The sequence below is a fragment of the Glycine max genome, chromosome 5 (genome assembly GCF_000004515.6).
Source record: "Glycine max cultivar Williams 82 chromosome 5, Glycine_max_v4.0, whole genome shotgun sequence".
Taxonomy (NCBI): Eukaryota; Viridiplantae; Streptophyta; class Magnoliopsida; order Fabales; family Fabaceae; genus Glycine; species Glycine max.
Window position 1 is genome coordinate 171,368 of NC_038241.2, and position 142,932 is coordinate 314,299.

The 142,932-nt window shown below is 33.0% G+C and overlaps 15 protein-coding genes and 1 long non-coding RNA gene across 21 annotated transcripts; 12 read left to right on the forward strand and 4 right to left on the reverse strand.

Annotated features, from left to right (window-relative positions):
• Window positions 1–4,100: 4,100 nt before the first annotated feature.
• LOC100793939 (uncharacterized) lies at window positions 4,101–10,087 on the reverse strand. 2 transcript variants are annotated; one of them, XM_003524516.4, is made up of 10 exons: window positions 9,090–10,030; window positions 8,549–8,604; window positions 8,398–8,480; window positions 8,204–8,282; window positions 7,389–7,499; window positions 6,786–6,895; window positions 5,902–5,985; window positions 5,371–5,408; window positions 5,144–5,284; window positions 4,101–4,499 (listed from the first exon to the last, which is right to left on the reverse strand). In XM_003524516.4, the coding sequence occupies exons 1-9, from the start codon at window positions 9,913–9,915 to the stop codon at window positions 5,214–5,216; spliced, it is 1,458 nt and encodes a 485-aa protein (XP_003524564.1). In that variant the 5' UTR covers window positions 9,916–10,030; the 3' UTR covers window positions 4,101–4,499; window positions 5,144–5,213. The 2 variants fall into 2 exon arrangements, with proteins under 2 accessions (XP_003524564.1, XP_006579789.1); XM_006579726.4 differs by lacking the exons at window positions 4,101–4,499; window positions 5,144–5,284; window positions 5,371–5,408; window positions 5,902–5,985 and having other exon boundaries at window positions 6,786–6,918; window positions 9,090–10,087.
• Window positions 10,088–10,246: 159 nt separating this feature from the next.
• Window positions 10,247–11,232, forward strand: LOC100794459 (uncharacterized). The gene is made up of 2 exons (XM_003524517.5): window positions 10,247–10,579; window positions 10,756–11,232. The coding sequence occupies exons 1-2, from the start codon at window positions 10,247–10,249 to the stop codon at window positions 10,921–10,923; spliced, it is 501 nt and encodes a 166-aa protein (XP_003524565.1). The 3' UTR covers window positions 10,924–11,232.
• An 855-nt stretch (window positions 11,233–12,087) lies between these two features.
• On the reverse strand, window positions 12,088–14,978 carry LOC100793412 (glucuronokinase 1-like). The gene is made up of 5 exons (NM_001255225.2): window positions 14,749–14,978; window positions 14,324–14,662; window positions 13,580–13,696; window positions 13,337–13,497; window positions 12,088–12,742 (listed from the first exon to the last, which is right to left on the reverse strand). The coding sequence occupies exons 1-5, from the start codon at window positions 14,956–14,958 to the stop codon at window positions 12,496–12,498; spliced, it is 1,074 nt and encodes a 357-aa protein (NP_001242154.2). The 5' UTR covers window positions 14,959–14,978; the 3' UTR covers window positions 12,088–12,495.
• Window positions 14,979–16,508: 1,530 nt separating this feature from the next.
• LOC100792887 (serine/threonine/tyrosine-protein kinase HT1) lies at window positions 16,509–20,772 on the forward strand. Its single transcript, XM_003524514.5, has 6 exons — window positions 16,509–17,138; window positions 17,707–17,839; window positions 18,010–18,205; window positions 18,912–19,036; window positions 19,128–19,286; window positions 20,031–20,772. The coding sequence occupies exons 1-6, from the start codon at window positions 17,008–17,010 to the stop codon at window positions 20,325–20,327; spliced, it is 1,041 nt and encodes a 346-aa protein (XP_003524562.1). The 5' UTR covers window positions 16,509–17,007; the 3' UTR covers window positions 20,328–20,772.
• A 1,466-nt stretch (window positions 20,773–22,238) lies between these two features.
• Window positions 22,239–27,154, forward strand: LOC100780662 (SUPPRESSOR OF GAMMA RESPONSE 1). Of its 2 annotated transcripts, XM_006579725.4 has the most exons (6): window positions 22,239–22,368; window positions 23,788–23,920; window positions 24,454–24,640; window positions 25,271–25,755; window positions 26,316–26,621; window positions 26,710–27,154. In XM_006579725.4, the coding sequence occupies exons 1-6, from the start codon at window positions 22,361–22,363 to the stop codon at window positions 26,761–26,763; spliced, it is 1,173 nt and encodes a 390-aa protein (XP_006579788.1). In that variant the 5' UTR covers window positions 22,239–22,360; the 3' UTR covers window positions 26,764–27,154. The 2 variants fall into 2 exon arrangements, with proteins under 2 accessions (XP_006579788.1, XP_040871761.1); XM_041015827.1 differs by having other exon boundaries at window positions 22,248–23,920; window positions 26,710–27,089.
• Window positions 27,155–28,417: 1,263 nt separating this feature from the next.
• Window positions 28,418–32,261, forward strand: LOC100780131 (CRM-domain containing factor CFM9, mitochondrial). Its single transcript, XM_003525632.5, has 4 exons — window positions 28,418–28,577; window positions 28,834–29,116; window positions 29,792–30,193; window positions 30,673–32,261. The coding sequence occupies exons 1-4, from the start codon at window positions 28,498–28,500 to the stop codon at window positions 31,867–31,869; spliced, it is 1,962 nt and encodes a 653-aa protein (XP_003525680.1). The 5' UTR covers window positions 28,418–28,497; the 3' UTR covers window positions 31,870–32,261.
• Window positions 32,262–35,813: 3,552 nt separating this feature from the next.
• On the forward strand, window positions 35,814–39,100 carry LOC121174935 (uncharacterized). The gene is made up of 2 exons (XR_005891675.1): window positions 35,814–36,605; window positions 38,601–39,100. It is a non-coding gene; the product is annotated as an uncharacterized lncRNA (long non-coding RNA).
• Window positions 39,101–42,608: 3,508 nt separating this feature from the next.
• Window positions 42,609–44,194, forward strand: LOC100779590 (alkane hydroxylase MAH1). The gene has a single exon (XM_003525631.4). The coding sequence runs from the start codon at window positions 42,650–42,652 to the stop codon at window positions 44,156–44,158; it is 1,509 nt and encodes a 502-aa protein (XP_003525679.1). The 5' UTR covers window positions 42,609–42,649; the 3' UTR covers window positions 44,159–44,194.
• Window positions 44,195–48,098: 3,904 nt separating this feature from the next.
• Window positions 48,099–49,823, forward strand: LOC100779065 (alkane hydroxylase MAH1). The gene has a single exon (XM_003525630.5). It carries the CDS (start codon window positions 48,171–48,173, stop codon window positions 49,671–49,673), a length of 1,503 nt encoding a protein of 500 aa, XP_003525678.1. The 5' UTR covers window positions 48,099–48,170; the 3' UTR covers window positions 49,674–49,823.
• A 7,385-nt stretch (window positions 49,824–57,208) lies between these two features.
• LOC100792360 (alkane hydroxylase MAH1) lies at window positions 57,209–59,048 on the forward strand. The gene has a single exon (XM_003524513.5). The coding sequence runs from the start codon at window positions 57,301–57,303 to the stop codon at window positions 58,813–58,815; it is 1,515 nt and encodes a 504-aa protein (XP_003524561.1). The 5' UTR covers window positions 57,209–57,300; the 3' UTR covers window positions 58,816–59,048.
• A 4,344-nt stretch (window positions 59,049–63,392) lies between these two features.
• Window positions 63,393–65,315, forward strand: LOC100778534 (U-box domain-containing protein 40). The gene is made up of 2 exons (XM_003525629.5): window positions 63,393–63,799; window positions 64,338–65,315. The coding sequence occupies exons 1-2, from the start codon at window positions 63,585–63,587 to the stop codon at window positions 65,110–65,112; spliced, it is 990 nt and encodes a 329-aa protein (XP_003525677.1). The 5' UTR covers window positions 63,393–63,584; the 3' UTR covers window positions 65,113–65,315.
• Window positions 65,316–67,179: 1,864 nt separating this feature from the next.
• Window positions 67,180–70,958, reverse strand: LOC113001701 (glycine-rich RNA-binding protein 3, mitochondrial). 2 transcript variants are annotated; one of them, XM_026128610.2, is made up of 6 exons: window positions 70,686–70,958; window positions 70,432–70,472; window positions 70,138–70,301; window positions 69,911–70,010; window positions 69,194–69,363; window positions 67,180–67,997 (listed from the first exon to the last, which is right to left on the reverse strand). In XM_026128610.2, the coding sequence occupies exons 1-6, from the start codon at window positions 70,808–70,810 to the stop codon at window positions 67,485–67,487; spliced, it is 1,113 nt and encodes a 370-aa protein (XP_025984395.1). In that variant the 5' UTR covers window positions 70,811–70,958; the 3' UTR covers window positions 67,180–67,484. The 2 variants fall into 2 exon arrangements, with proteins under 2 accessions (XP_025984395.1, XP_025984396.1); XM_026128611.2 differs by lacking the exon at window positions 70,432–70,472 and having other exon boundaries at window positions 70,686–70,933.
• A 1,937-nt stretch (window positions 70,959–72,895) lies between these two features.
• Window positions 72,896–107,009, reverse strand: LOC100778001 (nuclear pore complex protein GP210). Its single transcript, XM_026128612.2, has 36 exons — window positions 106,590–107,009; window positions 105,754–106,019; window positions 105,125–105,291; window positions 104,806–105,022; window positions 103,113–103,459; window positions 102,684–102,863; window positions 102,081–102,210; window positions 101,840–101,988; window positions 101,316–101,427; window positions 100,653–101,230; window positions 100,428–100,551; window positions 99,784–100,058; window positions 90,807–90,914; window positions 90,530–90,592; window positions 89,096–89,287; window positions 88,618–88,677; window positions 83,971–84,039; window positions 83,582–83,728; window positions 83,362–83,481; window positions 82,710–82,829; window positions 80,648–80,803; window positions 80,503–80,565; window positions 79,594–79,721; window positions 78,760–79,171; window positions 78,102–78,204; window positions 77,898–78,010; window positions 77,038–77,109; window positions 76,043–76,118; window positions 75,661–75,768; window positions 75,371–75,512; window positions 75,207–75,278; window positions 74,909–75,122; window positions 74,658–74,724; window positions 74,286–74,377; window positions 73,970–74,030; window positions 72,896–73,649 (listed from the first exon to the last, which is right to left on the reverse strand). The coding sequence occupies exons 1-36, from the start codon at window positions 106,784–106,786 to the stop codon at window positions 73,285–73,287; spliced, it is 5,865 nt and encodes a 1,954-aa protein (XP_025984397.1). The 5' UTR covers window positions 106,787–107,009; the 3' UTR covers window positions 72,896–73,284.
• Window positions 107,010–111,624: 4,615 nt separating this feature from the next.
• On the forward strand, window positions 111,625–118,058 carry LOC100791836 (glycosylphosphatidylinositol anchor attachment 1 protein). 2 transcript variants are annotated; one of them, XM_006579721.4, is made up of 7 exons: window positions 111,625–111,801; window positions 114,488–114,594; window positions 114,874–114,965; window positions 115,162–115,261; window positions 115,354–116,212; window positions 116,311–116,444; window positions 117,009–118,058. In XM_006579721.4, exons 2-7 carry the CDS (start codon window positions 114,503–114,505, stop codon window positions 117,853–117,855), a joined length of 2,124 nt encoding a protein of 707 aa, XP_006579784.1. In that variant the 5' UTR covers window positions 111,625–111,801; window positions 114,488–114,502; the 3' UTR covers window positions 117,856–118,058. The 2 variants fall into 2 exon arrangements, with proteins under 2 accessions (XP_006579784.1, XP_006579785.1); XM_006579722.4 differs by having other exon boundaries at window positions 114,491–114,594.
• A 5,739-nt stretch (window positions 118,059–123,797) lies between these two features.
• On the forward strand, window positions 123,798–130,302 carry LOC100791308 (glycosyltransferase BC10). Of its 2 annotated transcripts, none has more exons than XM_003524511.5 (11): window positions 123,798–124,965; window positions 125,837–125,950; window positions 126,909–127,009; window positions 127,240–127,311; window positions 127,620–127,701; window positions 127,818–127,898; window positions 128,257–128,295; window positions 128,517–128,582; window positions 129,045–129,194; window positions 130,021–130,149; window positions 130,238–130,302. In XM_003524511.5, the coding sequence occupies exons 1-11, from the start codon at window positions 124,729–124,731 to the stop codon at window positions 130,259–130,261; spliced, it is 1,095 nt and encodes a 364-aa protein (XP_003524559.1). In that variant the 5' UTR covers window positions 123,798–124,728; the 3' UTR covers window positions 130,262–130,302. The 2 variants fall into 2 exon arrangements, with proteins under 2 accessions (XP_003524559.1, XP_006579783.1); XM_006579720.4 differs by having other exon boundaries at window positions 124,032–124,965; window positions 130,028–130,149.
• A 6,505-nt stretch (window positions 130,303–136,807) lies between these two features.
• LOC100790775 (galactinol--sucrose galactosyltransferase) lies at window positions 136,808–141,613 on the forward strand. Its single transcript, XM_003524510.5, has 5 exons — window positions 136,808–137,852; window positions 137,981–138,341; window positions 139,154–139,331; window positions 139,839–140,206; window positions 140,883–141,613. The coding sequence occupies exons 1-5, from the start codon at window positions 137,050–137,052 to the stop codon at window positions 141,447–141,449; spliced, it is 2,277 nt and encodes a 758-aa protein (XP_003524558.1). The 5' UTR covers window positions 136,808–137,049; the 3' UTR covers window positions 141,450–141,613.
• Window positions 141,614–142,932: the final 1,319 nt, after the last annotated feature.

Consider the following 142,932-nt stretch of genomic DNA (forward strand, 5'->3'; position numbering starts at 1 on the left):
AACTTGGATTGGGTCTGTATAAAGTTAGTTTACAATCATTTAAAGAATCATGTGTTGTCCAACAAGAAACCACAAATACTAAATTTTAACAATAAGAAGCTGAGTTAGAAAGTTTTCCCCAACTATACAGTAAATTCTAATAAATGTCATGCTAATATTTTCGTTCTTCCTTGCTTGCTTCCTTCCACAAGGATTGTCTAGAACAAGAAAGTAAGAATGACTTGTAACAATAGGGCCACAATTGTGTGTTTTTAGACTTTAGACTTTTCCACATTTTACCATTTCATCAACGTTTCAGTGTGAACACAGCCCACGTACGGTGGTCACTTATTGTCATTATGTTTTAGCACGACAAGTGGGGACCTTAGACGTTTACCTTTCAGTCCACCCCACAGACCATGTTTGAATTGTTTCCATATAAAAGCATAGTTTGAGCACATATAAAATGCAACTAAGTAGAGAATAAAATCAAATCAGGAGAGCATGCATATGAACATGATGATGAAGAAGGTGTGTGGGTTTGCAATAGTGATGGTGGCAGTGCAGCTTCTGGTGGAGGTGAGTCCCAAGGCAGAGGCTGTGACTTGTACCCCTGTGGAGCTGAGTCCTTGTTTGGGGGCAATAACTTCCTCTCAACCACCATCAACAATTTGTTGCCAGAAGGTGAGGGAACAAAGGCAATGCCTCTGTGGTTACCTCAAAAACCCAAGTCTAAGGCCATATGCCAATTCTCCTGGCTCCAGAAGGGTTGCTAGCTCTTGTGGGGTTCCCTTTCCAACTTGTTAATTACCTTCATATCATATCATATATAGTATGTAATAAACCCTGTTGGCTGGAAATTATATATATATATATATAAGAATGATATCAGTCAGTATTGCAGAATAAGAAAATGATCGATGCTAGCTAGCTGTTTAAGAGTGACTATATGTTTGTTAGCTTGAACAAGTTAATATATATATGTGTGTGTGTCGAAGAAATTCATTGAATAAATTTGCTGTGTATTTCAGTTCTTGATCCCCGGTTTTGCTCTTTTTCTCCTTGAAAAACAATTGCGTGGTCTGTGGATCAATTAATCAGTTATATATGATTTTGTATGGCTCTAAGCATCTCAGGACTTTAGGGTCAACCAGTCAAGTAGCTTATAACGAGTATTTCAATTAAAGGTCTGACTCAACCCATTATGAGTTGTCGGTCTTCCACTAAGAAAAATTATTTTTTATTTCCCTAACTCCACTCACATATTTTGTCATGTTATTTTAGTTCATGCATCGTACTTAATTCATTTTGACATTTTTAGTTAGAACTATAAAAAGGATAATGGAAAGAAAATTAGCTTTATTTATTTATTTATTTTTGTTTCTTTTAGAGGATTTTTTTTACATGTGTAAATTATTATAATTAAGTTATGTCTTATACATCCTCTATTTATACCTACTTATCATTTAAAGAATGCACATATCTTAAGATAATAATTGACTGTACTAATTATTATAAAGAGTATTTTTTTATCAAAATATAATGGTGTGTGGTATCTTTTATCATCTTTAGTATGAGATTTTTTTTAATCACATTTTTTTATTGATAAGGCTTCAACTTAAAATCTTATTTAAAAAAATCAAGTTTAATATCACTTAAACCAATTGATAAAAAACAAAGAGAGATGCCACTAATTTTTTTTTTCGAAAAAACCTTCTAAAGATAGTTTTTAAAAATAAAATTTTGGTTTACAAATAAAAAGTGTGTTAGTATCTTACAATATCCACCTAAAACGGTTATCTTTAATTATATATGAAAATTTAGATTATTTTAAAAATAATTATTTTATCCCTCAAAAGAAAAAAATAAAATATTCTTGAACATTTTATTTATTTATTATTTTATTGATGATCTATATATATTTTTAAAATAAAAAAATGTTTCTAGAAATATTGTTTTTAGCTCAACAAGGGATGTTTGTTGCTTTTCTACATATCTCTTAATGCAATGGAGGACTTAGAGTTAAGTAGGTTTTTTATTCTGTAAAAAACATTTATTATGCATTGAAGAATTTTAATTATTATTATTATTTGATGCTATGAAAAAAAAATTATTGTTTTTTATGTAGGAGTTATTTTCCTTAAAAAAAGTAAGAATTATCTAGATGTCATGTGCCATGATACTCCTCAAAACATAAGGGCTTTCATAATAACTAATTAGAAAATGCATTTAAAATAGTAGTCACTAAACTTTTGTTTTTAATTTATTTTGAAAAGATAGAGATTACCAATATGTGACGTCTAAGGTGTTTCACAAAACATAGACTTTCTTTCATGATAACTAAAAAGGAATTTATAATATCCAAAATGATATTCAATAAACCTTTTAAAATTTTAATTATCATCAAGAGGTCACATCTTAGGTTTAGTCTAACAAGGGATATTCATGAGCTAGATTGGATGAGTTTGAATAAACCCATAACTAAATCTAAATAATTTTAAACAGGTTGAGTTGCTTTTTCAACTTTTATTACAATACACAATCCAAATCAACCTGTTTACCCGTCAACGGATTAAAACATTTAAATTTGTTTATTATTGTGCAACATGAGAGTAAATTAAAAATCCACCCAAAGTAAAATTATTTTATGGTTACTCTAAGGTAGAGTATTATTATTCTGATGTGATCTTGGACTTTATTTATATGTCAGAAAATAACCTATTTCACTAGATAACCTATATTTATAGTATGTAAAATTTTATTGAATTAACAACAATTACAAATCCTAAGTGAAATTAGTTTTTAAGTTAGTGAATTAGAGAGATACTCCTGATCTTAAATATATGACAAAACAAATGTTAGTATTAAATATTCAATTTTATCCTATGAAAAAAGACATACTAAGTTGTCAACACACACTAAATTTGTTAAAAAAAAATGTAAATTCAATTCTCGTATAATATACTTTTATGAAAAAATAAAAAATATTAAATGTGATTAAACTTCAAACTATATAATTAGGAACGTTGTTGTTAATAAAAAAACTTAAACATTCAACTTCCTTTTCCTACATGTATGTATATACAACATATAAGGTGAAGATACGGCATACACACAAATGCGCATGCGCATGTGTCAGTTTTGCTATTCGTTGCCCTTAGTTGAAAAATCATTTTTAATTCCTTAATCGTTGATCATGAAGTAACGGTTAGCAAAATTATACATATAGTTAAAAAATAATTATTAAAGTTATTTAAAGTCTGTTAATTATTAGTTAGAAGGGGTGGTTGAGTTGGAGAGAAGGTTATCTAGAATAAAGTTTAATAGACAAATTTTACAAGTTTTTGCAACCTATGACATCTAATTACCAACTTAAGAAGTGGCTTATCCATATATTTTAATATTGTTTAAAGCATACTTAGTTTTTTTTAGTATTTAATTGGAGTTGTAATTATGCACTAAATGAGTAAATGTAAACATCTCTCATAATAAATCATCTTGTGTTACGAAGCACTACTCTAATCTAATAAAAAAATGTTAGAACTAAAATGCTTAACACATATAAGTTAATTTTTAATTTTTTTTAATAATTGAAAATTTTATTTGACTATTTCATAAATAAGTTTTTTTTAATGATTTCTAATGGTATTTAAGACATTATTTGAAATAATATTTTTTAAATTACTAACTGTTAACTTTTAATTTTTTTTTATATTTATTTTCCTTCTTGAACATTTATTAATTTCATTTTTAATCTTTTTTAATTAAGGTATTTTTTTTTTATTTTTATCCTTTTTATAATTATATATTTTTCAGTTACTTCAATATATAATTTCTTCAAATACTTATGATTCAACTAATTAATTTTCTAACTTTTATATTATAGTTAGTTTTTCAATTTTTAACAAATATTTCAGTTAATTTTGTAAAACATAACCGAGTGTTTATGATAATAATTCATATAATAGTTTCTTAATAATGTTTCTCTATAATAAGTTGAAGGATAACAATATATGTATTACATATAATATATTATTTTATTAAATTATCCTTTAATCTCCATAAATTTCAGGAATACATAGAAAAGTTACAAGATTAATCTTACAGGATCCCATCTCAAATATCAAAAGAAGAAACTATTATTATGTTCCACAAGTTTACCTCCTTCCTATAAGTATTGTATTCCACAAAAAAGCATTCACGAGACCTCAGATTAATCTTACAGGATCCGACCTCAAATATCTCCCAAGAACACCGATTATCAACTATCTCGATCTTGTCTATAAATGTAAAAAATAATATACTGCTCCATAGCATATAAAGCGACAAAAGTACAAGGTTATATTTGAAAAGGCATTAGGCCTAACAATAAAACTATATGTTACACCAACATTCAGTATTTGACGGCCGAGATTATGATGCTTGTCGTTGCAATTAAGACGCAGGTACTTCATAGTTAAGAAGATGCTTATTTCAATGTTTACTTTGGAAGGTAAAACTCCGCTTTCACTGCCCTTCAACTGCAAAGCAAGAAGAATCGTTAACAACATAGCAATTTAACAACACTGCAACATAGAGAGTACTAACGTAATTTTGGTGATTTAAACCATTTCTCAATAGCTTGATACCATAACTTCAAAATGAGTTTCTTGATATATAAAGGTTTGCAAAAACACATAAATTATGGTAATTTGTGTATATCTTCAACGTCCCAATATGAATTAAGGATCAGTTATTACTATTTAATGTTTCTGTATTTATTTAATTAATGGGATATTAAATGTTTTTCTATACAAAATTAATGGGCTCATTCACAAACCTAGTAACAGTTGTAATCAAGTGTGAATGGGTTTGTCTCCTCTAAAGTGAGAGAATTACACTTTAAAACATAAAGTATAATTATATAATCATGGATTAAAAAGTTAAGTGTTAAGACTTTAACAAAGTTAGGGTAAAAATTAAGAAATAATAAGGAGTCATTTAGTTGTTCGTGAAAACTTTTCTTATTTTTACTTTTAACTTTTCTGTATTTACTGCTTCTTATGCAAATTTTTAAAACAACAAAATGAAGATAAGATCTTTTTTTTTTTTTGTAATTAAAAATGAAAATAGAAAAATATTTTCTCCAATTAAACAACCCGTAAAACACTTTGCATGTTTGTACCCAAAAAAGAAAAGTGCATGTCATGGCTCTGAATCTCATCATCATGAGAGGTAGCAATAGACCAGAGAAGTTAGAGATAATTTTTGGTGATAGCCTCTTCCAGCTCTTGAAACTCCCATGCATCATCTGCTGAATATTGCCCTGAAGAGAAGAGAAGAGAAGAGGACCATATAAACATTTACACTCAATGATTCTTGAATGTTACCTCAGCGGCCAAAACTACTTACCAATTGAATCTCTTCGGAGAGCAGTTAAATGGGCACAGCTGCAAAATTACAGTATAAAATCAACAATAGCCACACAACTTTGATGTTATTGTAGGAGGATATTATAGTATTTTCTCATCTTCATGACCATTCATTGTTTCCCCCAACATAATACTGCAGACTAAACTTAAAAATCGATACTTCACTAAAAATATTTAATATTACACCTGGTGAACCCAAATTCCCTATGTCAGATAGAGTGCATATATGCATGCTAGTACATAAGCACAAGCAAGCCCTTCCAATATTACTCAATCCTTATTCCTTAGCATATACTTTTGTCTCTGCTGATAGCAACTTAGGAATAAAACCCAACTCTAGCAGAAAAGCACTAAATCATCATAGCTAAAAAGCAGATTAAATCAACAGATAAATGAGGGAATGGAATTATAACACGAGACTGACAATATTTTTGCATGTCATGTTGCTCTCTTTATGACAATATGTCATGTTGCTTTCGTTGTTAGAAAGTAAAAAATAATAAACTAATACCTGCCAAGAGCCTTCCCAAAATCAGCGCAGAGTGACCGAATATATGTCCCTTTGGAACATGTCACTCTAAAAATCAAATTTTGTCTGCAAAAATAATAACACAAAGATATCAGGGTCAAAAGAACAAATCAACCCTAACTCTAAAAGCAGATAATTCCCAACGATACATTTTTATAAGAAGAAAGCTCTCTCTAGGTAAAAAACTTTTATTATGATCCTAACAAATAATCTGTTATCGGGTATTAAAAACATGTTTCTAACCTGTGTGCTTTACGTTTGAAGTTCAATCAGTAGTAATCATTCCATTACCAGGTATTAAATACATTTTTCTACAATTTAGTCCCGAGTAAACCCTGCCACTTTGGCAGACAGATTCTTGGTACTGCCCTCATGGCCAATTAAGTTATTTTTTTTATTCATTGGCCAATGAAGTTGTTGAGGGCATAAGAAAGGGATGCGGTTGAGGATTTATACTCAAACTGGATTTTGTTTTTTTTTTAGAGGAACAATAGTTATATCATTTCATTCATAGTTTGGGAAACGATACAAGAAGGGATATAATAAAAAACATGAGAGCTAGCATAAGATCTTGAAGCCCTTGCTAGGTTGTGAGCTACAAGATTAGCTTGCCTCTTAACAAAACTCACCCTAGAGTTTAAGATAGTAGATAAATTTGCTCTACATTTTTGTAATAGCAAAGAATGATCATAGCAATGACAGTTCAGGTTTCTTGATTAAATTGTTAATAGCAAAGAATTGGGCGATCAATGAAGTGCATTGATTTTGCTGTCTAGTATTCATGATTTCAACTGTTATAAACCATCAACCTAAATCTTGATTCAAGGGCAGCAAGGAGTTTAGCATGGAGGCAACCAAACAGTTACCTGTCATCCAAGCTACGCTCTATGTCAAACTGGAAAATTGATATTCGTCTGGGTGAAAGTTCAATGCTTTCTCCTCTCCTTGCTTTCTCATACATCTTTTCGCCTCCAACCTATAGTGACAACATGTAAGGAACTGGACCAGTTGGCTCAGTAGTTAACATAAAATAAAACACGAGTTTTGAAAGGAGATACAACAACAGCAACAAGAAGAAAATTATTTTTTCACAATTGGTGGAGCCAGTTACATGAATTAAACGAAACTATTCTGTTTTCTCACAAGTCAAGTCTTTAGAAATGCGAAAAATTACCAGTGCTTAACTTCTTCAGATGTGAAGCATGATGCTGATAATATTGATGCATAAACAGCTAAAGTAAGTTGAAAACTAATTACAAATAATACCTAAAGTTGCAATTTTTAACACCTTAAATATTTAAATTAATGTAGTCTCAATTCACACCAAGTTACACGTCAGTTACAAATTTAATACCCTAAAGTTATTTAGATAACATACTAGCCAAAACATACTTCTGCCCTTTGCCCAAAACCTCAATTTAAAAGAAATTATGAAAATCAAATGATTCAGAAATGGCAAAAGTTCTTACTTTAATAGCTGAGAACATAGGAGGAACTTGCCAAATCTCCCCAGAAAAGGACAAAGCATTTCTCTTTATATCTTCATCTTTGATGTGCTCCCATGGCTCACGTTGAATGACCTACAAATTAAGTTGGCCTATGAGTGAAAATATTGCACATAGTTATTGTGATGTGTGCTTTATTAGTGCTACCAAAGCAATCTTGACAAATTTTTCTAAAGATCAGTTGTCACTGTCCCCAGTCTTGCAATTAAATTAAACTTTAGACGAGTGTGTATCCAAAAAAAGGATGGTATACCGAATAATCGGTGGTTCAGTCACAGGAATGATTCCAAGACAGCATTGCATACTCCCATAATCAGTGTAAACTTTAATTCTTTGGTCTTACAAAGAGAAAAAGTGACTTATTTTAGAATGTATAGATTAACAGTTCAGTCACAAGAATTGTTCTGAGGACAGTGTATCACTTCTGAAAAAAATATATCACTAACTATTAGATTGTTCAAATAAAAAAAAATTTCATTGGGATCACAGTGGAATTGTTCTTTAGTCCTTAAAAAAACTTGTGATTTATACATGTATGTATATGACAGCAGATAAAGATTCATTAACGCGCTATAATCCAGCCTTGAACTTTAACTGGTGAATTATGTTACTCCACTTATGAATATCAAGTATTAGATTTGGATGCACCTGATTCACCTTTTTGCTGAAAATGTTAAGAACTGATTATACATGAACTTATGTAGTTCTAGTTGATGGACAAAAGTACATTTTCTTTTCAGGCTCATAAACTTACACATGAGAAAAATAAATTAACTCACTGGTGAATCAGCATCCCATGTTGAAGTAGCCTCCCCCAAGCGGAAAACCCCACTATAACCCTTAATCATCCCTTGATATCTGAAACAGAAAAGTTGCTCAGATCTAACATTTCGAACAAAACAAAACCACACGATAGTGAAACAGGCATCACTAGTTGGTACTCAAACAGAAACAAATTTTGAATTTGAATCACCTGTCTACCAGTTTCGTTGCTTTACCAACACAAACAATCAATAAACCCGTAGCCATTGGGTCAAGAGTCCCAGCATGACCTACCTGTAAATTAACGATATAAGCCTACAAGGAGAAGCAAACATACATAAAGACGTGTGGTGGAAAAGAACCTTTTTCACTTTGACAAGGCGACGCAGCTTTCCACAAACCGTGAATGAAGTCCAACCTGCCAAAAATTTACAAGCCAGTTATATATATATATATTTCCATTAACACACCAAAATGACAACTTGAAGCTTAGACACCACCAAATAAACAAAGATTTTAATCAAACTAATATCCTATGAAATCAATAACAAGGACACCACCAAAACAATGAAGCTTAGACAACGTAAACCATTAGCACTACTACTGCAGTATGTTTTTATTCTAAGAGGAAGTCACTTAATCATTAGCAACAATGATAGTCCACTCCACCACGAGAAAATATTACATGATCCAAGACCACCATGTGTCCATGGTCCTGACCAGTATTTATGAAACACATAATTGAGATTTTCTTATTGTGAAAAAGAGTTAAGAAAGCTAGATTTCATGTTACATAGAGATTGGTCAAGACCATATTAGTTCCGGACCATGTAATTATATCTCTCCCAGCCCAAACTTGCATTTTGCAACAATCATTCTGCACAATTAAGTAAGTAGAGTGACCTTTTGGTTTGTTGACCAAGAGCACAGTGCCATGAGGAGTATCCCAGACGGGAGGAAGACCAGTCCTCCTTGAGGAAAGAAAAGGCTCTCCAACTTGAACATCCTTGTTAAGACTAGGACTAGGATCCTTCTTCAAACCCTTGAAGAAGTCCTCAACCTTCTTCTCCTTAAGTTGTCTGCTTCCACTTCCACTCTCCTCGCCCTTCTCCTCCACATTCCCCTCCTCAAAAAACACCAACTTTTCCTCACCACCGCCACCACCAACAACTTTCTTCCTACCCTTTCCCTTCCCATTAGCATTAGCATTTGACTGTCCCGGTTGGAGAAACGCCTTGTCGAGGCATTGATCAGGAAAGTACTTCTTCTCCAGCTGGTAAACCATCTTGTAATGCTTGTCCTTCTCCCAGGGATAAGTAAAGGCGTCATAGAAGTAAAGCTCTTCCTCCCTCTTGTGCAGAGTGGGAAAGTCCACCACCTCGGGCTTCAACTCCACGAAGGTCTCGTCGGGGCGTCGGGATTCATCTTCGTCGGAGCCGTACATCCTCTTTCTGCGTTTGTTGTAGTACTTCCTCTGGGCCTTGTTGAGTTCGGGTTCAGGGGAGTCAATAGGTCGAGCAGGTGGTGGGCGGGGAGAGTCGGGGTAAGAAGGACGGTTGATGATGAGTTCGTATTGGAGAGGGTATGGGGTGGGAGTGGTGGAGAGGAGTCTTGGACGCGGAGGGAAGGGGAAAGAAGAAGAAAGGCGTTGTCGACAGAAGAAGAATCCGAAGCTTGCAGTTGCAGAGGGCATTGCTACCAGAAAGGATAGAGAGCTTGCTTTCAGCATTCTCAATCACAAATCCCACTCTTATTTACTATTTTTATTTATATGTTACAAGAAACAAAATATTCACAAGTTATGCGAGTTTTTTTATAAGTAAATATTTATATTTTTATATTAACAAATTATAACTCATCACTTTTAAAATAATTTGCTTACTTTAAAAATCAATCTTATGACTATACAGCGCAAAAACAAAAAAGAAACCAAGATGTTAAATTTTATAGGGTACTACTAATTAAAGTCAGAGAATTGATAGCAATTGTGTGTAATGAAAAATAAATAAAGGGAAAGGGTAGTAGCGGCATATTATTGCAAGGAAAAATCCAACGTCAAAATGGAAGACGACCCGTGGGAGCTCTGCAACGACGACGGCTTCGTCTTCAAGCGCAAGCGCCGCCGCATCCACTCCCCCTCGCCGCCCTCCGTTCCCGACCAAGAGCCGGCGGATACGCTCCTGAGAGAGCGGAAGAAACAAACCCTATTGAAGCTCAAATCTAAGTACGAGAAAGAGATTCTTCTTTGGGAAACCTTGTTGAACACCTTGCGCTCAATGCAACAACGCACCACTCAACAACATCCCCAACCAAACCTATCCCTATCTCTTCCTTCTACTTCCTCGTCCTCCGATTCCGCCGGTAGCTCCCTCCTCCACGACCTCCTATTGCAGGTAAAAACCCTCAATTTACTAAATCCTTGACCTAATTTTGCTAGATTCACAAAGTTCTAGGTTCCACTTGTAATTATAGGGTTCATAATCGAATTGCATATGTAGTGAATAGCGATAATGAGCTTAGTGATGTGTCAAATTGAGGGTGAAATTTATGCGATATTTTGTGCCAACAGGTGGAGGCGCAGGAAGCAATAATTCGTGATGTGTCAAATTTATGCGACATAGCAGAAACAGTGTGCGTTAAGAGAGAAGAACAGCTTAAACAAACCTTGTTTGATCTTCCAATCTGGGCTTCGCCGCTCGAACTTATGCAAGGGTTATATGATGGTGTTGATGATTGAAGCTGCTACTGCATTACATACACTCTTGGTTATGAATGTGAAGAAGCAGAAAAGAAAAGAAAAAGGATGGTCTTCACACTAGCAATTTTATTATTTGTAAGTGTAACTCTGTAGTAGTGGCACGGTGATGTCTTGTAGATTAGGCATTTGGGCAGAGTGGTAAATATCTTTAGATTGAATTGTTATCGACTATATCGAATGAATGATGAGCATAAATGATGAATTTAAAAGGTGGGGGAGGCTAAGATGGAATCCTGTGGTTTTGTATAAAGTTCATTAATTTCTAGAATCTAATGCCATTATGTGATTGATTTCTTGCTGTTGCTTCTCTTTTTGAGTATGATAAGACACTATTTTTGTTTATCCTTACTACTGGTTGACCTTCAATACATGATGATATCATGAATTTATTGTATGATGATGTCCTTGAAAATAGAATTTTTGTAATTCTCTCTGTTTTCATTCCACCAGTGATTTGAGTGTTAAAATTAATGTATGGTTTTGGAGTAATGAAACATTAGGCACAAACAAAACAGAGATGAGTGATTCGGAGTAATTTAAGAAATGTAGGTTATATTAAAGTAGTGAAATGTACACCGGATTTTCAATAAGGATAATTAAAGAAAACGGTACATTAAGTGTTGCTTGAAAATCTGTTTTAGTTTGAACGCAAGTTCAATACACCCTTTCACATTGCTTCTACTTGGCTGCATTACAATGTGTAAAAAGTTGCAAACGGTTTTACAAGACATGACAAGTAACGAGGTATATTGCTGTAATTAGGACAAACTACAAATAGGTATAATTGGTCAAGCTTGACCTCTTGGTTGTCGCACTCATTTTATTCTACATGAACCAAGCTGGTTGCAATTTTCAATCCTTTTGTAGTTTTATCCTTAATCGGGCAAACTATAGTCCGTGTCTATAGCCTATCTAATGAGACATGATTAAATTAGTCTCCATTTGTTTCAATTCTCGCGTTTTTTTTAAAATGAAAAACATGTTTCCATGTACATTGAATTATTTAGACATCTTTTTATAGGCAATTCAATGTTTTAGACATGAAAAACAAAGTCAATTCTAACTAACTTTTAAAACAAACAGACCTTCTCATTGCATCTAAAGTTGGTTCAACTAATAAAACGTGGGTTGAACATACATCTCCGTACATTAAAATGCAGCTTTTATTTAACAAATTCAATCCATAATTTTGTTTTTCGCAAAAAACAAATGGCAGATTGAATTTTCCTTTTGATAGGTAAAAACAATTCTTATTCCGCGTAACCAACTTGCGCACAAGATTTACGAAATTGACCAGACAAGTGATACGAAGGTAACATGTACGTCTCATATACGGTATTAGAAACACCCCAAAAGCAATATACCACAAACCAAACTCTCAGATCCACCCTCATCAAAAGCAACTTCAAAGTTTGATCCTCTCTCAACGAAACGGAACAAACTTACATTGCGCTTTGAGTATGCCAACTCCCACCAGCTTTAAACCCGCGTTCTTGAGTAAATGGAAATTTTTATTTTGTTGAGAACTATTTTTCAAACCCTCAATATAGATTACTTTATTTGCAAGGTTTTCAAGTCAATTTCATTTAGACGAGAAGGAAGAGGTTCAATAGGTAGTATCACAAATCCTTCTTTTTGACATTCGTCCTCGAGAAGCTTCACTTGAGAAGTCCCCTCAGGACAAAATGCAACAACAGCTCCTCCGCTACCGGTAAATTTTGACGCAGCTCCAACCTTTCTGGCAACCTCTACCATTTTTAGGTTCAAATCACCGAGGGCATCATCTCCAAACATTAACCTGTACAATATCCCAACATTAACAACCAATTTTAATGCAAACTCCACATTTCCATTTCATCAGTTAGGGTAAACAAAATTAATGAATTTTTAGAGATACATTAATTGAAGAGTGTATTAGGCACCATTAGTTACTTTGCTCGGATGTTAGTTGATGGACCCATAATTCCTTTCCATCGGCTATTGGGTGAGCAGACCCCTAGTCTTGAGATTTGCTGAGGGTAGTGAGACACCCACCTTCAGATGGTTATGGAATGTGATTTGATGGGTGGAGTTGATCAGATGGTTGGGAATTAAACTTCTCCAAGTTAAAATGAACTTATGTACCTCAGTTCTTGGAGAAGTTAGAAAAGAGTGTTTATATTTTATCTTCTTATAAATGCTTACGTTTATACAAACAAAGTTTAGAGCATATTCTATGTGCTGGTCGTAGTTTAGTGTTCGCAGTTGTCAGAAGAATATGAGAAAGTAATGTGGCTATTGAAGCCATGATAAAAGTTTAAAAACCAAATATTAGCAAACTGTTGTACCTGCTATTTTATGTCAAAAAACCAAATGTATATTATATAAAATGAGATAGAAAAACTTGAATCACCTTCGCAGGTCAAAATTTCGATTCATGAGAGCTGCAAATTTGGAGTAGTCCTTTTCTTCTAATGCAGTCTTTCCTTCTTGGGCGATATTAGCAATTTCAAGCATGGAAGACACAATGAACTCATCACCATCAAGCCACCTCTGCCGTACTTTACTATGAACCTACATGTTGCTGTCAGTTAAAATTTATACTTATAGAAAAGATTTAAAAGAAAGATGAAGGCATTGCATGTGACTAACTAACCTTGCCAGAATCACTAGGATTTTCCGCATAGATGAGATACAGAGGAGGGAGGAGACTCAAATCCACTGGTACATAAACTCCATGGCCCAGCTCATTCATGTTTTCCTTGCTAAAGTCCTATCAAATGAAAGCAGAGCAAGTGAGTCAGCAACATTATTTAGTGCCATTCATTTAGTACTACATTAAGAAATGAACAGTTTCAATGGAAATAAAACAAAAAGAATTGAATTAAAATACCCTGACTCTGTAAAAGGTTTTTTTTTTTTTTTTTTTTACATTGTCATCCTATATACGTATAATAATTACTTAAAAGTTAAAAGTAATTCGACATTATGCAGTCATAATAGTGGTCACACCACCGTGAATTTGATTTGAAGGATAAAAATAAAACAACTAATACAGCGACCTCTGCGGCAACAATAGTGGTCCCAGTGAGTCCAAAAACAAGTACGTTGCAACCAATAGTGGTCCCAGTGAGTCCAAAAACAAGGACGTTGCAACCAAAATCGGGAATGGTGAACAGTTATTAAAATCGTTAATTGGTGCATGAAAATGAATTTTTGAAACAAATGTAAAATATTTGATGGACACCCATTAATCTATTATCAGCATCTATGAAGAGAGATAAAATTAAGAAAAAATATAAAAATGATAAAATTTGTGATAAGATAAGAAGAGAAAGATAAAAAAGAAGAAGAAACATTGATGGGTATATTTAAAATGGAAATGAATTAATGTAGCTACCATGTAAACAAGGCCACCGTAAACTTGTGCGACCCGATCCTGAAGACCGGCCACAATCCCGAGTTCTTTCTCGGCAGCGAGGATGAGGTTAGGCCTGACCTCCACCTTGACCAGATGCCTGACGTTGTAGAAATCCAACAAACAGTTCAACGCAGCACACACGATCCCGCTAGAACCCGAAAGACCAGCCTGGCGAGGGATATTGGTGTCGTAGGAGAGAGTGAAATTGTCGTCGCCAAGATCGATGGCGTTCTCTCTGCAATACGCGTAGAAGACATTGCAAATAGCCATAAGCAATCGCACGCCTCCATAGTAACCTTGGGAGCTCAACCTGTTGACCTGCATGCATCGAATGGAATGGAATTCTAAGTTAATTGATCAAATTCTTATTTTATCATTAATAAAGGAATAATTCGAACTAATACCAATTGAGGGAGCGATGAGAAATGAAGGAGATCGTGGAGGGGGTGGGGTTGGAGGATTAACTGGTCGGAGGGACGCAGCGTGACGGTGGCGAAGAAGTTGGCGACGCTTAACGCTATCGTTTTGCCGTAGTAGACATCGCTCGGGTTCCCAAGCAATCCCACCCTCGCATAGGCCTTGTGAGATATCACGTATTCACTATCAATGCCCATTGCTTTCTCCTCTCTTCTCTATCTTCCCCCATCACATATATATATATATATATCTTCTATCATAACTGATGCAAAATTATATTCAATTAACCTATACTCTTTGAGTCCCACATCAGGGTAGATATTAGAAACCGATTTTGTTGTTAATTTCTTTTTCCAATCAATCATAATTTGTTATATTTATTAATTTTTAAAATAATCATTTATTAGTGTAAAATTATGTATAATCATTTAGTAGCCTTATAAAATCATGTATATTGACATGATACACTTTATTTTATACTAGAACTTACTTCAACCAAACTTTTATGAGGATTTTTATATCTTGTTGTATTTTTTTTTTTATTTCAACAAACAATCCCTAAATAATTCAAATTTAATATATCCAAAAAAGTTTTCTATTGGCGTGTGTCCAGAGAACAGAATAGATGGCATTCAAACAACCTTATCCTCAAACATAGTTGCCATGTTTCGTCTTTTGGTATCGTATCCTAGTCACAGATGACGTGGAAGGAGGTAACGACACCTGTAGTGTCCCTACTTCAGTTTTCCATGTGTTGTGCATGAAAGTGATGTAAACTCCTGCTCATGTATCATTACTCTAAAGTTAAAATTATAAACATTCGTCCAATTATATAAACATCCAAGTCATCGTCTTCATTTCACTTGCTATTACGAACTCGTGAAAGATATTATCCTTTAATCTGCATTTATGAATTATGAATTTATGATACAATCATATAGAAATATTCATATATCAATAGCAACAGTGTTAAATTATTCGATAAAAAATAGCTGCATCAGGATGCGAAGTTCTCATATTCTTTTTCAGTGGCAAGTTCACAATCAATAGCTGCATCAAATTGTGCTGATGTCTGGGGATAGAGTGGATCCACAAGTTTTATAAAACCATTTCTTCTTCATATTTTCGTTTGAATGGTCTATTTTCTTTTTTCTTTGTTATCAAGAGGGCCTAAGGCCCAAAATGTTACAAGCCAATCCTACAAACAGGCCGACTAGATGCTTTAAAGCATTATCAAATACACGTCTTTAATTGCTAAGTGCACCTATATTTATATTTTTTATCTCCCACAAATACCCCTATCTAACAATTGCAAACCAAAGAAAATGAAGAACGAAGAATCCATCGAGACCATTGAAGATGAACAATAGCGATCCATGAACACATTGTTGTTTTACAAATTATTCCTAAAATCCAGTGCAATTTTTTTCACTGACTGCTGAAATGGAAGCTTTCGGATCAACAACTTGGTGCTCTTTATGGTACTTTCAATGAAAGTTGTGATACAATACCGGAATATATATGGAGTAGAAATGTAAATTAGACCAAGTTGATGTGGTTAAAAATCAGAGAACGCATAATAGGTAAGGAATTCCAATGAAAGTTCTGATACATTTCTTTTTTTTCAACCTTTTCTTATCTCTCTTTCTTATTCTTTCTCTTTCCCTCGTTTAAAAAAATAATAATTAAATTTATCAGATGAAAAATATAAATTTAATATTGGAACCTGAAAAAAAAACGACAAATTACATAGATATTTTCATTTTCTCCTTTGCAAGTAATCTTGTGCTGACAAGGCCTATTGTTTTGGATCTTAGATTTGATTTTTTTTTTTTTTTTTAATGACTACTCTAACTTCTGGGTTTGTTGTTGAGTGCCTCCTAACATGTGGGGTTTTATTCTCTGCCTCCTAAACAAAGGCAAGTGTTGATTTTTTTTCTATTTTTTTAATGATCTATGTCCGTTATTTTGGGGATAAGGTTGTATGTATGTGTTGGGAAAGTTGCCTTTGGAGTGTGCAAAAGTCGAGCCTTTTTTCTCTTGTCAAACTCACAAGGGGATATAGCTTTCTTCCCTGTTGCCATGTAACAGATTTTCATAATTCATTCCCAGTGAAGGAAGGGTCTTTTTCTTTAGTTGGTTGGTATGCTTCCACGTGTGTAATGCTGAGTGTGTGTATGTGAGTGTTGCTGCTGCTTGCTAGATAGTTGCACATCTTCTCGAGAGAAAAAAAAAAAAAAAGTAAAATGGGATCTGGCAATGAGGTTCACTCAGTTGGGGACTTCAATTTAGATTCCAAGTGGCTTGTAGATCCCAAACAACTATTTATTGGTCCAAAAATTGGGGAGGGTGCTCATGCCAAAGTATATGAAGGAAAGTAAGTCAAACCTGTTTTGGATTTTATTTTTGAAATCAATTTTTGGTTTTTGAATCCTCTTATCCTAAATAATTTTTCATTCGTTTTTTTCCTGTAAGATTTAGTGCAAAGTTTGTTTCGATTTCTTAATCAGCACTATTGTGCTTCTCCTTTCCATGAGTTAGGCTAGGTTGACCAAATTCGTTTTGATTATAATTGATTTTGAAGTGAGGTGATTTGTTTTTAGACTTTTTTTTTCTTTTCTAAAAGCAAGTTAGTTGTTAAACTCAGAATAAATCTATTGATCCAAAATACAAAAGCTACTTAAAGTTGCTTTAATTCCAAATCAGTTATGGACTAAAAATTAATTTCTCAACTATCAAACATGAGAACATTTACCTAAAATCATGTTAGCTGGAAATCTGAAATTTCAATGTAGTTCTGGATGATCCAATATGAATCCAAACACATCCATTTCACAGTTACAGTTTACAAATAAGATTATTTGTTCCGGTAAATACACATTCTGTTTCCATTAGATAAGATTATTTGCTGACTTGTTGAGTTTCTATTGTTGATTTCCTTGCAGATATAAAAATCAAAATGTTGCTGTTAAGATTATCAACAAGGGAGAAACTCTGGAAGAGATTTCTAGGAGAGAGGCTCGGTTTGCAAGAGAGGTTGCTATGTTGTCGAGAGTTCAACACAAAAATCTGGTTAAGGTTGTATACAAGGACAGAAACAATATTATTTTTAAAAATGTCTAGTTAGATATATATTTTAATCAGAATTGGCAAATAGACTGAGGTTAGCCAGTACTTAAATCATTTTGGTATTCATCAATCGGGAAAAATCATGTCTCATTAAAGGTTCTATTTTGGTTTGATGCCAGTTTATTGGGGCTTGCAAAGAACCTGTCATGGTTATAGTAACTGAACTTCTATTGGGTGGGACATTGCGCAAATATCTCTTGAATATGCGTCCAAAGTGCTTGGATATGACTGTGGCTATTGGATTTGCTCTTGATATTGCCCGAGCAATGGAATGTTTACACTCTCATGGGATCATTCACCGTGATCTTAAACCCGGTATGCCTACATAAATTTTGTACTTACTGGTTTTTGTTGAGTCTTAGCTGGTAGCTCTTAATGGAAAAGTTTGTTACTTATAGATTTGTGGAATTTTGCATCCTGCGTGAGTTACTTGTTTCCTCTATACATGCTTGATTAGTTAGACCTTTCAAGCAAATTGGAAAAAGGCACCTTTCCTTTGTTGGTCTCTACACTATCTAATTTGGGTAGAATTTGATTTTGATATATCTAACTTTGAACTGTTGACAATATTTGGGATGTGTATTCAAATGAATCTCAGTTGTAGATTTACATTGGAACGTGTTTTTTATTGGAAAGTGCAAAAATAAAATATTACCCTTGTCTAAATACTTATACTTTGAAAGATGACTTTGTTATTGTTAATAAGCTTTATGACGAGCCATTATACACAACTAGGCTTTGCTCTAGGAGTCTATCTGTTGTAAACTTTTGTAAAATAGTCTATCATTCATTTACACAGTCCAATTTTTTTATCAAACTGGCATTGCTAACCCTTGTGAGGCCATATTTTTGTACTAGACATTCTGAGCCATTTTGTTTTAGTTGAGATGATCACGAATATGTTATATAAGAAATGAAGCTTCTAATCAACATACAATTGATAGTACTATTAAGCAGTATCTATTCCATATATCAAAGACCACGTGTAATTGTGATAACTTTCTTCTTCTTTCCTCTGCAGATAACTTGATCTTGACAGATGATCATAAGGCAGTTAAACTTGCTGATTTTGGTCTAGCCAGAGAAGAGTCCTTAACTGAGATGATGACTGCTGAAACAGGAACATATCGTTGGATGGCTCCAGAAGTACTTCTTAATCACTTTAAACTTTTGAACAGTTATCGATCTTCCAACTTTGTGTTAGGTAATTTATCATCACTTCCCTGTTTGGTGGCAGCTATACAGCACTGTTACTCTAAGACAAGGTGAGAAGAAGCATTACAACCACAAGGTGGATGCCTACAGCTTTGCAATTGTGTTGTGGGAACTCATCCATAATAAGTTACCCTTTGAAGGCATGTCTAATCTACAGGCAGCATATGCAGCTGCTTTTAAGGTAGATTTCATTCTTATAATTACTTGATAGTACTTCTGATTAAGGTCATCACACTTGAACAGTTTATGATCCTTGAGAGTGTCTGAATTAAGGTAGATTTCATTTAAATATGATCAGTGTGCAAATATGCATTTTTTTCAATGATCACACTTCAGAAAAGGACCGTTTTATCATTTTTGTTTCTTGGTCAGAGTAACTCTAATTTAGTTGTTGGAACTTCAGATACTTAATACACCCGAACTGCACTTTTCATTTTTCAAGTTATATCATTCGGCTATTGTACTTTTTAAATTTTTATCTATAAACCACAGTCACCTCTCTTGTTCAAAGTGTTGTCATGTCAAACACTGACACATTCAGACACTTGTTCAATACTTCTTATTAGATATCTGATTCAAAAATTGTTTTTTGTTGACTTAAACACTTAAGCCGCCACCTTTACACAAACTAATATACTTGAAAAAATATAGAAAATTGGTTTAACAAGATAAATATACCATCAATTTAGATATTTTGTTATATGTTACTCATGTTTCATTTAATTAGAATTTCTCTATTTGCGTGTGTATATGGTGCTTCCGTGTTCTATATTTTAGACATTAGTCGTGTCATGTCCGATGTCCTATGTCAGAGTTTGTGCTTCATAGGTTTTTATTTTCATTTATCTCGTATACTCATTATTATTATGATCATAATTTTACCTCATATGATATGACTATGACTAAGGATTCATAACTATTTCAGAATACAAGGCCCAGTGCTGAAGACCTTCCTGAGGATTTAGCTCTGATTGTAACTTCATGTTGGAAAGAGGATCCGAATGATCGACCAAATTTCAGTCAAATCATACAGATGCTCCTTCGATATCTCTCCACCGTTTCACCACCAGAACCGGTTGTTCCTCTGCGGATTACTTCATCTGAGAACGCGGTGTTGCCACCAGAATCTCCTGGTACAAGTGCATTAATGCTTGGAAGAGATGGCTCTAGAGAAACCACAACAGCCAAAGGGTTTTTCTTCTGCTTTAACCAGTGTTACTGAGGCCTCAAAACACATCATTTGGCGTTTGTCCTTATCCCAGATAACAGTTAGGAAAACTAAATAAACCAAATTTACCAATTGTAACAACCAGAATCTTGATAAGAAAATGTTTATTGTCAAATAGTGAGTTTAGTAGCAATTAGTAACTAAGAAAGTGCCTTTGTTCACAGCAAGAGTGGCTGGCAAGCTCTTTTTAACATTTATGGTAACCTTCTTCTGACTTATATCCAGAAAATTTTGGGGTTAAGGTTGCTGAGATGTAATATCATTGTAAAGTAAGGTTCATCCAAAGGCCTTTACCTCTTTCTTGTTTATGTATGTGGCATGCATAATTAAAAGTGAAAAGGATGAAATGTTTACATTTGCTTTCATGAAACCTTGTATTGTTGCCAATTTGTGACGCTTGTTTCTTTTATCCAAAATAGATGCATCTATTTGCAATGAATTTGGTGTCAATATCATAGACTTGTTTTTCATTCCAACGTTATAAAAGAAAGGTCGCTAATAGTTTAAAGTTGAATATAATTAATTTATTTTGAACTGTTCAATATGATTTTTTTTGGTAAATAACTCTTCAATATAATTAAAAATATATTTAAATTAATTTTAACCTATGTTTTACATTAAAGTGTTCTATAATGGGAGAAATTGATTTAGTATTCTGTCATTTTTTTAAATTATTGCTCACATGCATTTTTAATAAAAGTATAAAAGTGTCTGTTATTGCTCACACACATTTTAATAAATTGATTTTATAACTTCTAATAAACTTTAACCATCAAAACAGTGTTTCTTTGTAATATCATGTATAAAACAACTAGTTATTGTTACTACTTCTCCCACTTTATTTTTAGATGTTTATGGTTAATGCATATAAATTAATCAATATTTAATGAAAGTAAAATTTTATTATTTATTATTTTCTCCATTTCATAATAAGTGTTGTCTTAAATTCTTTTACACATGCCAAAAAAATTAATAAATAAATGAAAAAATATAATATTTTTAAAAAAATTATTATTATTATTATTAATTCAGAGCTAAATGATACTAGTAATAATTAAAAAGTTAATATTACATTAAAACTCGAAATAATACATATTTTAAGACTTATTTTTGTATGTCACTTATTATTGGGACAGAAGGAATACTTTGATCTTGATGTTTGCACTATTAATAGTAGAATATTAAAAAAATGATATATTTGAGAGAAAAAAAACTTGAATTAGACTTAAAATTTGAAAACAAAAATTATTTTGAGATAAAAAGGACTAAAATATCTAAAGATATGAGAAGGGATAGTATTATATATCTATTATTTATTTATTTTTATCTTAATTTTATTTTTTCTTCTCATCTTTTTCTTATTATAATATTTATCTATTTCACATTTTCATAAAACAAATGGTCGCACAAGCAATCCGTTAACAAATTAGCATAATTAGCAGTATTTTGGTTTCAAATTAGAATTTGCTTTAAATATATAACGATAATGTATAAAAAAAACTTTATTATTTTATTTAACCACAAATTATTATATGATTAAAAAAATATTGATAATAATATTTTAAAAGCCATATTCACAATGATTTATCATTAGTTAACCTTGTAATTTCATAGGTATGAAAATTAACAACTGTATTGAACTATTGATTGTAAATAATGACATTTTGCCGTTTCTGGACATGGGTCCTACACGAATTCACCAATGACAACGTTAGAGGCACCGAATTTAGAGTTCTTTTATTACGTCATAGCATTGCTTCATTAAGAAGAAGCAATCTTAACGAGATTAGTTCTATAATCTATGTAATGGCTTGGGAAGCAAGTAGCCACGGAGGTGGTAATAAGGTAATTTACCATAGTGGCTCTGTTTCGCTCGATTTTCGGGGACACAAGACAGCAACTTACGAAGCAAAGGTTCGGAATTTTCAGTCAACAGTGGGTGGGTGGGTCCCACTCAGCTTCCACTTAAAATACTCACACCTCATTCCCTCTTAACGCGTCTTTCTCTTCTCTCCTTCTTTGGCACTATGGCTAGGTGAGCTCCTTTAGCAGATTGCAATGCAAGTTTCATACTTTGCTTCTTTTCTTCGGATCCCATTTTGCCATTTTCGGTTATCTCTTCTTTCGTCTTCTGAATTTGGACTCCCTTTGGTTGGAAAATTAAAAAAAAAACACTTTTTTCCTTTTCTGGATGGTTTTGTTTCGGATACTTGTGTCAGAGAAATGCTCCCTTGCTCGGTTTTTTTGGTCTCTCGTTCGTTAGTGGCTTATTTTGTTGGTGTTGGTGTATGATGGGTGGACGCCATGTTTGGATTTTTCTTTTCTTTCCATTCATGGGGAGAGAGATAGATACATGGTTAGCGGGTATAATTGACATTCTCATTTGGAGTTTAGTGTGTTCTGCTTAAATTGGAAATACTTGCTGCTCCTTTCTACTGCTAGCACTTCACTCTGGGAATGAAAACATCTATGGAGTGCCAAATAATGATTTGTAGCATTCTCATGGTTTTAAATTACGGTTGCGTTGAGCCAGAAAACCTTTCCACACTATGGACAATTGCAGGAAAATGCATTTGATGTGGCCGCAATTGCCATCACGATGTGATTGCGAAGTGTCAAAATACCTTAACCTTGCAGACTGCAATTTAAAACCATGAGCTTTCTGGATGATCCAAATGCAATCATTTTTCTTTTAGATGCGATCATGTGAAGTAGTCGGATCTTTACCTTGGATACTATATGTTTGACAAATAAGTATATCTTATAAGTACACGATTAGAAGTTTGATCTCTAAGTAGATATGTATGGAATGGTATATGTTTTGGAGAGATTAATCCCTTAAATAAAAATCTAAATATCTAGAGGGATTAGTACTCTTGGCCAAAGGTACCTTGGGTCAAAAATAAATTGATATCTATAAGCGAATCTTGCCACGTTTGTTGGGAAAAAGTTGTTGTAGTGTTCATTTTTCTATTTCATTTCATAGGCTGGGGAATGAATTGCTGCTATCACAGAGCTTTCATTTTTGGTTTGGCCGGTCAAAGGAACAGGAAAGGAAGAAAGAAATACAAAAAAAAAAAAAAAAAAAAAACAGAAATTTAAAGAAACGAGAATGAAGGGAAGTAGTGGAAAAGAAAGTTTGATGTATTTTTAGCGTCTAGAGCCATGCATGGATTTTTTGTTCCCAAAATTTCTTTGATGCTTTCTGCATGCTCTGTCTCTGTTTGTCTTTATATCATTGATGTTGTGAAACATCCTCAATATCATCAAAAGACTTGGAATTTTCACTTATAATGCCATTTTGTAAATAGTAGTTTCAAAAGGTTGAGTCGTTCTTGTGAACTGCTGATGACTTCAGTTTATTTTCTCATAAGTCATAGCTAACACATATATAATAGGAAGTTCTTCGGGTAAAGGATGTGTGTTTTGAAGGACTGATGGCTTTATTTTGCAGGAGCTGGCTTATTGACATTGGAGGATTTGCAAGGAAAGTGAAAAATACTAATCTGTCAACAGATGATCAAATAAAGGACTGTGGAACATATCTTGAATGCCAGAAATGTCATTATCATATTGATAACAATGATGTATGGCTAGACTTCAACATATATTCAATCTTGGTTCATGTATTGTTCTTCAAATTCACACATACACTAAAATAGAGAAAACTGTATAAGCCTATAAGCAATAAACACTGCTCTGAGTTTGTGCATGTTCCATTTCCTTTAACCTACGTCTTTTCTTTTGGCCTATAAAATCAGTTCAAGTCTTTAAAGTTTGCAAACTTCACCTTCGTACCTGCAACATTAAATTATATTAAATTCTGGAAACACTTCAGCATTCATGATTAGTTATGCATGTGTGGGCGAGTAAAGTGGGCAACAAAAACCACTAAGTAATCTCAGTTCTTGACGAGGAAATCACTCTTCAATGATTGATATTTCGATACATTCATGATATTTTTTATGCATGTATACATAACATTCACAATTGATCTTCTTATCAATGACTGATATTATTTACTTTATTCTTTAAAGTGAGTTGCTCACTTTAGGGGAGACAGATCCAATATTTAACTGATTACATATGTTTCATTAGGAATATTTGTTTGTCTGTGCAGGTTTCTCATGAGTGGCCTGGCTTTCCTGTGGGTGTGAAGTTTGATCCTTCTGATGTTGAGCTTTTAGAGCATTTAGCAGCAAAGTGTTGTATTGGAGACAGAGAGCCACACATGTTTATTCACGAGTTCATCCCAACTCTAGAAGGAGAGCTAGGTATTTGCTACACTCATCCACAAAATCTTCCAGGTGAGGGTTTTTCTGACCTTTTCAAATACGTGACCATTTATCATTTATTCTACAATACGTTGAGTAATGGACCAGTGATATGCCAAACATCTCAAGGATGCTACTCAAACACTTCCTTACCTATGGAAGTGAATGACAGATAATGGTCCCGTGTGGAGTATGTTTTGAAGTTCATGTGAACAAAATCCGTGTGCCTTCTGCACCTTAGCCGGCAGCATTGCTAAGATGAAAAGAAAAGAAAGAAAGTAACAAAAAAAATTGAGTCAAGCACATTCAATCATCTAATATAGGTCTAATTAAATCTCAATCAGCATCTAACTAACATTCTTGGGCTTAGGAGTCCTATTACTTCCCTTTTAAACTAAAAGTAACAGATTTAGAAAAATTTAATTGATTTCTACGTCTAGATATATGATCATGATGGACCAACTAAAAAGAAAAAATATCAGATCATGATTTCCCTTCTTTCTCTTTGGAGGGGGATCAGGGGAAGCTAGGATGTTATGATTGCCAAACTTAACAAATTTAGTGGTTATTGGACATTAATGATTATCTTCTAATTCATTGGTTCTGACTATGACCAAATGATAAATGTGATTCTCTGATAAAATTATACTTGTTTTGTTTTAGGTGCTAAGACGGATGGGAGTAGTGTCCATTTCTTTCACAAAACAGTTAATGCATATGCTACTGGACCAAGGAAGCGTCGAAAGATTCATCATCAAGATGGTATGACTGAGGAGCATGTACGCTGGCACAAGACTGGTAGGACCAAAGCTGTGATAGAAGATGGAGTGCATAAGGGTTTTAAGAAGATCATGGTTCTCTATATAAGATCTAAGAAAGGCTCCAAACCATATAAAACCAATTGGGTGATGCATCAGTACCATCTAGGGAGTGAAGAAGATGAGAAGGATGATGAATATGTGGTTTCAAAAATATTTTATCAACGGCAGAAGCAGAGTGAGAAGAATGAGGAGAATACAGTGGTTGAAGATTCTAACATAGCAGCACAAGCAGGTCCAAGAACCCCAAAACCAAATCCCCCTACTCGACCTTGTACGGGAAAATGTGATGACAATTTTGATGAAAATGAACTTCTGTCATTCATCCAGGTGTGTACAGTTATTTTTATTCTCAAAGCTGTCTATGATAACTATTTTAACTGAGGCTAATCACCTTGTATGTAATTTAAATGAAAAAAGATATGACCATGTTTGGATAAACTTATCAATAAACACGTAAGAAGAAAATAAAAAGCAAAATGAATCAAATTTCTTCCAAAAGTTAAAATCAACTTATGTAACATGGCGTTTGAAAATGTTAGATGAAAGATAATGTTTATATAAATTGAAGTGCATAAGTTGATTTTAATTTCGGAAAAAAATCAATTTACTTTAGCTTCTTATTATCTTCTCCATAAGTACTTAATGAAAAATTTATCCCAACAAGGCTACCAAATACTAAATTCTACAAAAGCAAGCATAACATTTAAGAATCCATTTGTATTTCAACTTCTACTTGTGCGCCACATTTGATGGGCACATCTTGAAAAACTATTACTCCTTTGTTAATTTTCTCTCAAGAAAAAGAGGCAAAGTCAATTGACATTTTTCACTAATTTTCCAAACACCCAGTCTTTGATTCACTTTTGAAATTTTGTTTATTGCATTAGGATGCCAAGCCTATACCTGGAGAATCACATGCACCACCATACGATGTTCAAGATGAGGACAATAAGGACGACCCTGCATGGTTGGCTGGTGAATCACAAGCTGACTTTGATGGCTTGGAAGACATATTATTATGTAAGGATATGTTAGATTCATCTTCTCTCTTAAACCATTCTGGATTGAGCTCCACTTATAATGCCAATGCAAACAAGTTGGTTGCACCTGGAACCGATAATGATTATGCATCTTATGGAGTTTCTGTCCTGGACACCCTTGAATTTGATACTCCTCCTGATTTTGATCTTTCTGTAAGCATCAACTTACTCTTCTAGCTAGAGTTCTCCAATAGGTTGTTAACATCCTCTCATTGCTCTGTGATTCTCATTTTTCATGCAGAATTTGCAATTTGGTTCTCAAGACAGCACCCTTCAGTGGATTGACACACCATAAGGTGCTGCTTTGAAGCAACTTCTAGTTGGTACTGATGCTTAATCCTTAAGTGTTCTAAGAGACAGCTTAACTAGTTGCAATAATTTTTATTATTCCTACATGCAAGTTAGTGTAAACCTCAGGTTGTAATCATGTGGTGCTTACTGTCAGGTTTCAGGACTGTTGTAACTTGTATATGTATTGTTGTCATAAACTATGCTGAATGTGGAACCTGTGCACTCTTTTATGGGAGCAGTACTTGTGAGGTCATTGATATCTCCCGGCCCAATGAGACTAAATTAAAAATTGAGAGAAACATTTTGTATTTTAAAGAAGATAGTGATATATGTGGCCTTTTAGCCAATATGTGAGGTCTGGTTAGCTTTAAAAAATTAATAATAAATATATTTTTTTGGTGGGTTTAAACTTTGAGCTTTAGATGTTTTACACTTGGTCATAGTCAGATTGAGAACGGTTTACTATCGTACAAACAATTGAATAATTTGTTTTTCAAGTCAATTGGTTGTGGGTAAGAAATTGTTTTATTTAAAGTTGTCACTTGCTGCTTGTTCAAAGTGAAAAAATAACCATGCAATATCCATGCACAACATTCAAGTGAATTATCAAAGCATCACATTTGCCCTGCCGCTAAAAAAAGAGTAAAACATCAATTTTTTTCCCTTAAATTATCTCCATCAATTAATTTGATTCTTAATATTGGAGAAAAAATAAATAGTCTAATTATTAAACAATTGTGTTCTTAACATAACAGAAAAATAATTTAGTCCTTAACTTTAACAACTACTAATTATTCCTATAAAAAAACAACTACCAATTATTTTAATCCTTTAGAATGATTAGTTAATTTGTTTGGTACAGAGAATAATTATTTAATTTTTTAAGAAACAAATAAACTCGTGATTGTTAAATTAAGGGCTAAATTGACCAATTCAATAATTTTATACATTAAATTTACTAATAATACAAATTTTAGAAATTATTTTTTTTCAATAATATAAATGATGAAATTAACGTGTGATGATCAATGTATTGTTGAGTTGAGTGGAATGAAATTCAAATATTTTAAGTAAAGTCTTGATTTTGAGTATTCTGAATGAAAAAAAAAACATGATTAAAAAAAAGAAGATCCATTATAAGAATTAAACCAAAATTTTCAATAAAAATTAATTATTAATAAAGTTAACCTTAATGGCATGATCCAAAATTAATTCAACTATTCCAACACCCATACAATTTATAAATAAACACAATAATTTCTCTTAAAATTTAGCAGTCAATATTTTGTAACTAACTTTTCTTTTATTTCTAATGTATGATTATTTGAAATATAAAATTCCATATTATTTTTTGATTTTACTATAAAAATTCATTTTTTTAATTATTATAATTAAGACCTTTGATTAGTGAAACCCTGAGAAAGTCCATAAGGTTGGATTCTTTAGATTGATTATGTAACTTAATGATTAATCTATGACTTAGTTACACTTAAAGATTTTTATCGCTTGCTAATAGTATATTTTGCAAAAATCAAACAAAAAGTAACTCCAAGGAGTAGTATTCATGTCTATAACTGGAAGTCCTCCTTCTTGGTCTATCAAAATGTTTGCAAACTGTCCCATTCTGAGCGCGTGGGGCCCATGAGTCGAATACGGCAATTAATCCAAAGTCCAAAACCCATTTCAAACCCGCCACTTGTGTCTGATTGGTGTGACCAAAGAAAATCAGAAAGCAACAATGTTTGCTGCCAGAAATCTTCCTAGACATTGCTTCAAGCCCCTCTCATCTCTGCTTCAACTTCAATCCAATCTCGACAAGTATCTCTCTGCTTAAACCCCTTTTACTCTTTCACTTCAAAGTTCACATCTTTACTTCACTCACCAACAATCATTGTCGCTCTTGTTTTTAATCCATTCCCTGCTAACTTTTTTTATGTTGATTAATCACTGAAACAATTTCATCCTTTTCTAATTTATTTTGGTATACTGATGCAATTTTATCAGCAATCACTCGGTGTGTGTTGTGTCAATGTTTTAAGGAAAAGGGGTTTATTGTGATTTATTTTTTGTTCAGAAATGTTCTACCTTCAGGTCTCACACCCGAGTGCGGCAACACTGTTAAAGTTGAAGAGGCATACCATAGAGTTGGTTTGTATTGTTATGTTAAGCAGTTGAATCTTTTGAATGGATCGTTGTCCCGGGCAATGTCAACTTCCAAAGGTAGGAGCATGCGCAGCAAGGTGGAAAGGCGAATGCAGAAAGAGTCTGGTAAGACTTTAAGGGAGATTCGCAGAGCGAAAAAGTTGAAGAAGAAACTCATGACTGAGGAGGAGAGGCTCATTTACAATCTCAAAAGAGTGTGATCTCAAACTGTTCTTCTATTAATTGTTTTTGGAGTTCAATTTGTGAACCGTGTTTTCAGTTCATCTGTTGTTTTGTGGTGTGATAAGTGTCTGAGATGTGTGTTCAAATTTATGATATGGTTTGTAAGTCTGTGTATAGACATCTTCATAGTCAGGTATTCTAATTCCAAATATTTTAGACTATACTAAAATGTATGTTTTTTTAAAGAACATAATCCATGTACATTACTTCTATGTGAAAGTGGTAAACAGAATTGGCTTATAACATATTTGTAATGAAATTCAGTTGATTGGTTGAAAATTATGGAACCCGAGATACATCAAGGAAGTAAGAATTTGTTTGTTGATAATAGATGAGGACTGTCTTTATGTTTGAAAGAGAGAGAGAGAGAGAGAGAGTAATTCTTAAGATTCTTCTAGTTTCTTCATTGAAGACATTGAATATTTCCTATTAGCTTTAATTTGTTTCATTTTGGTTTATTCTCTGGCTTTGATTGTTTAGTTATTAGCGCATACTGATAATCATAAAATGGAAAATTTCAAATCATGATAACAGATTGCACATTTGTATTACCTGATGGCTGATATATTTTTTGCTTAATGTTCTTGTAGTGCTTGTTATATGAACATTTGACTAAATCTTATTTCCCTACCTTGCAAATTTTGCAGGCCAAGAAGAAAGTGGCATTGCTTCTACAGAAACTCAAGAAGTATGAGCTACCGGAGCTGCCTCCTCCTCGACATGATCCAGAACTCTTAACACCTGAACAGCTTCAGGCGTATAAAAAAATTGGATTCAGGAATAAGAACTATGTCCCAGTTGGTGTTCGTGGTGTCTTTGGAGGAGTTGTTCAAAATATGCATCTCCATTGGAAGTTTCACGAGACCGTGCAAGTTTGTTGTGACAACTTCCCCAAGGAAAAAATAAAAGAAATGGCTTCAATGCTTGCAAGATTGAGTGGTGGGATTGTGATAAATGTTCATAATGTGAAAACAATCATTATGTTTCGTGGCAGAAATTATCGCCAACCCAAAAATTTGATACCTATTAACACCCTTACAAAGAGGAAGGTAGGCTTGCATTGCTATATTCCTTATTTGACTGTGCCACTTCTGCTTGTATCTAAACAGAGGTGATGCTATACATGCATGTATGAATTGATTAACTGTTCTTTATGAGCTGTGAAGTTTATGTGCCAATATTGTTCATTATCATGTAAAAATAATGACACTTGCCTGTTTATTATAGCTGTATTGGTAAAATTACCCCCTCACATACAAAAAACTCCACTCCCTAAAAGAATGCAAGGGAAGAAAGTTGAAGACTGTTTGTTAATGACTAACCAAAGTGAAATGCTTTTATTTTATTGATTATGCATACATGACAACTTATATGAAAATATAGCTATTGTTAGGCTTGACTGCTCAAATCTGTTGCCTCTTTTTTTTCCCTTTGAAAATTCATCATTTCTGTCCCTGGTTATGTACCTACTATACAAAGAACTTGGTGTTGGAGGAGGTAATGTCTTTGTTGCCATCAATGTATACAGGCTCTTTTCAAGGCCAGATTTGAGCAAGCTCTTGAGTCTCAGAAGCTAAACATAAAGAAAATAGAACAGCAGCTTCGGCGGATGGGAGTAAATCCTGAGGATCCAGCTGCCATGGCCAGCATCCAGAGAGTTGCTTCCACATTCTTCAATGCCATCGACCAGAAAGAAGGAAGCCCTTATGTCTTCCGTGAAGGCAAGCAGTCAATAATAGAACCTGCTGAAGGTTTTGAAGAGTCAGAGCCTACAGCTGATAGTGATCAGGAAGAGCTAGATCGGTTCATTGCTGAGATAGAGGATGCGGCAGATAAAGAATATGAAGCTGAAGAGGCAAAAGAAAAAGAAGAGTTTGGCAGAATTAGATACTGGAACAAAGAAGAATTTGGTGGAAGATACCGAAGATCAGATTCTTCTAGAAATGATGACCATGATGTTGAGGCTAGAGGCTCAAGGGTTTGGAATACTACACATCCTAAGCGTCATGCTATCGATAGTGATGATGAAGAGAATGCTCATTCTGACAATGATGATGATGATGATGATGAGGAGGAGGAGTGGCATTTCAATAATATTGCAGATGCTAGTGATCTTGACAGCAATTCTGATGAATCTGATGGAACTAGAGGTAAGTTCAAGGAAAGTAGGAGGAAAAGAGAGAAGCAGAATAATCCTGGTATCGGTCGGGCCAGAGATGACGAAAGTTCAAATAGACATGCAGGAGCTAACTTTAGGAGGAATATGGCCATAAAAGATTCCGAATCAGAAGGCATGCTCAGTGATGTTGAAAATGCAATGTGGGAGTCTGAGGATGAGGAGCAAGAGAATAATGACTCAGGACATTTGAGAAAGTTCAGTGGTAACTACAGGAGTAGTAGCAGTGATGATGAGTATGCACATCAAACAATGAGTAACAAGAAGAGTGGTGTGAGGGATCATGAGAGTAAGGTTGGTGGTTCTGCTCAATATCACGATAGTTTTGATGCACCAAACAGTGTGAGAGGGATGCATGCAGTTAACAAAATTGATTCTGAATCCGTAGATGAATTCAGCAGTTCAGAAAACTGGCTGTGGCCTTCAGATGCTGAGGAGACTGGGGACTACCCTACAAATCAAAATAGTAATAATGTGATCAAAAGTGATATCCCTAAGACTAAGAGGAGAACACCAAAAGAGACAGATGAGGCATGGGACAGTGACTAGCCCAGTAAATGCAAGACGACATTGCATTGTGGTAAGCACTGCTTCACAAGAAAGACTTAGAACAAATAATTGGTCCAAACAAAAACATGAAACGAAGCCCAACATACAGCTCGTTTATTCAGTTCTCACACGGTGCTTCCTCTCAACACTGTCTCATGTTATCTGCTCAAATGCAAATGTGATCAATAGCCTACTTGAGTACTAATAGTCATGTGATGTATGTGGCATGTTCTCAGTGAGAGTATGAAGCATCAAACTTTGACTATCTGCAAAAGAAATTTGTTCTGTGGCACTTTTTGTAGTCTAGGCATTGAATTAATCAATTGGAATTGAAAGAGATGTGGTTTATTTATTTGAAAGGTACATAACAATGTGTCATCTATCTATAAAAATAGAATAAAAATATAATTTAACTTAAAATCAATTTGTATATTTTAATTTTTGGAAAAATTAAATGAAAACACTTTTATAAAAAACAAGGTATATAATTGAAACTTTTATATGATTGAAAATTAAGGTCCTGTCTAATATATTGGAAAAAAAAACTTTTTTACAATTATATTGTAAATAAGAATATAATTTTATTATTTTTTATAATATTTAAGGTATATTTTAAATAATTTAAAGTATAAAAATTAATTATATTACGTGTAAACTAATAAAATCACATATTAGTTAAAAACCTGCTTTAAAAATTATTATTTTAATCTTCAATAGATAATTTATGAGACAAGACCTTTGGTTCAAATGATCAACGAGAGAATACATGCCCAATTTACAAATGTTGTCATTTATATATAATTTTATACCGTATAAATTAATTATATTAATTATTAAAGTTAACTAAGGCTGAGATTTCATGCATTTTTGAACAAACTGCATAAGATCTTTTTGCAAATGTTAAACAAATGTCCTATGAAATTTTAAATTAACAAATTAATGTACAATAAATGCAACACAGTTATCCATGAGTTAAAGAAAAAAAAAAGAGCCAAATTATAAGCTCACGTTAAAAGAACAACTATTTTAAAAATTTTAAGAAATTATTATGCTATTCATTAACTGTGCAATAAAAGCAGTTGAACACAGAACATTTAATATACATCTTATTTTAGAAAAAACAACATTTAATATCCTATTTTTAAAAAAATATTTAAGGATGTATTAAATTAGGATTTTAAAAGACTATTTTAGCATAAAAAAATCTTACAAATTTTAAAGATTATATAGGAATATTATAATTTATCAAATTTTTTTACAAGATTTTTATGATAGTTTGAACTTTATTGGATTTATATCATAAGAATATAAGAATATAAAGGATTTGAAATTTTTTTTATAAATTTATAAGATTTGAAAGGAATAGTTAAATTTTTAAAAATACGTTCAAAATTATAAGAGTTACTGAAAAAATTAATAAAAAATGTTAGGTTTGGATAAAAAAAAGTAAAACCAATATAATTTTTTTAATTCTTTTAATAGTTATATTGATTTTAACTTGGTATCCTCCTATACTAGTTTTTCTTGCAATAACATATTTTTATTCTCACTTTTGGATTTGAATAATAGATTTAAAATTATACGTTGGTTTTTTGATTTTTTTTAATTATTACAATTATTTCATAATAAATCTAATGTCAGGTTTAAATGGGGTGAAAAATAAATATATACTAGAACGGTGTAGTAAAGGTGAAAAATTGATAAGAGGATGAATTACATAGATGATAAAATTAAGGAAGATAGTTATAGAGACAAAGTGTGTCGAGCAGGTGATAAACATAATTAACATAAGTAAAACATGATTAGTCTTAACACATAAGATAAATATTAATTTAATTTTTAAAAAAAGAAAAAGTACATAGGAAAGGAATATATTTAACATTTTTTTATTCCAAAAGAATAAAATAAATATATATGATACATGCATCTTGAAAAAAATATTAAAGAGATAAGAGGACATGTGTGATAAGAGTAAAAAAAGTCTGATAACCAATATAAAAAAAAGTCTAACAAAATCTCAAAGATTTGACTGAGATTGTTTGATAGATGTTTTACGGTAAAGAGTCTAATGAAATTCATTGAAATTCTTTTTAAAAAACAATCCATCCAAATTTGTATATTTTTTAATGCTAAGAGACTTTTTGTAAGTTATAGAAAAATTATAATTGAATGTCATGCAATTTTTTTGTCTTCCATATAAAATCTTAAAAATTTTAATTGAATAACAATGGATTTATTTATACTATTTAAAAATCATGATTGAATACCTCAAAACTTTTTTTTATAAAATAAAAGTCTTTTAAAATTCTAATCCAATACCTCTCCCTTAATATCCATTTATGAAATAAATACAAAATTATTAAATAGAAATAAATGATTCTTAGTAAATTCATTTTGGCACGTGCACATTCTAGGCATACACAACTTCATATATCAAGAAACTCATATTTTGAAGTTGTTGTATCGAGCTATATTGAGAATGATGGTTGCAATCTCCAAAAGTACGTTAGTGCTCTCTGTTATTGACGATACTTGTTTCTTTGAAGTTGAAGGGTAGTGAGAGTGGGGTTTTACCTTCCAAAGTAAAAGACGGATTTTTGCCTTGCAAAGTTACCATTCAAATAAGCAACTTCTTAACTAGGAAGTACCTGGGTGTTCATTGCAAAGACAGGCATAATGATCTCGGTTATCATAAACTGAATGTTGGTGAAACATATAGTTTTAGTATTTGAACTAGTTTCCTGCAAAATACAACATTGTACTTTTGTCGCTTTGCGTGGGTTGGAGCAGTACATTATTTTGATATTTATGTACAAGACCGAGATTTATGTTGTGTTGGTGATAATCAATGCTCTTGGAAGATATATGAAACTCAACCCTGTGAGATTAAACTGAGGTCTCGTGAATGCTTTCAATGGAATATACAATACCTAAAATAACTTTGAAATCCTTTTAAATTGTGCCACATATATATATATATATATATATATATATATATATATATATATATATATATATATCACATTTAAGAAACAAAATGTATAATGTGATTGTCATAAAATACAAAGTGAGATAAGTATGTTACTGTAAAAAAAAGTAAGATAATATCTAACACCTATTTTTATGCTTTCTTAGTCCCCCATATTTTGATATTAAAAATTTCAGTCCAAAGAGACTGCCTCATGGAACAAGTAAGGCTCATTTCCATTTAGTAAGGAGTGCAACATTAAACAAACTAATGTATTTTATGCCTAGACCCCATACTCTTAGGCATGCACATAGATTTCCAACTAGTCCAACAAATTTTCATATTTCTATCCTCACACTCCAAAAGAACCTTCTTTGAAGGCAAGTGATTTTTTTGCTACTTCTTTTGACATTTTGAAGAAAGATAAATAAAAGATAAGTAAAGAAAAAATATGAAATTAGTTAAGCATACCCTACCCGTCATAAAAAGAGTTCTATGCTTCCATTTGGCTAGCTTCCTCGAGAAGTTCAGATAATTCGTGAAATTGGATCAGGCTGATCCAAGCAAAATATTTTTGTTTGGATTCGTTTGTTAGGTTTGATGTTACAACGTACAACCTGTTCAAACTTGACATTTTTTATTTTATTTTTTGTGTTTAAGCCTGTGAACTCAATAGAAATCCCCTCTAACTCTAAGAGGGAGTAATTTGTTTATATAAATATGTTCGTGTTTTTCGAGAAATTTATAATATGTAATGTTTGATGATTTTAATTAGGTTGTAAAAACTAAGAAAATAATTTTTTTGACTTAATTGTATATTTTACCACTCAATTATATATTATCTTTTTGTAAATTTTATCATCTGAATTTTCCCACGTATTTTACCATCGTGCTTTTAATTTTCATGCATAATATTTTACCTTTCAAATTTTCAATGTTCATACATTTTATTTTCATATAACTAACAAAACGATGTTGTTTTTTTAGGAACACGGTGGCATTTCTTACATTTAATAGGAAAACTGCAGAAAAAATAGAAAACATGATGTTAAAATGCAAAAAAAAAAATAAAAAAAAAATACTTGAGTAATAAATTTATAAAATAATGATAATTGGGTGGTATAATGCAATTAAGTGTTTATGGTTATGCTTGATGCATTTTATTTTGTCGACAAAAAAGACGCATTTATAATTGAATAAGGTAGCAGAAGTATCAAATGATATTACAAGGACAAAATACAAGATAATCAAAAGATACATGTGGCGCCCCACCCCAACAAATGATGTGTAGCCGAGCCTGGTTCTCCTAATGGGATAATATCCAAATGAAGAGATCGAGCAGGCCAAAACCAACCAGCTAGCTAGGATACAAATAAAATACCAATTAATAAGCACCATAGAATTCCACAAAACCAATAACTCCAACACAAAATCACGTGCACATTCATCATTGTATCTATCCACCTCGAATGCAAGCAGACGGGTTATAGGCCCATTGAACAAAGGAGAAATCAAAACCTGATAGCTTGCCATTAAGCCAACTCCGTGAGAACAATTTAACCTCCCCCAAAAATAATTTTGAGTTTACAGCAGTGTGATTGAATATACTGTTGTTTCTCTGCTTCCAGATGCAATATGTCACTGTACACCAAATTACTTGCCAAATTTCTCCTCAAATCTGTTTCTAGCAGTCCCTGAATTTTGCCAACACTTCCAATATTGGTCTAATTAAGCTTCAATTTTTCTTCAACTTATTCAAATAATCAAGGTAAGTCCTTTTCTCTTTCTTTTCACTACTATAAAAAAGCTTTTCTAAGATAATCAAAAACAGGATACAACGACGGTCGTTGACCGTTGTAGAAGCCGACGTCATGAAAAGTTAAACTTTTCAACGACGGATCAAAAACCACCATCTTAAAAAGGGATCAACTTTCAAAAATGCTGCTGACGTAACCATCATTTTTGAAAGTTCGCGTTCTAAGACGATACGTGATCAATGCCTTAAAAAATCAACCTTCAAAGACGATGCTGACATAAACACCGTCTTAAAAAACGCATTTTCAAAGACAGTGCTTACGTCAGAATCGTCTTTAAAAGTAAGGAATTCCTTATTTGGGATAGATGAAATTCTCAATCGTTTTATACTCATTAATTATCTTGTGTGTTTAGGGTGGTTGAGTTAACGCCAATAGATTAAAGTTCATGCTCAATGAATCAATACATAATCATAATTCCTACACATAGACTTAGCTATGATAATGGGTCTAACACCGCTCCCACTACCATATCTCCTCGAGGGATCAAGGTATACAATTCAAAATCACTCTAGTAAACACATTATTAGAATCTGGATTTGGATCTAATTTAATCCCTAAAAATTAGTTTATAAGGTGAAGATTATCCCCATTTACATATCTTCATATCTTGACATTATCTTCAATTGATGTAAAATTTGAAATTTTCTCAATACATCCCTTCATGTTCAAACATTTTTGGGCTTTTGGGGGGATTACATGGTGATTGACTATTTTAATGGATCTAGAATAGGTTTCAATACCATATTAGAATATGCATTTAAATTTGACTCAACATCCAAAAACTAACTCTTAAGATGAAAATTGTCTTTACTTATATATTATATTTTAACAATATTTATAGCCAAAGTGAAACTTAATTTTTTTTTCAATACAATTCATATTTAACATATTAATTCCCAATATCTTTTCAATAATGACATGAACAATTCCTCCTCATACATATTTTAACAAAATATGGAAGCACTAATATTTTTCATTTTCCATAATTCAATATCACAATTCTAGCCCAAAACATGTGCAATTCAAATTCAAATGCTACCACAATTTAATACTAAAGGTTCAAACATTTTTCAATCAATTCTCATACTTTTTAAACTATTCACCAGAACCATAAATTTAGAATATGTAAAATTTTCTTGACAATTTGCTATCATTAAATACATTAAATAAAACTTTCCTTACCAAAGTTAACTTTACATATGCATATATATTTATTATATTTAAGGTTTTATTGCATTTTGGTCTCAAAGGCTGTCATAATTTACAATTTTGCTTTCTTAACTTCCAATGGCACAAATTGGATCTCCTATATCATATTTGTGGAATTTTAATTTTAGTCCCTCTAACTTGTTAATTATTCAATAGATTTATTGACATAAAAATTCTAGATAATGATGTATGAATGACTTGACACCTCAGAGTTTTGTTGACACATGCTGATATTGCTTAATTTCATGTACTTCTTGGCCCCTTTTGCAATTATGTGATTTTGGATCCTCAATTATCAATTTTGCGAATTGATTCTGTCAAATATTACAAAGATGTTGTTTTTTTAATATTAAATAAATAATATATACAAATACTATTAAAGCTGATATTAATAAATTTAAATTGATATTAATTTGAAAGGTTTTACAATTTTAAACTAAGTTATATTTATTAATTTATATTTATCAATATTGATATATACTAATATTAATTTCAACATTACCAGTATATAATATTAATTGTTTTTTATTTAGTAGTAGTTAGTAAATATATGCATAATTAATTTTGGTACCATGTTTAAATATTTAAATTATATATAAGAAAATTCAATTTTTAATTTCATTGAGAAATAGTTATATATTTTACTAAACTTAAAAAAATATTTAATATTTAAAATAAAATAAAATATATTCCTAAATTCATCTATATTCGAGATGTTCATAGAGAAAACCATTCAGAATATGGTGCAGAAAAGCCTCCTGCCAATGAATCAACTACACCAACAAGGAAGGGTGGTAGATCTACAAGATGTCTTCAATCGCTTCCCTGTCGATTAACATATGTTCTATTCTTGTATATGATCGTAACTTGCTGCAATCGAGAAGGCTTTTAACGAAGCAGAAGAGTTCTACAGAGATATATAGTTCCATTTATCAAGGTAACGTTCTTCTTTCAAATGAAGATGGTGGCATGCAGCTGTTATTTTGTGCAATTACCATGTCCAAGTGGTGGAAGGTTGTGTTTCTTATGAAAGATGGTTTCAAGGTAATAAATATAATTTTGACGTGAGAATTCGGATCTCAAAAGTACAAAAATGTGTAGAAGCAATGTGTTTCGTAGGTGTATTTGAGTATAGTTAAGATGCATTTGGCTTGAGAAAATAATCCTTTATTATTGTTTGTACCATATATATAGCATTTAACGGTGACCACAGTATGTCGGAATGACTTGAGCCTATCAATTTTGGCTGTCGCTCCCGAATGCGTTAATATTCTCTGCCAAACGGTGCCCCACGTTATGTTGGGATGCATGACTTTACCATATCGAGAATAACCACTCAAGTTATCCAATAGATAACCAAGTTTACATGGGAGACGGACACCAATAATAGTAAATACTAAATACGACAACATGGCCAAATGTTTTTTTGAGAAAATATACAACACGATGTAATTATGATATAATATACAAAATTAGTTTAAATTAATATAAAATAACAATAAATCATGAAAAGGAATTTAATCATGAGTTATAGTGGTTTTTGAAAGTTATATTGATTTTAAAGTTTAAAAACTATAAAATGTGAAATTATAGAATGTAACTAATTCATAGTATTCAAAGTATTTATTTACTGTTTAGAACTTGGAAATGTTGATGATTCTTTGATACAGCTGTCATATTTGAAATTGAATGCCTTCAGGTTCAAATCTGAGCTCTGAATGTAGTTATTTATTATTATATAAATAATAATATATTTTGATATATTCTAATATATCTTATCTTGTGAATGTGGTCTCGTTGTTTGAGAGGAATGGTCGGGTTTATCATCAAAGATGATCATCTTTGCTGATTCAAAAGGATTAATTGGTGCGATCTTTTCTCTTGTGCCATGTGTGAGATTAATGGTGTAGCTATGCTTGCTGGATGGTGATGAAGAGGTCAAGCTTCTGATATGCTGTTGAAGGCTGCTCCTACTTATGTTTTGGAGCTTTTTTCTTGTGATTGTTTAGGGTAAAGTTACGTTGAATGTAACTTACGTTCTTACACGGGATCAGTTACTTCTACTTTTATTGCTTTGAAACATGTAAACTTTTGTATAGAAAGTTTTTGACGGAAATCCAAATTAAACACACATGCATTCAGCCTTTTGGTTAGTTTGTCTTTCTTATTTCTCAACACCAAAACAAGATTGATATTTGAAAGGATTTTAAATAAGACATTATAACTATATTAAATTTTTTAATTTTATTTTTTATAAAAAAAATAGTGACAATATATAATTAAAATGATTTATTAAAAAAAACTGGTACCATTTGTTATACATATGGGGTGGAGTGTAGTTTTTAATAAATTTAGAGTTTAGTGCGTGTCATATAAATAAAACTAAATGTAATAACATAAAATTATTTTACTTTACAATAAACTCACAATTTATCCCCTAAAAAAAAAACTAACAGCTTAAGTAAATAGTTTCATTATTTAAATTTCTTTTCTAAAACTTTGATTAGATAATCAATAGAAAAACGTACTGAACTATTTTGAACACAGAGACCAAAGAATAAAAATAATGTATAGTAACATTGACAAGTAACATGATAGACCACATGAAATCGATCCTATATATGCCAAATTGCCAATCAAAGTAGCTGGGGCCTTACAAACCTACCAGTACGGGTTCCAAGCTGTGCCATATCAAGAAGTTTCTCATTTTCATGGTGAGCTATTATTGCTACATATTTATTTATTTTCCTTTCATGTTATTTTATTTTATTCTGTTTTTCTCTTTATTATATGTTATCACAATATCATTACACTTTCTCCCACTCTCCCAACTTGAATTCCAAATGGAACCCAACCTGTTCATGTTGAAAGCGACTATATATGGGCGAGCTGTTTGAAAGTTTCTGTAAATGCACCTATCTACTACGTATACATGGCGTTTAAGTTCAGGTATAAAAATAAGTAAATATCTGGCATTCCCATTTGAATTTAGGAAAAATGTTATAGATTATTTGGTTTTGGAATAGATTTGAGTGGTAGAAAGAAAAACTAAAGAAAAAAATAGAAAATAATAGATGCAATAAATAAATATTGTAATAAGAAAAAAAACAAAAAAAAAAACTTCAATTCCACTATATTTTTTCTAGAATTGGAGTGCATAAAAGAGAGAAAAATTATGTTGCGTGATATATTTTAGTTAGTTTTTAGTTTTTTTTACTAGTTAAAAAATTTGTTCAACGGTTTCATAAATAAGTTTTTTTAGAAACTTTTATTTAAAATGTTAGTTTATAACTTTTAATTTTTTATATTTTTATCCTTAATATATTTATCAAATTTCCTGATTATTCTTTTATTATGATTTTATTATTTATGTCATTTTATATTTTTTAACTATTTGAATAACTAATTTTACTGAACACATAATTTAATAAATTAGTTATTCAGTTTCTGTTCCAACTTTCACCAACCAGCTAGTTTTTTCAGCTTTTAATCATTTCTTAGTTTTCAATTATCTTTTAAGCCAATTTTATCAAACATAGTTAAAAGGGGAAAAAAATTAAGAGAGAGAAACTGATATGATAAAAATGGAATAGAAAAGAGAATTGATGTATAAATATAATTAATGAAAGAAAATAAATTAAAATGCTAGAAAATACTATATTTATAAGATTGTTTAACTTATTCCAAATAAAAATGTAGTTAAACAGTCTTATCCTGCAATCAAGAAATTATTAATCATCTTACAAAAGATAGTACATCAATAATTTATTATCAAATTGTTTAATTTCATGTTTATTTAGAATAAATATATTAAGACATCCAAATATTTATTTTATAATGAATTTATAAGATTAATTTGGTGGAGAAAGAAGAAGAAACGATACATGAAAAAATTGTAGGTTCAAATTCTTTCACTAACAAAAAATTAACAACTAACAATTTGTTGTTATTTTTTTATATCTATGATAAATGATACATAAGTATGATAAATGATACGTGACAAGAAGAAAGAGATAAAACACAAAAAAAAAGTATTGATATGCGTTTATAATTAAAAATACAATGTTCAAATATGATTGTCTTTATTTTATAATAAGTTGGACAACTTCCTTATAATAATATTTTGAATGATGATACCTAGACATATGATCATACACTCAACTCCAAGTTATTTCTTTTATTTTTTCTTTCATTTCGTCACATGACCTCACCTATTAGGGATTGGTCCGCCACTCTTTTTCCTCGTGTTTTTTAGGAAATATATAGACATTCAAGAGGTGTTTAGAATAGAGATAAAAAGTGAAGGATCTCACTCAAAAACTCATTAAGTAGTTCTCAATCATCAAAGTCACTGATCATTTGATTTGAAACATAGTTAAATAGTATTAATTCTTTTTAGTGAATCATAAGATTCAAATATGTATTATGTCGGAAATGAGTCATAATAATAAACATATAAAATAAAAAAAAAGAATAATAATACAAGTATGATTTATATTTTTAAATATTTTATTAATATTTTTTATTTTTTTTCATTACATCATAAATCTTATTAATTTTTTTTTTCTTTCTAACCGTTAGAAATGAATATTCAATGTCCACTAAACATTTTCCTATGAAATATAGGACCACCTAATAATTTTTGGTGTCAATGCAGCATTTGTATCTTTGAGGTGTCCAAAACTCAGGACTCAAACCTTTTATAAGAGGAACATATCCAATACGAGGAGAGGACAGAGCACAGATCACCGACACAAACGCTTCTGTTTTGTTTTGTTGATTTAGGATGGCCATGCTTGCTTATGAGGCAGCAATAATTGCAGCATTCTTCTGCTTCTTATACTTCTTCCATCGGAGACAATGTTGCAGACACCCTCTCTTCACTGACTTTCCCATCCTTGGCATGCTGCCACAATTACTCTTCAATTTGTGGCGAGCCCATGATTATTCAACTCAGGTGTTGAAACAACGTGGGGGCACCGCTGAGTTCACTGGACCTTGGTTTACCAAAATGAACTGTTTGGTCACTGGTGACCCCATCAACGTGCACCATGTCATGAGCAAGAGCTTCCCCAACTACGTCAAGGGACCCGTGTTCCGCGAGATTTTTCAAGCCTTCGGAGATGGGATTTTCACCGCTGATTCCGAGGCTTGGAAATACAACAGGAATCTCTTCCATTCTCTCTTCAAACACAGAAGCTTTGAGGTGTTTCTGGAGAAAACCATTCACAACAAGGTGCAGAATACCCTCCTTCCAATGTTGGATAATCTACAGCAACAAGGGAGGGTGGTGGATCTTCAAGATGTCTTCAATCGCTTCACCTTCGATAACATATGTTCTATGGTTCTTGGATATGACCCTAGTTGCCTTTCAATTGATTTTCCCGAAGTTGAAATTGAGAAGGCTTTTAACCAAGCGGAAGAGTCCATATTCTACAGACAAATAGTGCCAATATGCTTTTGGAAGCTCCAGAAATGGCTTCAAATTGGTCAAGAGAAGAAGATGACAGAAGCATGCAAAACACTTAATCAATTCATACATGCATGTATAGCATCTAAGAGAGAAGAGCTAAACAAGTACAAAGAAAATGAAATGGGTGAAGCTCATAAAGACTTGTTAACAGCTTTGATGAGAGAAGGAAAAGCACATGACGATGGATTTCTAAGGGATTCTGTGTTTAATCTATTTGTGGCTGGAAGAGATACCATAACTTCAGCTCTCACGTGGTTCTTTTGGCTTGTTGCTACAAACCCCTTAGTAGAAGCCAAGATTCTGGAAGAGATAAAAGAACAGTTTGAAACCAATGAGAAGATGCTTGGGGTTTTAACGGTGGAGGAGGTGAAAAAGTTAGTTTATCTGCATGGTGCTATATGTGAAGCATTGAGGCTTTTTCCTCCTATACCTTTTGAGCGCAAGCTAGCAATTAAAGCTGATGTGCTTCCTAGTGGCCATAGTGTTAATTCCAGAACAATGATATTATTTTCTTTGTATGCAATGGGAAGATTTGAAGAAACATGGGGGAAAGATTGTTTGGAATTCAAACCAGAGAGGTGGATCTCAGAGAAAAGAAGTATTGTTTATGTGCCATCTTACAAATTCATTGCTTTTAATGCAGGACCTAGGACTTGCTTGGGTAAAGATTTGTCCTTCTTTCAAATGAAGATGGTGGCAGCTGCTATTTTGAGCAATTACCGTGTCCAAGTGGTGGAAGGTTACGTTGCTACCCCAAGCCTTTCAATTGTTCTTCTTATGAAGGATGGTTTGAAGGTAAAGATAACGAAAAGAGAAATTTAGTTTGACGTGAGAATTCTGGTATCAAAAGTGCAAAAGAGTGTTGAAGCCAATGTGTCTTTACAGTCTTGTCTTTGTGTTAGCAAACCTAGCAATGTACAATTAGATGCATTTTGCTTCATAAATAAATTGGAAATAAACTCTATTGTTTCAATCACTTTATTATAATAGACGTGTGTCTACTTAGATAAAAATAAAAAATAAAAGAACGAACAGTTAGTAGTTGATGAGAAAAATGTTCCTAGGCATGACATTTCTACCTAAACTTACTCTATATGGATATCCGTAAAAAATGTCCTCAATGGATAGAGTAAATATCTATTTAATAGAGATGGGGAAAAGACCGAGTACTTGGAAAATTTAGTTAAATGGGGATGGGTGCATATATACATACTATATATAAAAGAAAAATGTTTCATATAGACATTTTGATATGTTATCCTACATGAGAGAAAACAAAATATATGTATAATAGCTTTTATGATATAATAAGAAGGAAAAGATAAAAAGAAATGAGATCACTCTTATAAAAAAGGTTTTAACATCGTCTAATCAATATTGGTTTTCTCAAAAATAATATTGAAATAAATACGGTGACATTTTAAAATTTAAGTGGAACATTTTGACATTGATTTTTTTGAAAAATCAATGTTAAAAATGTTTGAGAGAAAAATTTACTAATATATACTCACTTATTCTTACAAGCAGTATGTTGACAGTCTATACTTTGAATGTATTTTAAGAAAAATTATAACTATAGCTTGCTAATATATTTCTCTTCAGAAATAAGTGGATGTACCTAACAAATCACATTTACTAATATATATTTACTTATTTTTTAAGAATAATACTTTAAAAAGCTACACCCGGATGTATTTTAATATTAGTTGTAGTTGTTATCACTCTTGTTAAAAAAACAAGTATAAGTTAATAAATCATATATATATATATATATATATATATATATATATATATATATATATATATATATATATATATATATATTATGATTTCTGTATGAAAACTCCTTACATCAGAATATATCAAATAATAACCATTGAATTAAATTTGACAATCAAGGAATCCAATTAAAAAGACACGTGCCGTCTTGTTTTTTCTTCACGTTTGCCTACACTCTGCTTCTCTCAATTCACGTTCTCTTCTCACGTTGCCAATATTGTAGTCTAATTAAGGTATCTTCTGAAACAAGAGGCTCTCTTCCCTACACTGCGTGTCAATTCCAAAATCGATTGCTAGTCTAATTGGTGCCATGATAATTACATTATTTCAATTCTCAATTTCGTGTTTTTATATGTTAATTTGGATAGATATATATGTTCTTTTTCCTCTCTTTATTTTGAAGTTTGAGTGATAATTGTGACGGTGAACTTGAACTTGGTACACAGAAGACATTTTCATTCCACAAGTGAATGAATTATTTACTTTGACTATTAAGTTTCTGTGTTTTTCTATTTGTTACTTTTGTAAGTGAATGAAATATTTTAATATTGTACGTTGTTCTCTTATATAGATAAATGAATGGGTATCATTGTGATGAAAAATTAAAAATAAAGGTGGGACAACTATTTGTTGCATTAACAGATGGTGAAAATTTTTACACGAGATATGCACACAATGTTGGATTCGTCGTGCATCGCTCAACTCAATGTAAAATCCACGAGGAGGTGATTTGTTTAAAGAAATTTGTTTGTTCCAAAGAATGTGTTACAAAGTAATTAAAGAACAAGGTAAGGCTAGAAAAAGAAATAATTCTTTAAAATTACTCTTAAAATAATTTGACCCTTCTTTTATATATATATATATATATATATATATATATATATATATATATATATATACCAATTTTGAAATTGATTTATGATATATATTCAATTAAAGTTTGTTAAACCATTTAATTAATACTAAAAGCATAAAAGTATATGCATATTAGGAATATATTTGATTTTTTAAAAAGAAATAATATATATTTTAAAATTGGTTTATGATATTAAGTTATAACTTGTTAAATTGTTCAGATATTAAAAATAAAAAAGATATACCAAATATATGATACATGTGAGGAGAGTCAATTTCTCCATTTCACGAAAAATTAATATTGAAATGAAAATCAATATAATAGAAAATAGGAGGATTGAAGACTCAAGGAAACAAATATTTTTACATGTTTATATACAAATAAATTATATATATACATATTTTTAAGAGTAAATTACAATAATCACCTTTAAGATTTTGTGTAATTACAAAAATACTTCTTATTTTTTAATCATTATAGTCACCTCCCTCCCTAGTAGAGGTAGGGGTGATCGAGAATAGACTAAACTTAATAAGGCTTTGGTTAAATAGGCCCAGCTTATTAAAAAAATTCAAAATCTGAGTCTAGTCTATTATTTGTCATTTAAGTCTAACTTAACCTATTTAAAAGTTTAACTTGACATGTTAATCTACTTAAAGGTCTATTTTACATTAAAATTTTTATATAAATCTAATTTTTATTTTCATTGAACAGTAGACTTATAATCATTGAGAAAAATTCTATGCCCATGAACCAAATTATAATTTATAAAATTCAAAATTGTCATTACTCAAAGCATGAAATAAATGTGAAAATGGTCTAAAATGCTAATATGATATAAAATTATTGTCTTTAAGATAACTTAATTAAAAAACCTATTATTCTAATAATAAGTCTTCTAATTAAAATATAAATGTATCACTCAATAAACTTACAAGTTTAATTCTTTATGTAGTTCAATATTTGTAATATTTTTGAAAGATAAAAAAATATATGAATTTAATACATTACAACAATTTAAATATAATAATAATACTAAAAATGATTATAATATATATGTACTTAAATAGGTCAGCCTGTTAGGCAAAGACTTTTTAAAGAACAAGTGACGTTTTTAATTGAATAGGCTTTTACAAAATATAACTTGGTCTATTTTTGAAAAAAGTCTAGTCAAGCCTGAATTTAATATAGGTTAGATCATAATATTAAAAAACTGGGCCTATTCCTATTCCTACGTAGAGGGGTAAGTGCAACATATGAGGAAATGTCAATATAGTATTTTTAAATATATAAAAAAAATCCAAGTGTATTATTTTCATACATATATAAAAGGGAGTAAGTGTAAGAAGAAAAAAAAAATAGTGTCATGTGAAATTTTTTAAAAGCTTAGGAGTATGAGTGTAATTTCCTTTACTTTTAAATACAATCTTAAATATTACGGTTTTTGGTAGGATCTTAACAATTACATTTTCAACAACTTTAACTGCTTAATTAATTTTTTTTAGGTGAATCTCTGAATTTAAATAAATATAAAATATTTATTTTTGATATAAAACAACAATTAATTGTATTTTTAATATAGATATTTTTATATAATTATATTATTATGAAACTTTTAAAATTTTAATTACTTATAAATTGATAATTTTTAAATCAAGTGTGTATTAAATATTTGAAATCAAATTAAAAATTAGATCATTGGATACATCAATTTAGAAAAATATTTAGTTATATTGTAAACATTGAATATTTTAATTTAAGTAAAATATGTAACTATTTATGAATATAAATAAAATGGATATTTTTTAGAAAGGTATTTAATTTCAAGTGTTCAAACATTTATTTACTAATTATCTATTAAATTAAAAAATAATTATTTTATAAAAAAAACTATTGTTTATATAAACAACAGTTTTTATATTTTCACATCTATTACTCTAACGACAAGAGTACAAAACCTAATTTGTGGAATAAATGGCATAGCTACTCAGCAACGTCTTTTAGCTAACTTTTTAAACACCCATCATTCATTTACCAAAAAGAACATATATAGTTCATGTAATAAATAGATAATTAAGTAGAAATCTGCCTTCGGCCATTCACATTTGATTTTATATAAGAAGACATACCCACAGATGAGGAGTATAGGATAGAGATCACCAACAAAATATTTGCTTTTTGTTTTATTTCATTGCAACCATGTTTGGCTATGCAGCAGCAATAATTGCAGCAATCCTCTTCTTCCAATACTTCTTCCATAGGAGACGATGTTGCAAACACCCCATTTTGACAGAATACCCTATCATTGGCATGCTACCACAATTACTCTTCAATTTATGGCGTGCCCATGATTATTCAACTCAGGTGTTGCAACGACATGGTGGCACTGGTGAGTTCATTGGACCTTGGTTTACCAACATGGACTATTTGGTCACTTGCGACCCCATCAACGTCCACCACATGCTGAGCAAGAATTTCCACAACTACGTCAAGGGACCCGAGTTTCGTCACATTTTTCAGGCCTTCGGAGACGGGATTTTCGCCGCTGATTCTGAAGCATGGAAGTACAGCAGGGATCTCTTCCATTCTCTCTTCAAACAGAAAAGCTTCGAGGTTTTTGTAGCGAAAACCATTCACAACAAGGTGCATAATGGTCTTCTTCCAATATTGGATCATGTACAGCAACAAGGAAGAGTGGTGGATCTTCAAGATGTCTTCAATCGCTTCACCTTCGATAACATATGTTCTATAGTTCTTGGAAATGACCCTAATTGTCTTTCCATTGATTTTTCTGAAGTTGCCATTGAGAAGGCTTTTAATGAAGTAGAAGAGTCCATATTCTACAGACATGTACTGCCTAGGTGTGTTTGGAAGATCCAGAGATGGCTTCAAATTGGTCAAGAGAAGAAGATGACAGAAGCATGTAAAACCCTTGATCAATTCATACATGCATGCATAGCATCTAAGAGAGAGAAGCTAAGCAAGTACAACGAAAATGAAATGGGTGAAGCTCATCATGTTGACTTTTTAACAGCTTTGATGAGAGAAGAAACAGCACATGACGATAAATTTCTAAGGGATGCTGTGTTCAATCTATTTGTGGCTGGAAGAGATACCATAACTTCAGCTCTCACGTGGTTCTTTTGGCTTGTTGCCACAAACCCCTCAGTTGAAGCCAAGATTCTTGAAGAGATGAAAGAAAAACTTGGGACCAAAGAAAAGACGCTGGGGGTTTTAAGCGTGGAGGAAGTGAAAAGGCTGGTTTATCTGCATGGTGCTATATGTGAAGCATTGAGGCTATTTCCTCCTATACCTTTCGAGACCAAGCAAGCAATTAAAGCTGATATGCTTCCTAGTGGTCATCGTGTTAATTCCGGTACAAAGATATTATTTATTTTGTATGCAATGGGAAGATCTGAAGAAACATGGGGAAAAGATTGTTTGGAGTTCAAACCAGAGAGGTGGATCTCAGAGAAAGGAGGTATTGTTTATGTACCATCTTACAAATTCATTGCTTTTAATGCAGGACCTAGGACTTGCTTAGGGAAAGAAATATCCTTCATTCAAATGAAGATGGTGGCAGCTGCTATTTTGCACAAGTATCGTGTTCGAGTGGTGGATCATGTTGCTACCCCAAGCCCTTCAATTGTTCTTCTTATGAAGGATGGTTTAAAGGTACAGATAGCAAAAAGAGAAATTTAATTTGACGTGAGAATTCGGATCTCAAAATTATTACAAAAATGTGTAGAAGCCAATGTGCGTGTCTCGTATGCATGTATTAGATAATCTAACGATGTATAAATGCATTTGGCTTGAGAAAATAAATAGGAAATAATCCATTTTCTTTAGAAATCACGTACAAGTATTCTTTACAGAAAATGCGTTCTATTCAGAACTAAAACTCTCCGTATATTTAAGACTCAAATTTAACACCATCAATTAAGAACAAACAATTCTATTATTTCATCCAGGTGCTTGATAGTAAAAATATTCCTTTAGTATTTCAATAATCATACAGTTAATGATCATGATCAAATGCAATCTTAAGAGCATATAATTTCTAAATGAAAATGCATGGGCCCAAATAACATATATGGTACTTTATGAAGAAAAAAAATCAATATTTTTCTTTCGAATAAGCCATCGGGGGTAACACTTTTGAAGCTGAACTAAAAAAAACCTTTATTTGAATAATTAAAAAATATTTTTAGACCCATATAATATCTTTAAATTAGTGTCACACTAAAAGTTTGGATCAAAATGAACTTTTTTCAAAAAAAAAAAAACTCAAGAACTCATACGAATATGAAATATGTTCAGGTTTTAATTATTAAGCGTGTCGATCAACTGACATAAAATTATTCAACTTGATCAATGATCTCGAATTTGAATCCTAAATATATAATCACGTTAATACAATTTTTTCATTAATAGTAGTAATCCTATCCATCTCAAGCTGGATTGCCTCTAATAGGCCTATAGTGAAAAAATAAATATGGTCTCCAAAAAGAAAAGTATATATGCCCAAGTTTTTCTTATTTTTGGACTATTTCCAATTCTTGATTTTTAACTAACAACATACATAACGCTAACAATGGTATCGTGATAGGATTTTTAGAATTTAGGAGGAGCAACGAGAGAGAGGTCAAAAGAAAATGACATGGATTGAGATGGTGGTGATGGTGGCATGATGTGATGGTGACGACAATGATAACGATGAAAATTATATGGATGACAATGGTGTCACAATTGAATTTTGAAGGAGGAGAACAAAAGAATATAATGACTAACAAAACTATAACAAAAAGACATTTAAATTTATAAGAGACTAAAAGTAATTCTACATCGATTCTATTTTAAACGAATATATGTAAAATAACATATTTCATATTGATTATAATTTGAATCGATGTGGAATTGGCTATGCTATATCAATTATTCTTAAACGGTGTAGTATACTTATACTTAATTTTAAAGAATGTCACCGATTTAACTCTTGGATTGTAGGATGGATGTCAATTGTGGTTTAGTTAACCCGTAAACAACTAAAAATGCCACCGGTTTCATCATCTACATTAGGTTCTTTAAAAACTGAAGTAAATACATGCCATAAAAGGCCTTTCGTATAATGTGTACAAAAACTAATTCTTAAATTTAGTTTAAATACTATTTGTGGATCGAATAAATGATGTGGCTAGTCAACATTGAGTTTTTGCTAACTTCTTACAGCATTCATCATTCATGTACCAAAATGATAAATATATAGTTCGTGTAATAAATAGATAATTAAATAAATATCTGTAATTCACAAATGATTTTATAAAATACCCACCTAGACGAGGAGGATACAGATCACCGGCACCTCCACAAATAATAATAATAATAATAATATTTTACTACTAGCAATAATAATATGAAGAATGTATATAAAAGGAATATTTTGAATTGATGAAATATTTCATTAATAGAATTGTTTTATCAATAAAATTAAACATAAATTACAAAATTAGTTTTAAATATTATTTCACAATAAATTATGCATTTGATTAAATGAAGAATATGTCAATTTCAGAAAGGTTAGAATAAAATAAATATAAAAAAAACTTTTCATTAGTTGACAAATGGTTTTATTTTAACATAATATGTTTCAACACCGCGATTTTAATAAATTAAGGCAGATAACAGTGAGATTAAACATTAATAAAGAATGTTGCGTGTAATATTTCTTAATTCTTTTCTAATTTTTATCATCCCATAGTAACCAATTTCCAAAAAAAAAAAAAACTATGACTCTTTTTTCTAATACAACTAGATTATCAAAAAGAGACAGAATATTTTAAATTAAGACAGATAATTAAACATTAATAAAAAAAAACTTCTGCGTGTAATACTATTTCTTATTCATTTTCTCATTTCTATCCTCCCATACTAACTATTAGCAATTCCAAAACAAAAAAATATTTGAAATGACCAATAAGCATTGTTCAATTATCACTTTTAAAAAAGACATATACTTTTATAAAAATATATTAAAGCGTGTGTGTGTTGGGTAATTTATTAAAAGCTATTAATAACGCCAAGCTACTACAACTACTAAAAGGTTATAAATTAAAATGTTTAATTATCAATTTAGTCCCCAAATTATTTTAAATGATTTAATTTGATCTCCAAATTTTTAAAAGATTCAATTTGATCCTCAAGTTTTTAAAATAAATTAATTTGATCTCCAAATTCTTTTAAATGGTTGATTTTTGTTCTCAAGTTTTTAAAATTTTGAGAATTAAATTAATTCATTTTTAAGAATTTAACAACTAAATTAAACCTTTTAAAAAATATAGGGGATCAAATTAAACCATTTAGAATAATTTGATGACCAAATATTGATAATTAATTCAAATTAAAACTACAAAATTAATGAGACGTACACCTAAATTAAGTTCTTTAATTTTGTTGTACAATATTAGTTGGAAATGTATTTTAGGCAAATTAACAAATAAAAATGCACTATTACACAAAGACTTTCAGTGTCAATTTTGCAAGTCTTTCAACGATGATTTTTATCAACTGTCATTGAATCGAGTGTAGTAAAAATTTCACCGCTTTCAACGATGATTTTCAAAACATTGTAGAATCTTGATATTTACATCAATTTTATACTAAATTGTTGTAGACAACACATTTAAGATATTTACATGTCATGTTATCCACATCGATTTCCTTATAAAAAAAATGTATTTTCAATGTTGAAAATGTGTGTTGTTAGGAACCGGTGTTACAATTTTATTTTTTTAATGTTCAAAATCATTTGGTTATCAAAATTCAGATGTCCAAAACAAAAACCTGAGATTAATTAAGAAAAGGCTAGGATGCACGTAAAATTTCAGCAAATCATTTCTTTTATCAATTTTTTTTAAAAAATGATAAGACAATAAATAGGAAAAGTTAGTGGATATATTTCAACGCATAAACCAAACAATAAAAAAATGTATAATGATAAAAGAGAGAGAGAGAATACATGAAATCCTATCTACATCAATTAAGAGAAAATAACCTTAACATTAACACAGCAATAATTAAAATTTAAAACAAAAAAAAAAAAGTGAAGTAAATTCAAAGTATCCGTAGCCCTGCGGCCTCAACCTACCACAGTACCGTAGTACGGGTTCCAAGTTGACAACTTGTGCCACCAAGCTTTTTTATGGTGAGTTATTATTTATGTATTATTTCAATTCATTATAATTTTTTATTTTTCTCTTTATTTCTCTCATATTAGTATTTATTATACTTATTACTTTATTGAAGTTGGTGGGATGAAGAAAAAAAGTCCAGATTCCAAAAAATGTATTCAGTGGAATTTTTACTTTTCAAAATATTAAATAGGCTCTTGTGAGAGGAGGGAGGAATTGAAAAATTATTATAGGTAAAAGAAGAGAGATAAAAATATTTAATGTTGATGAGAGAGAAAATAAAAATTATTTTAAATTAAATGATAGATTATTATTATAATATCTTTTAATCAAACTTATTAAAACAAAGAAGCTACTCCTTTTTTATTCAAATTTTATGGTGTAGGTAGTTAATGTACTCATTCCCCCAAAAAAATATTTTAGTGCATTAGCATCCTTTTCTATGTTATTTTGGAATTTCTGCAAGAACATTTAAATATGAATATTTACCTATTATGAATAATATATTTGTGGTCGTACATATTTTTATATTATCTTTTATAATATTTTTATTTATATTTATCTTTTATATTCATAAATAGGCTACTCATATTAGAAAAATATAAATAATTTATATTTTCTCTGTACTCTTATATTTTTTATTTACTTTTTTATTTACTTTTCAACTTCAAAATATATTTTATTTAACATCTTATCAACATAATTGTCTTTTTCCACTGGTTTCGACAATTGGTATTGCAACTTTCAACAAAATGTCATATAAAGGAAATTAGTTGGAGAAAATTATTCTTTTAAATTTATATTTTAATGTAAGATTTTTTTTTCTTCTCTAATTTTGTTATTCATACTATGAGTTTGATAGAATATTTATGTTGAATTTACATAATAGTGAATTTAATCATTGAGAGTCTTGAAGGTTCTATCATAGACAAAAATAAATTAGAATATTTTCCTCACCTGAAATGAGAAAATAATAAAAAAGTAAAAATAAGAATAATTTTCATCAGTGAGAAAATAATGTCATAATGTTTGAGACCTATGAATTTTATTATAATTTGATCTTACACAAGAGAAAGTCATATTCTTTTGAGTTCACATTTTAAGGTAAGACTCTTCTTGTCTCCCTAATCATATTATTCATAATTATGATATGTATGGTTTATATTGTTCACTTAAATGTGAACTTTATTTAGAAATAATGTGTCTTGAAGACACTATCAAATAAAAAAAATTTAAAAATATATTTGTAAAAGGTCTTGAAGACCTTATAAAAGAATTGAAGATTTTTTTCCTTACTATAAGTGGGAAAACAATACAAAAACTGAAAAAAAAGGAGAATTTTCATTTTTAACAAATGAGAATAAAAAAGATTGATTCTATCTCATCAAAAGTGATAAAATAGTGCAAAAAAAATGAAAAAAGAAAGAATTTTTTTTATTCTTGTAGTGGATGTGAGTTCTTTTAATATTTAATCACTCTAGTAGCACATGAAGGACTTAACTTACATCTAATGGATGTTGTTTAAACTTATATGACAACTCTCTTGATAATGCCATTTGCATAAAACTCCCTAAAGAATATAATTTGTTCAATAATACATATTCTCAAGAAGAATACTTCATATAGACTAAATCAATCAAGTCGCATGTAGTATAATAAACTTAGTGAGTATTTCCTAAAGGAAGAATATAAAAATGATCCTATTTGTCCATGTATTTTCATGAAGAAAAAAAATATGAAAATAGATTTTTCATAATTGTTGTTTATGTAGATATTATAAATATTATTAGAACTCTTGAAGAATTTCTAAAAACTATAGATTGATTAAAAAAATAATATGATATAAAGGACCTAGGAAGCACAAATTTCTATTTGGGAAATTGAATATTTTAGGAATAAAATTTTTGTGTCCCAAGAAGCTTATATAACAAAGGTTCTTACAAGATTTTATATGAAAAATCACATTCGTTATGCATTCCAATGATTGAATTTTTTTAAATGTGAACTAAGATCCTTCTAGATCTTGAGAAAAGGTTGAAAAAGTATTTGGTCCTAAAGTATCATGTCTTTGTATTATTGGAACACTAATGTATCTTACTATGTATACACAACCTAATATATCATTTCTCACAATTCACTTGCAAAATATAATTTTTTACCAATATGGAGACATTTAAGCATGTATTTCATTATTTTAAAGGTTATTTATTCGATCCTCATAATGATATATCGTAATTTTTACATGAGGTGATATAACAATTTCATGGCAATATGTAAAATAAGCCAAAATAGGCACATCGATCAACTAATCATGCAAAATTTTTAACTCAACATGGAAAAAAATGACATTGATGATCACATATGAAGACAATGTTACATGTATTATATCAAAAGAGATAGAACAAAACATATGTCACTAAAGTTCTTTTTTACTCATGATCTCCAAAAGAATGATAATATAAATGTTCAATAAGTTCGTTTACGTGAAAATCTAAAAGATTTCTTTACAAAGTCATTACTAAGGAAGATTTTTAAACAACTAACTCACAAGATTAGATTTCGTCATCTTAAAGATAATTGTCTGCACGAGGAGATGAAATAAATATATTTTGTACTTTTTCCCCTTTGCCATGTATGATTTTATCCCATTGAGTTTTTCAAACAAGATTTTTAATGAGGTAGGTGATTACGTAATATTGAAGAATGATGTATTTTTTTCCTTCACTAAGTTTTTATCTCATATAATAGACATCCAAAGAGGAAGGTTATGAATAATATATTTGTGGTTAAATTATTCATTTGATCCTTATAATTTTACGATTCTTACATTTTTAGTTCCTATAGTTTGAAAGTGGTTTTTTTAGTTCCTATAATTTATAATTTGATTCTCTTTTAGTCCATCTAGTTTGAAAATAATTTTTTAGTTCTTATAATTTATATTTTAATTCCCTTGTAGTCCCTATATATAGTTTGAAAGTGATCTTTTTAGTCTCTATACTTTATATTTTAATTCACTTTTACTCCTTACCATCAAAATATGAGTAATACTATCAATTACAATTAACTACAAAAATATTAGCAAGTAATTCGTAACTAATTTATCGCTAGATAATTTATAATTAAAAAATAGTTGATAATTTATAATTAATTTGTAAATAATTATTTTTATATATTTTTTTATAATAAGGACAAAAAGGTAATTAAAATACAAAATATAGGGACTAAAAAGAATATTTTTAAACTATAGGGATTAAAAGAGAATTAACATATAAATTAGAGGGACTAAAAAAATTACTTTCAAACTATAATGGCTAAAAAAGTAAGAATCGTAAAACTATAGGGATCAAATGATTAATTTAACCTATATTTATGAATGTTCATATCTTCCATTATCTTTCCTTATTTATATTTATCTTTTATAATTTCTCTAATTATTTTTTATACTTATAAATAGGTTACTCCTATTTAGAAAGAATATAAACAATTTTGATTCTCTCTAAATTTTTGTATTTTCTTCTTTTATTTTTCTATATTTTTCTATTCGAGTTATATTTTATATTTAACATTACTTAATTTATCTTAATTATTTGACGTAAATTAATTCTCTCTTTCTTTTATTGATTATGCAATTAAAGGAATCCCTAAAGAAGATAAGGCGAAATCAACATGATCACGATGTAACACCATTGACATATGAATATGTCCCACAAACATGTGATTCGTAAGTGTTCCTTAATCCTTTTGTAACTACGTGCATGAAACAACAAGTTTTAGGAAATGAACGATTCTTATATCCGATTGAAAAATTAGTTTGTCACTAGTGGTGGGAAATTAAAGTTGACGTGGACCTGTACGTATCTCTTATAAAATTAGCGACAGATTTAATAATTATTAAAGCATTCACTAATTTTTTCCTTAATTACTACACAATTTGTGGAATAAATGGCCTAGTTAGTCGTCGATCAACATCGTCTTTTTGTCGACTTCTTAGTTGCAATATTCATCACATGCATGTACGACAAATTAGATATCTGGCATTTCCGTTGGATTTTATAAGAGATCATTGATTAATTCACACAACCGCACACCCACATAAGAGGACATACTCACACACCACTAGGCTTTTGTTTTGTTGATTTACAATGGCCTTCCATGGCTATGCTGCAGCACCAACAATTGCAGCACTTTTCTGCTTTCTATACTTCTTCCACAGGAGACTATGTTGCAGACACCCCCTTTTGACAGACTACCCCATCCTCGGCATGCTGCCACAATTACTCTTCAACCTGTGGCGTGCCCATGATTTTTTCACTGAGATATTGAAACGGCATGGACCAACAGGTGAGTTCACTGGACCTTGGTTTACCAGCATGGACTATTTGGTCACTTGTGACCCCATCAACGTCCACCACATGCTGAGCAAGAATTTCCACAACTACGTCAAGGGACCCGAGTTTCGTCACATTTTTCAGGCCTTCGGAGACGGGATTTTCACCGCTGATTTTGAAGCATGGAAGTACAACAGGGATCTCTTCCATTCTCTCTTTAAACAGAAAAGCTTCGAGGTGTTTTTAGTGAAAACCATTCACAACAAGGTGCATAATGGTCTCCTTCCAATATTGGATCATGTACAGCAACAGGGAAGAGTTGTGGATCTTCAAGATGTCTTCAATCGCTTCACCTTCGATAACATATGTTCTATAGTTCTTGGAAATGACCCTAATTGTCTTTCCATTGATTTTTCTGAAGTTGCAATTGAGAAGGCTTTTAATGAAGCAGAAGAGTCCATATTCTACAGACATGTAGTGCCTAGGTGTGTTTGGAAGATCCAGAGATGGCTTCAAATTGGTCAAGAGAAGAAGATGACAGAAGCTTGTAAAACACTTGATCAATTCATACATGCACGCATAGCATCTAAGAGAGAGGAGCTAAGCAAGTACAACGAAAATGAAATGGGTGAAGCTCATCATGTTGACTTGTTAACAGCTTTGATGAGAGAAGGAAAAGCACATGACGATAAATTTCTAAGGGATGCTGTGTTCAATCTATTTGTGGCTGGAAGAGATACCATAACTTCAGCTCTCACGTGGTTCTTTTGGCTTGTTGCTACAAACCCCTCAGTTGAAGCCAAGATTCTCGAAGAGATGAAAGAGAAGCTTGGGACCAAAGAAAAGTCGCTTGGGGTTTTAAGCGTGGAGGAAGTGAAAAGGCTGGTTTATCTGCATGGTGCTATATGTGAAGCGTTGCGTCTCTTTCCTCCTATACCCTTTGAGCGCAAGCAAGCAATAAGCTCTGACATGCTTCCTAGTGGTCATCGTGTTAATTCCGGTACAATGATATTATTTTCTTTGTATGCAATGGGAAGATTTGAAGAAACATGGGGAAAAGATTGTTTTGAGTTCAAACCAGAGAGGTGGATCTCAGAGAAAGGAGGTATTGTTTATGTACCATCTTATAAATTCATAGCTTTTAACGCAGGACCTAGGACTTGCTTGGGCAAAGACTCATCCTTCATTCAAATGAAGATGGTGGCAACTGCTATTTTGCACAAGTATCGTGTCCAAGTGGTGGAGGGTTTTGTTGCTACTCCAAGCCTTTCAATTGTTCTTCTTATGAAGGATGGTTTAAAGGTACAGATAACAAAAAGGGAATTATAATTAATTTGACCTGAGAATTTCACTCGATCTCCAAAAGTACAAAAACATGCAGAAGATTAAGTGTCATTTATGTCTATTAAACCTAAAGATGTATTTATTGTTATTTGTTCGTGTTTCCTTTTCGTATTAATTGATCGGTATCATGTATCTTTCCTTGCCTTCTGTTTGACTGTACCGTGTTAGATTTTGTATTAGGGTTAGACTTTAATTAAGTAATATATTATGTTATATTATATATACATAATTATATATAATGCATATATTACATAATAATATAAAAAAAGTGTAATTACTAATAGGCTTATTTAGGCTGATAGGGAAAGTTTTATTCTAAAACTACTAGATATTTTATAAACTTATTCATCATGTAAATTCATCAGTGTAGATTGATGAGGCATGAAAATCTATAAATTATTAGTTGCGACTAATTGTAGACATTCTCGTCTAAATGAACATTTTGCACAAGACATTTAATTTCTTTGCCTAAAACTTCAAGTCCGTAACAATGATGGTTTTCTGTGTAGTCTATCTTCTGGGTTCTTCCAATCAATAAGAAATTGAATAGGTTATGGATGCCCATAAGAAATTAAGTCGATCTGACGGATATATGAGGTGAAATTGAAACCCGACAAAAGTAGGGGACAATGCCCCATACTATACCTATGTAATGCCGACAACGTCCTATCATCAACTTTAGTTTATCTGAAAATAAATGATTATTAAAGAGAAATTGCTACGATCCTGATTAACTTTTAGGTCACATGTATTCAAGTTTTTTTTTAAAATTAGTAAAAATTATAATGGTCTCGGATTATTTAATAGTTTTTTTCTAGTTGAAAGGAAATTAAGTTGAAAAGACGGGGAGTTGGAAAAAAGTAGAGAAAAACGAAAGATATATAATAAAAAAATTAATAAATGAAAATGATATGAAAAAATAGGTAAATAGTTATAATCATTTCTTTTTCGAAACAAATCAAAATGCAGTAGGAACAGGATCGCTTGCGTCAGCCAACAAAAAAGAAGAAAAAAACAGGTAGGTAGGTGGGTGGGAGAAAATGAGTGTTCATCAATTCATTCAATTGCCTACCCGTTCCTCGACGATGTACAACTTATAAACTTGAAAAGATTAGAAAATTTGTTACGTGCACGTCAAAATGAGATAATTAATGATTTCTTCTGTGGCGCATATATATAAACCATTTTTCTTAAAATATTTTTTTGTTAAATAGAGTTTATTTAATTTTATGATAATTAAGATTAGAAAAATATTTGCAGATTCATTCTCTGGTGCATAAACAACCTCTCAAGCAATGTTTCCCCCTGGAAGCATGCATCTACGTACTGTCATGATCGTTTAGAACGCTATCATCTATAAAACACTAGGGTTTAATTTTTAGCTTGTCATGATCGTTTAGAACAAACTTTTTGCTATCAAATCCACTTTCAATTCAACCTCACCCATCATCTTGTCTCTAAGCTAAAAGAGTTTGGGTTGAGGTGGGATTCTCCACTTCAAATTGGCTCCCCTTTCGTATGTTAAAAATTGCATTACTTATGCGATAACGCATAATTTAATTCTCCGCTTTCTATCATTCAACTAAAGTTAGTCTTGCAATGACATTGTCCAAAAAAATTGCATGATTTAATTAGCAGCTACAAGCTATTTGAGATATATAGTTTCTATATGTTGACACAGGGTACGTATTATAAAAAAATTGATTTCTATGAATAATTATTTAATATAATTTCTTATTTAATCAGATTTTATATTTTTAATTTTTAATAATTGAAATAAATGTTTGGAAAATATTAAAAAGAAATTTATTTTATATGAAAAAAATCTGTAACATTGATGGGAAACCTTAATGGGGTTGGTGTGAGCTAGAATTCTTGACTGGTGACTTAATTTGGCCTTGCTATTTTCACCCTTTTTTATGTTTTGACACCTCCATTTTTTCTTATTTTTTTATGTGTTTAAATTGGAAATGATAAGTTGACACCCTTTAAACTTGAAGAACAATGCTATTTTTTAAACAATCAGGGAGTTAGTGTATGAAAAAAAAAGGAAAAAATATCATATCCAATTTGAAAAAATCTCAATATATCAAATGTAATTTACTCTATACAATGACAGATCCAAGGGAAACAAGCAAAGGCCTTGCCCCCTGAAAACTCCTTGTATTTTTTTTATTAAGAAGACTCTTTGTATATTTGAGAAGAAAAGAAAAATAAAAATATTAATAGAGTGTTAATTAAGTTAGTGTTTACATAAAATTAACAATATATTTGTGTCAAATACACAATTTATTAGATAATTGTGTATAAAAAATTAACTCCCCTTTATTATTTTTCTAAATCCATCTTTGTCTATATATAAACATATAAATATTAATGTAGCATGTAAATAACTTTCCATACAACCTAAATCTTAGTTCTCCTTATATATTTCATGTTGCAACACCATGAAAACAAAAAAAGAAAGCAGATTGGAGTTGCATGGATCCCTACAACTTTTGCTATTGGTCCCTTTTACCTCATGAAAAGTCTCTTTAGCCCTGCAATTTAAATTCTTCACCACTCCCCCTTCTTCCTTCCCTCTGCACCCCCCCTCCCCCTCCCATTTGTGTATTTTTGACATAATCGAATCAGGATTTCATTACATTTTTTTTGGGTTTAGAATACCACAACAGAATCGTGATTCTGAGATGTTTCTAGAAAAATAAATAACACAACAGAATCACGATTCTATTGTATGTTTAATTTAAATAAAAAAAATTAGGGTATTTTTTTAAAAAATAAATTAAAAACATTACAATGTAACTAATTATTTAATTTTTTTTTCACCTCAATGAAATCCTGATTCCATTGTATTGTGAAAAAAAAAATAACGGAATCACGATTCTATTGTGTTAAAGAGGTGCAAAAAAAAATAACAAAATCATAATTTAATTTGTTATGTTTGAAATGATAAAAATATATAACAGAATTATGATTTTATTGTGTGTTTTATTGAACAGAATCATGATTCTATAAGAAGAACATTTTTCAAATAAAAAAAGGATCAGCCCCTTGTATGGACCAAAAGCAATTAGAATGAGACCAATAGCAATTTCACAAATTAAATGACAAAAAGACTATATAAGATAGTCTTAAATATTTATTTTAATTTTTTACTTATGTTTAAAATAATAGTATAATGTTGACACATGAATAATTAGTATCCATTGATGGATATCAATTTGGGCTGTATAAATAAATTCCTCCTTTACGAAAATCAATCATTCAATCAAGAAATGACATCAATAATTTTATATTGTTTCCTTTTTATCTTCTTTATTACTTTTTTTTTTAGAAAATGTAAATTATATTAAACTCAAAATGATACAACAATAAACGAGACATACACAACAGCTAAAAAAAATCAAAAATCTTCCTAATACAAGAAGACTTATATCAAGATGCTCAAATAAATGTAACGTGTGAAAATAGTTTTTATCTTCTTTGTTACTTTTTAATAATATTTAATGATGTTTTTCTTTGGAGGAGATTAGCATAATTTCTGCTTGCTAACAAATTGAGGGAAGGGGAACTAGTATTTGGGTCGCTCATTTAACAACACGAGACTTACCAACTATTTCTTTTTCCCCATTTAAACTCAGGAAACGAATCATATAAAATTGATCCCTTTATTTCTTGGGATTTCTCATAGCCTCACATTCCAATTCATCGCAATCTCCCATAAAGTTTTCAATTCAGTATAAAAAATTAGTCAAAGACAATTTACTGTGTGAACGTATATAGTTCCTGTTTCAATTTCGCAACGATCACAAGATCGCCTTGTGTGCGAAGCATCCCCTGAATGAAGCTAGAAGAGAAGCTCCAACAGCTAGTGGAAATTAAACTAGAAATAGCTAGCTCTTGTTGCCAAAAAAAAGGTATTGGTGGCTCTAGTAGCAATGGTCAAAAGGGGTTAGTGTTATCATTGAAGAAAAGAATAACAAATGTTGTCAATGTGATTCACAAGAGTGATTAACATAATATTCTTTTCAGGCTCCTAAAGTCCTACTCCTAGCAAACCTACCATTAAACCAGAAACACAAAATCACTAGAAAATTTGATGGGTTTTTTCTTCTTCTTCTGTGTAGAGATATATTTCTAAAAGAATAAAATATATTTTATAGAAGAATTTGTGAAATATTTTATATATGAGCTCTATATATAAAACAAAACAAAAAAGTATAACACAAAATTCTAATACTAACGTTATCTTAATCTTAAAATCAAACTCCTAACCTCCTAAATCTAATAGATAAGATTAAACCTTTATTTTTATCTAAACAAATTCATAATATTTTTAAATCTAAATAATATCTTAAAGATTTGAAACAAATAACAAATTATTCTTTATTAAACTAAAGATATCATTCATATCTATCTTAAGAAAATTGACAAGAAAATATTTCACCTGACCTATCAAAAGCTGACGGCGTTTGCTTCCAAATAAGGAAAGTTAAAGATTCATTCTTAGGAATCAATATTGTTTTTTTTATTAGCATAGTACCCAACGCACACCCATAGAGAGAAAAAAAAGCTGACCTAAAGAACTGTATGTTGCTTCTAGCTGAAACAACGGATTGGAATACCCACAAAAGCTTAACATTACCTCTCCAAGCAACCAATCTCGATGCTACTACAATTACCACTGCCTGACATAGAAGATTTTGAGACCTCGGAATAAGGCACAGCAAAAGAATTAGAAACCAGCTCCAATGGAAAAAGAGGTTGTGGAAAACCTTTGGAACGGTGATAGAGATTCTCAAATTCAAGCAGCTTTGGAACTGGGTAGATTAAGCAGGAAGCAGAGGCACAAGTTGGAAGAGAGTGGTGTTATGGTTCCTCTTGTTTCCATGCTTCATTCTCAAGACTATGAAGCCATAGAAGCTGCTTTGTGTGCCTTGCTCAGCCTTTCCTTTGGCAGTGAAAGGTTAGTTCATCATTCACCCTCAAATAATATTCATTCTAAACTCCATCCGTTTCTTCTTGTAGTCCACGATACCGGTAATATGTAAATGTAAGTATTTCTATAAGTATTTTTTTTTAACCGTGAGATCTGTCCTAAAACCGAACTCACTTAAACCTTTTTGGATAAAAAGAAATTAGGAGTTGAGAGCACATAAGAGAACAAATGATTACCAAAACATATTTTTTGCTCATTAAAAGAAAAGAATTAGAGGCAATAAAACATACCCAACCTTACACTGTTTTGGAGTAATAAAAAAAGTCTGAACTTTTTAGTACCCATGATTGGTTTATTGGCAGTGGGACTAAGGAATATGTTCTTGGTAACAAAAAAAGGTTTGCCATTGGTTAAATAATAGAATGTACCATCATATTTCTTTACCAAAAAGTAATGTATAAAACACAAGGGAGCCAAAAAAATTCCTTCTATTGTACGAATGCCTTCTAAAGTTTCCTTAGCAGTTAATAGAAAACTTTTTTCCAATTTTTTTTTTTTTTTACAGAAATAAGATTCGGATCATCAAATCTGGAGCTTTGCCAGTTCTGGTGAGTCTCCTCTATTGTCATAGCCAGACAGTGATCATACAATTGACATTAGCAGCCATGCTAACCCTCTCTTCTTGCAAGGCAAATAAGGTAGCAATTGCTTCATCTGGGGCTATCCAACTCTTGGCTGAATTTGTCAACAGCAATTGTAGCACTCAGTCTCAGCTTGATGCTATAGCTACTCTACACAACCTCACAACCTGCAAAGAGATTATGCCATTGATTGTCTCTTCTGGTGTTATGTTCTCCTTGCTTGAACTGATCCACAGCACAGTAAAATCATCTCCATTGGTTGAGAAAGCAATTGAGTTGCTAGAGAACATTGTGTCTTCATCAGAGAGTGCACTTTGTAAGGCTGCTGGTGCTGGTGGAGCGATCGGGATACTAGTCGAGACTATTGAAGATGGATCTTTACTAAGCAAAGAGCATGCAGTGAGTATACTTTTACTTATATGCCAGAGCTGCAGAGAGAAATATAGAGGGTTGATTTTGACAGAGGGAGTGATGCCAGGATTGCTTCAGTTAAGTGTGGATGGAACATGGAGAGCCAAATCCATCGCTCAAGAACTGTTGTTGCTTCTGAGGGACTGCTCCAATTATGGCTCAAGATGTAAACAAATCAATCATGAGCTTATAGAACGGATAATGGAAGAAATTGAAGCAGAAGGAGAGAAATTGGCAGATACTACTTTAAGGTTGGTAGAGGAAATGATTGCAAAGCTCAATGCTTAATAAGTCAAGTAAGCCTTCATGCATCACTTTTCTTTTTCCTTTCTAACTTGTTGGCTGACAAGGACTTATAGTTCAGGACTTCATTGCTAAGAAAATATTAGTAAACCAATGTAGAATTGAGACATTGCTGTGTACATAAAATTGGTTCGGGATCTCTGGTATCATTTATATTTGAATTTGGTGGTATCAATTGCTAGGTATGCTTGGCTGCTAACATTACTTATACCGAATTACAAACCTTAAAATATTTGAATTTGATCGGATATTACTTTTTTATATATAGGAATAGCCTCTTATATATAGGAATAGTTTTTATACCTGTGATGTACAAATTTATTTATATAAGTAGTTTTTTAAAGTGTGTATGTAAATAAAATTAATTTTTAAAAATATTTAGGAGTATATCATATATAATTACATTAACATTATGGAAGTTGTTGTTTTTTTAAAAAAAAATAGTGATTTTTGGCAAAACAAAGTCATATAAAATTTATTATTTAAAACAGTGATATTTAAATAAATTATTTTTTTATAGTTATTTAAATAAATTAATTAAGAATTAATATAGTGAGACGTATAATTTTATATCTTAATGAATTGAAATTATTTTTGTTTTTATTCCAGGGCAGAGTGACTACAATAATCATGATCCATTTTATAAAAGGATTAATCCATCACGTAGTTGATAAATAGACTTTTTCATGTACATGCAACCATTCGCCGTAAATTTTCTCTTACTTTTTCTACTTCAACTATGAAATGAAAGGAAAGGTCTTAATATAATGTTATGATGTAGTTAATATCAAACAAAGTATTGAAAAATCAAAATAAAAAGGGATTAAAATGCTTACCCGTCAAGCTTAAATAAAAGAAAACAATAAGTAAACTACTTAAATCAGAACAAAAGCTTAAAATGCTTACTGTCACTATCTCACAACATTTTTCTCGACCTTAGAAAATACAATCTATCAATCTAATGGTTAAAAGGCAAAAATGATAATTTAATATTATTTTTAATTAATAGCTAAAATTAGCATTGAATTTAAAAATAATTTCAATCTTTGTTTTAATATCATTAAATAATTTAATTAAATTTGTTAAGTTTAAGTTAATTAGAAATAATGTAATTAAATTTATTACTGATAATTTAGTCAGCTAAATTTAATTAGATGACATCAATGACTATTATAAAATTTAAGTATTTATCAAGGACTTGCTATTATTTAAAATTATTATTATTTGTGAAATATATTTTAATAAAATGAAAAGTATACTCGTATATATGCATAGTAATATATTTATTAATTTATGTTCTTAATTATTAATAAATAAATCATATTATGCCATTATTTTTTATAAATTTATTACTTTTAATTGTGAAATATATTAAAGTAACTAATTTAAAAAAAACCAGCAAACATAAAAATATAATATTTAATATGACTACTTAATATCTAAATTAACGTTTAATTATTGAAATCATATAATAACTAATATATTACACTTAAATATCAAAATTAGTTCTTATCATATAACAAATAACATTAATGTGAGCAATTAAACTGTAAATGCAATTGTTAAATACATATTATAACGTAAACGTTTCAATCAACAGACAATATTTGTTCAAGTCTCATATATATATATATATATATATATATATATATATATATTGAATACGAAATATTTGATCATTTCACTGCATAATTTTATTATTTATTAATTTAATGTAACAATGAAGTAATATGGCAAAAATTTGGTTAGGCAAAAATTGACCACAATATGTTCGGCCTATGATAAGGGTTTGAACGGGAAATAAAAGAACGAATGACTGTTCTATAGATTGATCTATCCTATGCAATGTTCAGCCCTACACAAAGAAAAGACACTCTGCTACGGCCCAATGATGTCACTGTTGGTTGCTTCGAGTACAAACAACACACTTTAACACATTTCTAACACTACTAGTTAAATAAGATGTGAGACACTTATATTTTATAATTTTGATAAAATTCAACTAATAGTGTTTAGAAAGTGTCTTTCTCATGTATAGAATAACAAACCAGCTTGGAGTAATTAAATCAAATAAATAAGAAAACATGGTAGTAAGAAGCATTACAAGCAACGATGATGAGACAGAGAATACAACCATTTGCAGCAGTTCTTACATAAATCAAAAAGCAGACTTCGGGGGAGGGGGAATAGAAAATTTGTTTGGACCTTCAAGAAATGGATGTTGTACTGGTAAATGAGAGTGACCTTGATAATTCTTTTTTTGAAAGAGAATATATAATCTAGTTGACGAACCAAACACAAACTAGCTTTGATGCTAGACATATTAGTCCTAGACTATAAATGCTTTGTTTGCAATCTTATCTTCCATAAGGATGATATCGACCAGCACTGTATCCTGCTCTACTGCTCCCATAGAAGGGGCCACCACTAGCCCCTCCATATCCACCTCCTAGGTTTCCATCATAGCCACTTTGGTAGGCACCACCACCGCCAGAAGAACCCCCACCTGCACCATATGCTCCATAATTCTCACTAGGACCGCCATACCCACCAAGATCATACCCTCTGCTAAAGTTTCCACCATAACGACCAGCATACCCGAGGGAGAGATCTCCTCTATACGGCCCCATCTCACCAGCATATCCTCCATACCCACCAAATTCACTTCCAAAGCCACCATAAGCACCACCCCTACCACCACCATAAGCACCACCTGACCTATACCCACCCCCCATTCCAAAGCTGCCACCAAATCCATCGTAAGTATCTCCATATCCACCACTGCTATATGAAGACCTAGAGTCGTTATGGCGCTTGGATGATGGAGGCGCTGAGCTTGGCTTCTTTGGTTCAGCTTTCTTGATTTCCACCTAGAAAGATGAGAAGGTTACTTTATTGATAAAAAAAATTGTATTTATGAAAAAAAACTCGAAATAGACAAAATAGTTGAAGTTTCTTGATATGTCAAATCGTAGAAATCAAATAACTATGTATGATGTAAAAAATGTTTGTGATTGACAAAGGTGCCAACCCATGGTGGTAGTGCAAACAGTTAGAACTAAGAAATACCACTTCGAAGTTGATAGATCAGGGAATCAGGCTAATGTACTAACTACTCCAGACAACATACTCTTGTAAATGCCATTGTATATCAGTAAAACTATACAAAATCCCTCCCCCCCCCCCCCCCCCCCCCCAAATGAAAGAGTAGATGGTGAATTTCCAATTAATAATTTGCTTGAACTTCCCATATATTTTTACTTTCCACTGTAGTGTCTATATACTAATAAAAAAGGTGATCTGAAGATTAACTGAAGTTGACTAAATCTATCCAAAAACCTATGCAACCTTATTGGACCCCAAGGAAAATGGTGGAAATTGTCACACAGAAAACTGAAATGCTACTTTTATAGTAGAGAACCTCCAATAACACAAGATTTCTAAAAGAATGCAGGAAAATGTCTCTTAATTCCAAGACAAAATGGATGAACTGCCCAAGAAATATCAGATCATTCCCCTTCTACTCCACTCACTCTCCCTCTATAACTACACTTCCCACTACTTTCCGTCACTCCCTCTCCCCAATTCCCATAAGCAACTCTCCTTCCTTTTTCCATGTGTCCCTTCTTTCTAGTGTAAACCATCAAAGGTATCAGCACATAACTGTTTTGATCAACCCACATTTTTTTATGTGGATTCTAACAAGAAACCCCACTCTACTACTCAAAGCAGTAACCATCACTAAAACACAGCTAAATATGATGTTATGGAACTATGGATTTGATATTTTTTGTGTTCAGTATATTGGAATTGGTACATTGAATTCAATAGGAAAGTCAGAGATCAGTATCCCTTGATTATTGACATTAAAGTATTGGTTAAGTTATTGATGATTCATGAGTTATATTCTTTGGACTTACAGCCAAGAAAATCTCAAATTTAAAAAATTAACCCTCAGGAGTTGGATGCCAATTGCACAAGTCAAACACTTTATTGCTCAATACCCTATATCTTCCAGGTAGAATAATGCAATGCATGTACTCATTTTGAATAAAAGATTCCTCACCTGAGATCCAGCAAAGTCAATTTTGTTTCCCATGGACAGCAGATCATCAACTGCTTCTTCAGAGTCAAATGTGATAAACCCAAAGCCACGAGATCGGTTGGTAGAGTGGTCCCGCATTATTTGGTGATCTTTAACTTCGCCATAGCGTGTAAAGAAGTCTCTAAATTCATCTGCACAAGTGCATCTCTGGATTAAAAACAATACCATCCAAAGAAAAATTTCCATTTTCGCCACAGCTATTCTATGATTTACTAGTTACTTTCGAAATCAAAAAATGATTTTAGGATCTAACAGCTAAAATTAATTTTAACAGAGCTCTAGAAGGAGAAAGGGAGTCATAATGAAAATAGTCAATTTACTTGCACACCATCATACAAACACAACATATCATTCGCATCAGCACAAATGCAAATTACATGTGGCCAAGTGATTCATAAGAATTTCTAGTAGAAGAAATCTTGATAGGTACAACACAATAACTTCAGGTACCTCTGTCCATGTACAATATTTGAGCTAACCTCTGACAGATCATAAACATTACTCTCATATATATGTAAAGCAGTATTCAAATCTAGGATCTGAAACTAAGATAGTTTATTATGCCCATACTGTCCTCATATTTTGGAGTTTGCTCTCTTAAGGTGCTGTAATGTGCCCCCCTTGTTGACACCTCGGAGTCAAGCAGCAAGGAATTAGCTAACTAAAGAGGCAACCTACCTTCAGTCACATTTGAAGGAATTCCACCTACAAAAATTTTCTTTGTCCTAAAATCCTTAGAGCCAACAGCTCCCCTCGGTATCGTCCGCTTAATCTCAACCTATATATGATGATCCCAAAACCATAAGATCCAGCAAAGTATCCATTCACTAATCACTATAATAAAAAAAAAAGTAACAAGACATCCTTAGCCAAGACATCATCAAATTCAAGTCAGAGTGTCATACTTGTTTGCCATTGATGATATGAGGATCCTCAATGACTTTATCGACCACAGAGGGATCCGCATACGTTATAAACCCAAATCCACGAGGCTGCCCAGTTTTCCTGTCCTTCATGATGACCGAATCCGTGATCTCACCATACTTACCAAAGTGCTTGATAAATTGGGCTGCAACACAAAGGAGTAAGTAAGAAACCAATGCAAAAAGCTACAAATCCGCACAATTAAGAGAAGGGATTGTCATCCCCTAATAATTACAATTATGATAATCATAAACTTAAACAAAGCAAGCACTAACCAATGGTCGTTTCTCTCGCTAAACCACCTATAAATATCTTTCTGCAAATTATGGGTCGAGTGCAATTAGAACCAAATCTAAGAACATTGTTATCATCTAATCTAAATAACCAAAAAAAAAAAAAAAACCTTTTTCTAGGAATTGCAAAAAAAGGGGGTTCTTTTCATAAGCTGCGTTTACCCAATTGCTCCAATTTCAGAATTTTCTGAGCAACCAAACGGAACTGAGAGAGAAAAGAGAAAGAGGAAAGTTACCCGGGACTGGCACCGTCGCCGGTGAGGGGTTGGGAATTGTGGGGTTCTTCTCTGTGGGAAAAGGGCGTAACGACGTCGTTATGTTCTGCGCCACCCACCACATGCTCGTTACCGGGTGATTCCATGGCTTACGAATTCAGAGAGAATGCGAAAGAGAAAGAGAAACCCTAGATATGATATTACTTCTTTGTTTATTTTTTTGTAAAACCCTTTTTATTTTATTTATTGTGAGTGGCTGATGTTGAGAACCAGACAAGACAATGGTCTTAGATTCCTTTGAGATTGTTATATATATATATATATATATATGTAATGGTGTTCATGGGCTGTACGTACATGTTCTATGGGCCTCCTGTGCTCTTCATTGGGTAATGCTAGGTGCACTCAGCGTTATTTTTTGTGCACCCAACATTTTACCTGAATGAATCAGTATGACTATACGGGTTAAGTTAATTTTTATGAGTCAAACAAATCATGTTTTAATAATTTATTAAATAGTTTGATTATGTTTACACCAAAAGAAAGTTGGCAAATGATACTTACACCTCTCCAATTTAATAAATGAATATATCTCTTCTTTCTTTATCTTTTCAACATTTTTTTTCCTAAATACCCTTTTAAGTTATTTCCAATTTTAAATTATCCTCTTTATTTTTCGAAAACAATTTTTTGTTCACTTATTTTATGTATCATCCACTCCTTTCCTTCGCTATTCATCCCTTACGTCACGATTCTGCCACTCACTCGTATTTTAATGCAGTTTATAATTTTTGGCACTTCATTTCATTGATTAATTTACATTTCATGTAAATATCTCATTCTACATTTCTTATCTAAACTTTTAACTCGTTTCCCACCGTAGATTTCACCCAAAACCGAGTTTGAATTGGGAAGCAACAAGTGGGTTCTTTTGAAACTTCCATTTTTAGTTTGGGGATGCCAACAAGCATTCCTTGTGTTGTGTATTTATTAAATTTTCCAACCAGACGTTGCAACTGCTAAGGACGTCTTGCAATAAGAGTTGCATTGCATTTTCAAATTTATATTAAGCTGGCATTGTTGTTGGTTGATTTAATTGATAAAATCTTATATAGCAATTATTGATACGAAAATATGATTCTACATTGACAGTTAAGGATAATAACAATTTTAGAGATATAATTAAATAGAAGTAACTATTTTCTATAAACATTACATAGCGTGTTCTAACTTTTAAAATATCATATTATTTCTCCTTTGTACAGTGGGAATTTTCATTATGATAACGAACCCTTACTATGATAATCCTCATACTAATCATGAATAAATTCCTTACACTAAAATTGTAATATCTTACCTATTGATTTTTTAAAAATATATTGATTATTTTTACAATATATTAGTTCATCTTAAAAGATATTGAAATGAAATAGAAAAATAGTATTAATATTACATTACAAATTTCGTGCCTTTTTCAGTAATTACACATTCAAAAGCACTTTTGACAACAACAAAAAACATTTAAATATAAATCATACTGTAGTAAACCTTTCTTTTTTAGTGAAACTGAAGTTTATAACATACTTTTTATTCAAAATTTTCATTTATAATCTTTAATCCAAACATGAATTGAATCCTCAATCCTGTACTTGACCAACAGTAGAACTACTAAGCAAATGAATTTAGTTTTTTTAAAGGGTAGCAAATGTGTTTTTATTTATACTTTTAATATTATAGATCTTGACTTTAACGTTTTAATTTTTCTTTTCACAAGATTGTGTTGTTTTCTATTTTTTTTTTTTTTTGCATACTGTAGTGAGTGAAATAAAAATAAATTATTGATATAATAATTTATTTCTTTATTTCCCTAAAATTATATTTATACTAATATATTTTGGTTTATATTTATTAAGTAATTATTTTTGTATTTCTAGTTACTAGTTCATTAATAAGTATAATTTGTATTTATTAATAAATTAAAAGTATAACCATAGTAGAAACATTACACATTTTCAACATATTTTTTCTTCCCACTCAATTTTATGTTTATAATAAAATAGTGTGAAAGGGCATAAAATAAATAAAATAGTGTTTTTATAATAGAGATAATACGAAAATCAAAAAGTTATAAATCATTTTGTTCTACCTTTTTTCAATAAATGGAATATAGGATCTTTATTCCATTTCATTGTAAAACATCGAAATAAGAAAATGACATTTTTAATCCATTCTATTCTAATTCATTTTACTCTATTATATTACAATCCCCTATTCAATTCTCCATCACAAATACAAATATAGGCTTACATTTTACAAGTTATATTGCATTACCATCATTTCAAAAGAAGTTAGTTGGTGGAGCGATTACAAACACACCTGCATGGTAATGCAACTACTGCACTAACCTAACTACGAGACAAATACACCTGCATGGTAATGTGATCCACGAAGAGTGATGGCGTATATGCCTAAATTTACACAAGTAGATGTAGATAACAAAATTGTCAGGTCGAAAATCATTCAACAATAGTGAGTGCAAGTGAGGCCATTATCCGTTGTCAGCCTCAAAAGGGAGAGTAGTGGCAGGTATCAAGCATTGTACCATTGATAAGCTCTGAGTCTAAAACGTGTTCTGTGGATTAATCCTTCTTCTCCCTTCTCGCTTATAATATGGAGTTTCATCGATCGTTTTCCTTACATAGTCTACAAATGGTTGAGGTGTTCGAGGAGAGGAGTCATTTACAACAGATGATGGGGTGCTTCTGTCAGGAGTTGTGGGCGCTGCAATGCTTGGAGTAGTAGTAACTGAAGAACTTGTTTGCTGAGATCTCTCTGGTCTGTCCAAGAAACGTGTGATGATAGCAATTGATAAAATCAACAGCAGCAAATACCCCAGGATGCTTGCCCAGAAGGCCTTATTTATGGTTACGCTGGATGATGCTGTTTCCTCGGGTTCATGGTTGATGTCTATCTCCACACTCTGGCCTGTAAAACAGGTAAAAGAAAGATTAAACTGGTAAACTCCAACAGACACTTAAACCTTGTTTAGATAAACTTCTGTACAAGTACTTGAACTGAAAAAAAAAAATGAAATAAGTTTATCCCATAGGTTAAGTTTAACATATGCATAAGCTAATTTTAACTTATGGAGAAGATTTTTTAATTTTTTCTTCTTATTTTCTTCTCCTAGAAGTGTTTCTAGAGAAGTTTTATCCAAACATGCCTAAGTCTTTTCCCTTTTTAAATAAAAAACAATTTATAAAGTGCTGAAAATCAAGTCATATTAAGCTTCAGGAATATGTAACCATTAGCTGGGAGAGTGATGATGATTCTATCTTTGAATCTCTTGGCTTTAAGCAATTTGACCTGGAGACATGAACAAAAAAAATTCAATAGGAATATATTTTAAATCCAAAATCAGAACATTTATTGCATGTCAAGTAATGAGACTAGTTCACAGGATAATTGTGCAACTTTTCAGGTGATATTTTAGCTTCGGGTTGCAACACAAAGAAATGCAAGGCTCATGGAGAATGCATCTCACCTAACTAGAGAAAAAAAATCGGCTACCCTGCAATAATTTAGATTTGAGCAACAATGAAACCCGTTGAAAATACTCACCTCATACCGTGCAAACCCTCGAATGCCAAAATCTTCTTTATGGATGAGACTGATCATAATCAAGTCTCGGTGATGCCAGTGAATTTCAACATCTATAATAAAACAGCCAACAGATTTAACCTTACATAGGGTAGAAGACAGTAATGAAATATTTGTATTTTGTAGCAACTATGCTCTCAACAATAAGTGAAGATGATAGCTAGGAATATTTCCATGAGACCCATCAGAATGATTCACATCACCCGCCAATCCACATCAATATTTTTATAAAGGAAGAAGTAGAAAGGGGAACTTCTGACTAAAATATGGATAATCAATCAACAAAATGAGGTAATCACATAGGAAAAAAAAAATAAAGATACGCCAACTTACCAGTATTTCCCAAGACAGTAATGCAAGTTTTGTTAGAGCCTGGCGTCAAATTCAGCTGCATCGAATTCTGAGCGGGGAAAAAGAACATTTTTAACATCATAAACTAAATTTTTATACTTTGTTTAGCAATCAGATTTTGAGGGGTTCCACTGAATTTGCAATTTGGCACATCACAAAAATAAACAACTCATTCTGATATGTACTTTCAAGCAAAGAAACGCGAGAGAATTTGCTATGTTATTATGTCATACCTTGCTCATCTCCATTATAGAAAATCCTCCAATAAAAAGTGCTGAAGCAGATCCAGAAACATGTTCGTGTTCAAGGGAAGCAGAAATGGAGAGTGATACATCTGGCCTCATGCCTTCTAACTTAGGTACTGAGTGCACCAAATGCTCTGGTGAGTAAGGGAAAAATAAGCAATATGAGTTGCCAGAGTCCTGATCCAGCCATGGCTTCACATACCTTCAGTGAATGAACATAGAAGTTAAATCTAAGAATGAATTGATCATTGAAGGAATCCTGAGAGAAATGAATAAAGATCTATACCCCACAAATAGTGGATCTACTCTACAATTGAATAAAATTCTCTTCTTTTCTCCAGGTGCACCAAGGGATTCACTGTAGGAATTACAATTACAATTCAGTCAGAAATGTAGTTAAAGGTTGATGACATTCAAACCAAGTTAAACTCAGGTGTTATTATTACAAACCTGAATTTCACGGAGAAGTTGTATCCTTTTGAAGGGTACGGGACATTAGTTAACGTCTCTTTTGGAGCATTCACAAAAATATAATTTCCTTTCAACACTGTAATTGTTGTTTGTAGTCTCAATCTTCCGTAATGGAAAGATACTGTTCATAATAACATTTAATTAATAACATTTCAATGAGGTAGATGTATAATTAATAATTTACTATTAATAATTGTTTATAAAGCAAAACTCCAGACAATGACAATTAAAAAGTTCATTTTCTGTACTTAAATATTGCTATTCAGTACCTTGTGCTGAACCTTCCCCAATAGCTTTGGCCATCCCAGATAATGTATCAACTGATATTACACTTCCATTTGTGGTAAACCACTGTCCAGAAATTGTATCACTCAAACCTGAAACTTAAAGATAGAATATCATCCGCGAAGAATTTGGTAAAAAAAGAAAAAGATTAAACACTCTGATCAAACTCGTTCAAGAATTGAAAATAACTCTACTACCGTGCCAGGTTAACAAAGCAACTCTCCCAAAATTTTAATGTTAGATGAAGGTAAATGAATGGCTTCATTACATCTTTAACAAATAAATTTTATAAAAAGAAAATTGCTCATGAGATGGAAGACAATATTAGAAAAATAAATTAACAGCAACCATTCAAAATGGCCATACCTTTTATGCTTAGGTTAAGAGGACTTCCTATGTGAAGAACTGGATTTTGAGGATATATATGGGCACCCACTCTAATCTGCAAAAGAAATCAATAATGAGAAAAAAAAAAACAGATTCAGATAGTGGAAGAGAATAGAGGAAGTGGGAATGCAAGATGAATGAATAGGAAGAATATTGAACATATGGTGTGTAACTTCCACAAAGGGAGAATTCATCAGGTAGCAATGAGAAATCAATTGCAAAAATGCATATAGCAGGTATAAGCTCCAGTGTTCAGTTTGATTCTGTAGTCGTTAATCATTATCACTTACATATACTTTCAGAAGCCTGCCTATCAATTTATCTTTATATATTTAAAAGGCGATTTTTTTTTCATGTAGTTGATATATTTTGTTTCTTATTTCCGACAATATGTGAACAAAATGGGGACAACAACAAAATCTAGTTCTTACCAAAGGAATATGAAAACTGTTGATATGATGGGGATTTAGGTATCAAAGGAGGAAAAGGATACATTGAAATTGATATTAACTTGATATATGACATGTTGCATGTGTAAGAAATACAAAACACTAATCCCTAATTCCCTATTTACACTTATATTAGACTTTTATTTCTGATTAAATAAGCAATTAAGTCATGAGATAATAAGGAAATATAGGGGCTTTTAACTCTCTTTTTCTTTTTTCAATAATATTTTTTAAGATAATTTGAAAAGCTGTTTATGAAAACAAAAGAAAGAAAAAATAAGCTTGTTTACATGATTTTGAAAACAGACTCAGACATACAGGATTAACTAGGTTCTGAAAAGGAAAATCACCTTAAACAAAATTATAAGCCTGTTTAGGTGTATCAGGCATCAGCATGAAATTATTTCCATATTTTCATTAAAATATAGGTTCCAAAAATTTAGCATACAGCATAAGAGATCAAGATATGTATGTAGAACAGTAAATTACTTAGTGCAGATTTTAGGAAAAAAAGGCAATACTTACCAGCACATAATCTGATTTTTGCAGATCTTCACTAATTGCTACACGCACAAGAGCTTTACCATGCTGAATTGCCTTCAACCATCAAAAGACAGTACAAGAATTCCATTAATTTACTTAGCTGAGCAAAGCAATTCCACAGATAGTAAACTAAATGAAAATACCAGGCATTACAAATCTGTGTAGACTCTAAACAAATATAGTTTGTTCTAAAGGCACTCATAGATAGGCTCTCTTTTTCTCTATTTGGTAGAGGTGAAATACAAGAGAACGAAATAAGAGGAGAGAAAGATAAATAGCTGAGAAAGGAAAAACTCTCCTTGTTTGGCAGGAGAGAAATAAAAAGATAGCGGGACCCACCACTTTTTGTTTTCTTGTCTCATGGATAGAAAAGGAGAGAGGAGCAATCTTTTGCATCTTTCCTGAAATACCTTTATATCTATATATAACTTCATATTTTTAATAGGAACATAATTGTCTTTTTAATAAAAATTCATTTTCTTTCTCTCCACTTTCTTTCATATTTCTCCTGTACCAAACAACCCTTCAAATCTACTCTTTTACGCACTACTTTCTTTCAATCTTCTCTCTTTTCATTTTCTTTCCCAAACCGAACAAAGCATTCAAGTTGAATCACAGGGATGAACAAAGTGCATTAGTTAAGCCTGATCTTGATAACACCATGCAGGCTTGGCTTCATTAGAGACCAAAGTCCCATGAGACACTTTTGAAGAAAAAGAAAAACCATAGTTCCAAAAATCTACGATTGTGCCAGCTGCAGGTTCTTGTGCAGCTTGTTGGTCAAAATAAAAAGAACAAGGCCACCAAGAAAAAATAATTTCTAATAAAAGCCATCAACAAACCTTGATATGGACATTGCCTTTTCCATCAGCTGTTTTGTTTACGCAGAGAACATCAGGGTAGTTAGTTTCAGCATAAAAAGGTACTGCATTGTATGCTTCATGGAAAGGATTTCCTGTTGAATCACAGTAAGACACAATAAAAGATGACTACTTTTCAGTTTGAAAGATCCTGTATGTGATTCATTATCAAGGGGGCATAGATACCTAGAGCATCATAAAAGCTTGTTGGAAGATCAAGTTCTGCACCAACGGCAAGGTTAATTATATTGAGCAGAACCTCCTTACTGGCTATTCTAATTTGAGTCACCTGATCATATTAAAGAAATTTATGATGTGAATTACAATTTCCAAACAAATAACATACATCCAGAATGCAAATTACATGGTTAATAAAATAGGTATACTTATTTTTCTGATAGAGAGAGGCAGCAAGACGAAGGAGAGGCAAATGCATAGATTGGATGGTTTATGGATTGGCCATTATGAATGAACCAGAAAAAAACCATAAAGAAATCATTTATGATCCATTAAAAAAGTATTAAAAAATCCAATCCATCAATGAATCGTTCGATAAATAAATATTCAGTGCATCTATTAGAGATTACTCTCTTTCTCTCTCTCTTTGAATACTTACCTCCCTCTTTAAAATTCCTTAAAATCAATGTGTTTTACTATGGACAATACAGGTTTAAAATCATTTAATATTCTTTCAAAACAACAGTCAATAGTTCACATCAACACCTGTAAAACAGAGACAGCTCTAGCAGAAACAAGCATGCCCTAAGGCTGGAAAGTTGTACTCTTATATGAGTGCCAAAAAGTGGCTCCAAATAAACAGTGAGTGAAAGATTAAATTCCATACCTCAGCAACCTTGACACAAGAAGCAATCTCTGTTCTTCCAGTTGTACGATCTTTAGCTTGAATGCAAGCAAGATTGTTACTTTTGGTTGTTTTAATTCTATCCGCATCAATGAATATAGCATCTTTTTGCAGAGCTTCATTTTTCTCCAAACTTCTCAATAAAGAATAGCTAATGGTTCCTCTGCGATTCCGACTATCATTCTGAGAATGGGATTCTGATGATGAAGGCAAAGGGCTTGTCATTGTATAATAGGGAGGAAGAATCCAGGTTATGGGGACTCCCAAAGCCAGGGGAAGATCAGGAATCACTGTAACTGATAAAGATGAACTGTAAAACCTTGACTGTGTCCTTGACCCAGAAGTTGAAAGTTCACATGAGAAAGAGACAGCAACATTGGTCTTGCCTGCAGATCTGAAAAAACAATAACATTTGGAACTGAATCACAGATTCCTCAACTTTATTAAATTTTTTATAATAACTTCAACATTGACATGTTGTCAATTCTGTGTACACTTTAACACTACTCTTACAAGGAACTAATTTCAGTGACATCCAAGAAGAAAAAAAACTACAGAAACCAACATAAATCTTGAAAAGACTCTGCGCCAATGATACATGATAGCTGGAAGCATAAAGGACCATATTTAAGAATTAGATAAGAAAAGAAAAGTGAAAAAGATTTAGACATACAGTTATGATACTGTGGGAGCAATTATAATATATCCAAAATACTAAAGTACTTACTAGAGTAAGAATACTATTCTTACTCTAATAGTACTATTACACATTTTACATGATATTATTCTTAACAAGAATGTTGCATTACTTAATACCTTCCATACAAGACATTAATAAAACCAAGGTCATTGTCATCAAAATAACTATTAACTTGACTTCCTGCTGAAGCAGTCAACTGGATACTATCCTCATGCAAGGTCTCTGCCACCTTGAAGCTCAATACCTAAAGAAACAAAGACAAAATTCTTTAGCCTACCTTAGAGTATGATTTTCTTAGGAGAAAATTGGCTGACCGAAAAAATACGAAGTGCAAGGACACAGACAGATTTCTCTCTTGAATTGACAGTTCTTTTGGTGGGGGGGGATTGGAAGGTCATGCTTGTGCATTCATGCAGTTTATTTCCCCCTGGAAAATGTTTTAGTATCTTTTTGGCATGATATAATTTCTGGGGTGTTGAAAGTTAAAGTTTCAGCCAATTTTGTTAACTATAGTAACTGATACATTAACTTTGGTAGCAGGCTTAGTTAAGGTTGAGATATGCGGATAGAGTTGAGTATTATGATAGACTCGGTTGATAATTGTGGAGATAAGGAAAACAATTGTGACAGCTTGGTGATAAATGCAAGGCAGATAATCAGATAGTTGATAATTAGCAGTTCCATTACTAGCAGCACAAGTTTTGTGTAGTTTGCAATACTCCATTTCAGTGGTCTATACATAATTTCATAGGAACACTCAGATACAACAAAGACGAGTTTCAGGAGGAGTTGTAAGAGCTATCTTTTGAATCAGTTGTTTCTTTACTATTTAGACCACAACACACTTTCCTTCTGATTCAAATGTATCTTTCTTAGTATTTTCTTATTTGTAAAATGACTATTATGGTATTTTGATTTCTAGGAGTATAACTTTTGTGTACGGTGTGTACTTGAGTTGTGCTGCTATGTTGGTCTTCCTTAATGCATTTTGAAATGAAAAGATAAATTTCAAGATAAAGCCAAACCTTTTCATCTTCAATACTCCACTGGTAATTTTTACATAGCTCATAGAAAGAAGACAAAGTTCCCTGGAAAAACCAATCAATATTAGGATTTGAAATACAATAATAAATAAATGAATGGAGACTTTATCTTGATTTTAACTGTCACCTCAGGAAATAACGGATAAATTGGCAATTTGCGGCCAATCCCAAGTTGTTCACTCTGTACATGCAATGTGACAGTAGATGGAACTCCCACCCTTAAAAAACTCCGTGCTTCACAAATCACAGTATTACCATTTGCAAAGACACTAGCAATAATTGTCTGACAATAGTAATATATTCTCGGATTAGACAAATATCTTACCCACCAGATATGCTTAAATGTAAAAAGCATAACCCACAAACTCTTAAAGAAATAAATATAAATGTTTTATTTGAAGCAAACAATTGAAATAATTAAAGCATGTGTTCCATCAAAAATGATTAAAAGAAGGAAAAGGCAAGAGTACATGGGAAGATTTATAATATATATTGAGAAAAATCCAAGTCCCACATTGGCTAGAGATAAAACCAAGATAAAATATATAAGTGGGGAGCAACCTCACCCCATGAGCTAGCTTTTGGGGTTGAGTTAGGCCCCAAACTACCTTCTAAGATGGTATCAGAGCCTATCCTAGTTCCATTAAATGGGCACCCACCCTATTATCCATTTACCAGGCCCAAAAGTGTGTGGGTGTGAGGGGATGTATTGAAAAAAATTCAAGTCCAACATCGACTAGAGATAAGGCCAAGATAGAGAATATAAGTGAGGGACCAACCCTCCCTATGAAGAAACCCAGATTGGTTATTTCAGACAATAAATCAGAAAAACCCTAAGCTTCAATGCAATTGGTTACTTTTCTTCAATGTTGCTTCCTTTTGTGCATTTGCTTTCCATTTGTGCCGCAAGACAGCTAGAGTGTAAAAACCACTATAATGCAGTCAACTCTCAGACTTCATGACTATGCTTCTGAGTCAGTTGACTCTTAATGTTAATATTTATGAGTGACTCATATTTTGTCTTATGAATTACTGACCTTACTATGAGAAATACTGATTCTTTGAAAATAAATTGATTAAACAGGTAGTCAGGATCAACCTTTAGTAAACTAAACAGGTTAAGTGTGGCATGGGCATATTGAATTTGTACTGTTTAATGAAGAGTTAAACAGGAACAGTCAAGGTCAATCCTGTAATAGAAGAGTAATGCCCTGGTAGAGAAAACATGACATGCTTACGAATGGGTAGTGAGATCAAGAAATTTATGTAGTATGCCTATCACAACAACTTGATTTGACCTGCCAAATTGCATTGACACCCATTCAAAAACACACCATTGGCTGAGCTCCACTAAAATACCATTAAAACAAGTCTATCCCATAGGAATTGGGTGGCAAAGAAATTTTCATAAAGTTCTGTCATCAAGCTGCGACCTCCAAGCAAATGCACTACACAATTATAAAATATAGCTCATAACAACAAAAGTTCCCTTCTTGGTCTTAACATCTATATAATTGTTCCAAGCTTGCAAGAAAAACTCAAAGCTTTCAACAAACTATAAAACGCATTTTCGATAAATGAGAATACCACTAAGATGAAGAGAATTATTTACAAAGGATTTGATGGATGATAAATCCTTCTCAAAGTAAGAGAAAAAAACAAGTAAACAAAAAAGAAACTATAAGCATTAACAAATGTGTAAAGCAGCCCAATCCCCCAAGATATCCAATAGGGAAAGAAAAGAAAAGCTTTCTCGCAACAGTCCACACAATAGTACAACATAAAAGAAAAAGGAAACAAAACAATTTTTATTTGCCAAAGAGCCCCGTAACTGGCACCCCTTCATGTGAAAGTCTATAAAATGTTAACAAAGCATAAGCTTAAGATTGTGCTGTTGAAAACTGACCTTTACCTGCTTAATTTTTATGATATTGAAGGCGGCATAAGTTATGTTATATTAGCAAGTTGTCAGTCCTAGTAACATGGCCACTTATATAACAACAAAAACACAATTGTATTCAGCCAAGTACACAATCTATCTTGCGTAGATGTATTAAAGCACGTGGCTAGTGCTAATAACATTGCATATGCATGAATGTCCATATTTGATAACAAATTAGAAATAAAAATAGCTGAACAAAATAACTAAATAAGGGAATATTAAATCTGAGCAGGATTTCACATCTTACAGTGTTACCAATAGAACTTGCTAAGAGCCGTCCAGAATATCTATCAATACTCGCAATTTTATCATTGTCAATTTCATACTCAACATGAACACCCAGAGTTGGGCCTCCTTCCATGGTAAGCTACACAAATAAATATAATAGCATGGTGTCATCATAAAACCAAGAAAATAGGAGAAAACAATGGTGTAAACTTCACACCAGCCAAGAAAAACAATCACAAAAGAAAATGCTAAAAGATGTAGAAAATAGAAAGGTATGGAAAAGAGACTCGTGAACAAAAACTAAATTATTTTACTTGGCTTTTCTGGACTTGCTCATGAACAAGGTATTATAGGCTCCTTAAATGATTTTAGATTCTATCCAATTAAGCAAACCTTGACAAATAATAAACTTTAGGTGACTGCTTGGAAATACAAAGATGCAATTAACTTAGTATACACATGAATCCTGAACCTAGAAATAAACAGATGAATCTAGATATATCAAACAAATTGTGAGCAATTATTTTTCAAAAAGAAAAAATCAACTGTCATTTCCAACTGAAAAGTAAAACAAAAATCAAACAGAAGAATTTAGTATGAATTTCTTTCAAAGTTCGCATTCTCAAGTCAAACTTGTAACAAAGAAACAGCACTTGTACTTTAGAACTTACCACATATGATGCACCAGGTAGTAGGAAAATATCGTGAGGGTGTATTCTTGGGGCTGCATAAACTTCTACCTTAATGGCTTGACTTTGTATTACATGTCCCAAATGTTGTATAGCACTGACCTGGTTTCAATAAATTGTAACTAAGCTTCTCGAGTTTTCAAAAGTCTATAGAAATTTGACTGAGATGAAGATCAAGATAACAGGTCAACGATAGACTTACATAAAGGGTTGTAATTCCAAGATGTCTCCCCTTTATTTTAAAACTTGGTGCATTAACATGTCCACCAACAAGACTTGAGAAGTCTTCAGTATCCACCAGCTCAATTATACTATCTTCAACATGTACATGAAGATTCATGTAAACAAACTGCACAACAGTTTCCAAATCAACAAATTGCCACTTAAAATAGTAAAACCTCATATATCATGTTCCTACTTCCTATGGGTGAATATCCAAAATGACCAAGAAAATGTAAAAGATAACAGTCTCATTGAACATATTCAAGGCAGTACAGTTACAACTATGTCACACAAGATCATATTACACCAGAGCAAACACAAGAAACTGGAGTGTGGTTCCTAAAATTAAATAGGGAAAACAATTCAAACCTGAGAAGCATGAAAATTATTTCCACCATTAGTACCAGCCAATAAGTCAATAGTTTGCAAACTTCCTTCCTGCAAAGATCAGAATAGCATATCATGAAGGAAAAATTCTAGGTTGGACAGATATCAACTTAGAAATTTAAAAATGACAAAGAAAAGAGCAAAAGGCAGCATGCCAGATCATTATAGAATGTTGGAGCAACTAGCAAAAACACTTTGGCATTTAAAGGGTGACTTATTCAGTTCGAGCTTGTGCTCAACCTCAAATGGTTTTCTACCACCAGTGAGCACACCATTTTCCTCTTTATTAGAGACTAGTTAATGATATATGTGCTTATTAGATCATTCTGTATTATTGGGTTGGACTATCTTTCTAGTTCTTTCTGATCTATATTTTTAAGTATATATTTTTTCCTCTTTATTAGAGACTAGTTAATGATATGTGTGCTTATTAGATTATTGTGTAGTATTGGGTTGGACCATCTTTCTTGTTCCTTCTTATCAATATTTTTAAGTACAAAATATAGATGTAAGGAGATTAACAACATTGAATTGGTCATTCCAATTCATAAACTCCTCTCAGGCAAGTGGCAAGGGACTACTATTGAAATCATCATTTCTTTAGAGTAACTATGTGTTCTGGTGAAGTTCCAGTTGGAATAAGAAAAAAATCAAGTATGTGATGTTACAGAATAAAACATAAAATCTCGAGAATTTAAGATTTATAATTTCATGCATGGACCTAATCTAATTTATGAATTCAATTATCCTTTTGCTCTCCAACCTCCCACCCCCCAAAAAAAGATTTAGATGAAGTTTGGCCATGACTTATCTAAATACCATCTAGAATTTTTCATCTGGAAACTCTTGAGAAAGTATTCCTTCCTTCTCACCACTGAAAGGAAATTTATGTAGAATGCAACAAACAAGGTTTCCATACATAGGAATCAATCACGCTTTCCTATATATGAAAGCATTCATAATTAGAGAGAGAATGTGTAGAGAGAGAGAGAGAGAGAGAGTGGGTGAGAGAGAGTTAGGACTAGAAGAGAGAAGAAAGCGTGCAACACACAGAGATTGAGAGTGGATCCCCATCGGAACAAGGTTGGGAACAGAAATGGACAATGACAAATCTACGATCGAGCTAATTGGAGAGGCCAGAAAGACAACATCGTTCTACTTCACCCAATTCCCTAAGGATGCGACGGAGCAAGAACTATGGCACCATTTCAAAAAGTTTGGTGATGTACAGGAGGTTTTCATATCCAGACAACGAAACAAGATGGGTAGAAGATATGGTTTTGCTAGATTTAAAGGGGTGGAGGATAAGCACAGTCTAGAAAAGAAATTAGACAATATCATCTTTGGTGGGCTGAAGATGTATGTCAACATCCCAAAATATGGGAGAGTCAGGGCTGAACAGACAATACCAGAAGCTAAACGAGTAGAAGGGAATGAGCAAAAGGAAATGGAGGCACCCTCTCGAAGACACTCACTCCCGAGAATGAATCAAGGGTCGTATGCGGAGGTCGTGGCTAGGAACAATAGACGCTCAGTTCCAAGGGGAATACTAGGTAGCCAAAACCATAGCCGTGAAGGATCATGGTCTTCGGTGTATCTTGACATACCGACAACAGGGAACAAATGGTTCAATGATGCGTGGGTGGGAAGACTAAAATCTGGCCATGTTCGACAAAGTTGAAGACAATTTACTTTGGGACATCGGAGCTAACATATTGCCAAATTACATGGGAGACGATATGGTCCTGCTACTAGACCTCACGGACGACAGAGCTCAGCAGATGATGGAAGAAGAAATAGAAGGAGGGGCCTCTCCGTTCCACTCACTTGAAAAGTGGAACCCGACCCAGGTAGATTGCAAGAAAGATTGTGTTCTCACTTGACTTCATTCAAGGAAGTAATGGAATTTATTATGTTTGATGAAGTTGATTCAATGTGAAACAGTGCTAAGGACTGGAATTATGTATGGACCCATCAAATCTTGAATTGTAGGAGAGTCTAGCTGTTCTTGTGGGATTGGGCTTGTGTTGCTACTTTGTCCAAAATGCATTAGGCAATGTGAACTTTATGCACTACAAGCTTATATACCCTTTATCATAGATGAGACCCAATCTGAGTTCATTGAGGGAAGACATCTATTACATAGTGTTCTCATTGCGAATGAGGTGATTGAAAAGGCCAAAAGGAACAACAAATCGTGCCTTGTATTCAAAGTAGATTACAAGAAGGCATATGATTCGGTTTCTTGGAATTTTTATTATACATGCTGGAAAGAACAGGTTTCAGCTCTAAATGGGTCAAATGGATTGAGGAGTGTTTGAAATCAGCATCCGTCTCAGTTTTAGTGAATGGGAGTCTCTCGGCTGAGTTCCTCCCCCAAAAGAGTCTTAGGCAAGGGGACCCATTAGCTCCCTTCCTGTTTAATGTGGTGGCTGAAGGTCTGAATGGGTTGATAAGGAGAGCTAAGGAAGAAAACCTGTATAAGGGTTTCCAAGTAGGCATCAATAATGTGAATATTAGCATCCTACAGTACGCCGACGACACAATCTTTTTTCGGGAGACAATCATGGAGAATGTTACAGCAATCAAAACTATCCTAAGGACGTTTGAACTTGCCTCAGGCCTAAAAATCAACGTTGCAAAGAGCTGTTTTGGAGTTTTTGGTCAATCACAACAATGGAAGCAACAGGGAGCCAAATATCTGAACTGCAGATTGTTGGCTCTTCCTTTAGTTTACCTAGGAATACCAATAGGGGCAAACCCGAGGCGAGGGCAGATGTGAGATCCTATCATCCTCAAATGTGAGAGAAAGTTAGCAAAGTGAAAACAGAGACACATATCCTTGGAGGAGAGAGTGACACTAATACAGTTAGTGCTAACATTGATCCCTATTTACTTCTTTTTTCTTTTCAGGGTACCTAAATCAGTGGCGGATAAGTTGGTGAGATTGCAGCGTAGATTTCTATGGGGAGGCGGACCCGACCAAAACAAGATTGCATGGGTCAGGTGGGAGACAGTGTGTCTACCAAAAAAAATGGTGGTTTGGGCATTAAGGACATCAACAACTTTAACCTTGCATTGCTCGGAAAATGGAGGTGGAATCTCATGCAACACAAAGGAGAACTATGGGCTAGAGTAGTGGAATCCAAATATGAAGGATGGCGGGGTTTGTTTGAAGCAGATAGAGTAGGACCTGAATCAGTATGGTGGAGAGATTTAAAAAGGGCCCTCGTTCATACACAATAGGGGCAGCTTATTCAAAATGGCCTGAAGTGGAAGGTAGGCAGCGGAGATAAAATCAAATTCTAGGAGGATAGATGGATATGTGGGGAGGAGTCAATGGCAAAAAAATTTCCTAGACTTTATTTGATTTCCTTACAGCAGCATCAGGTCATCCAACAGATGGGAAGCCACAAGGATAATGGATGGGAGTGGAATTTTACCTGGAGAAGGCCGCTGTTTGACAATGAAATTGACTAGGCTGTCAATTTTCTAAATGAGATTCAACATAAGGTCATTCAGCAATAAGGATCTGATGGGTGGGAGTGAATTGGAGACCCAAAAGGCCAATATTCAGCACACAATGCCTATAACATGCTAACAGAGGGATCAGCAGCTGGAAGCCAGGAGGATTGCTTCGACAAATTATGGAGTATAAAGGTTCCAAGCAGAATAGCAGTCTTTGCATGGAAGCTAATTAGAGATAGACTACCCACAAGACAGAATCTGCAGCGGAGACAAGTGCAGTTCACAGAAATGTTATGCCCTTTCTGCAGAAACAAAGAGGAGGATGCAGCCCATTTATTCCTTCACTGCAGCAAAATCCAACCTATTTGATGGGAAACTATGTCATGGCTGAATTTAAAAGGTGTTGTCCCCCTCACCCCAAAACAGCATTTCCTCCAACATATAGATGTTCAGGCTGATGGTGTTAGGATTAAGAGGTGGCAATGCTGGTGGCTGGCCTTAACATGGTCCATTTGGAAGCTCAGGAACAGCATAATGTTCTCTAATGCAACTTGCAATGCTAATAAACTATTTGAAGATGCAACATTCCTTCTTTGAACTTGGCTTAAGAGCTTTGAGAAAGACTTCACTATCCACTTTAACCAATGGTCCAGTAGCATTTGACAGGGTTTTCTGTACCAGTAGAGGATGGAACATTGTGGCTACTAAATGTAAATTTCATCTATATCCATAGAATGGTTCTCTCTCAGACTATGTATGTTTGATTATGGAACCATTTGTATGGTACTCATATTGCTGTATTCTAGTAACTCTGGTACTCCCTTCTATATTTATAAAATATTATCTTTACTGATAAAAAAAAAAAAAACATTTCTTCTTGTCCAACCAATGTCAGACTTGTTATTTCTTCATTTTCAAACATGAATAATGATCAATATGGGAAATGGTGGATTAAATTCAAATATATATTTTATTATAAAATTTTGATAGAAATCAGGTTTAAACTTTGAACAGGCTTTAAAGGTGTTATTCAGCTTTGTTTTGGTCTTTTCTAATCTTTTTTAGTGAAACCATTTTGTGTGGGGTACATGTCTATCCAAGAAAATCTCGTGTATAAGACATTTAAGACCAAACAACAAAAACATTATGGAAAAGACGTACCATCAGGCTAATCTCTGCTCCTGATATGATCTTGATCCACTCTATATCTGCAACTTGAACCTGGAATATTTAAATATTATAAGCATCTAGCATTAAATGTCAGCACTACAAAATCACACACTATGAACCAATATGTAATTATAACTTTTTCCTATGCAAAATAGTAAGTACAAAAGGGAAATGATATTTCATATTTCTATTAAGTACAAAATGTGTACACCAAACCAATTAAGAGATTTGGTTTTGATATTTTTGAATGACAAAAGACACAAGTTTATGGCTTGCCAGTCAAAAACAAGAGTCTCAAGCATGCAGGAAGGGAAGTGCCTTGTTGCACATTAATCATTCAAACAGACAAGGAACTATAACAATATATATTTTCAAAATCCTCTAAACATAAAACTGAGGTAGGGAGATTAAAACCAAGTATTTTCCTTAAATTTCAAGCAATTCTGAATTGAGGGAAGACAGAGCTTACGAGCGCAGAAGCTCTTTGTGGAGGGGTTAGCCCAATGTCATATATAGTCAGATTAGCTGTCCCTAATCCTTTAGGGGACAAAATCAATTGTAGGCATTCTAATCCCGATGGTGGTTGAATAACTTCAACAACTTGAGAATCATTTGTAACAGCTTCCAAGAAACAGCTCCCACCAATAATTGACAAATTTACCTGCAGTCATATAAGATACTAAAATGGCCTTGGATTCTAACTAAAATGCATTAACAGTTAATCTCATGAACAAAAAGCATTATGTAAGACATGTTTGTATCACAAAGATGGGCAACAAAAGCAAGTTAGACTATAATGTATGACAGCCTTGCGTTGAGAGGTAGAACATAGAAGTGAACATTAAGATGAACGTTGAACAGTAGAAGTAAACTAGCAGATCTAACTGACTAATACACATCCTTGAAAGATGTTGGAGATCCCACATTGACAGCCAAAATAAGGTATATAAGTGAGGGACAACTCTCGCCTCATAAGCTACCTTTTAGGATTGAGTTAGGCTCAAACCTAAATTCTAAAATGGTATCAAAGTATATCCTAGTGGTTGTTGAGCCAATCAGTCCGTCCATTATCGGGCCACCTGCAAATGTCCAATCCTACAAACTTGTAGAGAGAAACAGAAGGCAAAGAGAGAAATAAAATCTGTATATTGTGAAATGAGAGAATACAAAAGCACACAGAGTCTCTGTTTACAGAACCCTATATATACTACAGAGACTCAGTAGTTTGGTACAATTGTCTGACTAAGGCAGTTACACCAAACTAGAGTTTGACTACTATAGTTAATACTCTGAGATTACAAAACAGTAAAGGAGTTATACAGTCACAGAACTTCACATTCAAGTTTTGTACTTGGAGATTCATTTGGCCAATTGTAATTCTTCTTCTGATATCAATAATATCAGTTTATCAACACATATTAACGGCCAAAATAGTGCATATAAGTGGGGGGCAACCCTCACCTCGTAAGTTAGCTTCGGGGTTGAGTTAGGCCCAAACTCATTCTTAGAAAGGTAAAATAATTCTATCAAAATATGCAATCATTTATATTTTTGTATAGGACTGATAATATGTAGTGCAAAGGCCTATGCTAAAATTCCAAAAGTTCCATTTTCATTTATGATACTATAATTAACTTGCAGCCAACCAGAACATAATCTGATAAAATGTTGCTCCAACAGGATTGCACACTATGAAGCCTTCAGTAAAACATCAATGAATAAATAGAGAAAATACTTCCATGATCTAGGTAAAATATATGAAAACCTATCCATCTTCTCATAAAAAGTAACAAGCAAACCAAGGGTACAACCACTGGAAATTTGATGTGCATACAATGAATCAATAATTCTGGACCCGAGGTATGGTTAACAGATAGAAAATCTCTTTAGATAATGGTGTTACCTTTGCATTAGGATTGAAATATATCAAGTTGAACTCTGGATCAACTCTTAGGGTAGAAACAAGCTGCATTGAAGCACCAATATAAAGAAAAGACAACTTATTAAGACAGAGTGACAACAATAATATAGATGCTACAAAATCCCATCATAAAGAACAGAACTGCAGGGAGAAGATGCAATACTTGACCATGGAACTTAAAAACTAATACATTTTAATCATGTGGAAAGTACAAAAAACAGTTTCATATTGAAGAAAAATAATTTACAAAAAATATTACCTGTAACCGAATTGCATCTGTCAGAACATTTTCAGTTTTAGTAAATCGATGAAATGTATCATCTCCCAAGCTATCAGCAAAGTCAGTAACAGTAGCACGAACAGTGCACTAAGAGACACAGCATTTAAGGTCATTTTAGTTATCCATACATTAGAACAAGATAAGTATATTAAATTTCACCATTTCCTGAAATCGTGCATGAATGTTACATAACATGATATACATTAAAAAGAAGCCATTAAAACTTATTCAATGTACCACACTATTTATGAAACTATTTATAAGCATGACTTTAAGAATAAAATAAATAGACAACAGCCCCATAACATGCAAAATAGCGGCAATAAGTTTACTATTAAACCATAATTTATCAGCAGATTTTGCATTCATATATTATAATCAAAATCAAAAATTGGATGTCACAACTTTGTTAGGAATCTTAATCATCCATAAAGTAGGTGGAACTGGGCAGATTGGAATTCCTCGACCAAAATGATATTTTAAGCATAGATTATCAGATTCACGTATACCAGTCAAGATATACCAGTGTATAACAAACTGTTAAGGTAATTGTAGTACAAAATCGCCAGCATAGTCCTTAGGATCTTAGGTGAGAGTCAAAGAATGACATTCTAGTACCTCTAATATGTTACACTAGCTAATTCCATGTTAAGAGTGGCCAAAGCACATGTGCCTATCACCACCTTGTGCTGAGATTTAATAGTAGAAGACAGATGGTAGATCAACCTCTAAATCTATTTATTAACACAGCTGACACAATATCAAAGAACTACATTACTACACAAATAAAGGACTGGTTATCAGGAAGGGCCAGAAGTTGGCAGCCATCACAAAGAGATACAAACATACACGGTTATTTATTTACAAGTTTGATCATGGATAGAGAAGAGTTATTAGACAAAACTAGCAATACATTAAAAAGATAAATGTGTTCAATTCCAAAAGCTTATATATAATACATAATAGAATTTCAAAAATATCGATGAAGCTTCAAGAAAAAAGTAAATTACACTGTTCTCCATTGAGAGACACTTAAATTACAGTCTTTTCCCTCTAATTTTAAAAAATACACTCACCTCCCCAAGAGATTAAATGTGTAGCACTTTAATTGATTTTAATGAAAATGAACTTCTTAGCAGTGGCAAGCCTTTCAAATTTCCTATCTCTGCAACTTTCAATGCCAATGGTATCCAAATTTGAATAGTTTATTATTGATTTTAGGACTCAAGAAAATGAAATGAAGTTTTGAATTTTCCCTACTATCAGTTTTGAAACTTCACAGAATCCTTCATTTCAGCTTCTAAAGTCTAAAAGTTTATAGTAAGAATTCAAAACTAACTACCAATGATACTGAGAGTCAGAGAAAAAATTTGTTTCTAATTTTAAAATGGACTAATGTGTAACACATTAATCTTCTAAGAATGGAGTGTAATTTAAAAATAAATAAATAAAGGAGAGGAAAGTGTAATTTAAGTATCTATCAAGGAGGACAGTGTAATTTACCACATAAAAACATGAAAGCATTAGAAAATATAATATATAGAAGAAATTCTTCTCAGAGCAATCTACAGGGGAAAAAACTCTTAAAACCAATGAGACATAAATAATCACTATTAAGGTAACAAAAATACTACCAAAAGGCTGTATATACTCAAAAAAGGAAATCAAAATCTAAAGTACTGATTTATAGGTCACAAGCTATCAAAATTATTGGGAAAAATTCAAGTCCCACATCGGTTAAAGATAAAACCAAGTTAGAGTATACAAGTGAGGGGCAACCCTCATCCCTTGAGCTAGCTTTTGGGGTTAAGTTAGGCCTAGACTCACATTCTAAAGAATCTAAGATGGTATTAGAGCATATCCAAGATTAATTCAAAGGGTCACCCACCATGTTATCCACACACCAAGCCCAAGAAGTGTTGGGCGTGAGGGAGTGTATTGGGAAAAATCCAAGTCCCACATTGACTAAAAATAAAGCTAAGTTAAAGTATATTAGAATGAATGTATAAAAATAACTGTTACAAACAGTTATTGCAGGACAGTTAGACTGCTAACTACTTTTCTTTCACTAACAGAATTCTGTTAGTTAGTTGTTAGTTAGTTTGTAATTAGCTTCAAGGTCTAGAGGTTTATAAATACCTCTTTTGTAACTGCATTAAAAACTAACTTTTTCAGAATCAATAATATCAATTTTCCCTTTTTCTGTTCTCAATGTTTTCTCTTATTCTCTCTATTCTCTCAGATCTCTAAATTTGATATGGTATCAGAGCTTGTTTCTTCGTAAAAACTCTTCTCTTCAGTTTATCAAGCTACACCTTCACATCCATGGCTTCCGCATCTAAAGGTTTCAGTTCGCATTCATTTCCGACAACAATAGCTGAGAAATTGGATGATTCCAACTATCTACACTGGCGACAACACGTCGAACTAGTCATTAAATCGCATAAGCTGCAGAAGTTTGTGGTTAATCCAGTCATTCCGCCTTAATTTCTCACAAAAGATGATTGAACCATGGGTCGCGTTAATCCTGAATACGAAGTTTGGAAAGTGCAGGACCAAACGTTGCTTGTTTGGCTTCAGTCGACACTCTCGAAGTCTGTCCTTTCTCGTGTGCTAGGCTCAAATCACTCCTATCAGGTATTGGAGAAGATTCACAAGCATTTCAGCCTTCACACCAAGTCTAGGGCACGGCAATTACCAACCGCGATGCATGCTGTCTCACTCGAAGGGAAAACAATGGATGAGTACCTTCACAAAATCAAAGGCTACGTCGACGAGCTTGCTGGCGTTGGAGTTCCGGTACGGCATGAGGAGCATGTCGATGCTATTCTTGAAGGTCTACCTTCGGATTATGCGCCAATACTTTCTATGATTGAAAGCAAGAAACGTACTCCATCAATTGCAGAGATTGAGGCTCTACTTTATGGCCACGAAACACACCTTGTTCGGTACAATCGAGACACTCAGATGCTTGCATCTCCATCCCTGAATTACACTCAAAGTTATTCGTATGGAAGCTCATATAAAGGTAATGATTTTGGTGACTCTAGAGGAGGTTATGGTAGAAGTAACGGTGGTCATAATACTTCGTTTGATCGAGGTGGTGGTCACGGTGGTTCTGGAAGAGGCCGTGGTGGAAGCAGATTTGCTAACTTCCAGTGTCAAATCTGCCTCAAGTATGGTCATTGATGTAGCTCCATGTGGAGCTTGTAGGCCTTGGATCTTCTTCATCAATGGATTCCTTTGTTTCTTGAGGTCTGATTGTAGCGGAATGGAGAAGGAGAAAGATGAATGGAGGTGCCACTTCAAGTAGAAGATGAGTCTAGAAAAAGCTCACCACCATAGGAAGTCATGGATAAAAGCTTGAAGGAAGAAGATGAGTGGAGGGAGAGGAAGAGAAGGAGCACGAAATTTTGTGCTTCAAAAAAGGTCTGAACTTTGAAGTTTAATTCTCAAATGATCAAAGTTGGAAAAATGCACACACATAGCCTCTATTTATTAAGTGTCACACAAAATTGGAGGAAAATTTAAATTTCTATTAAAATTTTACTTGAATTTGAAATTGAATTTGTGGAGCCAAATTTCACTAATTATAATTAGTGAATTTCAGATATGGTTCAACCCATTAATCCAAGATCAAATCCAAGATTATGAAGCATGTAAAGCATGAAGGGCATGCACAAAGTGTGACTATATGATGTGACAATGGGGTGTAGCAAGCAAATGCTCACCTCCCCCTCTAAAATTTAATTGGATTGAGCTTCTCCTGATTCAATTAAATTTATTTCCCAACACACACATCAAATAATCACTTAATGCATGTGAAATTACAAAACTACCCCCAATACAAAAATTAGTCTAGGTGCCCTAAAATACAAGAGCTGAAAAATCCTATATTTTTAGGGTACCCTACCTACATTATGGAGTCCTAAATACAAGGACAAAAAATAATGAAATCCTAATATGTACAAAAATAAGTGGGCTCATACTTAACCCGTGGGCCCGAAATCTACCCTAAGGCTCATGAGAACCCTAGGACCTTCTCTTGCATCTCTAGCCCAATCTACTAGGAGTCTTCTATCCAATGTCCTTGCGGGATAGGATTGCATCAGTCACACTGCTAATGTGTGTCACTTTTGTTCTGATATGAATTTTCAACCTCATGAGTCACTCACCTTTGTTGATCCAACTACACTCCAACCAATTCCCTATTCGATTGCCTCAGGTAGGACCTCAAATACTTGGGTTAATCCTAACTCTAAACTAGTTACTCAATCCTCTAGCCTGCCTAGTGTGATGCTTACCAATTTGACACCTCAGGGTAATGGTCAAGCTAGCTCAACATGGATTCCAGATTCTGGATCTAGTTTTCATGAAACTGGTGAATCACAGCATATAAAATAGTTGTCACATTTTGATGGACCTGACCAAATTTTTATAGGAAATGGTGAAGGTTTGAGTATTTCCAACACTGGTTCTTCATCATTTTTGTCTCCTAATGACTCTCATATTACTTTCAAACTTAATAAGCTATTACATGTTCCTTCCATTTCAAAAAAATTACTAAGTGTCAGTCAGTTTGCTAAAGATAATGTTGTTTTCTTTGAATTTCACCCTCACTTATGCCTTGTCAAATCACTGGGGACCAATAAAGTGTTCCTTCAAGGTGTTGTTGGTGCTGATGGTCTCTATTCTTTTCATAACATCAAACTCCAGGATCACAGACCTCACCTGTTATCAACAACATCTACTACTAATAAAGAGTCTATTGTTACATCTAGTTTTGGTTTTTCATCTCCTAGCACTGTTAACCTTTGGCATGCTAGGTTAGGACACCCTAATAGTCATGTACTAAAACTTGTTCTTGATCAGTGTAACATTTCATCATCTAATAAAGTGATTTCAGATTTTTGGGCCTCTTGTTGTGTGGAAAAATCTCATTGGTTGTCTTCCCATGCTTCCACTTTAGTTTATTCTCCTTTAGAACTTGTCTTCACAAATTTAGAGGGGCCTTCTCACTTAACCTCCTACTCTGGTTTCAAATATTATGTATCATTTATTGATACCTTTTCACGATATACTTGGATATTTTCTATTAAAACCAAAGCTGAAACTGTGTTTGTTTTCCAAACTTTCAAGTTTTTTTTTGCACAGCAAAAATTAATTATATTAATAATAGGTCAGTACTAGATGTACTGAAAATAGCAAATAGATACAAAGGCAAATCCTGCCAAACCCAACTACTATAGATAAAAGCACAGTAGCTGGATACCCATCAATCAAACAACCCTACGACATTTCTTCCTTCAATCTAACAGACCACTGATTAAAATGAGTATGGAAATCTTGCTCCATACAATTTAACCAAGACCAAGTGTGGAATAAAGCTTCATCCATGACTTTTTCGGGGCTAAAAGTCTGGTTTTTGAATACCATAGAATTTCTATGCTTCCAAATAGTCATAGATAGAGCTACCTATAACACTTTCCATCTCTTGTCTACTGAGGTTTTCCCACTCCAATTAAAAAATTGCATAAAATGATATCTAGGTTTAATGGGGAAAGGACCCACTCTATTGACCCAACTCAAAGTCTCCCACCAAAGATTCCTAGTTTTTATACATGAATTCCAAACTTTCAAGTTATCAGTTGAACTTCAACTTAACACTAAAATAGAAAGTGTTCAATCTAATTGGGGTGGTGAATATAAACCCTTCTCTGCTTTATTAGCTTCCTATGGCATTTTGCATAGGTTAATCTGCCCACACACTCATCATCAAAATGGTGTAGTTGAAAGGAAGCATAGGCATATAGTTGATCTAGGACTCACATTACTTCATCATGCAACTCTAACTCTACAGTTTTGGGATTATGCTTTTGTCATTGCAGCCTATTTGATTAATAGGTTACCCACTACATCACTCAACTTCACTATTCCATTTGTCACTCTTTTTAACAAAGAGCCTAATTTTCACTTTCTTAAAACATTTGGCTGGGCATACTTTCCTCTGCTGAAACCCTATCATACTCACAGCCTCGATTTCAGGTCTCAAGAGTGTGTTTTCTTGGGGTACTCCTCTTCACATAAAAGCTACAAATGTTTGTCTTCAACTGGTAGAATTTATATTTCTAAGGATGTTTTCTTTAATGAGTTGAAGTTTCCATATTTAGATCTGTTTTCCTCTTCCTCCAGTTCAACACAAGAATATTACTTCCTGTTTCAGCCTCAATCCTGACCTATCTCCTCCTGTTTCAGCCTCTACACCTTCACTTTCCCAAATACCTTCCTCCAATTCCATTTCAGTTCCCTCTTTTCCTCCCGGTTTCTCTGCTACTGCCTTAAATCAAACCTCATCTGAATCCACCTCCCCTCATCCTCAATCATCAAATACTATGTCTCATAGTGAATCTGTGTCTGCATCAACTCTAATTTCCATTAACGCTCATCCTATGCAAACTAGGTCTAAATCTGGAATACACAATCCTAGGCTGCATCCTTCATTATTTCTTACTCATTCTGAACCTAAAAGTGTAAAGCAGGCCCTGGAAAGTTCAGAATGGTTTGCAGCTATGCAGGAGGAGTATAATGCTCTAATGAGAAACAGAACTTGGGATTTATTTCCATTACCAGCTGGTAGACAAGCTATTGGATGCAAGTTGGTATTTAGAATAAAAGAAAATGTTGATGGTTCAATCAATAGGTACAAAGCTAGACTAGTTGCTAAGGGATTTCATCAAGTTCATGGCTTTGACTTTCATGAAATATTTTCTCTTGTGGTAAAACCAGTTACAATTAGAGTAGTTCTAACTCTTGCTCTCTCACAAGGCTGGGACTTATTTCAGCTTGATGTCAACAATGCATTTCTAAATGGATTACTAAAGGAGACTGTCTATATGACTCAACCTGCAAGTTTTAAAGTTGAAGGAAAATCCCTGGTTTGTAAACTTAACAAGGCTTTCTATGGGTTAAAGCAAGCTCCAAGGCAGTGGTTTGACAGGTTAAGGTCAACACTAGTACAGATTGGGTTTGTAGGAAGCAAGTGTGATCCCTCTTTGTTCATTTATACACATCAACAGCACACTGTCTACATTCCAGTTTATGTAGATGATATCATCATCACAGGAAGTTCAAACTCTCTCATTCAACAGTTAACTTCGAGATTGAATACAGCCTTTTCTCTCAAACAGCTAGGTCACTTAGACTATTTCTTGGGGCTGGAGATTAAGTATCTCCCTAACAGGTCTATTTTGATGTCTCAAAGCAAGTATGTCAGAGATCTACTTCATAAAACTCAAATGGTTGAGGCACACTCTATCTCCACTCCTATGGTTACAAACTGCAAATTGTCCAAACATGAAATTGATCTATTTCATGATCCAACTCTCTATAAGTCAGTAGTGGGTGCCCTGCAGTAAGCCACCCTTACTAGACCTGAGATTTTTTTTTATTTTTTTTTATCAGCAAAGATAAGTATTTATATATAGATAAAGAGTACCAGCGGTACTAAAAAAAAAACTTCGTACCCCATTGCCCAGAGGCTCTTCGCTATGCGAAGGTATGGGGGAGGGATGTTGTACGCAGCCTTACCCTTGCATATGCAAAGAGGCTGTTTCCGGATTCGAACCCATGACCAACAAGTCACCAAGGCACAACTTTACCACTGCACCAGGTACTAAAATACATATATGTAGATGGCCGTGCAAATGGTTCCAAAACTAGACCTGAGATTAGTTATGTTGTTAATAAGGTTTGTCAGTATATGACTAATCCATTGGATTCTCATTGGGCTGTGGTCAAAAGGATATTAAGATATCTCAAGGTACCATATTTCATGGTTTATCCCTTCAACCTGCTTCTGTTTCAAAACCTATGGCACTCTATGCTTTCTGTGATGCTGTTGGGCATCAAATATTGATGACAGACGTTCCACATCAAGAGCAGCTATCTTTCCTGGCCGAAACTTGATATCCTGGTGGTCCAGGAAGCAGAAAGTCACGGCAAGGTCCAGCACTGAAGCTGAATATCAAAGCTTGGTCCAAACATCTATTGAATTAACCTGGATTCGAACCCTTCTAACAGAATTACATGTTTCTTTTCAAACTCCTATGATTTACTGTGATAATCAAAGTGCAGTGTCCATAGCTCACAATCCAGTGTTCCATAGTAGAACAAAGCATATGGAAATTGATGTCTTTTTTGTAAGAGAACAAGTTTTGGCCAAACAACTCTCAATTGTGCATCTTCCTGCCTTAGATCAATGGGCAGATGTCTTAACCAAGCCACTTTCCTCAACAAGATTTGAAGCACTAAGGGGCAAACTCAATGTGAAGCATTTTTCTGTAGGAAAGCCTTCCCCTTGAATTTGTGGGGGGTATTAGAATGAATGTATAAAAATAACTGTTACAGACAGTTATTGCAGGACAGTTAGACAGCTAACTACTTTTCTTTCACTAACAGAATTATGTTAGTTAGTTGTTAGTTAGTTTGTGATTAGCTTCAAGGTCTAGAGGTTTATAAATACCTCCTTTGTCACTGCATTAAAAACTAACTTTTTCAGAATCAATAATATCAGTTTTTCCTTTTTCTATCCTCAATGTTTTCTCTTATTCTCTTTGTTCTCTCAGTTCTCTAAATCTGATAGAGTATACAAGTGAGGGGCAACCCTCACCACCCCTTGAGCTAGCTGTTGGGGTTGAGTTAGGCCTAGACTCACATTCTAAAGAATCTAAGAAAAATTAAACTATTAATACTTTAACATTAATAGTACAAACTACAAAGAGCAAGTAGGCCATATATAAACAAAAATAATGTTCAAAGTCAAACCAAAATAAGCTAGTTTTGGGGACAGCAAGTTTTCACAAACAACTCCAGTTGCTAAATTACCAGGTGTTATCAAATGCAGCAGTAAGGCCAGACAGTAAATAAAATGACAAAATTAATAAGAATCTTTCAGTACCAATCCTGATTCATTTTGCAAGACCAGAAATCTCTCCCAACTGTTAGACTTCACTATATCAAAAGCATAATCCCAATATGCCAGTCCCTCGCAACTGCCAAGTTCCCACCTCAAACTGAGAGAAGATGAATTTGCATAAGCCTCTCCCGAATCACTGATACCAACTGCAGATACACGAATAGAGCGCCCATTTGCCACAATAACAGGGGTATCACGAAGTCTACCTGAACTACGTTCAGCTTGAGCTGCTGCTTTAATAATTCTTCGTTCATTCACTGAAAAGCACAACTCACTTAAGGGATAGAAATCTCAAGAATTATATTGTCAATAAAGAGATTTAGGGAGAAGAGAGAGAGGAAAGCATTTCTGTATTGATGAGGATTCAACCCCAACCATAGATTGGGGAATGAAGCAGTACATATAGGCAGTTGCATAACAAAATGATAAAGCCGTTAGGCAGTTGCATAACAGAATGATAAAGCTATTGACAGTTGTACTTACAACTGTCTAACAGAAAACTAACCTAACCTGAGTTAGTTAACTGTGAGAAACAGTTAACTAACTTCTGATTACAAGAGATACACTTAGGTAGTAAAATACTACTCTCTTATAGTCAATGACTTTAATTCTGAAAAAATGCATACCTGGTTCATCAGCTATAAGTACAATAGAAGAAGGAATGTTGCATGTTACTGACAGCCAAACTTCAGCTACTGATGGCAGAGGATGGTCATCCCCGACCAAATTTCCACGTCTGAAAAGAAGTTTCTGAGTCATTTGAAACAAGAATAGGTTAACATAGGCCAACTTCTATGTGTTCATAAATATGCGAGGCTATTTTCTACCTAGAAATAAATACTGAAACTTACAAAGGATCCCAGTTTTTGACATAAAACTCCATACAAATTACTAGAGACCCGATGCACTAGAACTCCATCTTCAGCCAGAGCATTCCCTTCATCCAAAACTTCTACAGTTTCAATGAAATCAACACCATTGTCCCACCATTCAGGTCCACCAACAAGTACTATGTCTAAACTTGTACCAGGTACAAGATATAACTCCTCTAAGCTATGAGACTGCTTGTTACTTTCGGCTTGAACCAAATCAAGCCAGTAACCACCAAATTGGTTTCCATCACCTGCCTGACGCACAATAAGGGGTAGATATGCCACAATACGTGAAGATGCTTTTAATACACCAGGACCAAGACTGTAGTGGTGATCTTCTTTAGAAAATATGGCGTGGATCACAGCTTGACCAGGATTAGAAGCATATACATATGTCCACGAACAAGGAGAGCCATCAACTGATGACTGGAATTGAGTATTTGGCACTGTTTCCAAGTATAACAACTCCTGAGTTGCATTGACAATTACAAAAGACTCACTTCCAGCTTTCCACTTTATCAAAGAATTAAAGGCATCACATCTATAGAAAAAGGCACCTGCACATGATAGAACAACATAAACAAAAAATGGCAAGCAGAAAATTGGAAAAGAACATTACAGTATCCTCAAATATGGCATCACCATTTGCTGCTTTCATTGTCACGGCAGCTTGAAGATGCGATCCAACAACAGTTTCTACGGGAAAATTGTGAAGCATAACCATAGAAGAAGGAATGGAGACTTCAACAAGGACCTATGAGAAAAATAAAATAACAAAATAAAAAAATTGCATAGCCTTGAAAAGTGAATTGAAATAAATTTTATGAATTATACATAGATAGAAAACAAAGAAATGTCACAAAGAGGATCCAACAGAAAACATCTCTTGGAATATTTTTTATGAAGAATAACATCCCGCTATCATCAGAAATTAAAGCAGGGGTAGAAGTGAAATAAAATTTAAGAACAGCATATACATCCCCAGCCAATATGCTTAAGCTTAACACATACCACATTACTACTCCTGACAAAACAACATTCTTACAGTCAAATACCACAGCATATAACATAGGAACAGATTTGGGCTTAAGGAACCAAACATGATCAAATTTACTATATATTTGGAATGAATAAATAAAAGCATAAATTTACCTTTATAACATTACCTCATCATAATTTAGTGAATCATATACAGATAACACTTTGATAGTAGCTTTACCAGGTTTTTTTGCCTGGACAACACCAAAAGCTGACACAGATACAGTAGACAAGTCCGAAGATAGCCATTTGTAGTCACTCACTGTTTTTGCACAACCTACAGCACAAAGTGGGGTCAATAAGTATAAAAAGAAATATAAAAGTTAAGGTAGTTACTTCAGATTGGAGAAGATGGAAAAAGCTTCCAACCTCCTATAGCCTTTAACTCCACCTCCTGATAAACACCAGGAGACCAGGGCAGTAAGATGATTCCACTTTCATTGCCCAAGGTGTACTTTACTCGATCACAAACCATGACTTCTTGCACAGCTTTGATAATCTGCAAGATTTTAATGAATAAATGAGAAGAAGGATTTCACCATCCATTATAATCAGTGGTCTTCAAATCTTACACACGGATTTCGTTGTAGTTGACATTAGGAGTGCAGGGTAATTTTATGTAATAGTGTCTTTTAAGAGTCCACATTCTGGGCTGGATCAACCAATTGGCTGATTTCAAATACAGCAGAATTGTAATCTCAATCCTGTAACTTTTAGTACCTCTGGTACTCATTTAGCATACATATATATATTTTGGCTGATAAAAAAAAAATGAGAACCTGGCCCTGAAAAAAATACTACAACGTTCCTAAGAGTACAAGGCAACAAATAGCCTCTCTCCAAGCCCAAAAAAAGAAGAAATATGTAATAACCACAGAACAACATATGGTGCAACTAAAAGAGGCCGCAAATAATTGAGAAAGGAATGACGGTAAAATATGCTTCTAAGGCTTCTAACGAAAGAATGATCACCTCCTTTTTGTCATCAGCCCCACCAGGATAGCTCAAAGAAGCTGTCAATTTTTCAAGTCCTGGTGAATAAGCCTTCAAGATTTTAGAATTCCGCCAGCCATGTTTTACAGCAATATCATTTGAAACCCAAAATGTTTTCCAGTGACCAGAATCATTATCATACACCTTAACATCGTCATTCTGCAATGCAAAGAAGAATGTTGGAAACTATTGAAAGAAAAACACAAAACCATTTTGTCAAAAGGAGGAAAAATAGTAAAATTATTATGTAGATAAGTGCTATCAAAAACATTAAGAAAAATTGTCCTTGAAATCTGAACATATAAAATATATTGAATAGATGCAGATCATAGAAGAAAAATTGACGAGACAATATAAACATGTTTTACCATTCATGTTAGGTAATGAAAGTAGAATAACGCAATCTACCTCTGTAATATAAATCTCTTGCGCATCATGATCATGTGCAAAAACCTTTATCTGGATAAGATACTGATGGCCAGATACAACATACCAACGGGTCGTTAGAGCAATAGATTTGATTCCTTCCACTGGATCACCAGAACTAGATAAAGGTGATATATACAAACATAAAGAAGCTGGTAGGACCACATTTAGTGAAGACACTTGTACATGGCCAGCAATCCTAGTATCTTCAACAATAACAGCTGCCATTCCCAAGTTCCATGCATATGCTAGCCCTGTTTTTGAGTCAACCTGAGCAACCGAAGCATTTGAGACAGACCATTGGTGATGTGCTGAGGGTAAGGTGACCACTGCAAATGCCAAAGAAGAAAAATATTGGTAAGACTCTTTATAAGGTCTGTTGCTCATAGATCCATCCAAATACACCAAGCAACAGCCAAAAGAGCAAATTTCCTTAGCCACTTATTCCCTTTTACACAACAAAAATATATTAAAAAGGGAACTCACATGCAGGTAGAAAAAGAAGCACTCCAAATTAGAACATATCTAATGCCCTCTAAATAGTCTAAATTGTGACAGTATTTGATAAATAGAACGAAAGCATAAAAGAAATTTGTAGTGTAACAGTAGTTGACTGGAAATTCATCCTGATTCTTTTGTTCTCTCGGCATTTGCAAACATTTGAATAAAAAATTGATTGGCCTCCCAAATTGAATAAAAAAGCAAAACCAACATAAAGATCCCAGAAAATAAAATACACTCTTACATTTGCATTCCAGATAATCAGATAAAAAATGCTATTACAGTACTTTATTTTAGATAGAAAAAGAACTTTTGTAGAGTGAAAATAAATATACTACAGGAGGATGAGGACCTAAAACAGAGAATCAAGACAGAAACAAAAACAACGGCTAAAAGAAACAATTATCTCTCTGTAAATCAGAAAAGAAACTTGGTTTGGAAAACCATGAGTTAAATCTGACAATAAAGCTACCCAAAAGATGAGAAGGAGAAATCTCCGGCTGATTCAGAAATTATGACTCATACAAATATATACGCTCCATACGCAAACACACGCGCACACAAAAATAAACATCAAAGCAGCATACTTTCCTTTCAACTGCCAAAACCTCTAAACCCAATAGATAAAACAACTTCCAACTTCGAGAGTATTGATTAAAAATGGTCAGAAAGATCCACAATTCTACATGAAGCACAAATAATATATTTTGTAGCTTCCAAGCTACCTGCTACCTACAAATGAAGGAACAGATTATTCTCTCTGATTTAAAACTCTTGGGGCCCAGAACACACATGTCAGAGAAATGGACCTTATGAGGCCTAGACACCTGTGTTGTACTGTAACCACTCAATGGTACTAAATAGGTTGTGAAATTCAGTCCAAACAAAAACCTAAACCTTAGAGATTTAGCTTTCCAAAAGATGTTGGAGCTAAATTTCATGGAAAATGGCTGCAAATTAATAGAAGAATTTGTTAAAAGGATAAAGACAAGGAGGACAAAAATACTCCTAAAATACAGAAAAATGAAGAGTCCCCATCTATCAATGGCCAATTGTATTCCTAATCCTAGCAGCTAATGCTGCAATTTGACAGCATAATCATATATATATAAGATTTACAATTTTAAACAACTTGCACAAAGATTTGAATGAACAGTAAACAACTTAAAAAAACCTTGAGGAACATTTCCCCGGATGACTTTAAGGGTGTAGGGAATGACTGCACCAACAAGGACAAAGACTGGTGATGGAGGATCAAGTGACATAGCTTCAGCAACAGTAAGAACAATCTCATCAGCCAAATTCTTTAACTGTGGCTCGAGCAGATGCACTGACACAATCTCATGACCAATCTCAATTCCCTTTACTACAAACAGATCTGAAAATACACCCTGCAAAACAGGACCAGGAAAAAAAAGATATAATATTAAATATGGTTTATTAGTAATAACACAATGACTTAACCTGTTTAAACCAGCCAGTAGCAGCCTTACATTGTCTTCAAGTTTTATTTGTATATCTAAGTTACCACACAGTCCTCCACAATCACTAAGGGGGGAATCCTTTAGCGGAACATTAACAAGGTGACAAGGTAATCCGTTGGCTTCAGGCATAAGGCTCCACATAAACTGTAAGCCAACTAATGAGGAAAATACATTTTCTGCAGCACAAAAGGGAAGTTTGATAAATATTTCCAATCTGATCAAGACTCAATTGAGGAAAAAAGGAGACTAAAATTTAGCAGAAAACTTTAAGCTGGAAATAATTACATCCAATAATCAATAGACAAATAAATAAATGAATGATGAATAGTTGAATGCCTATGCTCAAATGGCATAAAAGAGCAATGTAATCCTCACAGTGCTTCTAATGCCAATCCTGCAGTAGTATGTCTTCTTTGTTAACTTAAGCTCATTTCTACATTTGCAAGACAAAAGATGGCAAAGAGAGCCTATTTTCAAGATAATAGTTCTGTAAAGGTAAGGCATAGAACACAGCAAAATTGTAAAATCAACCATGTTGATGAGAGCTGCAATGGTGTCAGACTTTCATGATCAAAAATGCAAAAATCCCAAGATAAGTACAAAAGTAAGTCACAAAACCATTAAGATTTCACAAATACCTTCACTGTCAAAGGCACGGACACGTAGTGTGGCAAGCCCCTCTAAATCAAGTTTAATAGAATTATGAAATATCTGTATTCTTGATATGTTGTCAATGAAGACTTTGCAGCGAATCACAATTCCAGTCTGCAAATCCGCAGCATAAACAGCAGTTTCCTTCCGACCACTATAAGGGGCAATGGATCTTATCCTTGCACTAGTCGAGCACTTGCTGCTTGAATTATACTCTGGCTCAACAGACAGAATATCATGATGATCCCATGACCTGAGCATGTGTCACGAAAAACATCATAATCAACTCAATTACAAAGGATCAAAACCAAAACCAGTCAACAAACATCACTTGAGGAAGTCGGGGAATTATCACTTGTTGAGAATAACAATTTAAAGGTCCCTTTGTTTCATTTTTTAAAAACATACAAACTAATCTGGTGAGAGAGCAGTGTTCGAAAAACTGTTTTTCAAAACTAATATCTCTTGCTTAGTTTCTAAAACCAGAAAACCCAACCATCACAAAACCATCTTTTATTTTCTATTTCTATCCTCAATATTGTACTTTCACTTTCACATTTCCTTTCCTTGCTTCTATCTTCTAAAAAACAGCTTTAAAAGTTGTTTTATAAAATAATTTCCAAAAACTAAAACACCAAAAACACAGTCAAACACAACCTAAACTTCCCCGTGCCTTTTACAAAGTTATTACTAATATTATCATATCATATGTAGAACTGAAATGAAATGACAAGACCCCGTTGCTTCCACTACAATTCAAGTTTAGGAATAAAAATTTGGAGCAAGTAAGTGTGAAGTGTGGTGATAGAAAGTGGAAGAGGACCATTGGAAGCAACCGTCACTTCCTTGGAGCCTATAATCGACAGGGAAGGTCATTTTCGGCGGCAAGAGTATGTTAACGTCGGCAATGTGAGGACCACTAGAAGCAGCGTGAGACGACGACGCCAGTACCGTCGCCGTCACCAGAAAACTCAGTAACAAGGCCATGTTCACCATTTTCCCTCGGATCAGATCATTCATTCACGGATTTTGCATTGCAGAACAGAGCAGAGAGTGAATGAAGGGAAGAGTTGAATTGAAGTTGTGATTGTATTGTTGAGGATTTTGAGGGTTTAGGGTTTTGGTGAAGTGAAGTGAAGAACAGTGAAGGGATCGCACGAGGTGGAACGTGGAAAGTAATGTCAGTCTCTTTTTTGCACAAAGGTTAGAAAGGTGAAGTCCATTAACGCATCCAGATACTCCATTCTTTTTTTTTTTTAATGGAGTAAACTATAAACTATTATTTTCCTCCTGCAATGCATTTGTGTCATGCTTTCACTTTGATTTTTAATAGAAAAATATATTAAAAAATCCTTAAAATATATATTTTTACCGGCTTAAATATAAAAATATTCCACACAATTTTTCATATTTAATCTGCATAATTTATTTTTTCATTTTCTATTTCTGATATCAATCATCGTTACAACAAAGTATTAATGACAATATCATTTTGTATCATAACAACAAAAGATAACATTGTGATGATGTCGTCACATGTTACATTAATTAATATAATGTCACATCATCACTTTCACGTCAACAAATGTACCACATGATCTTAAACAATTATATATTTTCTAGCATACACATGTCAATAACTTCATTCTCAATCTTAACATCCCCTTGACTAATACATCTTTCATCTATTTTCTTGATGCTTTCCAACCGCTCAACCTTCATGATAATTGTAAAAAATATTTAGTTGAAGGATGTAAATTTAGGCAATTATCTCATTTTTTCTCTTATTTAGAATCTTATTTGTGCCTTTTTAATTATAAATTTGTCAATATTTAGTCTTACACTTTAGTTCATCATTTTGATAGGATATGTCTACTTATTGATGAATTATTTTGTAGGAATGGAGTTTGGATTGAAAGGCAACTTAGAGCAAGAAATGAAAAAGCCTAAAGTGGAAAATTAGGCTATAGAGGAGGAATTCGCTTAAGCTTGAAAGTTTTGGCTCAAGTTGAAATAAAATAAATAGGTTGTTTCAGAATTCACACATGCCCAAATTTTTTTGGCTTAAACTGATTTTCATTAAAATGTTGTGAATTTGGGGATTTTATATACTAAAGAAGCAACTTATCATTTTGAAGGGGGCTTCATTGCAAGACAAAAGTACTATTTGGTGAAAGAAAAGCTTTCCAATTTCTCATATCTTCCATTTCTTCACTCCATTGTATTTTGGTGTTACCCATGGAATGGGTAGCTAGATCTTGTTGTTATTTGGGGATAGATGTAACTAAATCTTATACTCTTGATTTTTTCTTTTGAAATAGGTTTATATATGCATCTTGTTCTTCAATGTGAGTGTTTTACTTATACTTGTAATGCTTGTTATGATTTGTTATTGGGAAATGCTTTCATAGCTTGATTTTTAGATGAGATTGTGATTGAAAAATATTATCTTTATCTTGAATCGTATTAGAACATCTAATAAACCTTAGATCTAGGAATAGGCTCGGGATTATTGATTATCTTTAAGTCATTAAGCTTGAAGCAAGTTTTTTTATTAAATGTATGAGAGATATTGACATTTAATGAAGGAACTTAGGTTCTTTCTCACTTAGGAAATTAGGGATTATAATACTATTTTTGAACAATGATCGATATTAACATTGAATTTCAAGTTAGATATTATGTTTTATTGCAAATAAAGTTTATTACAATGAAATCTAACCCCGACGACCTTCGTCATTTGATTTCCATACCATTTTATCATGTTTTTATCTAAAAACCCAAGAATAGTTTCAAACTTGTGTCTTTATTTATTTAATCCTTGTTATCGAATGTTATGTTTTTATTGTTTTATTTGTTAGCTTAGATAGTAAAAAAGTTTGTAGAATTTACCAAGTATTACGTGAGTCTTCGAGGGAATGATATTCTTACTCGCCAAATACTACCTAACGACTTTATACGCTTGTAAATGAGGCAACACTCAACTTGGTGGGAATGGAGGTGGATATGCAATAGTGTTTTTGGAACCTAATCGTGGTCTCTCAATAATGTTTATCATATGATCCACATATTCAACCATGCCTTAACAGTAGTTGGCTAAATGATACATGTGCAATAGGAATTGGTGTCCTAGTTTGAGATCCTATAGGTAGGTTGTTGAGGTTTCTCATGCCATTGTGGAAACGGTGAACCTCTCCTCTAGGAGCTCTTGGCCCAAGAATAAGGACTTAAGTATGCCTAAGGATTAGACTATTGATTTGTGGGTTGTGAATCGAATTGTGTATTTGTTATCATCAATATTCTATCTTGTTCGTATGCTAACATGATTTTCATGCACACATATGCATCCAATATTTTAGAAATAATAGTGCTAATGAGAAGCCATTGAAATTTGCCGCTTACATGTATGAGACTCTCATCTTGGTTGGTTAGGGGTGTGGGTTCAAATGTCATAGGCTTTCTCAACAAATACTTCGGTTGGTTAGGGTGTGGGTTCAAATGTTTTGTAATAAATATGAAACTCTCATCTTGTAGTCATCATAGAGAAAGTTGTGAAATACCCCCTAGTGATGTCGTAGGCTTTCTTGCTTCTTGTTTTTCGTACTCATACTTTACCTGAAAATAACATAGGATTTAATTTCTTAGATTTTTTTAGCTATTATCTTTTGCATGAATTGTTTTTAATATATTGTCAATATATTTTTTTGCAACACATATTAAAACTTAAAAAATTTTCAACACATAAATATTTTATGCCAGTTTAAAATTAAATTTATATGTGATATTTAACACTCAAATATTTAAATTATTTTATTTTCATTTTTTATTCCTTGACTTTTTTAGTCCTTGTATTTTTTTTTCATTTTTAGTTCTTATAAATTCTTCTTCTTTTATTTTAGTCTTTCTAACATCATTTTTGACATGACACTTATTAACGTGATATTATTACTGACATGGTATATTTGCTAATGCGAAAATGATAACAGAACATGTGATGACATCATATTTTTATGATGTGGTGCATGACAACATCAACATAATGCTATGATAGTGACATCATTAACATTTTTTGTAATAGAGATAAAAAAATATCAAATTACAAGGACTAAAAATGAAAAAAAAATACAATGATAAAAAATGAAAAAATGTTGGCTTATAAGGACTATTTTCATATTTATGCATTTTTCCTTTCACCTTGTTTGGTAGGTGGATGTTTGATTTCTAACACTATTAATGACACTAACTAGAGATATTAATTGTGAAATATTATTTCATCTTTTACTACATGTCATCCTATCATTAAGGATTAAAATGGAATATTTAAATATTTTTTCTTTCTCTTTTACACTCTTTATTTCTATCTCTTTATTTATTTCTTGCTCTCTTTTATCTCCCATTTTTCTTTTTTCTCTCTCTCTCCCATGTCTCTTTTTTCCCTCCCTCTAATGTATTTCACTATTCTCTCTATCTCTTATATCTTTTTTTTTTTCTCATTTTCTTTTTGCTTGCCTCCCCTTCTTATCTTTGTTGTCTATCTCATTCTTATCTTTATCTCTCTTATCTCATCCTCTTTCTCCCTTGAGAAGCCAAAGGAAGAATGGAAATATGAAAGAGAAAAAAGTGGGAGAGATGAAGAGAGAAAAATGAGAGAGAGAGGAAAGAGAAAGAAAAATGGTAGATATGAGAAATAGAGGAAAGGAGAGGAAAAGAGGGAGTAAAGAAAGAAAATATGTTATACTTATAGGTGGGAGAGATAAAATAAATAAAAGAAGGAGGGGAGAGAAAGAATAAAGATAAAAGATTGAAAAAAGGAGAGAGGTGAGGGAAAAAAGATATAGAGAAAAAACACACAAGATGAAATAACAACATAAAAAGTACAACATGTGTCTGCCTGAGAAAGATAGGCATGCAGGACCATTTATGGTGTGTATGGAAACCCATTCCAACCACTTTAAGCAAAAGTTTCCCACTTATCCATCTAAAAACAAGGCAGTCTTGAATTGACTTCGACAGTAACTCTTTAAATTTACTGCCCATCTAACCCTCTTTTATATTAAAATCCAAAAGTATATAATAAAATACACTATCTTCTTTCACATGTCTCACTTTTCTCCTTTTTTTCATGCTAATCCATTATTGCATCGTTCTCTCTGTACTCATCTTTCACAAAATATTTTCTTCCTTTTACTTTTTTCTTTGTTTTAAGGACTTACCCTTAAATTTTTACCAGGTGAATGACATCAAATCAAATAAGGTACTAGTTTCTTAAATTTCTGTGCTCGCTTATTTACTAAAAAATATATTTGGTCTAGAACATGGATAATTTAAATTTTAAATTTAAATATATTTTAGTTTCTATAATATACCATTTTTTGTTTGTTTTAATCCTTATTATATATATATATCTTAAATAGTTGCTGTAATTTTTTTTAGTTTGGTCCGTATTATCTTATTTTAATTCTTGTAATATAGTTTTTTAGTCTTTTTATTCATTTTGAGTTAGTCCGTTTAATAAAAATAGTAGAAACTAAAAGATTACAGTCTTTTATGTTTTTATTATATTAAGTTTAATGTCTTATTTTTTAAAAATTCAATTTAGTTAAAATGGTTTTTATGAATCAATGAATATTTTTAGATTTTCGACCATTTTGAATTTTTGTTTGACTAATTTAAAATATAAAATTTGTCTCGTTAAATTTATGTATATAAAAATTACAAAACTTAATTGATATTCAATCAAAAGATTTACCTAACTCCCGTCCTTGCTCAGCCATCTTAATTAAACTCTTTTGTTAACAAAAAAACTATACACTACATAATATAAAATATAAAATATGAATTTACATTTACATTTTGCCATGAAAGGAAAAAGAAAACCATTTGATTAAAAGTTGGTGCTTTTGTTTCCTTCTCTCTTCACAGTCTCAAGGAACGAATCACGCCCTCACTCTCAGCTCCTCCGTCCAATCGCCGCCGCTGACCGCCATTGCTGTCTGCCACCGTCGCGTGTGGTCCCACCACTCCTTCTTTCTCAGGTTCCCTCTCTCTCCCTAATTGTAGCAATGGATGAAATAGCTATACATACGCACCATCGCTTTCTCTTTCGTTTTCACTAAAATTTAACTGTGTTATGAAAGGAATGCGTAATTTCGGTTATTTTCTTCATCACTATGGACATAACATAACATAACACAACCCACAGTTGTTGTTCGATGATTTGACCAGCAGCAGCTTTGAGCTGTTGATGACTTTAGTGTGGCATGTAATGTCTATTTAGCTTAGTGTGGTGAAATCATTTTCCTATGATACATTGATGTGTTGTTCTATTTCTGAATCAAATGCACATTTGTTTGTGTGTGTTCAGTGACGGATCTAGGACCCTAAGTCATGAAAGAAGTACAAAATTAAGGACAAGAGGTTCAAATATATAAAATTAGGGGGGGGGGGGGGGGGCGATATACACATTCACGATATTTATATGTAATTTTTTAAAAGTGAGGGGGTGCAAGTGCACCTCCTCATTCATATGGATCCGCCACTGTGTGTGTTGCTCAGCTGCTACATTTGCTTGTGTGTTCTTATTTCTCAGATCTGTTGCCTCCTTTTATGTAGAGTTGTCGATGTGGGTTTTGGCCTAAGGGTTAACCCTACCTAGCCCTGTTTTCAACCCACCTAGCACTGACCGTTCACTTAATAAAAGAACTAAATGGCCCAAATCAATTTAGCCCTTCAGTATATGTGGGTTAGGGGGCGCTAATGCATGGGTCAGCTATGACTATGAACTAGAAAAACCACAAATCACTCCATTGATTGGACTGAATAACGTGTGTTGTATTTCCATGATTATTGTACAGTAAATAAGTTTATGGAATTAGAATCAATCTATTTAGGGAAATATTCAGGAAACAAATCAACCTAAATATGGATTTCATTTCACTAGTTATGTACAATGTTTCAACATTTCCCCTCAAGCTAGAGCATATATATATCATGTGCGTTAAGCTTGTCACATGTAGATCTTATTGTAGGACCCCACAAAGATTTAGTAAAAATGTCAGCATGCTAATCTCTAAAGAAAACAGAGGAAGCTTTGATGATGTCCAAGAGGATCTTTTCTCCGAGGAAATGGCAATCAACTTTTATTTGTTTTATTCTCTAATGAAAGTTTGAATTAGAAGAGAGATATAAAGCTGATTGATTATCATACATGAGTTCAATAGGACCAACCTTGCAGAATTGCAACTCCTAAAATAGGTGTTTTAGCCATAAGAATTCACATATGGTGAGCCATGGCATGATACTTAACTTCTGTACTTGACCTGGCAACAAAACTCCACTTTTTACACTTCCATGAGATAAGATTTCAACCCACAAAAATACAATTGCTTGAAGTGGATTGTCTATCTCCTGCATCTCCAGCCGAGTCTTCATCTGAGTATCCAATAATGTTACTATGTCCCCTGTCAGTGTAAACAAGTCCCTTTCTAGGTGACCCTTTGATGTATCTAAGGATTCTAACAACTACAAGCCAATGACTCACACAAGGAGAATTAAGAAACTAACTGTCAGAAAGATATTTCACGCCTGGTCATGGTGAGATAATTTAATTTTCCCATAGTCTTCAGTATTTCCTGGATCAGGATAAGGCTCCCCCCTACTTTGGCAGAAGCTTCACATTAGGATCCACAAGGGTGTCCTCCAACTTGCAATAATGAAATCTATGAGGCATATCTCCTCCAAAATGTTGAGAGCATACTTCCTTTGAGAGATAGCAATTCCTGAGCTTGATTGAGTTATCTCAAGCCCAAGAAAACAATGCAGAGGACCTAACTCAGTTTGGAAGTGCTGAAATAGATATTGTTTGAGAGCCTTGATGTCCTCCTAATCTTCACCTATAATCACAATGTCATCTGCATAAATCACAAGATAAACATAATTATTTGATGACAAGCGTCTAAAGAAAACCCAAGTGGTATGCTTCGCAATGGATCATTCCAAAGTGTTATACCTTTGTTAAACCAATCAAACCAAGCTTGGGGTGATTGTTTTAGGCCATATAAGGACTTTTGTAATTTAATAAGTCCAGCCACCCCCAAGCATCAAACCTTGGGAGTTATTCCATATAAATCTCTTCCTTCAAGTCACCATGTAAGAAAGCAAACAAAGGCCAATGCTTCATGGCAATAATGGCTAAAAAAAGATGAATTGAAACCATATTCGCAACTAGGGACAAAGTATTACTCTATTCTTGACCATAGACCCATGTGTATCCTTTAACTATAAAACGGGGTTTTAATCGACCCACCGGTACATTAGGTCCCACTTTAGTATTAACTATTAAGACCCATCTACAGCCAATAACAGATTTTCCTGGTGGAAGAGAAACAAGCTCCCATGTATTGTTAGACTCTAATGCTGACATCTCATCAGTCATCGCTTCTTGCCATCCTGGATGAGATAGAGCTTCCTGTATGGTCTAAGGAATAATAATAGTAATAGATGAAATAGTAGGGACAAAAGCATAGTAGATAGGAGACAAAAAATGACAAGAGAGAAAATTATAAATAGGATGGGGATTGTGGGTAGAGCGGTAACTTGGTCCATGGGTTGACATGGCCACATGGGCTTTTTGATCCATAGAGTTTAATATTTAGTTGATTTTTAGCCCTGACCCATGTTGGGCTATATTGACTTCTCTAATTGTGATGATTTGTGGATCAGAAGAGGAGGGAAGATATGGGTGCCAGCGAGAACAATAGTGCAAAACCAAGAGTACGCCCAATTGTACGCTTAGGGATCTTTCTCATCTCTCACAGCAACATTGTCAGGTATTACTACTACTACTACTACTACTACTATTATTAGAGTTTCAGTATTAAGAAATCAATAATAGAATTTTTTTTAATTGGGAATCACAGTGGAGGTGCATTATTAATAACATTTTTAATAAACACCTGCTTTTAATTTCTTAATTAATGCTCTAAGGACACTTGATAGAACATTATGGCGGAAGTTGATCCATGTAGCCGACCCCACCTAGTGGGATAAGGCGTTGTTGTTGTTGTTGTTGAGTGATTTGAATTTGATTAAAACTTTGCTCTTTCCAGTGTGGTTTGTTTCATCGCAGGGGTGGTGGCTCTTCTCCTTCTCCCTATCCTTGCCAAGAACACCTACATTTCCGAGAATGCCCTCATGCCAGGTCACTTCCATTTCCAATTTACAACATGCTTGTTTGTTTTTCCATTGGTGCAGCCTCAAATGTTCATTTCGCCAAAAGTACCATGTGACATGCTTCTCCGTTTGCACACATTGCAATGCTTGCAAACAGAGAACCAATCGCACTACATACCTTTCCTCTTCAATTTGCTGATTCTAATTTTTACCTGGTTGTGCAGGTTCTGCAAACAACATGCTCTCTACTCACCATGTCTCAGATGCAAATAAATTCATCAAGGACTTAACTGATTTGGAGTTCAGATCTGGGGCCTCACCAATGTAACTCCTTCCTTCCTTCCTATTACCATAAGAAATTTTATACAACTTCACAAGGGAAAAAGAAATAAAATATTTGCTGTGTTTCAATGCAGTGAGAGTCAAAAACTTATTGCACATTATATGTCAGCCTTGGATGCTGAAGTTACTTTTCACAAGTTTTACCCTCAATTCAATCAGTTCCATCCACTGCACTTCTTTACCAGTCCCAATTCAGGTATAATCTCAGAAAATGCAACTTGTTCTTCGTTTGGAATCAACACTGTTGGAATCATCAGGGCACCGCGCGGGGATGGCAAGGAAGCTATTGTCTTGGTAACGCCTTACAATCCAAATAAAGTTGGTCTGGGTGAGGCTTTGTCCTTGGGCATTGCTTACTCAGTGTTCTCACTGCTTTCGCGTGTTACTTGGCTGGCAAAAGATATCGTATGGCTTGTGGCTGATTCACAATATGGAGAATATTCTGGAGTGGCTGCATGGCTAAGAGAATATCATGCCCCTGCTTTCCGAAGGGTTGACATTGTTAATAGTGAAACATGTAATGAGAGCAGCACTTTTAATCAACTTGGACAGGGTCTTTATTGGGATGGAAAGTTATATGGTGGTTTTAGACGTGCAGGAACTATGGCTGCAGCTCTTGTAATTAAAGTTGCAGAGCAAGGTAACCAGTATGAAGACAGTCTTAATATTTATGCGGAGGCATCCAACGGCCAAATGCCAAACCTCGACCTTATCAATATTGTAAATTATCTGGCAGTACATAAACAAGGGTTGCGGATAAAAGTGAACAAGATGTGGTCTCTGCTTGGATCCAGGTGGCTCAATACTTTGGGTGTTATTTTTGAATCCTTGGGAAAATTTGCTAGAAGCTTAAATCCTCAGTGGAAGTTTGGTATTCCTGCTACTGAGTATGTTGAGGGTGCTGCTACACTGGCAAGTTCATTGTATTACCAGGTGTTTTTCTTTTACCCCATCTAAATGTGTTTACTGTAATATTCCCTGTGACCACTTTTTTTATAAGTATTCTTTTATCTGTATATTATTCCTCTCAGGGCTTAGGTGTTCCCACTGGTCCTCATGGTGCCTTCCGAGATTATCAAGTTGATGCAATCACACTGGAAATTTCACCAAAAGTTTCTCTTACTAAAATGATCAGGCGTAATGAATTCATTCTCCATAGTGGAAGGTATGTGTCACTCATACGAGTTGTATTGTATAGTTGTATTGAATATCAACTCTCGAATAAATGGCTGGCTATCAATGGAATTGTTGTAGAAGTTTTACAATTTTTAATTAAATGGCAATGTCCTGTTTATGCTTGCCATTTACTATAAAGAAAATGTACAAAATTATGAACATCTTGTTCTTGTTTTCAAAACCAAAGATAGAAAATCTGGGTAGTTATTTGAAGGCTTGGTTCAGTCTCAGTCATTAGATATAACATATGTCTGCTTGTGCTGGGAAAGTTGAAGCAACTCCAAAAAAGTATTTTCATAAAGGAAATTCTTGAACTTTTTAACGTGAAAAATTTAATTGGGTGGAGATTTTATATTCTTTTTGTTCCTTTTTGCCATCGACGTAGTTGTACTTGTGATGGGAAACTATTATTCTCATTACATGCAAAGCTTTTAATTCTATAAAATGATATTTCGTTTTAACATTTTATGAACTTGTGTATTGCTACTTATGTATATTATAAAGCATCTCTTTGTTTGATCACGGTGAGCAAAGTGTTTTGTACATGTTGCAGGTTAATTGAAGGAGTCATACGCTCAATAAACAACCTTCTTGAGAAGTTTCATCAGTCGTTTTTTTTGTACCTCTTGACATCCCCTAGTAAGTTTGTGTCGGTTGGTGTTTACATGATTCCATTTGCATTACTTGTTGCACCACTTCCAATAGTTGCGGCATATCTCCATGCCAATGCTAGTGATTCCACTCCCCAAACCACATCTGCCTTAGAAGTTGATACCAGCCAAAAATCTTGGAAATGGTTGAATTCAGCTAGGAAGGTTTTGGTCATTCATTTATGGGGTGCTGTCGTCTCCTTACTCCCATTTTTCCTATGTCGAGTACCCAACACCACACCAATGACGAACTTTGTATTGTGGGGTTTGCTATCAGCTTTTAGCTTGTTAATTTTGTACTTTATATTGGGTTCACCAATTTTTGAAGCTGCTGCATCTCTACATGAGAAAAACAAGTGGGCTAGCTTAAAGTCTGTAACTATATCAACTGCATTCATCGGTTTGTCTCTCATGTCTGTCATTAACTTTGCTACAGCAGAGATTGGGGCTTTACTTATTGTCCCGATTTGTCTGATGGCTAGACCATTGAAACTTGATATTCAAGCTAGGAGCTGGAGTACCTTACTAAGGGCCTCTTGCAATATTGCTTTAGGTTTTATTGTGTTTCCTCCAGTTGCATTTGTTTTACTGAAAGGTGCATTTGAAGATTTTTATGGTATGAATTTTGGTGACTATTGGAACTGGGTGGAATCCCTTTGGGTTTGGAATAGTGCTACTTACCTCTATGTAGGTGTTATTCACCTACCATGCTGGGCACTGTGTATTCACATTTTATTTCATCCATGTTGACATGTACTATTACTTTATCGGGACAAGCAATTTATTATCTTGATGTTTATGTTTTCTTCTGAAATGAACAATTGAACATCATTCTACTCTGCGAGTAATTTTTTATAATTTGGCCAAGAAGACTTCTGGGCAATAGGGAAGGAGAAACGATTAGTGTATTTTGTTTCCTGATCTTGATATGGATGACTAACGTGTGAATGATAGTTGAGCCTCGAGCAGATTTTCCTTATTTTATTTTTTAATTCATAAAAATATATAATTTCAGTATAAGCACAAAGATGAGAAGAGAAATATGGAACGACAGTTGCAGTTGAATGATTTCAATAATACAATAATCTTTATTATCTTAATTAAAAATTAAAAACTATAAAAATATAGATGAGAGAGAAAAAAACCCATCAGAAAAAAATCAAATCTTAATCTGAATACAGAAAACAAATCGCCAATAAAGAAAAGATCAAATTTTATATATATAAACAGATCTCGTTATCTCGTCCCTCACAAGTCTACCCACGTTTCCGTTTCATTTACCGTCAAAGCTTTACGGCTTGTTTTTTCCCTCATTAAAATTTGAATATTTAATTTATTTCAATTTAAAAATTTTAAAAAAAACTAACATGTATGATGCATGATAAGTTTATTGAATTTGATAATAAATTAATAATCACTTAAAAATTTATTAATTGTATTATAATAAAATACATCATTTTATTCATTATTTTTATTACTTGGTAGTTGATTATCATAATTATAGATAATGTTTTACAAAATTTAATAAATGTTTTATTGTATTTTATAAAATTTATTCATTACCAAAATGATCTAATTCAGTTGGTTGACCATGACATGTGAGTGAGTTGTTGTAAATTCCTTTGTATCCAATATAAAATTAACTTATTAGATTAAATCAATTGTTTATATAAAATCTAATTATATAATCTAAATTAGATAATTAGATTAAAAGATATTTTAATCTAATAATAAAATTATCTAATTGTAATTTTGAATAATTGGATTAGATTTTTTTATCAGTGTAAAAGATAAAGAAACCAACAGAAAGTAGATTAATTTTGAATAATTAGATTAGATGAGCTATGGATGAGTCTTTTTAGTTATAAATCCAAGTTAGGTACCTTCACATGATCAGCAACCTTGAGTGGGTCCTTTGTTAGTCTCATTGATTCACATTCCTAATGAATTCTAAGTTTCTAACATTTGTGCTGTGAGCAAGCATGTACCTCTTTGATGTTGCCCTCTCCAAAATCTACGAAGCCATCTAGCTGTGCTGTCAGCCACAAACATGTACCCCATGATGTTGCCCTCTCTATAGTGTCTACATTGCCTCCTAGATCTCAAGCGATTTGATTCTATATCCAAATCATGGGCTCTGTTATCTGAAGACCCTCATTTCATGAACATGTTCCGCAACAATTTCGTTGCATCGAGCTGCGATGACGATGATGATGATACATCTTTCCTTCTTTGGGAGATTTAGTCTCTGCTGAGAACAGGATCATCATCAAAGGAAACAACAACTTTGGGTTTTTTTATGCTGGATTATGTTATTAATGGCACTCTCTGTCTCTCTACTTATAGAGACATGCCAAGATAAAATTGTGTTATGGAACCCAAGCACATTCCTCCTGGCCCAAAGCCTAGAAGAAGAAGGCTTCCATCTTTTACATGGATTTGTTTATGACCATGTTAACTATGACTACAAGGTGCTTCAACTTATACATCTCAAAGGTCAGAATTCATGGGACATATATAGTCTAAAAAATAATTCTCGGACAACATTTGAGTTGAATATTCTATTTTTCCCTTTGTTTCCATGTGTTGATGTGTGCGTGAATGGAATGTGCCATTGGTTTTATTGCTTGGGAGAAGGATATGTGTGGTGTCATTGAACTTGAGCAACCAAGAGTTCCATGTAACACGCTTTGCTTATGCTCCTGCTGCGGGTTGGTTTCAGAACCACTTACCCCTTGTCCTTGTACATGCTTCTGCTGCTGCTTCCGGTTTGATCAAGAACCACAAGTCTTGATGAAAAATTGCCAAACAAGTCGCGCACCAGCACAATCCTTAAACGTGTGAAATAGAGATTCCTTGTGCTGCTCACAAATGCTGCATATATTGCTTCCTCACAGACCCAACCTCATCCTTCTAATATTTGTCAAAACTGATTCATGGAAAATCTTCCACAAGAAGCTCCTTACTGCCTCAGGACCTTTCCATTAGTGAAGAGAAATAGCAAGACCATGATGAGTAGAAGCAAGGTGGTTGGACACAACTTGATAGGCAGTTTTCATCGAAAATATACCATCAGATGTCTTACTCCAGGCAATGGTGTCACCCTCCCGACAACTTCTCTGGCAATCGGTTGAGGTAAAAAGCTAGCAATCCTATCACCCCTCCATTCTCCTGCATCATTACAAAAGGAAACTATGGTGTCATTTAGCTCTTCCTCAGGAACAGAACCTGAAGCTTTATCCATAAGAAGGCCACACTCAGGAACCCAATTATGTCTCCAGAATTTAACATCCCTTCCGTTTCCCACCCTCCAGATTATATTTCTGCAAAATATATCCCAAGTAGAAAATAAACCCCTCCAGAAGTTACTTCCAGGCTTGATAGTATTAACAAGAGGAAGCATCTCATTGCCACAACCATATCTGTTACGAATTATAGGATGAGGTCGTCAGCAAATGCCAAATGAAATATACAAGGATCCTGTCTGGTAATGCAGATAGGGCACCAAGTTCCTTGATTAACAGCAACAGATGTCATCTGAAACAGACATTCAATGCAAAGGACGAACAAATATGGAGAAAATTCATCAAGGGCCTCTCCATTCTACAATAATCTCATTGATGCAGTGGACATACGGCTCCAAATAATTTACACAAAGTTATCAGGAATTCCTACATCAATCAAGGTATCCTTGACTAACTCTCATTTAAGTCTATCATAAGCCTTTTCCTAATCCAGCTTGATAGCCATCCATCCTTTTCTCTCCTCTTTGTTCTTCATCGAGTGGAACACCTCCTGGGCAACTACAATATTGTCCCCACTTTGACTGATAAGGCCCAATCAAAACATTCGTCACAAAATGCAACCTTTGAGAAATCAGACCAATAATAGCTTTATAAATAAAATTACAAAGCTCAATTGGTCTAAAATCCTTAACCATACTTACCTCATCTTTTTTAGGAATAAGAGTAAGAAAAGGTTGGTTGACTTCCTCCACCTTCTGTGGACACTGGAACACATCCTGAACAAATCTATAAAACTGAGCACCAACCACCTCCCAGTTTTTTCTGAAAAAATAAGGCTTGATTCCCCATGAATTTGACAGTTTGAAAAATCTCTGCTGCATTTGGAGTTCTCCTCAAATCTGTCACAACATCCTTTCCTAGAACACCAAACATTTCTTCTTCTCCCTCCTGGCTTCCTCAATAACCTCATTAGTCACCAAAACACCATGTAGTAGATATCTATTGCCCAAAAAAGCACTTTGCCATTGATCAATCACCCCCGGCAACACCTTCTTCAATCTTTTTGTAAGCAACTTAGCCACAATTTTATACATGAAACGGACCAAGGAGATAGGCCTAAAATCTCCTAAACTTTGAGGATCATCCACTTTAGCTATTAGGGCAATAAACGATGCATTGGTACCCCATGGAAGGACAACCATGGATATGGGATTCTCTAACAAATCTCACAATATCATTCTTCACAAAATTCTTTCATTAATTTGACATTGAAACCATCCGGGCCGAGGCTCTTTTGATTGCCACACTCCGAAATAACTTCCTTAATGTATGCTTCTTCAAAGAATCCCACCAACATGTTATTCTCCTCTAATGAGGTGGTATTGAAGGTGGCACCATCTAAAAGTGGTCTAATATCATTACTTTCATCAAATCCTTCCTCAAAGTATCTTCTCACATCTTCCTTAATGATTAAAGGATCTTCATTCCAACTCCCATCAATATTTAGGCCTCTCAATATGTGAATTTACATTTGTGCACGTTGCCCTTGGTTTAATAGTTTGTAAATTTATGTATCCTAAATATTACTATGTGGGTGATTTCACTCTAACAAAGTGTAATTGAGAAGATTAAAATAAATTTACAGATTTCGAGTATTCGTAAACTAAATTACAGAGGGATAGTAAAAAAAAAAAAATTCAAACAAAATTAGGGAGGTCAGAATGCCTCAAAAACCCGAGCATTCAATTTGGCCTAAACTCCATAATGTATCCCAATATTCTAATATTAAATTGTAGCCAAAAAAGGCTTAACAACATATGCCCATGTATTCAATCTCCAAGTTGTAGCCAATGAAAAGCCAATAATAATTTTTCAACAATATGTGGTTCTGCATCTTGCCCCAGCCAACAAAGCTTTCACATAGAGCCACCAACATGCTCCATATATACTTGTGATAATTTGGAAAAAAACCACTGCATCAGCACGCTAATCTCAACAAGCAAACATTGGCTTTATTAAAGCCATTCCACCACTATTCAGAACATCTTGCAATCACCTGTCACACCACTCCCAGCCAGCTCACGCACATACCAAAACTTGGATTCTTTTCCACACAACCGTTGCATCAGCACTTCATTTCCTTGATTATTACCTCTAGAAAAGAGATTAGGATTATAGTAATTAAGAGAGAGAATAGGACAGGAGAAGAAACCACCATGGTGGTAGAGCCTGAAAATGTGTTTAGAGGGTTTAAAATTGCTTTAATAAAATTAAACTTCAAAGGCTACTACTAATAAATGTTTTCTTTACGGTGCCAATAAATAACTTTAGCAAAATTGTGAATTCAAATTTTGGGAGTTTTAAACGGCCAGATAACATATTTTAATCAATTACAAATTGTATTACCATTAGTTAGGTGTAACTAAGGGTGTGAGTTTGATTGCACAGAAAAAAAAGAGAATTAAAAAAAATATTTGAATTAAAATAATGTAATGAAGACGAGAGATTCACGTTACTTTTAGTTTTTTTTTTCATAAATAATAATATACTAATATTTTCTTGGCAACCAAACCAAGGCTAAAAAATCAGCATTTTTTCAAAAGAGAGACTTAAAAAGAGAAAATAATGTTTTTAACCCTTAAAAGAGCTTCGCTACACAGAGGGTTGTTACCACATATGCATGTGAAATACATTTTTTTACTGCAAAAAATGCGTTAAATACTACTCCTAAGTCCTAACTATATTTTATCAAAGGGACTCCCAACAAATTTCTCATTAGGTGTGCCCAATCTTACACCTACTGTCAACATGCCCACCATACACAAAAGGCCATGCTATGCTACAAATCCACCAAACTATAGTGGCGCAATCAAAATTCGTAGGCAGAAGAACAGAATCATCCTTTTTCAACCCTTTCAATTTTTTGTTTTATAGAAATTGCACTCAAAAGTCTTTATAATATGCCAAATGCAAATTAATATGTTCGAAAAAAATAAAATTGTCTTTTGATTATAAACATTATGATAATTTTGTTAATTTTCATTATAGTTTTTTAAAAAAATCATATTAAAAATAATTTCTTATTAATTACAACTTTTATATTAACAATACATGTTTATTAAACTCTTAAAAACTAAAAATATTTTTTTACTAAAATATATTAGAGTTTAATATGCAGACTAACACTGCAAATACCAAAAGCTTTTATACTATTTATAAAATAATTATTATAAAAGTCTATAAATGTCCATGTCATACTTTGTGACCAGAAATACACTGGCAATGTATATATTTAAAGAAATGATAAATGTTATGAAAAAAAATTCATGAAAAGAGACGAACTGTTATTTATAACAAATCTCACCGTTTATTTTGTCAACTTTTATCAACTTAATTCTATTTAAAGAATTCTCAGCCTTAGATACTATATTTCTACAGTTGTAGCAAGTTTTATTCGTACGAAATAGCATCACTCATATTTAAAATATTATTAATACATTTAAAGTAATGTATTTTAGCATGCTTTTTTAATAATAAAAAAAAGTTATATTATTAATTTCTTAACTAATGTGTTTTACTTCCTTCAAAAACTAATGTGTTTTACTAATATTTAGAGAAATCCTCCTTCTTGAATCCTTTGAAAAAAAGAAACAGAAACAGTGAAAGGCTTCAACATTGCAGAAAAAAGAGTTTTGGTTTTGTGTTTTTTTTACAAGTCTGAGAACTCCCATATCCCAATCATAAATAAAGCAAAAATGAGTAGTATTTTGTTCTCCAGATTCACACGCAACTTGAAAAAGTAGCACCTTTACGACATCTCAACTGAAACATCATAGGAAGAACAAGACACTCTTCACTTTTTCATTTCATACCCAAAAAATTAATAACCATTAACCAACCAAAAAACACTCAATTACTCTTGTTAAGTCCTAAAACACACTCTATTATTCTCTTTTTCATTTCTCAGTTTCGTTTCCAAAATAACATTCCTTCTGGATAGAGAATCTATAAGCTTTTTGCTCATAGCCTCACAAGCACCTTGCTTTCTCTTTTTCCCATTGTTAGTGGTTTTTATTGATTTCTGGGTCAGTGTGGTTTTTTCCTGTTCCACGAGTTTGGTCAAGTTTCCAGTGAATTTGTTAGGTGTGATCCATGTAGCCGATCTCACCTAGTGGGATAAGGCTTTGTTGTTGTTGTTGTGGTGGTGGTTTTGTGATTATTGGGCTGCCATGGATCTGGTTGGATCTTCTGGTTTGAGTCCTACAGGGTCCAAGTGAAGGTCAAAGTTTCGTTTTTTATGGTGTGAGTGATTCAGCTGCTGAATGAGTTTGAAATGGTGGGTCAGTTTTAGCTGAAAAAAGGGGTGTGAGGATAGAAAATGAAGCGCAAGGTGGTTCAGCACAAGTGGAAGAAGAAGCTTTTTGCTTTGATCTTGGTGGTGTTTTGTTTAGGAAGCTTGTTGTTTATGCAGACACGTTACCATCATGTTGCGGGGTTGGTTTCATTGCAACACCGTTTTGTTTCTGAGCCCGAGGTTCAAGGGCCCAAGGTTGCGTTTCTCTTCATTGCACGGAACAGGCTCCCTTTGGAAATGGTTTGGGATGCTTTCTTTAGGGTACTTTCTTTTCTCTTTTAGTTGTTATTGATCTCTATATCTTTGGGATTAGTAGTGTATGCAAATGACAATATAAAGAGTTTTTACGCTGTTATCCAATCATAATCCATATGATAAGTTTGTTGACTTTTACAATGGTTAGTTTACCAACAATGGTTTCTAATTGATTGATATTGTAAATATTTTCTACATTTATAGTGCGTAAAATTAAACTCAAATATGCTTGCTTGTGTGTGTGTGTGTGTGGAGCTTGTAATTAATAGGAGGTTTAGAGGCTAAAGTGGGGTGTATCTATTGTGGTTAGTTTCAAGATTTAATGATTAATTGGAACATATGCTTGAATCATTAATGGATCATTCTTGGGTTAAGCTTTATTCCTGGTAATCTGTTGATGTTACTTGAATGCGCTGTTGATAATAGAAGATGCTGTAAATTTAGTAAGTTCAATAATCTGTTTCAAATCATGATGTGCATTTGGCAATCATTGATTAGTGCAGTTGCAATCTATTTTGGGAATTTAGGATACGAAAGGCAAGAATAGTAATAGTAGTGCCAGTTATTTACCTTGCTTATCGTTATAACTCTTTTCAAAATTAGTGTAAGTTTGCATAACTTCTTAAAATTGATGCTAATAGACCTACCACTGGCTAAATTAGTTGTTAAAGTTGTTCTCTTTTTTTCTCTACAGCCCATGGGAAAGTAATGCTTTTAAGTGTTTGTAATGGATGTGTAGTTGTAGATCTTCCCCTTCATGTTTTGAAAAGTCATGGTGATGAACATATTGTTAATTCTTTGTAATTTCATGAAGTGCTTCTTGTTTACTATTGAGGTGCAGTAATGCTTATAGAAAAAATTTGTGCTGTTTCTTCAGGGAGGCGATCGCAAATTCTCAATTTTTGTACACTGCAGGCCTGGGTTTCTTCTCAACAAGGCAACGACTAGATCACCATATTTTTTGAATCGTCAAGTTAATGATAGCGTACAGGTTGCTCTTCTCTCGTTGTTTTCAACAGAGTCTGTTTATGTTTATTATCCACTCCCACGTGATCTGTCAGTGGTGTTCATACTTCATATTGATAAGTTGCTACACGCCTACACATGACTTGGTGTGCTTACCCACTGCTTATATTGTAACAGAATTCCTTTTGTGAACTCAAGTTTGTACCTACTGTGAAGTTTTGTAATCCATTTTGTATGTGAGGCCCATAGGGAACTGTGTGTTGCCTCTTGGTGATCTAAAATTCACTTGCCTGTTTGTTTATCAAATAGAACACATGGTAAATAGTAGAGTTAGTGGAAACCAAGGCCCTCTCTCTGATAAAAAGAATTAATTGTTCTTTATTCCCCTCTTTCTCAACTGTAGCTTTAACACAAGGATGAATTATGATTTTTAAATTAAAAGGATTTATACATAAGCATCCTTCTGTTCCGTGCTGAGTCTTTGAAGCAAATTTTACTGAGAGGGCAAGTGGATACCCTAGTAGTTTAGACATGATTTCTTATAAAAATGTGAAAAGGTATAACTCTTTTACTAGGTATAGAATTAAATGCCCTAGATATGTAGTTATCCTTATTGGTGTACTTGTTTAGAAGTGTATATTATTTCTTCTCTTTTAGAGAGAGGATTGGTGATTAAGATGCCTAATAAGAATGATTTTTTTCTCTAAAAGTTAATTTTGAATTATTTTATTCTATTTTACCAAACTGTTTAAAATTTGTCCAGAAATAGTTCTTACAAAGTTGTGATCCCATTTTGTCTGAAAAATCTTAGCTATCTCATGTTTTTAATTGCTTCTCTAAAAGTGAACTTTGAATTATTGTATCCAATTTAACCGTACTGTCTGAAAATTTTCAGAAAATAAAGTTTAAAAAGCTGCAATCCCATTTTTTTTTATGTCTGTAAGCTTCATGATATTTATTTAGTCCATGTGATCTATTTCCAGGTTGAATGGGGAGAATCAAGCATGATAGAGGCTGAACGTGTTTTACTTAGACATGCACTTAGTGATCCTTTAAATGACCGCTTTGTTTTTCTCTCAGATAGGTGAGGATATGAATTTGTTAACAGCTATAAAGTTTTTAGTCCTTTTACTTTTGCCTATCACTTTCTGGACTTATACTATAAGTACTCACCACTTATATATAGTTTTGAAAGTATGATTTCTTTATAGTACTTTGTTTTGCTTAATTATTTGATAGAAGAAATTGCATTGATATTTCTCTATTTTTGAGCCAAGCACCTCATTATATTTCAGTTGATTGATTTCTTTTCAGCTGTATACCTTTATACAACTTCAGCTATACATATGACTACATCATGTCAACATCAACAAGTTTTGTCGACAGGTGAGGATATGCACTTGTCTTATGCTTCAGCACATTGGTTCTGTGATGTTAACCCCCCCCCCCCCCCCCCCCCCCTTTTCTCTTTCAATTTGTATCATGTGATGACTTAAAACTGAAATCTCAATTTTTGAAAATTACACCACTAACTTCAGTAAGTGAAGTTACTGGCATTATATGTTTGTTCTGAAACTACAATTCCTCATATAACAAATTTTGAGAGGTTAGATTTGCTAAAGAGCTACTTTTAGTTAAATTTAGTTATTAATTTGCCAACAATTTAATTGTTTTTGACATTAAAATGTGAGCAGCTTTGCTGACACGAAAGAAGGCCGTTACAATCCAAAAATGGATCCTGTTATTCCTGTCTATAATTGGAGGAAAGGATCTCAGGTAAGGTCTAATGTAGTTCTTAGTTTACTGTGAGTTCATTCCGAAGCTTAAAGTACACGACATACATTACCAAATAATTCATCTTATTCCTCTCTTAATTATGTATTCTGCTGCAGTGGGCTGTTCTGACCAGAAAGCATGCCAAGGTTGTAGTGGAGGATGAAACTGTCTTTCCAATGTTTCAAAGATACTGCAAGGTAATGGGAGAAACAATCCTTTGTAGTCCATCTTTTATGAATGGTTTCACACACTTCCTTTAACATGTCAGACTCCTATAAAAAGAAATTTATACATCAATGAGGTAATGACCTTAGAAAATGTGCCAAATTTGGCCGTGAACATTGTAGGGAGTATTTCTTTTCTATCTTTGTTCTTTCTTTTTCATCCCTTAGGGTATCCACTCATCCTTTATCATTAAATGTTATAAACTCTTGGCTGGCTTTCCATACATGTTTTGGGTCATGGATCTTTTAGTATTTAAGCAAATCATCTTTCATGCTGACTGCCTTATTCGTTTCTTCTTCGTTTCTCTTACCTATGGATTTAATAATGCAGAAAAAGCCACTACCAGAATTTTGGAGGGCTCATTACATTGTAAGTGCTCTATATGAAATTATGCATGTAAAAATTCTTTATAAATGTTCTCTTACTATTTTAGCTTCAATCATAATTTTATTTATTTATTTATTGTCTTCTGCTCATAAAATGTCATGAAGTAATCCAATATTGGATTGTGAACTTATATATGATGTCAATTAAGTTCTTGTAAATTATATAAAGTAACAATTTTAAAGTATATTTCTTCCTTCGTGCAGCCTGCTGACACATCTAAGGTGCATAACTGTATACCAGATGAACACTATGTCCAGACATTACTGGCTGTAAGGATCCTTTTCGTTTCGTGCCTTTCACTCTTTCTATTTCTGGGTGCATGTGTAACAGACACAGACTGTGAATCGAGAGAGAGAGAGAGAGGTCCTGTATATGTTGTTATGATTAACTGGTTAACAATTACAGTGTTGACCCTATCTCCTATTTGTGTCAATCACACTTTTGGCTGAACCATTTGTTATGGCATACTTTTTTGGGTCTTCCATTTGTATGATTTGGGCGAGACTAAAGTGAAACTGGGATGATGATTGTCTGTTACTGTTTCTAGATGTTTTAAAGATTGAATTAATTACAAATTTACATTACTGCATTTCTTTGAAAAACAGATGGCTATAGATTTGTGACTTCTGATTTAAACTGTGTCAAGGCTTGTTTAACATTACAAGTATTTTAATGTGATCACTATGTTAGCTTCAATTTACTTATTTGAGTGCTTGCCTTCCCAAATATAGCAAAAGGGCCTTGAAGAAGAAATCACACGAAGATCGTTGACACATACTTCCTGGGATATTTCCAACTCCAGGGAACATGAGCGCCGGGGATGGCATCCAGTGACTTACAAGTACTCAGATGCTACACCTATGCTTCTAAAATTTGTCAAGGTTTGACCTCTACTGCCACTGCAAAATCACCCTTTTCAATCAACTTCCATTCCATGATCACTTTCATGCATCCAAAAAGGGGTAATATGTTAGGTTATTTACTATTTGACTTTAAACAGTGATTGCCTTAGCATCTGAAGACACTCTCAATGTTTAATTTCATCTCTATAAATACAAATTTGTTGGAAAGATATTGTGGGTTGTAATCATAGGGAACCCCCTAATAGAGCCTAAAAATGAATTCAAACTAAGTCACCTACTACATATCAGCATATACACAAACTTAGAAAGAATAAGATGGGAAAATTTGTTTTTGAAAATAAAGCAAAGTAATTTTGTGATCCTTGCCCTTATCAAACCTCAATCTTATTCTGATTTCAAATCGGCCAACTAATTGAAGCCAATACACTCTTAAGAGCAATCAGTTTTTCATGTGTTGCCAGTCCACTGCAGCAAGAGATAATATAACAAAAAAAAAATTTGGAAGGACTAAAAGTAAAAAAACGTTAAATTGTAAGAACTAAAAATATATTGTCTAATATAACATTCCCCAAAATATTCAAGTAACTGGACAATTATCAGTAATTGCAGTTATGATAATGAACTGAATATGCAATAAAACTCAAGTTTGGGCTAACGGGAAGCAATGTGCTGAAGAACGAAAAGAAAAAGTTTACTTATCAATGAACCATACTAAGACACCTAAGACAGCTAATGTAAAGATGCTGCTTCAACAGAATTGACTCAGTTTGAAACAAGCATATAAAGTGCATGTACCCTACTTTCATGAAAGAAAATATGTGCAAGTTTGATAATTTGTTTGCAGGAAATAGATAATATTTATTACGAAACGGAATACCGAAGAGAATGGTGCAGCAGCAAGGGTAAACCATCGACTTGCTTCCTTTTTGCCAGAAAATTTACTCGGACTGCTGCTTTAAGGCTTCTTAATATGGTAAGTTCATGTATGCTTTTCATGGTTTCCTTGTAAATTATATTTCTGCTTTCCTTGTTAATTATGTTTCTGCTTTTTTATTGTACAGTCTGTTCTGGGAGTGTTCAATTAAGAGAACAAAAGGCTCTTTGTCAGAGAGACTGATACAAGGAAGAAAAAATACACTTAGCAAAACAAATAAGAGGAAGAAAAGGAATAAAGTAAAAGCAGTTGAAGAGTATCGGCACCATACTGATATGTACAATGAGTTGTATATTTACAAATTTAAGAGTGCAATTTGTCCATTTTTTTTGGAGTCTCCAAGGGGCCTGGAAACATATGAGAACTCTTGAATTGAAATGAAAAAATAGATGTAAGTCTAGCTACTTTGGAAATGGTAAGATCTTTGGCCCAAGGATGTACAAAAGATGTCCTAATTTTTTTTTCAGAATAATATTGAGAAGTAGGGACACTTCTAAATAGTGGTCACGTCATGTCGTGTTGTAATTGTGTCAAGTATAAGTACATGTCAGATATTGTATGGACACCTCAATTGTATTTTATATTTTTTGTACTTTTATTTATTTCAAAAGGGTAAAAGATTCACATTCGCATAGTAAAATCATAATAGAACTTGTTCAAATATTAATAAAATCATCTCAACTCAAAATAAGATCATTCATTTTGAATGAAAAGAAGGCATAATAAAGCGGAAAATATAAAATAACTATATTATACTTCGAATTATACATATGCAATAAAATCTTATGTCTTAATGTCACATTTATCAAAGCATTTTCCTGGCACAGACTAAACTTCTCCATCTCCCGCATGAAACTCATCATATGCTAGCTTACCTGAAACAAAATGGCATTCAGTCCAAACAGAAACACACATCGAAAATGAGTTATCACATTCGTATATAATAAAACACTAGAGCATGTGAAACATATAATACTTAGAGCTGAATTTATATAAACAACACCACTGTACAAAATCACACACATTATTCACACTCACTCAAGTTTACACACTCCAGAAAATAACATCAAACCGCAATTGTTAACTCAATGAAAGTCAAACACAAGCGTTATGCAACAAATACACTAGACTCAAGCCTACATGCAGTGGTACCTTTTTTCAGTGAAAAATCTCGTCGGGCGCCTAGGAGTATAAGACGGGACATGCCTCACAACGGATAAGTCAGGTCACTCTCACTAAGTGAAATCATAGGGAGACCAATCAAGGTTACTCTGTTTTGCAAGAATACTCCAACCATATGGGATCAACACAGACTTAAAGGAGTACTTAAACCAAGTGTATTTACTCTCAAGGCCTAGACTCCGAGGAGTCCATCAGGGCCTCTCCCACCTGATTCAGGTCCAATCCAAAAAATATTTTAACACACAGACTCTATCTATGAATTATGCAATACACACAATTACTCAATTGTTTACAAAATCTCAATTATTTTCCAAAATTATTTTAACTTGTCGCGCCTCAAGTGATTAAACTCGACGCGTTCCCACTGTAGAACCCATCACAACTCATTGCGCATTAACTCATCGCTCTTAAAGGGTCTTACAGTTGTGTAATTACATAATTCATAACTCACAACTCAATACATACAACATCTCTACACCCGTGTAATTCACAATTCATTACATACCAAATGGTTATCACTTACACACAATCTCAGTCACAATTTCATAATCTCAAGACAACAATTTATCACATCTCATGAATCATACACATATCACTCAGTAGTAATATTTACATGGCGCAAAACACGTATAAATTAAATCGAATTATATTATTTTCAATTAAAAAGAACTTCTACAACAATTAATTTAAAATGTAGCAAACATAATCACTATTAAGCAATAATTTCTATACTTTATTTTATTTATTATTATTTTTATATATTTTTAGAATATATATATGCAAAAGAACCATATGTGGTCAACTTTATAAGCCAGATATATATTGTATTTCAACAAACTGGTATAGTTCGTGTGGTACATAAATTTTGATTGCAAGCCAAGGAAATACAATTGTTTGAGCCAAACCTTTAATTCGAATGATAACAATTTACTGACAATTTGGAAACAGTGGTAAATGCACAAGCGTAAAACAAAAAAAAAATCATAAACGTTAATATACACAAAAAATAAGTGATAACAATTTGATAATTCACCCGCTTCAATAAAAACATTATGTCAATATACACTAAACAAAAAAAATCGTAGAAGTTTATGATAATAGATATCACACTCAATTTAGCATATGAAATATTCAATTGGAAAGGGTTCATGAATTAAAAATTTATAAAAAAAAAACCCAAAATAACCCAAAATTGATTCTCTAGAAATCCTTATTCATGTTCATTTTAATCCCCAAACATGAGTAACTCATCCCCTATCTCGATGTAGTTGTTCAAGCGTTCTCCGTTAGCAATGATGACGTTTCTAGTGCTCTTTAGAACTCCTCATCCGGTTGCTCTATTAGGATTCTTGTGGGTGAAAAAAAACATAAGGTGTTTTGGTAAAAGCTGCTATGAGTTAAAAGTTAATTTATATAATGGGGGAATTGATGACCTAATTTATTTATTTTATTTAAATGAAAAATCCAAAAGGCATGACTATTACAATAAGGGCTCTGCTGTTCGCATTACCCATTTTATTCTTTACACTATTCAATTTTATTTTTATTATATAAAATATCCTTCACAAAAAGGTGGCTTTTAAAGTGAAGTACTAAAATTATTGGTACTAAAAATACTTGTGTTACACATAGGTATTTATACATAAATCACTTATATCTGGTTGCATAACAAAAACTATTGAATTAATCACTCTAACGAACAATCTTAACCACTTATCACTTATCAATACATTGTACTTAACTATATACCTAATAGAGTTAACCACTAATCACACATGAGTTAACACTTTGAATTACTCTACAATAGTTTCATACAGAAAAGAAAAAAAATACCTTCAGGTCATGAGAGAAATGCAGCCACAATAATAGTTTCAGGTGAAGTACCTCTAACGACTAATGTTGGACAACGTTCAGATCAGGTGTGATGAGGGTTTAGACGAGATGTGACCGGGAGAACAAAATGCAACTACAACAATAGCCTTAGGTGAACCACCTCCAACGATTGATGTTGAATAAAATTCCAATTGGGTGTGATGAGTTCAAACAAAGTGGAACGAAACAAGGATTTCAGATCTTCTGACTAAGCGATGCTTTCTTTTCTCTTTTAATCCTTCGTAATGTGTCACTGAGAGTTAAGAATAGTGAAATCAATGCATAATAGACATAGAAAAACGATTTGGATGAATGTACAATGGAGATGGAAGAACAATGGTCGGATGGATGATTAATATAATAATATATTTTATTAGCCTACATAACCAATGGTCAGATGGATGATTATTACGGTAGAGTGGTACGTATATCACTGTTCATGTTTAAAATACCAGAAGTTTCCGTGATCTTTGAGTTGGGTCACTGAAGAATTAACAAGTCACCTTTATTTCTTAGTTGGTCACCGTCCATCAATTTAAGCCAACCGTTACCTTATAAAATACTAGTATATATTTTGTCATTTACTAATGCCCTTTATTTAGTACTTCAACAATTCATGCCACGTTACACGTAATTGAATGCAAGAAAGGGAACACGCTATTAAAGGCTTTAACTGCCAATTGTTATTGATATTGTAATCTTTTCAAAGGATGAACGTCACTCACTGGTCTTTAATAATCAGTGCATGTAACCTTTTCCCACCGCCACCTGCAATATCCAAATATTGGAATGCCAAGTGCCCCTACCCACATTCAGTTTCGTGACTTTTGACTCAACAACTGTTCTCAACCTACACTAACGGTTACAAACTATTTGCATTTTTTGTTTATGAAAATCTAGATGATATGTTGTTCTATTTCAATATATATATATATATATATATATATATATATATATATATATATATATATATATATATATATATATATATATATATATATGTGTGTGTGTATATATATATTATCATAAGTTTTTTCGAAAGCAGTAAGACGTACCTTTCTCTTGTTCACATAATAGAATCCTTGACTTCCTTTAAAAAAAGTAGATGAAGAAACAAAAGCATGCATATCCTTGTACACAATGAATAATGTTTTTCAGAATAATTATTATAGTTAGTAAAGAAATGTGAAGTATATATGTGAAAATTTATTTGCATGTCTCCAACTTAGTACAATCTTTCATATTCCTTAAAAACTTAAAAACTATTTGTTTGAAGGAAGTGTTTTATTGGTCATAAGAATTCTATCTGACTTAATTATAATTATTTTTTATAAAAAACATAATTATTTTTTTATAAAAAAAATTGTGATGTATAATATTAAATGAATGGGGGCATTTACTCATTCATGCAATAATTATGAATTAATATTTTAAGTTTATTAAAATAATATTTTATGTCTCATTTATGTCATAAATTATAATTAGTTGGATCTTCATCCAAAAATTATGATATTAGTTAAGTGCATAAATGCATTGAAATTCTGATTGCAGAAAATCTGATTCACAGTCCTCAATAAATTAAATGCATTCTTACAAAAAAAATATTTTTATGATAAATGTTAATTGATGTCCTAAGGACACCAATGAATGAATATAAAGTAAAAATATTTTTATCGAAAGATAAAAAATTATGTTATTTATAATTTTTTACACTCTCTTGAATGCTAACAGTAGATTTTTTAACACATTCTATCTTATTGATTAAAATATATTAAAAATTATAAAATTAGAAGAAATAATCATTAAATAAAATGTAATTTTTTTAATTTCCAATAAATTTTGATTAATAAAAAAGTGTGTTGGAAAGTGTAACATAATATTTCTCATAAATATTTTATTTGTTGATTTATGAAGAGAGTTTTCAAAAAATAAATAATAGTATATATTAAATTTCAAAACCTGTAAATTCTCCACGTGTCACTTAGTTTTGGTATGGCGTTGAATGTCGGTTTACTGGGACCCATGGCCTTACACGTGCCAATTGTCTGTACGTCTTGTCCAGAAGTTTTGCCAATAATTTAGCGTCTGATAAAAAAAATTAGAAGAAAAAGAAAGGTCCAAAAACTGAAAACACAGGAAAATAGGAAAAGAAACAATAAAATAAATTTTAAAAAAATTGAGAACTCTATTTGGCGATGCATTAGTGGGTGGTAATTGTTGGAGGCCCACAAATAAGAACATCAGAAGAAAAATACTATTATCAAAAGGGAAAAATCTACTGATTCTGATTTCTATAAGGATAATATTTTACTATTATTATTCTAAAATCTTTTCCTTATTCACGGCTTTGTCTAAAATCCTTTTACTATTAGTGCCCGTGTCGGTGTGTCCAGGATGATTACATCATACAAAAAGGAAAATATTTCTCCTATTAAATCCCCCAAATAATAATTAGAATAAACCATACTTGAAAGAGAATAATTTTAATTGGATATTACAAGTCTTCGGAGTATTCATACTAAGATTACTGTACCCAAAAAAAATACTAAGATTACCAGATAAAGGTTATTATTACTCAAACTAGGTGAAATGGTTATCATAAATTAAGTATATCAATTGTAGGAAAAAAGTTTATTAAGGAAGCATATGAACTTTGTACCACAAAAATTTTACTTTTCTACACCCCGAAATTACAAGGGTTTTCCTTTTTAACTCAGTTTTTCTAGTTTTTTTCGTTAATATTAATCTTTCCTTAAATTGGAAAATTGCCATTTAGCTAAAAAAGAAAATCTCTATTTTCATTATGATTTGAGTTAGGATTACATTTTTTTCTCAATTTGTTCATTATCTTCAAATTTCTTGCAAAATTAATTGCGACCATTACCCTTCATGTAGATCCGCCATTGCTTCTCATACACTTCATGTTTATGATCTTATAATAGTAAACAGTACACAATATATAAAAGAAGAAAAATTATAGATATATGCTAATAAACAAATAATGAGAGAGATAAAAGTAAAAAAAATATAGGTTTTATAAATAATGTAATTTGACAGATATAAAGAAATGAGAGATATTTGTTAGGTGTATAAAAAATATAGGTGTTCATGTATATCATTCATAAAAGAATATACTTCTGTAAAACAGAATATCTCTAGTATTTTTTTTTTTTTTTGCCAAACTATATAAATTTGTAAGTGTTTGATTTTCTATTTTTCACGTCCAACATATATGTCTTGGCAAGAAAATCATAATACAATCCTAACACGTGGACAGAATCAAACAGAAGATTAAACTCATCAACGACCAAATATTTTTCAAAATGTTTAAACCTATGATAAACGACTATTTATTCTATGTATAATCTTTTGAAAAATTAAAATGACATCATTGGCCTTAAAACGGAATATCCCTAGTATCATCACTCATAAAAGAGAATATCTTTAGTATTTTTTTTTGCCAAACTATATAAATTTATAACGTGTTCGATTTTCTATTTTTCACGTTCAACACATATCTCTTGGCAAGAAAATCATAAGACAATCCTAACATGCGGACGCGACAGAATCAAACAGGAGTTTAAACACATCAATTTCAAATTAATGACCAAATATTTTTCAAAATGTTTAATTAAACTATGATAAACGACTATTAATTTTATATATAATCTTTTAAAAAATTAAAATCGACATACACCACTTAAAATAACACATCAACATAGTCAACAGTTTAAAAAGAGAAAAAAAAAACTAGTAAATAAATATATAAATTAAAGCTCAACAAAAGCAACATTCACCTCACCTTGGTTAGTATAAATATAGTCCTTGGGAGCTTTGTCTTAGTATTATTTCAGCAGAAATCAAAGACATTGAATCTCACAAAAAATGGGTCCAAGCTCGAAGAAAGCTTCACCTAAATCAGGTGTGACAAAGCACATGAAGGGCTTCAGCCTCTGCAACTCAACCCTAAAAGTAAATGGGCAAGTCATCCTCTCCCAAGTCCCCAAGAACGTAACCCTCACCCCATGCACCTACGACACTCACACCACCGGATGCTTCCTCGGTTTCCACGCCACCTCCCCAAAATCCCGCCACGTGGCACCCTTAGGACAGCTTAAAAACATAAGCTTCACTTCCATCTTCCGGTTCAAGGTTTGGTGGACCACTCTCTGGACCGGCTCCAACGGCCGCGACCTGGAAACCGAAACCCAATTCCTCATGCTCCAATCCCACCCTTATGTTCTCTTCCTACCCATCCTCCAACCCCCATTTCGCGCCTCGCTGCAGCCTCACTCAGACGACAACGTTGCGGTGTGTGTGGAGAGCGGCTCCAGCCACGTAACAGCCTCATCATTCGACACTGTCGTCTACTTGCACGCAGGGGACAACCCCTTCACGCTGGTCAAGGAAGCCATGCGCGTCGTCCGGGCCCACTTGGGGAGCTTCAAGCTTCTGGAAGAGAAAACCGTTCCGGGAATGGTGGACAAGTTCGGTTGGTGCACGTGGGACGCCTTTTACCTGACGGTGCACCCTGAGGGCGTCAGAGAGGGCGTGAAGGGCCTGGTTGACGGCGGTTGTCCTCCGGGATTCGTCCTGATCGACGACGGCTGGCAGTGCATCAGCCACGATTCCGATCCGGAGAAGGAGGGGATGAATCAGACGGTGGCCGGGGAGCAAATGCCCTGCAGGTCAGTCACGCGCTTGAGAGAAATTAAAGAAACTTTTTAAATAATAATATAATAACAATGCTCTTGCTAACTTAATGGGAATAACAATGCTTTTGCAAATATGTATTATATGTGTGGTTGGTGCACAGGTTGATTAGTTACGAGGAGAATTACAAGTTTAGGAGCTATAAGGAAGGGAAGGGGTTGAAGGGGTTTGTGAGAGAATTGAAGGAGGAGTTTGGGTCGGTGGAGTACGTGTACGTGTGGCACGCGCTGTGCGGGTATTGGGGAGGGGTGAGGCCGGGGGTGGCGGGGATGGCGGAGGCGGCGGTGGAGAAGCCAAAGCTGACGGAGGGGTTGAAGGGAACGATGGAGGATCTGGCGGTGGACAAGATTGTGAATAATGGGGTCGGGGTGGTGCCGCCGGAGCTGGTGGGGGAAATGTACGAGCGCCTTCACGCGCACTTGGAGAGTGCGGGTATTGATGGGGTCAAAGTTGATGTCATCCACGTAAGTTATTTTCTCTTTAGCATGGTATAGTATATATTCAATTTCTGACCATACTTTTTAAAAAAAAAAAATAAAAATAATGTTTCTTTGCCCTTTAATCTGCATCAATGGATATTTGTTTTCTTTCTTGTTAACGACTAACGTTTAACCACAGAAAAAACATACCATATTTCGTGGTGGAAAAATCCTGCTACATATTTTCGTTTGCACAACAACTTAATTAACATCTTATGTGTTCTTTCTATTTCTACTTACAAGATATGATTAACTAACTTACGTTTATTTAAAAAGTTGGTTAATTTGGTTATTAGTATTAAATTTGTTTATAATTATAATATTTTTAAAATTTTCTATTTATTAATAAAATTTTCTATAATTGTAAATAACGACGGAAGGGTATTTATTATGTAAATTTTTGTATAATTGAAAGTGAAGAAAAGTTAAACTGTTTTAACTTTTTTATTATTTGCTACACAAAGGGTGTGACAATTTTGGTTTGTTTGACTTTGATAACAGTCATTGTCGGTTCGTTTCACTTTCACTTAAAATTTGGTCGGCACGTTATTTCTTTTTAATTTGAAGTTTTGCCCTTCTCTGTTTATTTATTTATTTTACTTTTTCTTCTTTCAAACTTTTTTAATGTCAGCATTTATCTTTTGGACCAGTCACTGTTAGCATTTCTTGTCAAATGCAAATTGCCATGCATGATGAACTTTTGTTTATGCTTTCTGTTGGGTAATCTTTGATTTCCTTCCTTTTTTGGTTGGCATGTGTTTCTTTGTATGGATGCTCACCTCTGATGTGCAAAACAGTTGCTAGAAATGGTGTGTGAGAAATATGGAGGGCGAGTGGATATGGCGAAAGCATATTACAAAGCTCTCACTGCTTCCGTGAGAAAACATTTTAAGGGCAACGGCGTCATTGCCAGCATGGAGCATTGCAACGATTTCATGTTGCTGGGAACTGAAGCAATATCCCTTGGTCGTGTTGGTATGTGACGTGTACCTTGTTAGCACAATACAAACCAATTTTCTTACCTCAATTAATAGTACAAAACACAACATCATAAAAGTATATATATTATGCATCTTACTAACTAATGTCGAAATTAATTAAGTAACTAAAAAGAGAAAATATTTATTATAAAAATCATAAAAAGAACGTAAAAAGAATCATAAACAATTTAATTTTACATATTCTAATAAAAAATATTTATCTTTTTAGTTTCTTAGTTAATGCTTTAAGAACACTGCTAGCATTTGCCATATATTATTAGGACAAAATTCAAGTGTTGTTGTTGTTCCATCAGAATTGAAGTTTCAACTCGAAAATCTATGCGATCTCTAATAGAAACATTTATCAAGGTGAAATTTCAATTCTAATTAGAGAACAACACTCAAAGTACCTAAGAAATTGCATTAAGTTTTATCCATATTATTACTATTTGGAATTAAGTTCCTTTGATCTGATGTATTAGTATAACTTGGATTGAAACAGGGGATGATTTCTGGTGCACTGACCCTTATGGTGATCCAAATGGTACATTTTGGCTACAAGGGTGTCACATGGTGCATTGTGCATACAACAGCTTGTGGATGGGCAATTTCATCCACCCAGATTGGGACATGTTCCAATCTACTCATCCTTGTGCTGCCTTCCATGCTGCCTCAAGAGCCATATCTGGTGGCCCCATTTACATCAGTGACACAGTTGGGAACCACAACTTTGAGCTGCTTAAGACCTTGGCCTTGCCAGATGGGTCCATCCTCAGATGTGAGCACTATGCACTCCCAACCAGGGACTGTCTCTTTGCTGACCCTCTCCATGATGGCAAAACAATGCTCAAGATATGGAACCTCAACAAGGTCATAATTCAATTCATCCTCTCCTTTTCAATCATATGCATTATTATTTTGTGTCTATATATGGCTAAAGCATTATTTAAGCACAAATCAACTATCTGATATAGTATCCCTTTAGACTCTCTTCGGATAACCTTATATATGAGCACTTGAGAAAAAAAAAATGTAAAGTTAAAATGAATTGACTGTCTCTTGTAGGTCAAAATCAACTTATACACTTAATTTTTATAAAAGTTTTCTCCTCTAAGTTTTCTCCTCTAACTTTTCCAAAAGCTCAAGTGTATGAGTTAATTTTAGTTTACAGGAAAAATTACTTATTTTCTTTCTCTTATGGAGAAGTTTATCAGCAAAGGACTTTAATCTTAACAATGAAGAAAACGAACAATTGAGTTTTTACCAAGTTACTTACAAATATTTGCTATGTTTCTATAATGATATTGCTTAAAAGCAAATTGATCAATTACCAATGTCAATTGGAAAATGCATTTTACACTATAAAGTGAAACAATTTTTGCTATACTATTTGATTTTTCGGCAATATATCTATGCGTGTATAAAGAAGATAAAATAGTGAGACATAGTATTAATTATTTGATGTTCAAATAATGAAAATGGTGTCTAATACTACTACTGAGACTAGAGCCTAACGATATTATTGTGATTTTGCTTTTTGATACAGTACACTGGAGTTCTTGGGGTGTTTAACTGCCAGGGAGGAGGTTGGTTCCGTGAGATTAGGTCCAACAAATGTGCTGCTGAGTTTTCTCATAGGGTATCAACCAAGACCAATATCAAAGACATTGAATGGGATAGTGGAAAGAATCCAATTTCCATTGAAGGGGTGCAACTTTTCGCTTCGTATTTCAGCCAAGCCAAGAAACTCATCCTCTCAGCACCATCTGATGACAGTGAAGAGATTTCCTTGGAGCCATTCAATTTCGAGCTTATAACAGTTTCCCCTGTGACTGTCTTGCCTGGCAAGTCAGTGAAGTTTGCTCCTATTGGTTTGGTGAATATGCTAAACACTGGTGGAGCAGTCCAGTCTTTAGCTTTTGATGAGGGTCAGAATTTGGTTGAAGTTGGTTTAAGAGGCACTGGGGAGATGAGAGTCTATGCCTCAGAGAAACCAAGAACTTGTAGAATTGATGGCAAAGAAGTTGATTTTGAATATGAAGGGTCTATGGTCAACATTCAAGTACCATGGCCTGGTTCTTCAAAATTGTCCACTGTTCAGTATGTATTTTAAGCCTAGAAGTGATTTCTTTTTAACTTTTGAATGGTTGTCCACAGTGAATGATGTGAAAGGGCTTTTTCTCCCTTACTACCGAGTGAAATAATAGAGTGATCTAATAATTGTATCAAGAGCTAGATTCCTTTTTATTCAATGAAAGCCAGTTTTTCTTGAGTGTACATCTGTTTCTCCTTCATGCACTTTTGTGCTCCATATATATCCTCCAATGATCAGTGATATTGTCACTTTTGATCAATTTTCACTTTAAAAATGAATCATTCTGACTATACAATTAATTCAAATTAAGAAACTGATTGATTTTAAATTGTTACATGGAGAACAAAGAAATAGCTTCTATAGTTTTATAGTTTGGTATCACAAAAGAGGCTTGATATTTAGCGCAAGTAACTAGGAAAGAACAAAATTAGGTAGGAGAAGATTAAAGGATAATACAAAGAACCTATTGTTAAACATCATTGCTTAATTCCTTTGGTGCCAACGTCTCTGCCTTATCCCTCTCCATTCCCTACTACTCAGTCCATCTTCGAGCTCCATATATGAAGCACAATATAATTAATGTCTACTATATAGTAGCTAGCAACGTGAGTAGTTGTAACAGCTAGAGCAGAACAATGTCTAAGTGAATGCCTTGGTGTGGAGAATCCAAGGCCATAAGCCACTCACCTTAGGACCTTAATTATTGAGACTGCAAGTGATAGGATAAACTAGGCCCAAAATTAAATGGTTAGGATGAAGTTAAATATGTATTTTATAATTGTAGTTTTTATTTTACTTGTGTTAAAATGACATGATGTTGACACTTGAATAATTATGATCCATTGATTAACATTCCTTAGGTTATATAAGTGTATCCATCTTTACCTATTATCATGAATGAAAATATCTAAGTGATTATTTTATCTTCTTAGTTTTGGTAAAATGATCGAGTATTTCCAGTAGTAGGGTCGTGGATTGAAATAAAATACTTCCTCCGCATCAATAGGCTTGGCATTGAACTTGATAGCATTACTGTGCAACCATATCCCCCACAGCATAGCTGCCCACACTACCCACCATGCTAAAGACGGGTTGTTTCTATTGATCAATTCTTTGTGTTGCCAAAAGTGATTGATGCAACTTGCCGGCAGGCAAATCCCCAAACCACAGATAGCAACACTTCCAGATATGTTGTGCTAAAAGTACACTCAAACAACAAGTGTCTGGAGGATTCTACAAAATTGTTGCAAAAAACACAATTAATTTTTGCATTTTCCAGAATGATTTTCCTTGTCTTCAAGTTATCCATAGTTTGAATTCTATCATGTGCCACCCTCCAAATAAAACCTTTTTACCTTTGAAGATATTGGTAACTTCCACATTTGTTTAAAAAACTCCTCATCCTCCATGGTTTCTTCCATAATCAATGTCTCACGTACCTCCCTCACCTCATATTTCTTCTCCACATTTAGATTCCATGCCCAACCATCCGGCTTATTTT

Coding starts and splice junctions, on each gene's coding strand:
- LOC100793939 (XM_003524516.4), bottom strand. CDS start 9,915: ATGCTGAAAGCAAGCTCTCTATCCTTTCTGGTAGCAATGCCCTCTGCA. Junction 5,409..5,901: donor TTTGGGAAGGCTCTTGGCAG/GTATTAGTTTAT, acceptor GTAATTTTGCAG/CTGTGCCCATTTAACTGCTC. Junction 5,285..5,370: donor TCTCCGAAGAGATTCAATTG/GTAAGTAGTTTT, acceptor TCTTCTCTTCAG/GGCAATATTCAGCAGATGAT.
- LOC100794459 (XM_003524517.5), top strand. CDS start 10,247: ATGGAAGACGACCCGTGGGAGCTCTGCAACGACGACGGCTTCGTCTTC. Junction 10,580..10,755: donor TCCACGACCTCCTATTGCAG/GTAAAAACCCTC, acceptor TTGTGCCAACAG/GTGGAGGCGCAGGAAGCAAT.
- LOC100793412 (NM_001255225.2), bottom strand. CDS start 14,958: ATGGGCATTGATAGTGAATACGTGATATCTCACAAGGCCTATGCGAGG. Junction 14,663..14,748: donor TCTCATCGCTCCCTCAATTG/GTATTAGTTCGA, acceptor CGATGCATGCAG/GTCAACAGGTTGAGCTCCCA. Junction 13,697..14,323: donor ACGGTGGCCTTGTTTACATG/GTAGCTACATTA, acceptor TTCATTTGATAG/GACTTTAGCAAGGAAAACAT.
- LOC100792887 (XM_003524514.5), top strand. CDS start 17,008: ATGGGATCTGGCAATGAGGTTCACTCAGTTGGGGACTTCAATTTAGAT. Junction 18,206..18,911: donor TCACCGTGATCTTAAACCCG/GTATGCCTACAT, acceptor TTTCCTCTGCAG/ATAACTTGATCTTGACAGAT. Junction 19,037..19,127: donor ATCGTTGGATGGCTCCAGAA/GTACTTCTTAAT, acceptor GTTTGGTGGCAG/CTATACAGCACTGTTACTCT.
- LOC100780662 (XM_041015827.1), top strand. CDS start 23,771: ATGGCTTTATTTTGCAGGAGCTGGCTTATTGACATTGGAGGATTTGCA. Junction 24,641..25,270: donor TCATCCACAAAATCTTCCAG/GTGAGGGTTTTT, acceptor GTTTTGTTTTAG/GTGCTAAGACGGATGGGAGT. Junction 25,756..26,315: donor AACTTCTGTCATTCATCCAG/GTGTGTACAGTT, acceptor TTATTGCATTAG/GATGCCAAGCCTATACCTGG.
- LOC100780131 (XM_003525632.5), top strand. CDS start 28,498: ATGTTTGCTGCCAGAAATCTTCCTAGACATTGCTTCAAGCCCCTCTCA. Junction 29,117..29,791: donor TCATTTACAATCTCAAAAGA/GTGTGATCTCAA, acceptor CAAATTTTGCAG/GCCAAGAAGAAAGTGGCATT. Junction 30,194..30,672: donor ACACCCTTACAAAGAGGAAG/GTAGGCTTGCAT, acceptor CAATGTATACAG/GCTCTTTTCAAGGCCAGATT.
- LOC100779590 (XM_003525631.4), top strand. CDS start 42,650: ATGGCCATGCTTGCTTATGAGGCAGCAATAATTGCAGCATTCTTCTGC.
- LOC100779065 (XM_003525630.5), top strand. CDS start 48,171: ATGTTTGGCTATGCAGCAGCAATAATTGCAGCAATCCTCTTCTTCCAA.
- LOC100792360 (XM_003524513.5), top strand. CDS start 57,301: ATGGCCTTCCATGGCTATGCTGCAGCACCAACAATTGCAGCACTTTTC.
- LOC100778534 (XM_003525629.5), top strand. CDS start 63,585: ATGGAAAAAGAGGTTGTGGAAAACCTTTGGAACGGTGATAGAGATTCT. Junction 63,800..64,337: donor CTTTCCTTTGGCAGTGAAAG/GTTAGTTCATCA, acceptor TTTTTTTTACAG/AAATAAGATTCGGATCATCA.
- LOC113001701 (XM_026128610.2), bottom strand. CDS start 70,810: ATGGAATCACCCGGTAACGAGCATGTGGTGGGTGGCGCAGAACATAAC. Junction 70,302..70,431: donor AGCGAGAGAAACGACCATTG/GTTAGTGCTTGC, acceptor TTTGTGTTGCAG/CCCAATTTATCAAGCACTTT. Junction 69,364..69,910: donor TCCTTCAAATGTGACTGAAG/GTAGGTTGCCTC, acceptor GCACTTGTGCAG/ATGAATTTAGAGACTTCTTT.
- LOC100778001 (XM_026128612.2), bottom strand. CDS start 106,786: ATGAATGATCTGATCCGAGGGAAAATGGTGAACATGGCCTTGTTACTG. Junction 103,460..104,805: donor CCGGGGAAATGTTCCTCAAG/GTTTTTTTAAGT, acceptor TGGCATTTGCAG/TGGTCACCTTACCCTCAGCA. Junction 101,231..101,315: donor GACAATGAAAGCAGCAAATG/GTGATGCCATAT, acceptor TATCATGTGCAG/GTGCCTTTTTCTATAGATGT.
- LOC100791836 (XM_006579721.4), top strand. CDS start 114,503: ATGGGTGCCAGCGAGAACAATAGTGCAAAACCAAGAGTACGCCCAATT. Junction 114,966..115,161: donor CGAGAATGCCCTCATGCCAG/GTCACTTCCATT, acceptor CTGGTTGTGCAG/GTTCTGCAAACAACATGCTC. Junction 116,213..116,310: donor CAAGTTCATTGTATTACCAG/GTGTTTTTCTTT, acceptor TATTCCTCTCAG/GGCTTAGGTGTTCCCACTGG.
- LOC100791308 (XM_003524511.5), top strand. CDS start 124,729: ATGAAGCGCAAGGTGGTTCAGCACAAGTGGAAGAAGAAGCTTTTTGCT. Junction 125,951..126,908: donor AAGTTAATGATAGCGTACAG/GTTGCTCTTCTC, acceptor ATCTATTTCCAG/GTTGAATGGGGAGAATCAAG. Junction 130,150..130,237: donor CTTTAAGGCTTCTTAATATG/GTAAGTTCATGT, acceptor TTTATTGTACAG/TCTGTTCTGGGAGTGTTCAA.
- LOC100790775 (XM_003524510.5), top strand. CDS start 137,050: ATGGGTCCAAGCTCGAAGAAAGCTTCACCTAAATCAGGTGTGACAAAG. Junction 137,853..137,980: donor GGGGAGCAAATGCCCTGCAG/GTCAGTCACGCG, acceptor GTTGGTGCACAG/GTTGATTAGTTACGAGGAGA. Junction 140,207..140,882: donor AGATATGGAACCTCAACAAG/GTCATAATTCAA, acceptor TTTTTGATACAG/TACACTGGAGTTCTTGGGGT.